Here is a 144,179-nt window from a genome sequence, read left to right on the forward strand (position 1 = left end):
TTGAAAACATCATTGTTTTTTTTAAAATAAATCTTACCCTCTCATTCCCCTCCTGTGGACTCGAGTCTGTTCTCTACATCTGCCTCTCCATCTCTTCCCAGCCACATTCACATATATACACCAAAACGTGTAAAATGGATAACTAGTGGGAAGCTGTTGTATAGCACAGGGAGCTCAACTCGGTGCTCTGTGACAAGCTAGAGGGTTGGGATGGGGTGGACAGGAGGCAGGCTCAAGAAGGAGGGGATATGTGCATATATGCAGCTGATGCACACAGCTGTACAGCAGAAACTGACCCAACATTGTAAAGCAATTATCCTCCAACTTAAAAAAGATAAAATACAGTTTGTAAAAATATTTTAAATAAATAAATAAATTCTGACTTGTAGGAGGACCGGGTATAAGTGAAGGCATTCTTGTTCCCTTGCCCTTCCTCTTATATCCATAAGATTATTGTTTAAAATACTTAAAAACAGCCCATGTGAGCAAAAGGGTTAAACACCTTCTGGATTCCAATATGAATCTCTACCATTCCCAGTATTTCTGGAAAAAGATAAGCAGACAGCACTGTTATAACAGCCAACATGAAATTCAGATGCAAACAAGGAAAAGACCTCCTTTCCAGAAGGCATGTTGCTGCCACAGGACTAGAAATTGGCCTTATAGGCTGTCAAAACAATGTTGCTGGGCTCTCTAGTGTTTTAATGGGAACGCTGGCACAAGATCTATGAGGAAGCAACTGGATTAATACACAGTCTAAGCATAGCATCATGTTCCAGTACCTGGTGCAAGAGTAGTCCACGAGAGTTACTGCCAAGTTCATATAAGATTAAAAATAGATCCCCATTAAGTGGAATACCCCAGCACAGGCTTGAGTTTAAATGGAGATGACAAAAATAGAAATGACTTTGGTTGCCACATTACTAAACTCCTCATACGGCTTCCTTCCAATTTCCTTAGTAATATTTCGCTTTCTGTCTCTTTTTATTTTGACCCAGTGGCATGTGGGATCTTAGTTTTCCCAACCAGGGACTGAACCTGTGCACTTTGCAATAGTCCTAACCACTGGACCACCACAGACGCCACTTAATAGCATCTCTTGACCAAATTAGCACCGGATGCCAAGTTATATTCCTTTCTGAAATATAAAGGCAATATAATCAATGACTTTGTTTCCCCAGTCAAGAGTAAACATCATTGTCTGTGTAGGTGCAGGTTTATTATAACATACGCAAAATACCAAATACCACCAAATCTGTTCCATCCCGGGCATTCTAGAACACAGAGCTCAGACAGCCATCTTTAATAACCTAAATTATATTAAGATAAAAGAAAAAATAACATAACTAAAAGAGTTTGGGAGTATGTGTGCATGCAGGTTCTGTAGTAAATTTAACATAAACAAGAGATTCTGAGCTAAATGCTAAGAGAAACTAGAGGATTCTGAGGTAAAACCTGATGGAAACTCGAGGGTTCTGAAGTGAATTCTGACAGAACAGAGGATGTTCTGAGGTTAAGTTCTGACAGAAACTCGAGGGTTCTGAGGTAAAATCTGACAGAAACTAGAGGGTTCTCAGGTTAAATCTGACAGAAACTAGAGGGTTCTCGGGTAAAATCTGACGGACAGAATCTTAGGACATTCTGAGGTCAAATCTGACAGAAACTAGGGGGTTCTGAGGTAAAATCTGACAGAAACCTGGGGGTTCTGAGGTCAAATCTGACAGAACCTGGGAATTCTAAGGTAAAATGTAACAAAATGGACAGGGTTTTGCAGCAAAATTTGACAGAAACTGCACGGTTTTTAGCTAAAAATCTGATAGAAACTTGGATGTTCTAAACATAGTGTAAGTGAAGGTAAAATCTCTCAGTCGTGTCCGACTCTTTTGTGACCCCATGGACTATGCAGTAGTCCATGGAATTCTCCAAGCCAGAATACTGGAGTGGATAGATAGCCTTTCCCTTCTTCAGAGGATCTTCCCAACCCAGGAATCCAACCTGGTCTACCCACATTGCAGGATTCCTTACCTGCGGAGCCACAAGGGAAACCCAAGAATACAGGACTGGGGAGCCTATCCCTTCTCCAGGGAATCTTCCTGACCCAGAAATTGAACCGGGGTCTCCATGCAGGCAGATTCTTGATCAAGTGACCTATCAGGGAAGCCCTAGAACTTAGTATGTTTTGTGGTAAATCTAACGGAAAGATGGAGGTCCTGAGGTGAAGTGGACTGAAAGTAATTTTTGTTGTGAATTTGGTGGGAAAGAAGGATCTTTTGTGGTGAAATTAGATCAAACAGAAAATAGAGCTTCTAGGTCTATTCTCACAGAAAGAAGCAATTTTCAAACAGGGAAACAGAGATTTCTGAGGGAAGCCTGTCTGGGAAAAAGTCTATTTCTGACTGAAAGACAGGGATTTCTGATAGAAGGAAATTTCCGAGGAATACCTGACAGAAAGAAGATTTTTCACAGAATAAAAGGTGATTTCTGAGGAAGTTCTTACAGTAAGAAGAAAATACATTACCCAAAAGGACATTTCTGAGGGATTTTTAATGAAAGTTGGAGATTTCTGACTGCAAGATTTCTGAGGGAAACCTTACAAAAAGACAGAGATTTCTGTCTGAAAGAAGGATATTTCTGAGCGTACTTTGACTAAAAGAAGAAAATTTCTGAGGAAATTTTAACAATACAGAAATTTTCTGAGGGAAAGAAGATTTCTGAAGGAAAAATGGAGATTTATGAGGAAAACAGGCAGATTCCTGAGGGAATTGTGAGGGAAAGAAGCAGATTTTTGAGGCAGAAAAAGAGATTGCTGAGAGAATTCTGAGGAAATGAGGAAATTTTGAGGAAATTCTGAGAGAAAGGAAATTTCTGAGGTAAATAATAAGATTTCTGAGGGAATTCTGATTGAAAGTAGATTTCTGAGAAAAAGTAAGAGATGTCTGAGGGAATTTTGAGTCAAGGAGAGTTCTGAGTCAATTTTGAGGGAAAGAATTGATTTCTGATGGAGAGGGAAATGGCAACCCACTCCAGTATTCTTGCCTGGAGACCCCATGGACAGAGGAGCCTGGTGGGCAACAGTCCACAGGATCGCAAAGAGTCGGGCATGACTGAGCGACTACACTTTATTGATTTCTGAAACAAAGAAAGACACTTATGATAGAATTCTGAGGGGAAGGATGGAAATTTCTGGGCAAAGGGAGATTCTGAAGGAATTCTGAGGGAAAGAAGGAGATTCGGAGGGAATTCTTTAGGGAAGAAGGGGATTTCTGAAGGAATTCTGAAGAAAAGGAGGTGAGTTTGAGGGTTACTCGAAGGTGAGAGGGATCTGAGTAAATGTGGGTGAGAGGAATTCTGCTTGAGGGAGTATGTGATGGAATTCTGAGGAAATGAGATTTACAGGGAATTCTGAGAGAAAGGTAATATTCCTTCTTTTATTTTTTATCTTAGTTATATATGCTTTATCTCTCTTTCTCTTTTTTTTTTTAGCATTCTAGCTGAGATTTTGGCAATTTTGTTGATATTTTATCTTGTTTCATTGATTATTGTTTTTCCATTCTCTATTTCATTTATATCTGCTCTAAATTATTTTCCTCCTTCTATGCAGTATTGGATATTTTGTATCTAATACAAAATGCTTTATAGAATTGAACTTTACTTCCACCACCAGACACATCTACAACTGGGTGTTGTTTTCCCATGGCTCAGCCTCTTCATTCCTTCTGGAGCTATTTCTCTACTCTTCTCCAGGAGCATATTGGGCACCTACCAACCTGGGGAGTTCATCTTTCAGTGTCATATCTTTTAGTCTTTTCACACTGTTAATGGGATTCTCAAGGCAAGAATGCTGAAGTGGTTTTCCATTCCCTTCTCCAGCGGACCATATCATACCCATTCATCTTAGTGGCCCCACATAGCATGGCTCATAGTTTCATTAAGTTAGACAAGGCTATGATCCATGTGATCTGTTTGGTTATTTTTCTGTGATTGTGATTTTCATTCTGTCTGACTTCTGATGGATAAAGATAAGAGGCTTGTAGAAGCTTCCTGATGCAAGGGACTAGCTGTGGGGAAAACTGCATCTTGTTCTGGAGGACATGCTCAGTAAATCTGGAATCCCATTTTCTGCTAATGAGTGTGGCTGTTTTCTCTCCCTGTAGTTTGGCCTGAAGCAACTTCCTTCAAAAGGACTTATGCCAGCATGCCCTGACTCCCAGGACTATTATACTCAGTGTCCCTGACTCCAGAGGATATCACTGTAAACCCAGACCTCCACCAGAGACTCCAGGACACTCACAGACAACTCTGGCTCAGTCTTTTGTGGGGTCATTGCTCATTTCTCCTGGGTCCTTGTGGGCATAAGATTTTGTGGTGCCCTCCAATAGTCTGTATCCCTAGTCCTGTGGAAGTTCTGTAATCAAACCCCACTGGCCTTCAAAGTCAATTCCCTGGAGGATCTCAGTCCCTTTTCTGGATCCCCAGGTTGGGAAAATGGTTGCGGGCCCTAGGAACTTTTGCAGCAGTGTGAGAACTTCTTGGGAAGTTCTCCAGTGTGTGGTTTATCTGACTGGTGGCTGTATGGTGGGGCTAATGACAACCTCCTCTACGAGGACTTATGCCACACACCAAGCCACCCAGTTCTGCTGCAGCCAAAGTCCCTGTCCCTGTGCTGACCCATGCCTCTGCAGGAGACACTCAAACACTCGAAGGCAGGTCTGGCTCAGTCTCTCGTAGAGGTCACTGTTCCTTTCCCTGGGTCCTGGTGTGCACAAGGTTTGCTTGCACCTTCAGAGAGTTTCTGGTGGGCGTGAGATTTGACTCTAAAAGTGATTGCACATCTCCTACAGTCTTGCTGGGGCTTCTCTTTTGCCCTTGGACATGGGGTATCTCTTTTTGGTGGGATCCAACATTCTCCTGCCCAAGGTCGTTCAGCAGCCAGTTGAGATTTTGGGGTTTTGCAGATCAGCACATGTCCTTCTACTTGCCAACATGGTAGACACATTTGTTTCCACAGCCACGTCAAAGCAGCCCCCTTAGCATAGCCTCACTGCTGCAGTCCTCTGCTTGTCCCAGGAATCTTTGCTGGAGCTTCTATTTCCAGGTCCCAACCTGCCCTGCAGGCCGAAGCTTGCTAGGCAGGGACTTGTGTGGGCTTCTCTCAGCATCCTGAGTTCACCGTCTGTGTCACAGGGCTTGTGTGTACATCTCTCAGCTCTCCAAGTCTGCTTTCTGCCCCCATGAGGCTTGTGCGCTCCTGTTTGTGGTCAACAAGAGATGGCAAGAGTGAACACTGACATTTTAGGAATCAGTGAACTAAAAAGGACTGGAATGGGATGAGTGAATTTAACTCAGATGACCATTATATCTACTACTGTGGGCAAGAATCCCTTAGAAGAAATGAAGTAGCCCTCATATTCAATGAAATAATCTGAAATGCAGTACTTGGGTGCAATCTTAAAAATGACAGAATGATCTTTGCTCATTTCCAAGGCAAACCATTGACTATCACAGTAATCCAAGTTGATGCCCCAATCACTAATGCCAAAGAAGCTAAAGTTCAACAGTTTTATGAAGACCTACAAGACCTTTTATAGAACTAACACACACAAAAAGATGTTGTTTTTACCATAGGGGACTGGAATGCAAAAGAAGTCAAGAGATACCTGAAGTAACCAGCAAGTTTGGCATTGGAGTACAAAATGAAGCAAGGCAAAGGCTAAAACGGTTTTTCTGAGAGAACGCACTTGTCATAAAAAGCACCCTCTTCCAACAACACAAGAGACGACTTTACACATGGACATCACTAGATGGTCAATACCAAAATCAGATTGATTATATTCTTTGCAGCCAAAGATGGAGAAGCCCTATACAGTCAGCAAAAACAAGACCAGGAGCTGACTGTGGCTCAGATCATGAACTCCTTATTGCAAAATTCAGGCTTAAATTGAAGTAGGGAAAACCACTAGGCCATTCAGGTATGACCTAAATCAAATCCCTTATGATTATACAGTGGAAGTGACAAATAGATTCAATGGATTAGATCTGAGAGACAGAGTGCCTGAAGAACTGTGGACAGAGGTTCATGACATTGTACAGGAAGTGGTGATCAAAACCATCACTAAGAAAAAGAAATGCAAAAAGGCAAAATGATTGTCTGAGGAGGCCTTGCAAATAGCTGAGAAAGAAGAAGTGAAAGGCAAAGGAGAAAAGGAAAGATATATCCATCTGACTGCAGAGTCCCAAAGAATAGCAAGGAGAGATAAAAAGCCTTCCTAAGTGAACAATGCAAAGAAATAGAGGAAAACAACAGAATGGGAAAGACTAGAAATCTCTTCAAGAAAATTAGAGGTACCAAGGGAACATTTCATGCAAAGATGGGCTCAATAAAGGACAGAAATGCTATGGACCTAACAGAAGCAGATGATATTAGGAAGAGGTACCAAGAATACACTGAAGAACTGTACAGAAGGTCTTCATGATCAGATAACCACAATGGTTTGATCACTCACCTAGAACCAGATATCCTGGAGTGTGAAGTCAAGTGGGCCTTGGGAGGCATTACTATGAACAAAGCTAGTGGAGGTGATAGAATTCCAGCTGAACTATTTCAGATCCTGAAAGATGATGCTGTTAAACTGCTACAGTCAATATGCCAGAAAATTTGGAAGACTCAGCAAATGGCCACAGGACTGGGAAAGATCAGTTTTCATTCCAATCTCAAAGAAAGGCAGTGCCAAAGAATGTTCTAACTACCGCACAATTACACTCATTTCACATACTATCAAGGTAAGGTTCAAAATTCTTCAAGCCAGGCTTCAGCAATACTTGTACATCTGGTGTACAGTGGATGTACAAACTGGATTTAGAAAAGGCAGAAGAACCAGAGATCAAATTGTCACCATGCACTGGATTATAGGAAAAGCAAGAGAATTCCAGAAAAACATCTTTACTTCTGCTTCATTGACTACATTAAAACCTTTGTGTGGATCACAACAAACTGGAAAATTCTTAAAGACGTGGGAATACCAGACCACCTTACCTTCCCCCTGAGAAACCTGTATGCAGGCCAAAAAGCAACATTTAGAACCAGAATGGAACAACAGACTGGTTCAATATTGGGAAAGGAGTACATCAAGGTTATATATTTTCACCCTGCTTGTTTAACTTATATGCAGAATACATCATGCAAAATACCAGGCTGGATGAAGCACAGGATGGAATCAAGATTGCTGGGAGAAATAACAATAACCTCAAATATGCAGGTGATACCATCTTAATGACTGAAATTGAAGAGGAGCCAAAGAGCCCCCTTGATGAAGGTGAAAGAGGAGAGTGAAAAAGCTGGCTTAAACTCAAAATTTTAAAAAGTAAAATCATGGCATCTGGTCCCATCACTTCATGGCAAACAGATGTGGAAACAATGGAAACAGTGGCAGATTTTATTTTCTTGGGCTCCAAAATCACTGTAGACTGTGACTGCAGCCATGAAATTAAAAGACCCTTGCTCCTTGGAAAGAAAGCTATGATAAACCAAGACAGTGTATTTAAAAAGCAGCAACATCACTTTGCTAGCAAAGGTCCATCTAGTCAAAGCTATGATTTTTCTAGTAGTCATATACAGATGTGAAATTTGGACCATAAGGAAGGTTGAGTGCTGAAGAATTGATACTTTAAAATTGTGGTGCTGGAGAAGACTCTTGAGAGTCCCTTGGACAGCAAGGAGATCAAACCAGTCAATCCTAAAGGAAATCAACCCTGAATATTCATTGGAAGGACTGATGCTGAAGTTCTAATAATTTGTCCTCCTGATGCTAAGAGCCAACACATGGGAAAAGACCCTAATGCTGGGAAAAATTGAAGACATGAGGAGAAGAGGGTGACAGAATGAGATGGTTGTATGGCATCACCGACTCAATGGACATGAGTTGGAGAAAACTTTGGGAGATGGTGAAGACTGGCATGCTGCAGTCCACAGAATCACAAAGAGTTGGAAACAACTTAGCGACTGAACAACAACGTGGAATATTCATGATCTATTGAATCTGGCTTCTCTGGCTTTCATATTAAACATGAAGAAAGTAGAGGCTCTTACAGTAAAGAGAAACTAGCAAGACAGTGAATGAGCTAGAATCAGACTCCACAGCCATTCAGAATTCATCCTGTTGGCAGGTGCTAAAGTATCTTAAATGTTTGATAGAATTCACCAGGGAACTCATCTGGCCTTGGTGATTTCTGTTCTGGGAGATTATGAATCATTGATTCAATTTTTTTAGTAGATATGGCTCTATTTACATCATCTGAATAAGGATACTCATTACTCTTTATAAGTTTAGAAATCAAAAATATTCTTTCATACTCTGACGGATTTTCAAATTTTCTTTATTTCATATTCTAATTTAAATTAAGCGTTTTTGGCTTTGCTTATATATTTTCTTAGAATTATATATATTTAATTTAGTTCTTACCTCCAAATACTAGTGAAAGGAAAGACAAAAAATGAGATCTATTTCATTTTATTATTTTTCAGATTTGACAGAACAGGACCCTACAGTATTGTATTACATCACAATCTAGTGTATACAGAATAATACCTTCCAATAGACCTTTTGCAAACATTAGCTTAAGGGTTTTTTTTTCAAATCTATAATTCTGTGAGGTGTTTTAGTTCTCAGTTACTTCTGATTCAGGCCTTCTTTATCCTCATAAGGTAATTGATGTTAAAAAAAAAAAAAAAGAGAGAGAGAGAGAGTTACATTTCCTGACATTTTTCTCAGGTTAATCTTCCCTCAATCTTCAAAGAAGGGTAATTAAAGCTCCTATTAATTGAACATCACTAGGAATTGAACATATGCTAGGAATCACGACAATTAATCTTTAAAAGACATATTGAGGTCAAAGATAGAACTCTACTATGCAAGCAAAGTTTTTTTAACAGCTTTATTGAGGTAAAATTGGCATACACAAAAATGCAGATATTAGAGGATGCAGTTTGGTAAGTTTAAGCACATGTATGTTCCCATTATACCATCTCTACAGTTAAGATAGTGAGGTTATCCATCAGCCCTAAGTTTCCTGTTGCTCCCTTGTCATCCACCCGTCTCAATCCTTCCCTGCCCCCGACTCCCATCCAGACAAGCATTGATCTGCTTTCTATCACTAGAGATGAATGTGCATTTTCTAGAGTTTCATATAAATGGAGTCATAAAATACGCACTCTTTCTATCTGGCTTCTTGCACTCAGCATACTTACTTTGAGAGATTTATACACGTCCATTGTCTGTATCTATGTGTGTGTGTGTGTGTGTGTGTGTGTGTGTATGCATGTGTGTGTTCATTCAGTCACTCAGTTGTGTCCAACTCTTTTGCAGCACCATGGACTATAGCCCACCAGGCTCGTCTGTCTGTTGGATTTTCCAGGCAAGAATACTGGAGCAGGTTGCCATTTCCTACTCCAGAGGATCTTCCTGACCCAGGGATCAAACCTGCCTTATGTCTCCTGCTTTTGTAGGTAGGTTCTTTACCACTAATGCCACCCTCCTTTCTTGTAATTTTATCTCACCATGACTAGAGACACGGATGTAGAGAACAAAAGCAAGCATACCAAGGGAGCAAAAGGGGGTGGGATGAATTGGGAGATTAGGACTGACATGAATATACACACTGCTATGCATAAAATCGGAGAAGGCGATGGCACCCCACTCCAGCACTCTTGCCTGGAAAATCCCATGGACAGAGGAGCTTGGTGGGCTGCAGTCCATGGGGTCGTGAAGAGTCAGACACGACTGAGCGACTTCACTTTCACTTTTCACTTTCATGCACTGGAGAAGGAAATAGCAACCCACTCCAGTGTTCTTGCCTGGAGAATCCCAGGGTCAGGGGAGCCTGGTGGGCTGCCATCTATGGGGTCACACAGAGTCAGACACGACTGAAGCAACTTAGCAGCAGCAGCAGCATATATAAAATGCATAACTAATGAGAACCTACTGTGTAGCACAGGGAACTATACTCAGTGCTGTGCACTGAGGGGATATATGTATGTGCATATATATACCTAATTCACTTTGCTGTATAGCAGAAACTAACACGACATTGTAAAGCAACTATACGCCAATAAAATTTTTTTTTTAATCATCAGGATAAGCATTTCATTGAAATATGTAGGAATACCAAAGTATTTACCTTCACTAGTGTCTCCTTTGCTTAAAGATAAAAATCCCAGTTTTCCCCTGAGTTGAAAAGAGTAAGTAAACATGTTTCCTAAACCCTCCATTTAAAAGCCGTGTGCTTAGAAGGCACTGAGCCTCAAACTAAGTGGTTATAAAAATTACCTGGAGAGCTAATATTAAATGCAGAATCCCAGGCTTCATCTCCAGAGATCTGGCTCAGTAGACCTGAGGTGGGGCCCAAGATAGTCAGTGTTTTATCATTTCCCCAAGTGTTCCTGATACAGATGATTCTAGACCACTGCATGAGAAACCCTACAGACTAATGGAAAAGCAGCTGTGCCCTGAGCACATTAAAACCTAACAGTTAGACTCTAATGTTCCTACAGGTAGTCCTTCTAGAGAAACTGGACAGAGCAGCTACATGGAAATTGTTAAATACTCTGTTCCAGGGAAATATGAATAATCCCACTTTTTTCTGCACTACAGAGAATTATCTTCTCAACATGCAACATGATTTCTTTTCTGAAAATAAAACTGTTGGCTTAAATAATCACACTGTATCATAATTCTATAACTAACGAAAATGACCTGAGAGCTTTAGGAAGCATGAGGGCAAATAAATAAATTATATCCATTTGATGCTTCCAACATTTTCTCGTTTCTATTTCCCATCCTGTCTTGGAGTTGAACTTTGGTAGCTAGGTCCCTTGAACTTCAAAGGAAATCCTAGTTAAAGGCTCAACGTTTTCAGTGTCATCACTAATGGTACTGTTATCATTGCTGACATGAACCTATGAACTACTAAACCAGGCTTGCCTTAATTCATATTAATCAAGATGTCAGATAGAGGCACTTACCCTATCTCCCATTTGACTTATAGGCCTCATATTTTCTATCCTTATAAAAGGTGCCATCCTATCAGTTGAAAATTGAACTGTGGCTTAAAGTCAAGTGGTTAAATCAATTAAAGCTATCCTTAGATGTTTAAGAACACAATGCTCAACTTATCACCTAGAAACTAGCATATCAGAAGAGAAAAACAAACACAGCCAGAAGAATTCATGAGGGACCATGTAACAGACAAACAGAAGGGGGCAGGAAAGAAGGTGAAAGATGTGGAGAAGGTAATTGAAGGTGGAAGAACGGGAAACTATCTTAGTGACATAGTGCCTGACAGAAGTCATTCAATATATTTTGTGGGATTCCATAGAATTTTCTTAAGACTATAATCAAGTTGCTTACTATATGGCCCTATTCCCACTGTAAGGTACTGATGGTTTTGCATAAGACTTATGATTGAAATAACCTAGAATGTATTATATCTACACATTTAACAGAGGCAACAAAGGAAATAGATGCTTCGTTCTTTCAACAGAATCTTTACCAGGAGGCAAACTGAGAGGGGAGCTGATGGTAGACCTATAGGAATTAAATGACTATCCCAAAAGAAAGTTAAGCCTTGTTACATTCTGTTTCCTTAATTCTACCTCAATGTCCAAAGAACCTAACAAATGTATAATCAATAGAAGCTGTCTTTCTCACGTTTATCATCTCATAAGATGGTGTGATGGAACGAAAAACCAGAAAGTGGTGGAATGGGAAAGCAGTGTGGAGAATTTTTGACAGAGCAAAAAATTTGATTGTCTTATTTCTGAATACACCTTTAAATACTGATGGAGCAAAAGCCAATTTATCTTAAACCCAAAACCTTAAGCTTCAGGGACACTTACGTGCCATTTTAGACAGGAATGACCAGGTTTGTAGGAAATGTATCCAAGAACTTCAGAGCATCTCTCAACTTTAACTGTATAATAATGATAATAATTAAAATAATGAATAACAACTACTGAGGAATTAGTGTGTGCCAAGCACTAAGCTAACCGCTTCACCTGCATAATCTCACCTAATCTAATCAAAAACACACTGGAACTTAAGGAGACAGATGTCACGACACTGTCAAAACTTAGTTATGATCTGGTTCTCCATCTATCACAGTTGTCAATCAGTCAATTTATAGATCACAAGCAACTTGAAGGCAGTATGGTATCTCATTCATCTTTGTCATTTCCATAGCACCTAAAATATTAAGCTGTTGGTAAACTAAATGGTTGAATTATTTTATGTAATTTTGCTGTCTATTCTCTGACAATACTGGTAGCTGTGGAATACAAAGGATTAGAAAATACTCCCTAATTGCAATGTGTGTTCAAAACGGGTAATTTAACAACTGGGAAAAAAAAATAACTGTAGGCAAGTAAAAAAACAGGGAGATACAAACCAAAAGGGCTTCCCTGGTGGCTTAGACAATAAAGAATCCACCTGCAATGCAGGAGACCCGGATCTGACCCACAGTTTGGGAAGATCCCCTGGAAAAGGGAATGGCAACCCACTGCAATATTCTTGCCCAGAGCATGAACATTCCATGAACAGAGGAGCCTGGTGGGCTAGAGTCCATGGGGTCACAAAGAGTTGGACAAGGTTGAGCACCTAACAGTTTCACTTCACTTTTCACAAACCTAAAACATTTCATCTTAATCTTATTTTATACAGGACATTTTGGCTAGAAGGAAAAAGGAACCTTAAGTCAATAATAATCTTTACTACCAGAAAAGGGCATACTCATTTTTAAAATCTGATCTCTGTCATGGGATGAGGTATCAGGGGCACAGAGCCACTCTAATCCATTGTTGAGATGGTTCTGGATTTAGTGGTAGCCTTAGATCCAGTTTACCACTGGTTTCATTTCTTCAGCAGGATCTGGTGTATGAGCACTAGGGAGATACTGAGAGTTCCCTGTGCTTTCCAGCTGGATCCCCAGCTTTCCAAACTGCATGACGTTCACCTCCGGTGCCAACCATTAGGGGTCTGCTGCTATGGACTCAGGGAAAGTCTGGTGCACCAGACGGGGACTGGATGGGATGCCCTTTCAACCCCAGGCCCTGTACCAGCCTTTGGCACTCGCTAAGAGCCCTGGTAGGAGGGGTGCTGATTCACTTTGTGACAAGGCTCCCTAGAGTTTTAATCCATCACAGCAGCCCACAGGTGGCTATCAAAAGCCCATTAAACATTGGACTGTTTTCTACTTACCCTAATCAGTGGTGTATTTGCTTCCAAAAATAACCATGGGGCTCTTCTTTCCTAGGAAGGGCTTGTGATTCCTCAGAATTCACTAAGTTTCAGTTTCTCTGCATCCTCAGCTCTCCGGTGAGTTTTGAAAAAATAGGTAAGCAAGGATTTTGTAGCTTATTTGGATTGTTCTTATTGTTGGTCAATGAATATTTATTAAGAGACTAGCATATGACATCTGAACTCTCTACCATGACCCGTCCATCTGGGGTGGCCCTGCATGGCATTGCTCACAACTTTATTGAGTTACACAAGGCGGTGATCCATGTGATCTTTTGGTTAGTTTTCTGTGACTGATCCTGGGAAAGATTGAGGGAAGGAGGAGAAGGGGATGACAGAAGGTGAGATGGTTGGATGGCATCACCGACTCAATGGACATGAGTTTGAGCAAACTTTGGGAAATGGTGAAGGACAGGGAAACCTGTCCATGTAATCACAAAAAGTCAGATACAGCTTAGCTACTGAATGACAAGAATATGACGTCTACTCACTTCTACAAACTTCTTTTTCACTATTCCCAACTCAGAATACACTCGCTTTTGTTACCCTGGTGGACTCTCCTGTCTTGAAATATGCCACGTGGCACCTCGTGGAAATGGCACCATCCTCCACCATCAGTTATACTTAAACCTAACCTGCCTAGTGAAGGGTTAGGGCACTTCCCCTACTTTCATGGTGTTGATCACCGGGAGAACGCTGCTGTGACAGCACAGGTATGTACATCTTCTCTTTCCAACAAAACGCATCCCTTTGAAGTCAAGGGCAATGTGGTCATCCTCACAACTTCTAGCAAAATGCTTTGAATAGAGTAGGGCTGATGGCGTCCTCGAAGAATCAAAGGACTCAAATATTTGTAGCAACCAACCAAATCCTAGGCTCCTGGTTCTTGGGTTTGTTTATGTCTTGGAAGATGGCATCCTTTTCACTGTGAATCAGGGTTTCTACTGCTGCTGGTCTTAGGGGAACATAGCAGAGCGATGATGTTCAGCAGATGGATGATGTTCAGCAGATCAGAACTGCCCTCTTGCTGGTGTGTTGCCTCAGCGCTCACACACTTTCTCTGGCTCCTTGATGGCTGTAGTCCAGCTGATGGACTCATATCAGGTAGAATACTGACTATAGTAATAAACTAATGCCTCATTTCCCTTAGGTATAATTTTTTTTAATTGAAGTATAGCTGATTTTTTATGACTTCCCAGGTGGTGAAGTGGTAGAGAATCCGCCTGCCAGTGCAGGAGTTGTGGGTTCAATCCCTGGGTCAGGAAGATCTTTTGGAGTAGGAAATCACAACCCACTCCAGTATTCTTCCCTGGAAAACTCCATGGACAGAGGATTCTGGTGGGAGGCAATCCATGGGGTCACAGAGCTGGACACGACTGACCGACTGAGCACACACAGTTGATTTATAATATGCTAGTTTCAGATTTAATTTGAAGGGGATAGAGATAGTCCTCCTAAAAATCAAGGTACGTGAGGCAGATGAATGCATAAAAACTTCAGACATCACCTTACAAGGAAAAATAGGAGGGGAAATAGAAGGCATCATCTTTCATGCATCCTTAGGAAAGGATTCAAAACATGTATTAAAAAATCATGCAATCTCTTAAAAATAAAATTTAAAATATACAGTTCCTACTTGAGGCTCAGATTTCTGAAAGAGCTGGGAAAGCAAGTGGCTTTCATTATTTCCTGAAGACTATGTGCCTTAGAATTAAAGAAATTAATTCTTATTTATTTAGGTGCTTCTACAAACAAATGGTAAATCATACTGCATATGATACTCAACTTTCTAACAGTTCACTTCATAGTGGGAACTTCTACACTGCCCCTAATAGATTTGTACCATTTTTCTCCTGGAAGAATTTTAGGCATGTTGAAGAATTCTTGCTATTTCACCAAAAAACCCAGCCACATGGTCATTAAAATTTTCTGTGGCATTTAAACTTAATATGACTAAGACGTGGTTATAAAATAAAATAACACTCCATATTGGGATACCTTTTAAAAAGCTGAATGAACCTTTTTATTCTACATACATCAGACTCTTAATGGCTTTTCAACAGTTTGGATCATTTTGTGCAATTGCCACAGCTGCTTTACATTAGTGGAGAGGTTTTGTTATAGAGGCTTCGAGTACAAGCTGCTAAGTCAAACTCCATAGCCCCAAAGTCGGTTTTGTTATTTATTCCTTGTGGGTCTTCTGGTTTGTTTTGTTTTCTACTTAATGAAGACTTTCCAGGAATTTTCTAAAATAAAAACAAAAAGAAATCGATATTATGGTCTCCCTGATGAAAACACGCAAACAATTCAAGTCAATTATTCATGGAGTGTCTAATCATACCTGGCAAGAGGCCTATTAAAATATCAAAATATATCCTCAGAACTTCTGAAATCCTTGCTTTGTCATTTCCCTGAAATGGCAGAAACAAAAACCTCCCAGTTTCAATACATTGTTTTGTCAAAGAGAACAATTCACATTGAATATAGCTTTTCTTTTCGATTGTAACCGCAGAATTAAAAAATATATCTTAACAAAACTAGTTTTATTACTGGGTACTCAGAATGTGGCTTTGAAGTGGGCACATCATAACTGTGAGTCTGATCACTTAACAAATAGGAAACACGAGGAAACCCTGGCTGCTTTTTTCCAAAGACCACATAACATTTACATTGAAGCCAAAGAAAACCTTTACAATGTCTATAAGTAGGCTTAATAAGATCCACAAGGTTCCATTTCCAGTGACTTTAGCTTACACAGAAAAGCTCCCTGTTTTCAGCATAGATGACTTTGATTTCAATTAAAATGATTTAATTCATCTGAAAAAATGATAAATATTTCTTAGTAACATTACTAAATCCTGACTGATCTGTCCTTCAATAATTAAATAAAACTATGGTTTTTAAATGTTCTTAAAGTAAAAGTCTGTTAATCCCAAACTCCTAATTTATCCCTCCCACTCCACTTTCTCCATTGGTAAAGTTTGTTTTCTGTGTCTATGAGTCTATTTCTGTTTTGTAAATAAATTCACTTGTACCATTTTTTAGATTCCATGTAGAAGTGATATCATGTGATACTTGCCTTTCTCTGTATGATTTAATTCATTAGTATGATAAGTAGGATTAATAGATACACACTACCATATATAAAAGGGCTTGCCTGGTAGCTCAGACGGTAAAGAATCTGCCTGAAATGCAGGAGACCTAGGTTTGATCCCTGGGTAGGGAAGATCTCCTCGAGAAGGAAATGGCAAGCCACTCCAGCATTCTTGCCTGGGAAATCCATGGACAGAACCTGGCAGGCTACAGTCAATGGGGTCACAAAGAAATGGATACAACTGAACTACTAACTCTAAATATAAAATAAATGGCAAGGACCTGCTTATAGCATAGTGGGTGCTATAATCAATATCTGTAATATATTTAATATTTTGTAATAACCTATAATAGAAAAGAACCTATATGTATTATATATATATATATATATATATATATATATATATATATATATATACATACACACATACACAAGTAAGCTTCTCAGGTAGCTCTAGTGGTAAAGAATCCGCCTGCCAATGCAGGAGACAGAAGAGATGTGAGTTCAGTCCCTGGGTCAGGAAGATGCCCTGGAGCAGGAAATGGTACCCCACTCCAGTATTCTTGCCTGGAAAAATTCTGCACCTGAGGAGCCTGGTGGGCTATAGTCCATGGGATCCCAAAGAGTCAGACATGACTGATCAACTGAGCACACACATATGAATGACTGAGTCACTTTGCTGTACATCTGAATCTAACACAACATTGTAAATCACCTATACTTAAAAAACTTTTTTAATTTAAAAAAGACTGAACAATTCCTGAGGAAGATAGAAATATGTGAAAATTCAAGTGCGTTCAGCTTGAGAGCAGTGTGAGAAAAGGCAACCTTGCGATTGTAAAGTAGCTGAAACAGACTCCTTTATTTTTATTTTCTCCTGAAGAATTTAGTTTCATGGCTTGCATTAATAACATTACCTAAACTTAACTATCTATCTCTTCTTAACTATGTATTTTCATTCTTAAAGTAAGACACTGGCCAGAATATTTTCGTAATTGGCAAAGGGCCAACTATTTGAGCTTGCATATTTTGCTTGCTCCTTGGAAGAAACACTGTGACAAAGCTAGACAGCATATTAAAAAGCAGAAACATTACTTTGCCAACAATAATCTGTATAGTCAAAGCTATGGTTTTTCCGGTACTCATGTGTGGATGTGAGAGGCGGACCTTAAAGAAGGCTGAGCACTGAAGAATTAATGCTTTTGAACTGTGGTGTTGGAGAAGACGATTGAGAGTCCCTTGAACAGCAAGGAGATCAAACCAGTCAATCTTAAAGGAAATCAACCCTAAATATTCATTGGAAGGACTGATGCTGAAACTGAAGTTTCAACACTTTGGTCACCTGATGAGCTGACTCATTAGAAAAGACTCTGATGCTGGGAAAGATTGATGGCAGGAGGAGAAGGGGATGCAGAGGATGAGATGGTTGGATGGCATCACTGACTCAATGGACATGAATGTGAGAAAACTTCGGGAGATGATGAAGTTTGGCATGCTGCAATCCATGGAGTCGCAAAGAGTTAGACATGACTGAGCAACTGAACAACAACAATTTCACACATAGATCTCAAAGACTGTGATAGTGTTAACTGATTTTTCTGATGATCAGTTGAATGAAAAAAATCTAGCTGGCAACCAAGAGGTCTTTTTCCATTTGATTCCTGTTTTACACATAGGAAAAGAATATTGTTTCTATCTATAAGCAAAATTAAGTTAAAAATAATTATTACGTGTTTGGGACTACCTAAACGTATGGATTAGATCTAGTACTTGACCAGATATATCAATAATTACAGAATGCAAACATGGTTGGGGCAGCAGGGATGGGGAAGAAAGAGGAAGGAAGAAAAAAGAAAAGCCTAAAAGAAGGGAGTGAAGGAGGAAGGGAGAGAGAGAAAAAAAGGAAATCCATTCTCAAATGATCATTTAACAGGTTACATGTGGACATTCCATCAAAAAGGCTAAAAATGCTTATAGTTCTCTGTATTTTTATCAGTTCAGTTCATTCAGTCATGTTTGACTCTGCGATCCCATGGACTGAAGCAAGCCAGGCTTCCCTGTCATTCACCAATACCCAGAGCTTGCTCAAACTCATGTCCATCAAGCCAGTGATGAAATCCAGCCCTTTCATCCTCTGTCATTCCCTTCTCTTCCTGCCTTCAATCTTTCCCAGCATCAGAATCTTTTTCAATGACTTGTTCTTTGCACCAGGTGGCCAAAGTATTGGAGCTTCAGCTTCAGCATCAGTCCTTCCAGTGAATATTCAAGACTGATTTTCTTCAGGATTGACTGGTTTGATCTCCTTAAAGTCCAAGGTACTCTCAAGAGTCTTCTGCAACACCACAGTTCAAAAGCATCAATTCTTCAGTACTCAGCTTTCTTTATAGTCCAACTCTCACATCCATACATGACTACTGGAAAAACCATAGCTTTGACTAGACGGACCTTTGTTGGCAAAGTAATGTCCCTGCTTTTTAACATGCTTTCTAGGTTGGTCACAGCTTTCCTTCCAACGAGCAAGCATCTTTTAATTTCATGGCTGAAGTCACCATCTGCAGTGATTTTGGAGCCCATGAAAATAAAGTTTGTCCCTGTTTCCACTGTTTGCCCATCTATTTGCTATGAAGTGATGGGACCAGATGCCATGGTCTTAGTTTTTTGAACTGAGCTTTAAGCCAGCTTTTCACTCTCCTCTTTCACTTTCATCAAAAGGCTCTTTAGTTCCTCATCACTTTTTGCCATAAGGATTGTGTCATCTGCATATCTGAGTTTATTGATATTTCTCCCAACTATCTTGATTTCAGCTTGTGCTTTATCCAGCCCAGCATTTCACATGCTGTACTCTGCATATAAGTTAAATAAGCAGGGTGACAAAATACAACCCTACATACTCCTTTCCCAATTTGAAACCAGTCCACTGTTCCACATCCAATTCTAACTGCTTCTTCTTGATCTACATACAGATTTCTCAGGAGGCAGGTCAGGTGTTCTGGTATTCCCATCTCTTTCAGAATTTTCCACGGTTTGCTGTGATCCACACAGTCAAAGGCGTAGTCAATGAAGCAGAAGTAGATCTTTTCTGGAATTCTCTTGCTTTTTCTATGATCCGACAGATGTTGGCAATTTGATCTCTGATTCCTCTGCCTTTTCTAAATCCAGCTTGAACATCTGGAAGTCCTTGGTTCACATATTGTTGAAGCCTAGCTTGGAGAATTTTGATCAGTACTTTGCTAGTGTGTGAAATGAGTGCAATTGAGTGGTAGTTGGAACATTATTTTGCATTGCCTTTCTTGGAATTGGACTGAAAACTGACCTTTTCCAGTCCTGTGACCACTGCTGAGTTTTCCCAATTTGCTGGCATGTTGAGTGCAGCATTTTCACAGCATCATCTTTTAGGATTTGAAATCGTTCAACTGGAATTCCATCACCTCCACTAGCTTTGTTCATGATGATGCTTCCTAAGACCCACTTGACTTTGCACTCCAAGATGTCAGGCTCTAGGTGAGTGATCACACCATTGTGATTATCTGGGTCATTAAGATCTTTTTTGTATAGCTCTGTGTATTCCTTCCACCTCTTCTTAATAACTTCTGCTCGTGGTAGGAGGTCCATACCATTTCTGTCCTTTGTTATGCCCATCTTTGCATCTGTATTTTTATGGGGTTACTTAAAATTCCACATATTTGACTATTTTTATTATATATTAAAGCACACTCTATATAGGCTATAATGACATCATTATATACGTACACACACACAAATTCAGCATCCTTTTCTCCTAAAATTTATATTGCTACATGTGTGCAAAGAAAAGGCAACATATATATGAAATCCAAAATTCCTTGAAGTGAAGCTTGAAAAGATTTTCATTTTGGATGACAGCTATTTAAAGCCATTTATTTATTGTTGTTTAGTTGCTAAGTTGTGTCCTATTCTTTGCAATCTCTACTACAATCCTATTCAAAAAAGAAGTTCCATAGCTCAATTCCATACAAATAATTTCAAGTTATTTGTTAATATCTGTGAAAAACCACATTGGTTTTTATAGGGATTACATTTAATCTTTAGATTGTTCTGAGAATATGGACATTTTAATATTAATTTTCCAAACCTTGAGCATGACATATCTTCCCATTTACTTGTGTTATCTTCAATTTTTCTATTAATGTCTTACAGATTTTAGAGGTCTTTCACTTCATTGGTTAAATTTATTCCTAGGTATTTTATTCTTTTTGATGCAATTATAAATAGGAATTTTTTCAATTTCTCAGTCCAATAGTTTGTTATTTGTGTATAGCAACATAATGAATTTCTTTATTTTAATAATTTTACTGAATTAATTTGTTAGTTTTAACAGTTTTTTGATGGAGTATTTAGGGTTTTTTATACATGGTGTCATGTCATCTGCCGGTAGTTATATCTTGACCCTTTTTCCCCCCTATTTGTATGCCTATTATATTTTTTCTTATCTGATTTCTATAGCTGGAACTTCCAACACTATATTAAATAACCAGGCAAGAGTGGGCACCGTTGTCTTATTCCTGATCTTCAAGGAAAAGACTTCAGCTTTTGCCTTTGAGTATTATGTTACCTGTGGGTTTGCCTATTGTCCTATATAGGTCTGCAATTCTTATTGTGTGACGCAGTATCTTGAAATCTAAGCAAAATAAGAAGCCCTATGAGCTAATGTAAATAAGGTATCTGGAAGACTTTACTTGAGCCTCCATTTTACCTACTAAATATTTTAGAGGCCTGATGCAATTAAGTTTGCATATGTGAAAATAATACATGGGCTTCCCTGATGGCTTAGTAGTAAAGAATCAGCCTGCAATGCAGGAGACCCAGGAGACACAGGTTTGGTCCCTGGGTGGGGAATATCTACCAGAGGAAATGGCAACCTCTCCAGTGTTCTTGTCTGGATAATCCCATGGACAGAGGAGCTTGGCAGGCTATAGCCCAAAGGTTCACAAAGAGTCGGACACGACTGAGTGACTGAGTACACACACATGTAATATATATGTAATTGATCTGCTGTAGGGAGAGTGTTTGAGACAGATGTTTACTTTGGAGTTTTCACTTGTTCATTGCTGTTCAGTCGCTTAGTTGTGTCAGACACAGCGACCCCATGGACTGCAGCATACCAGGCTTCCCTGGCTTTCACCGTCTCCCAGAGCTCACTCACACTAATGTCCTTTGAGTCGCTGATGCCATCCAACTACATAGTTCTCTGTTGTGCCCTTCTCCTCTCACCTTCAATCTTTCCCAGGATCAGGGTCTTTTCTAAGGAGTCGGCTCTTCGCATCAAGTGGCCAAAGTATTGCAGCTTCAGTTTCATCATCAGCCCTTCCAATGAATATTCAGGAATGGCAGAAAATTTAAATTTACATAAAGACACATCAGCAAGTGTAACTTTCCAAAACCATTTCTCACATTCCTGGCATAGAGTTTTTATGATCACATGATATGGAAAAGTGGTACACAATCAAGAAGTCTTAAGAATAATTCTGATCTCACCGCGGATAAATGTATGGACTCTGAGACACACACACAAATCATTTTTTGATTAATTGCTACTATACTGATAACACATTCTATTTAAAATTTTTTTCTTAAATCCAATAATGTTTCACCTAATCAGCTGTACTCTTGGGAATCCTTTGAACTTCAAGGAAATCAAACCAATCTTAATCTTAAAATCACACCAAACCAAATCCTAAAGGAAATCAACCCTGAATATCCATTGGAAGGACTGATGCTGAAGCTGAAGCTCCAATACTTTGGCCACCTGATGTGAAGAGCTGACTCATTGGAAAAGACCCTGATGCTGGGAAAGATTGAGGGGCAGGAGGAGAAGGGTATGACAGAGGATGATATGGTTGGATGGCATCACCAACTCAATGGACATGAGTTTGGGTAAACTCCGGGAGTTGGTGATGGACAGGGTGGCCTGGCATGCTGTAGTCCATGGGGGTGAAAAGAGTCGGACATGACTGAGAGACTGAACTGAACTGAGGATGTCAATATTTATGTCATCTGAAGCTGAAATCAACAGAGTTGACTTCATCCTGACCTTTCTAGAAATCCAACATTGTACTTATTTTAATAGAAGAAGTCTTGGTTTGAGCAATTTGTCACTTTCCAAATTTAGATTTTCCTCAACCGAAAGCTTTACTTTTGAAATATCCTAAATATTTGCTCACTATCATCACAAAGAAAAACAAAAAACGCATATCCAAGTAAGTAAGACTTTGTTGAAGCTATGTACTGTATTTTGAAAATGCCCAAGCCCAATTTGGCTTGGGGCAGAAGAAGTTTTCATGATAACTTTGTCAAATCATATCCAGGAAGTTTATTCTTATTATTGAGCACAATTATAATTTCTTTTGTTTCTAAACGCCTTGTTTCTAAGATGTTCATAAAAACTCATAGCTGAAGAAGACCAGAATGTTCACATGATTCAATTATCACTTGTTAAATAAGTAGTTATCCAATCTTATCTTTCACACCCCCAGTAATAGAGAACCCACTCTTTATTATTAGCTTCAACTTTTAGAAACTTCTTTCTTAAACTCATTTTTGTATTTTTTAAATATGAATTTATTTATTTTAATTGGAGGTTAATTACTTTACAATATTGTATTGGTTTTGCCATACATCAACATGTATCCGCCCCAGGTATACACATGTTCCCCATCCTGAACCCCCCTCCCTCCTCCCTCCCCATACCATCCCTCTGGGTCATCCCAGTGCACCAGCCCCAAGCATCCAATATCATGCATTGAACCTGGCCTGGCAACTCGTTTCATATATGATATTATACATGTTTCAATGCCATTCTCCCAAATCATCCCACCCTCTTCTTCTCCCACAGAGTCCAAAAGACTGTTCTATACAATGGCACCCCACTCCAGTACTCTTGCCTGGAAACTCCCATGGATGGAGGAGCCTGGTAGGCTGCAGTCCATGGGGTCACACAGAGTCGAATACGACTGAGCAACTTCACTTTCACTTTTCACTTTCATGCATTGGAGAAGGAAATGGCACCCCACTCCAATGTTCTTGCCTGGAGAATCCCAGGGACGGCGGAGCCTGGTGGGCTGCCATCTATGGGGTTGCACAGAGTCGGACACGACTGAAGCAACTGAGCAGCAGCAGTGTCTTTTGCTGTCTCACATACAGGGTTATCGTTACCATCTTTCTAAATTCTATATATATGCGTTAGTATACTGTATTGGTGTTTTTCTCTCTGGCTTACTTCACTCTGTATAATAGGTTCCAGTTTCATCCACCTCATTAGAACTGATTCAAATGTATTCTTTTTAATGGCTGAGTAATACTCCATTGTGTATATGTACCACAGCTTTCTTATCCATTCATGTGCTGATGGACATTTTCGTATTTTTAAACTTATTAAGGTCAGTCTCCTTTAGTTTCAGATCTTTTTATCACTGAAATTTTCACCCATTTCCCCAAGCCTGCATGGAAGTTGTAGCTGCATTCTGCCTTTGTCATGTCCAAATGTAACCTTTATGGGAGGTGATGCTACCCACGGGGCAGAACAGCAGCCAGAGGGAAGCTGCTGTGATTCCTTGAAATGGCATGAATGGCTCAAGGAAGAATCAGAGCAGAACCCTGAAAATAACCCTTAGATTGGGTCTTTGAAACATCCATACCCACTGGATTCCCCAAAACATTCACGATAAAAACGTGAGATAACATGGTGAAGGACCAACCACTTGTCATGAAATAAAGGTATAGCAAACTGTTGTAATTTGCACATAAAAGAGAAATATGGTCTCTATCTAGTGACTTCTAACTAGACTGGAATCCCACATCCTATGCTCTGTTTTCCAGTAGTTAATTATCACAACAGTCCTTTCAAGTAGATATGTAAATTTTGATTCATAGAAGAGAAACTCATGCTTGGGGACCTAAGTTTCTACCCCCAAACAATTTGGTATTGTTTAGTTGTTAAGTCATGCCCAACTCTTGCAACCCCATGGACTGCAGCCTACCAGGCTCCTCTGCCCATGGGATTTCCCAGGCAAGAATACTGGAATAGGTTGCCACTTCCTTCTCCAGGGGATCTTCCTGACCCAGGGATCCAACCTGCATCTCCTGCATTGGCAGATGAGTTCTTTACCACTGAGCCATGGCTCCTAAATACCAACTCTAACTTTTAGGTTGAGTTATACATCTCAGAAGATTCTGTTTGGTCTTTGAACCAAACTTCTTTCCCAAACTTGAAATTGACTATATGAAAAGCATTCAGGCAGACATTGAATGACAAGATGTCTATGGATATTATAAAGAAGATCAAGTGTACATGTGGGGGGTTGACCAAACAATTCAATATGCTTTTGGTTCTGTGTTAGTTACAAACCACAAATCTAATTTCTTCAGGTCCTTAACAAGGCAGAAGTCATAGTACATTAGCCTATGGCTTTTCTATTCCCAGATCAATTGGATCAACTGGAACTCGGATAATTCTTTCAAAACAGGAAGTGAGCATTGGGCCTTGGATAGTAATTTTTAAAGGAAAACAAATGACACCTAAATTAGGTGTCCTTGTTGCCAGGTCTGTTGCAACATCGGCCATTAGCAGCAGGGTGGAATGTGTGGTTCTAATGGCATGTGTGGCTTCAATGGAGTGCTGGCACAGAGACAAGTGTGGCCCCAGAGGTTAGCAGAGCACAGTGAGGAAAAGCACACGTTCTGCCAAGGTCATGACAATGCTGAAGGTCTGCCAGGGTTAATTAGTAACACAGTGAGGAGACCCTGCTCACTGATGGTCACTTGGAGGTGAACCAAGAACTGATTGAGCAGAACCGGGCTCTCTGCCACCCTGGTCATCTCATAAGCTGCAGTTACTGGGTGCAGACAGGCAACAAAAAGACCCTGTTCTGACCTTCTTGTACCAAAAGTCTCCCCTTTTTCTTTTAAATATATGACTCAACATAGAAAATAGAGTCCCCAAATAATCTACCTTTGGACATCAAATTGGCCTTTAGCTTCCTCTACATTCTTCCTGCTCTGTCTGGCTCTTAGATCTGGTACCCTGATGCCTCCAAAAGCTAATTACACTATTTTCATAAGAATTTTCTCTTCAAATCTAGAATTATAGGTAAATATTCACAATTTCTAGAGGACAGACTCAGTGGACTGCCTGCCCACCAAAGTATTCACAACTGCTCTTCTCTCTTGCCCCTCCTTGATGCTAAATATCTCAATATCTACAAACATCCAAAACTCTTCTCTAATAATCTCTCAAAAGCTATCCTTTGCACATTTACAAATTGGAGAGCATTCAGAAGGGTAATTTCTGAAAACCTAAGAATATCTACCCGTTTTGTTATTTGAGGATTTACCAATAGATTCTGTATCAACTTATCTGATTTTTTTTTCAGAGCAATGTGGTCTCGCAAATTCCAGAAACTTTTTCAAATATACTGCAACAAGCTTAAACCAGGAGCAGAAGTTTATCTTGTGGGTCAATGAGCATTGCTAGCATGCCTAACACGTGAGGATATAAATCAAGAAATGGACTGTATTCCAACTGTTATCTAAGATGACTTGAAAATGATCTGAAGATAATAAGAAAAAAAACTGGCAAGCTATTTGAGCTTTATGAGGGAAAATTAATTATATCTATCAAAGAGTTGCTAAATCCTGTACTATGATTTTACTTTCTCTTGGGATTTCCCAATAGCTAGTTCTGATAAATGGGCAGGGCCAGAACAAGGATTAAGTAAGTGAGGCACTTGCCTGGCTACAGAATTCAAGAGACTGCCAGAAAGACCTAATAAATAAGAGAGATAATATTTATAAGCAATATTTTCAGAATCAAAATCAGTGCAAAAGAATTTATGACAAACAAAATATCAAAATTTTAAACATGGACAAGATCAGCTAATGGATATTAGCTAAAAAGCAAAAGAGAATGAAATTATTTGACATAATTTAGAATGATCCATCAAAACTCAACCATGATTTTAAGTTTTTTCTTATAAAATTTAAAGTAGAACTATGTGCAATCCTGTCATTCCACTGCTGAGTATCTATTCAAAGTAAACTAAGTCAGTTTCTCAAAGATATATCAGCACTCTGATGTTCATTGCAGCATTATTGACAATAGCCAAGACTCAGAAACAACTTAAGTTGTTTGTCAAAGTGTCCTTTGACAGATGAATGGATAAAGAAAATGTGGGAGTTAGATGGATAAAGCTGATAAATACAGTGGAATATTACTCAGCCTTTTAAAAAGGGAAAATCCTGCCATTTGCAAAAACATGGATGAACCTGGAGGGCATTATGCTAAGTAAAATAGGCCAAAGAGAGAAAGATAAATACTATATGGTCTTACTTATATGTGGAATCTTTATTTTAAAAAAAAGTCAAACTCATAGAAACGAAGTAGAAAAGTGGTTGCCAGAGGCTGAGGAGATGGGTGAAATGGAGAGAGGTTGGCTAAAGAGTCAAGTATCCGCTATAAGATATACAGGTACCGAATATTAGTACATAGTATGATGACCACACTTAATAATTCTCTATTGGACACTAGAAATTTGCCAAAAGAGGACATCTGAAACATTCTCATCACATACAAAAAATGGCAACTATGTGAGGTGATGGATATATTACAAATAGCTAACTTGATTGTGGTGACTATTTCACTTTGTAAGCACAGAAGAAATCTTTACATTGGACACTTCGTGTGCTCAGTCACTCAGTCATGTCTGACTCTTTGCAGTCCCATGGACTGTAGCCCACAAGGCTCTGTCCATGGGATTCTCCAGGCAAGGATACTGGAATGGGTTGCCATTTCCTCCACCAGGGGATCTTCCTGATCCAGGGATGGAACTGTCTCCTGTGTCTCCTGCACTGGCAGGTGGATTCTTTACCATTGAGCCACCAGGGAAGCCCAAACTTGACACTTTAAATATACATAATTTTATTTATCAAATATACCTCAAGAAAGCTAAGGCGGGGCGGTGGGGTGGGGGGCGGTGGGGCGGGGGGGGGGGGGGGGGGGGGGGGGGGAATTCAACTATGCAACAAAAAAATGTGCAATGGGGAGAAGAAAGGGCAATTTAATAACTGATGTTAGAATCCATGCTAGGAAAGAAAATGCCCTCTATTGACCCAGCACCTCAATCAGCCTTTCTTGGTTGCAGGATGACCTTAGAGTGTGACCTTCCTTAGAGCATGACCATGATGCATTGGAAGTGAGAAAAGAGAACCATGTGCTTAGCCAAAACAGAAGGAAGACAAGGGAAGTCAAGGTCTCTGGCCAGCCTAAAAAACTATTTTGATACACTAAGGTATTCGGGAGCAACTTAGGAATTGTTGACCAATAAACCAATCCTCAACTTCCTGCTGGTTTCAGCTTATGAAAATATTTTGGATAAAAAATGTGAAATTAATTTGTATAAAAATACAAAACTTAATTTTTGTCTTTCTCATCTGTATAGAAGAACCACAATTTTTTCCAACTAATCTATTGTTGATGCAGAAAAGCTCACTCTGACCTGTGATTAGTCTATTGCTTAATGCAAACCTTTCACATCAAATAACTGTGGTTTTTAACTTTTTTTACTTTTAAAGGTACAAATCTGCTTAAATAACAATGTGATGAGTAATATATACTAATTGCAAAACATGTGGAAGAGTATGAAGAACAAAATCAATATCATTCATAATCCCACCTTCAGAGATAAGAAAGCTGATATAAATGTCTATCCATTTATCCACCCACTTTCTTATCTAAATACACTTAAGATGCCACTGTGTTTGTATGTCTTAATTATTTCTCCCAACATATCATGTGCATTTTCTCATATAAGTATATATTTTTAAAAACCATGAATTTTGCTGCTGTGACAATTTATCATAAAGACATAATTTTCAACCTACTATTAGTATGTAGGCGATTTTTAGCAATTAATTGTCTACATAACACCATGAAGAAAAAGCTGGATGTAAATCTTTGGGTGAGAATCATTTATTATTCCTTCCATGGGGAAAAACCTAAAAAGAGAGAAACTGTGAGCTTGAAGGATATGATCCTACAAGGTCATGGAATTTCTTTCCTTGTGTTCCATTTACATTAAAATGAAGAGCTCTGAGATCTCACCTCTATTAGTTTCTGCAAATTATGAAAACAGACAAACTCTGATTTTATTATCAAAAGTCACCAGAAAGAATTTCTGCCTCATCATGGCCCTGGAGACAAGCTAGCTTTGACCAATTTCATTTCTAAGAGTAGCACAGTCCAAACACTAATTAACACTGAAGAACCATGAGGAACACGATACAGAATCCTGCTATTGAAACAAATGGCAGGCTCGTTCGGAGAAAGAGATTGCTATGCAGTGAGAGTTGGTTCATATTGCCATTTGCTGGATGACACACTGCCTACCCTTTCCATCTTGCAATTCCTCTACCATTGGTCCCTTAAGAAATGATATAATGTCAGGGACACTGTGTGGAAATCAGAGGAGAAAGAGGTGTGGGCCTTGTCTTTCTTACTCAGAGAAAATTATCGGTGAGATGAGACAGACTCTGTTCCTGGGGAGTTTCCAAATTTACTGTTTACCAATGGATTCATCCTCTAAATTGAGCTGTTAAACATCAAGACAAAGGATGGGTCTTGCTTACTACCAACCCTGTTCCCCCACAGGGCAGGATGGTGCACTTCCAATACTTTACAGGCCTCCTCCAGATGACTCAAGGAATGGGAATTTCACCACCCCTCGTGGAAGATTTTTTTTATGGCCTCTTAAGTCTCACCCATTAGGAAAGTTTCCCCCAATGAAGCCATTTTTTCCCCCTTTTCTTCAGTTCATTCATTACCCTTCGATAATCCCCTAAAGACCACCTCCACAATCCCTCTCCTTCCTCAGGGCTTATACTTTCAATTATCTGCAAACAGCTATCAGGCCCTCACCCCACACACATGCGCATACTCCTTAGCTCTTCGGCCAACCTACACACATGTAATTCTTTTAATCTTTCCTCATACATCAAAACCTCCAGCTGCTTAATCATTTTAGCTCCTCTAATAAGCAGTGAATTTGAAGGGGGATTATGGTTTCCTTCTCAAGCTTGTCTCATGTCAGCTGTATCCCTTCTCCTCAACCACATGCCAGATTTCTGTATGCCAATAGCCATTCATCAGCGGAAATGAGGTTTTTCTGGAATGCTGTGTTCTATAGCACAAAAGAGGAGAAAGATCCCTCCTACCCATAACTCACTTCTAGGGTGAATCAATATTTATACAAACTAATAAGGAGGGAAGATCTAAGAGAAAAGTAGAACGACCCAGGTTTGCAAATCACTGAGAAACTTTTCAACTAGAAAAATTTTGGAAGTATTGTGCTTCATTTAAACGTGAATGGTGGAGTCGTAATGGCAATTAACTCACATTTAGCTAAAGAAAGTGTTGAAGTGTTAACTATTCACTTTCTTTTTTTTAAGATTTTTTTGATGTGGACCATTTTTAATGAGCATGTTACAACATTGCTTCTGTTTTATGCTTTGGGTTTTTTGCTGTGAGGCTACAAGAAATCTTAGCTCTCCAAGGGAGGATTGAACTCACACTGCCTGCGTTGGAAGTCAAAGTCTTAGTCCCTGGATTGCCAAGGAAGTCCCCGACTGTTCACTTTACTGATGAAAAATTAGCTTAAGTGAGCCCATGGGTGAAAAGAGACCATTCCCCTTGTTTTTTTAATCACCTTCTGAATCACTGGTGGTTTCCACGATCCCTCAAGGAATTCACACATAAATGCTGACCATAACAGGGTGCCTCACTCTTATACAATCTTAGACCCTCCAGTCTTCACTACTTTATTCCAACTGCACCAAGAGCTTCCCCAAAAATGCTGCATGCTCTTAGAGTCTCCAAGCCCTCATCTATAGCTCCTCTAGCTCCTCTACCCCAAAGGCCTCTCTTTGTCCAGCTTTTTTGCAACCCTCATCGTTCCATCAAGACTGACCTTCAGTCCCATTTCTTCCAGGGAAAGTGCCTTCTGCTCTAGCTTTCCTGGTATTTACTGTCTATGCCATTAAAATAAGCTATCTTGCATTTCTGCTTCCTCTATTTGCTTCACCTTTGAGAGTTTCCCCTCTCCACTGCCTTACAAGCCTGCTATGGCAGGGGTTGTTGTTGCTATTATTTAGTCACTCAGTCATGTGCGACCCCATGCACTGTAGCTCACCAGGCTCCTCTGTCCATGGGATTTCTCAGGCAAGAGTACTGGAGTGGGTTGCCATTTCCTTCTCCAAGGGATCTACTCAGCCCTGAGATCGAACCCATGTCTTCTGCATTGGCAGGCAGTTTCTTTACCACTGTGCCACCAGGGAAGACCCAGAGCAGCTGGTCATATTTTTTCACTAATCCCTCCAAAAAGCAAGACACTGTTCTCCACAAAGTTGGCAACACTTCAGAAATATTTCTTAATTCCATATAAGAAGTACCTTGCAAGACAGTTCCCAAGGATTGAGAGGGTTTTAAGGATTTGTAAAATAGAATATTTATTTTATGTTTAGAATAGCTATGTTCAAAAATGGCTGTCTTTTCCTGATCTCTATTACTGAGAAGTGAAAAAAAAAATAGCAAAGCCAAAAGATACGTATTCCATGTGGGATACCCAAAGTTTCTTTTTAATTTTTCTGGAATTAGGTCTATACCTCTATCCACTGTGAAGACTTGCCCCTTCTCTACACTACTGCTAGTCCCCACTTTTTTCTCTTCTCAGCAACTCCGCCTGAGTCCCTATTACACAACCTCCTTTGTTCTTTATCCTAAGAGTGAAGAATACGTGAACAGCTATCCAAATTGTTGTAAAACCTGCTTGTCAGAAATCAGCCACATCAACCACTGAATTTGTAAAATTACAAGCCTCTCTCACCCACAAAGTATGTGGTCATCATTGTATTGTAAAATCTGACGTGTCACTCTTCCGTTTTCAGTTTTAACTTATGAACAATTAGCCTGGAAGTTCAAATAGCCTTCCTTAAAATTTCCAGCAGATTGGAGAATTGTAGGTATCTATGGGGGCAGGTGGAATTCCAGTTGAGCTCCTTCATATCCTAAAAGATGATGCTGTGAAAGTGCTGTACTCAATATGCCAGCAAATTGGGAAAACTCAGCAGTGGCCACAGGACTGGAAAAGGTCAGTTTTCATTCCAATCCCAAAGAAAGGCAACGCCAAAGAATGCTCATCCTACCACACAATTGCACTCATCTCATAGGCTAGTAAAGTAATGCTCAAAATTCTCCAAGCCAGGCTTCAGCAATACGTGAACCGTGAACTCCCTGATGTTCAAGCTGATTTTAGAAAAGGCAGAGGAACCAGAGATTAAATTGCCAACATCTGCTGGATCATGGAAACAGCAAGAGAGTTCCAGAAAAACATCTATTTCTGCTTTATTGACTATGCCAAAGCCTTTGACTGTGTGGATCACAATAAACTGTGGAAAATTCTGAAAGAGATGGAAATACCAGAACACCTGACCTGCCTCTTGAGAAACCTATATGCAGGTCAGGAAGCAACAGTTAGAACTGGACATGGAACAACAGACTGGTTCCAAATAGGAAAAATAATACATCAAGGCTGTATATTGTCTCCCTGCTTATTTAACTTATATGCAGAATACATCATGAGAAACACTGGGCTGGAAGAAGCACAAGCTGGAATCAAGATTGCTGGGAGAAATATCAATAACCTCAGATATGCAGATGACACCACCCTTATGGCAGAAAGTGAAGAGGAACTAAAAAACCTCTTGATGAAAATGAAAGAGGAGAGTGCAAAAGTTGGCTTAAAGCTCAACATTCAGAAAATGAAGATCATGGCATCTGGTCCCATCACTTCATGGCAAATAGATGGGGAAACAGTGGAAACAGTGGCTGACTTTATTTTGGGGGGCTCCAAAATCACTGCAGATGGTGACTGCAGCCATGAAATTAAAAGACGCTTACTCCTTGGAAGGAGAGTTATGACCAACCTAGATAGCATATTCAAAAGCAGAGACATTACTTTGCCAACAAAGGTCCGTCTAGTCAAGGCTATGGTTTTTCCAGTAGTCGTGTATGGATGTGAGAGTTGGACTATAAAGAAAGCTGAGCGCTGAAGAGTTGATGCCTTTGAACTGTGGAGTTGGAGAAGACTCTTGAGAGTCCCTTGGACTGCAAGGAGATCCAACCAGTCCATTCTAAAGGAGATCAGTCCTGGGTGTTCATTGGAAGGACTGGTGTTGAAGCTGAAACTCCAATAGTTTGGCCACCTCATGCGAAGAGTTGACTCATTGGAAAAGAGTCTGATGCTAGGAGGGATTGGGGGCAGGAGGAAAAGGGGATGACAGAGGATGGGATGGCTGGATGGCATCACCGCTTCAATGGACATGAGTTTGGGTGAACTCCGGGAGTTGGTGATAGACAGGGAGGCCTGTTATGCTGTGATTCATGGAGTCGCAAAGAGTCAGACATGACTGAGCGACTGAACTGAACTGAACTGATTCTCCAATAAAAAGAAGTTTTCTTTTCAAATGTCACTTTTTGTCACATATTTTTCAGAAGCTTGTATTTCTTTCAACAGATTCAGCTTCCTGGTTGTGGAGGAGTTGGGGGGCTCTTGGTACCCTGAATGATAACTCAAACTCTCCAAGGATATAGCCAAGCCAAACCCGCCTCCAAAATGTCCCTCGTGTCAAATGGAATACAAGACCCCAGATTCACTCAAGCAAACATTGCAACAATAATGCATGCGTGTGTGCTAAGTTGCTTCAGCCGTGTCTGCCACTTTGCGACCCTATGGACTATAGCCCACCAGGCTCCTTTGTCCATGAGATTCTCCAGTTAAGAATACTAGAGTGGAGATCTTACCTGCGTCTCTAAACTCCGGCATTAGCACATGAGTTCCTCACCACTAGCTCCATCATAGCTCAAGTTCTCCAAGGACACAGTCAAGCCAAGCCCACCTCCAAAATTTCCCTCATGTCAAATAGAAAACGAGACGCCAGATTCACTCAAGCAAACATTGCAACAGTGATGATGGGCCCCAAACATTCTTCTGGACATCGCTGGTTTCCTGCTTAAATAAGAATAGAAGCCTGGGAGGAGCAGAAAGGATGCTTGCTTCTGGAATGTTCTCAGCATCACTATAAAGAAAGGCACCATAGACACCAACTGGTCTCTAATCCTGCTGGCCAACTTAGATGTACTCAGTGAAGTAAACATTGGTCCTCCAGGCAGCCTTTCCCTGCCTTGTTCCTGTCCTACTCACTTCTGATGGTCTAGAATCCTTTCTCAACTACATCTGGTTTGCTCATCCAGGTGTGAGACAGCAAAACGAGCTGGATTTGGAGTTAGACTGACTCAATCAGATAGATGAATCTTTCTTCCATCATGTACTCCGCTTTGGACTAGTTACTTAAATTTTCTAAGTCTCTTTTTCCCTTTTTGTCTAAGGAGGAAGCTCTGACCTCAATGATACGGTGGTTCAGACTAAGGGCTCTAAAATCTGACACTCTGACTTTGTCTCTCAACATTGGCACTTTTTAGCTGAGCCTTTTGGGCCAGATAATAACCTCTTTAAAATTCAATTTGTCTGTAAAATGGGTTAATAATAGCAATGTTCACATGAGAATTAAATGAGATGATAAGACTAAAATGTAACAGCACTTGATCATTTTTAGCATCTCAGATTGCCCTCCACCCAAAAAAAGACAAAAATAGAATCCATCTTTTAAGTATATTTTGATTATATTTTACCATAAAATAAAAACTACACATATTTAGTAGCAAATTATAAAAAGCAATTAAATAAATAAAAGCAAGTAAAAATAAATAAGCAAAAAAGCACATAAATAAAAATAAAATGATTTTGAAGGGCACCTAATATACAGAATATGTACTTTTTTCAGTAAATACACATTTCATTTTATTCTAAAGGGTCAGGTACAGGAGTAGAGATTAATAGATCCAAGAAATAAAAATAATATACCAATTTCTCAGGATCATTGCAGGTCCAAAGACAGTTTTTACCATTAAATCTTCCACAAATGCATTGGTTAAGGCATAGAGGTTTAAGCATTAGAACAAAATATATAAAAATATCATTTTAGGAAAAAGTTATTTAAGAAATATCTGTTTCTTAAGAATATGCATAATTTCTATGATTAAAATACTATTAAGAATTTCCAGGGATACCCTACATAGTAAAATATTAGTTCTTCTGATGAGGCCTTAACTTTATTCTAAACCTTTAGGAGTATTTTGGAGGAAATATAGCATAAGTAATCTCCTCATGCTGCTTTTGAATAATCAATCTACAAAATTTCATAAAAATCACTTTGAAGGTAGTGGTTGCATACTATAGCATCAATTGCTGCTGAAATATAAAGAGAACAGTTACTGAAGGTAAGAAAATAACTTCACTCACAAAATCAGGAAGCCAAAAACATAAATATAATGATCCTGCTTTTCTTTTCCTTCTATAAAACTCTAGGTTTGAGAGGAAAGTTGGATGTAGTTCACTTTTGTCAAATCCTCATTTTTATCCTCTTGGCCCTAGAAAGAGGAGAATAACAGACATTATTAGAAAAAGGTTTTAAGAATGGGTGCCATTGGAAAATATGGCTAGACTTCTTTGATCCATATGGAGAAGCTACTGAAACAATGACACCAATTTAAATGCTGCTTCCCGTATTTTGAATATATGTTTTAAAAATCCAAAGTGATGCCAGTTCTTTTAATCCAAGAAATGAAAACTTTATTCATCACTCACTCAGGGGAACAACAAAGCTGTCCCTTTAAAAAAAGATCTGACTTAGATACAGGTACGACACTTCACAAAATCTTCTTTATAAATAAAAATCTTCTACCTGCCTAAGTAGAAGGATAAACATTGGTATCCACTTCCATATGGATTTGGTGTCCACTTACATACGTATTCCTATGTCACTGAAAAAGTACATCTCATTTTTTTAACCACCTGTAAGAGTCACCTTCAATTTAAAAATATTTAGAGGGACTTTGCTGGAGGTCCAATGGTTAAGACTTGGCCTTCCAATGCAGAGGTTGTGAATTCAATCCCTAGTCGGGGAGCTAAGATCCCACATGCATTGAGGCCAAAACAACCAAAACATAAAACAGAACCAAAAGTATAGCAAATTCAATAAAGATTTAAAAAATCATCCACATTAAAAAAAAAAAAAAAAAAAAACCTTTAAAAAGAGGATTTGGGAGGGATTTCCAGAATCCATCCTGGTTTCCTCCAGAACAACCCTCTTAGTTTCTCTGCCTCACCACCTATTCCTACCACATAGAACCCTACTGGGCATTATTGTCCCCAGAATTTAATCCTCTTATTTCATGGTGACATTGACTCACTTCCTTAGTGTAAGTCATTATTCCATAACTTTCAGCAAAACTGGATTTCAAAACTAAACACAGGAAAAGGCTGAGATTAAGGACTTAAAGATTAGTCCATTTAAAAAAATGAACTGACTCCCTTGTCTAACTCATAGTGAAAACTCCATATTAATTTTGTCCTCAGCGTTTCTTCTATGAGTACATTAGGGCATTCAGGATTAATTCTAAAATGGATAAGACACACTTCAAATGCACCGAATACACATAAATATTTATGATGGTGTCTCCACAAATTATTTTTAAGCACAGAAGAAATAAATCCTAAGGCAAACAAACAGCAAATATTTTGATGCACAATTAACTGTGTTTTCTTCCTTAGAGATATGGTTCAGATCTGTAGGCTAAGATTGAGATAAGAATGATCATATCATTAGTATTTTAATTTTCATGTAAAGAACACTCATTAAACTCCAATCAGCTGAATAAACCACTATTTTATTTTCATTGTTCATCTCATGTTACATTAAAATCGGAAAAATTTATTCAGTTGGTTAGTCAGCCAGTCAGTGAGAAGTGGAATTAGTAATGTATTAGCCATGGTGTTACTATAAATATGCTCTTAACAGATGTTTTGTGTTTACACAGGAGATAAAGAATGAAACAGTGGCAGTAATATTTCAGGTTTTCTCCCCTCCAGCGCTGGCCAGTGGCACTTTCTGTGATAAAAGAAATATTCTATATCTGCATTATCCAAACATTAACCTCTGGCTAGACACGGCTTTTGAGCACTTGAAATGTGTCTAGTGCAGCTAAAGAATTAAATTTTTAATTTTATTTAAAGTCAATGCCTTGGGTGATCATAGAAGATAAAACCTATAATAAAAGCAAGAGGCCCTCCATTGTCAGTGATCCAATCCTTTTGAAAAATCTTAACATCCGTAAAATTATTATCATTATCAACTGTGAAATCTATTACAAATAATTTACCTGCCATATATTTGCAGAATTTCTTCAAAAGCAATATCTACACTGATAGAAGTACTATTTCTCCAAGAGAAAATGAATGAAAAACCCTTTAGCAATTTAACATCAACAACAAAGTTCTTCCAGGAAAAGACAAATCCTAGGCAACTGGGAGAAATGCTCACTGTGCTGGGATTCCAATTTGCTTGTGACTGTCTTTGGAACAAAAGCCCATGGTTTCTTTGACCTTAGCATAGCTTCTCAGTATCAGAAAACCCTGAATGGCCCCTTGCTGGATGAAAGTAACCTCAGCTTTCTCCTGAGATTTCTGTCACCTGACGCATCACTGGAATTGCTTGGGTCATGTCCAAACAAAAAGTACATCACTACCAGTCCAGGTTCTATAAAGACGTTTTCTCATGACCAAGGCCAGCTATGCTGGGCACACTCTATAGATTCCGTGCTGTTGATGTTCAGTCGCTCTGTCGTGTCCGACTCTTTGGGACCCCATGGACTGCAGCACGCCAGGCTTCCCTGTCCTTCACCATCTCCCAGAGCTTGCTCAAACTCATGTCCATCGAGTCAGTGATGCATCCAACCATCTCATCCTCTGTCGTCCCCTTCTCCTCCTGCCTTCAATCTTTCCCAGCATCAGGGTCTTTTCTAATGAGTCAGCTCTTTGCATCAGGCAGCCAAAGTATTGGAGCTTCAGCTTCATCGTTAGTCCTTCCAGTGAAGAGTCAGGGTTGATTTCCTTTAGGATTGACTGGTTTGATCTCCTTGCTGTCCAAGTTTGTGACAGTAGCATTTTCTTCTCTTCTATGTCTTCACCTCAAATGAGGATGCCTATTATCATCTAATGGCCTCTAAAAGGTTAAAAAAAATATTCAACTGTAGTGATCTGTAAGGGTCAGAAACAGTATTCACACGCCACTTGTCAGGGAAAGAAGAAAGAGCATTCACTCTGTGCTCATTCCAGTTTGCATTTCTAGATCTGTTCTTTTGGGGGTGGGGGGATGAGTGTTTTTTCTTTGTGTTGCTAATTTCGTAGTTATACAAACACTAATGGTGCATAGATGGTGTCTATGACAGGCTACAAATTGACAACTGACAAGCAGTAGAACATTCTGAAACTTTCCCATTCTGTAACTCAGCACCTCTTAGATTTTGTTTCTCCACTCTACCTGAGTGGCATTGTACATACTTTTATTGGATGATCGATACATGTTGTTGCCCAAAAAAAAGGAGTTTCAAAATCCAACATGAAATAGTGAATGGTTAATATTCTCATCAAAAAACTGAAATGATAAAGCCATCATGAGAAAAGAAATGGCAGCACTGTAATTATGCTTATAAATGCTGTCCACCCTCTGATAGCTAAACTAGAAAAAAAAATGGTTTTAAGGCAAAAAGTTAAGCTCTCCACTGTTGTTCTTCAATATGATTTTACTCAGTACTTTTGCTGGTCCATGTTTGCCCCTAAACATAACATTTATCATGTTCACGTTTAAGTCCCAGATTATTATCATAAACATAAGGCTGATAATTTTATGAGAACATGAGCTGGTACACATTGACATAAATGGGATATTTACATAACTATAGGATAATCTATTATTACTTCAAACATCAAAAGAATTATATTTTTAAACACATGTACAGAAACATTAGTGTTTCTTCTTATTTTTCTAACTAAGTAGGCCATCAAGACTATTTTTACACACATTTTACAGCAAAAATCTGACCCCAAACTATGCCATGATTCATCTAGCAACTCTTTTGTAGTTCATTCTTACACCATGAGAGATAAGAGGGCTAGACAGAGATAAAGTACATATAGAAACAAGAATTTATATTTATTACTTCTATTTCAGGAACATACCCGTGTTTCTAAACTATTTGTAGCAAACTGCTGACATTTCACTGCATGACAATTTAATTTTTATTTTGGCTTGGAGTCTTTCTTCAGCTGATCTTTGGGAAAATGCACATTGTGGTTTATTCACTTTGGAAATCATTCTGGAGTGAAGAGAGGCCTCCAAGATGAAGTTCACTCTAGCCACACATAATATTTTCCCCAGAAGTGCCTATAAAGTCAACTAAAATAAGAAAGTGCTCATTATTTTTGATAAACAGGAGAGACTGGAAATTCATATTTCATTTTAGTACCTGAGGTGTGGAGTTGAGATACAGTAGTGCTCTTTTTCTGTGCACTATAACGGCCTATTATTTTTTGAATTCCTATTTACTCTGTGTCTGTAGCTTACTCAGAGTAAATTCTACCTTTCTTCTCTTCCAAGCAAAGTGGGGGAAAGAAATTACCTCAAACCCTACCAACTGTCAAAGCTGCCTTAAAATATTGGTATTTAAAGGGGGTGTAATACCAATAAGTCTGGGGCGATTAAGAGTTCTGAGTGAGGAGATTCAAGGCTGTGTTATGTAGTTTGTGACAGAAATCTTAAATTAAAATTAGTGTGGCAACATGGTTAGCGTAACTTTCCTGCAGGTGAGAAAAAAAATGTTGTCAAACACTTAGTTTGTGGTGATGGCACTTAGTATTGCTCTAATAATGAAGCAAAGAATATGAGTCCCTCCAATTCTGATTATTTTTTGGTCAGAACTTTGAAGTTTTTAAAGCTCTGTTCTCTTCCTCTCTGCCAGGCCAATAAAAAGAATTATTATTACTACCACATTTGTGTCTCTTGGATTTTCTTTTTTGGCTAAAGCAAGCTCTTTTATAACATGATCTTGGTTGAAGGAGCAATTAGGATCAAGGAGCTTATTCAACAATCACAGTACTTACGGCAATTATAATAGTAACTGAGTACATTGACGACTTACTGAGTTACCCCAATGCCACATTTTTATTTTGCTTTTAAAGTGATCGAAAGCTGAGTGGGTGGAGGTTCGTAATGACTCGATGGTGGCCAGATTGGAAGTCTGAAGCCCTGTCTGCCACACTGGGAACCATCAAAGGAGGTCTGTCCCACCAAGCTCTCCGTTTTCACAACAGGATATCTGGTTTCTTTTATGAGGATACAGCTATGTTAATTTGGTTTAGTGGTTTGTTGGAGGTAAGCAAGCTCTTCACAGCACAAACACCAAAATCCCCTTAAAGCAGTTTCTTGTTAATAGCTGGGGTCTGATTGGCAGATTTGCATTGTAAAGTGTGATTCGGTTGGATAAATATGTTTAGTCTAGTAAGCACTTTAGTGATTGAGTGTCTGTTAATGGATAAAGGTGGATTATGGTGAAACCTCTACGGGCAGTCTTGGGCACTTAGCATCCTGAGACATGGAGGGGATGGAAAACAAGCTGGCACTACAGAACAGCTGAAGGGCTGTAAAAGTTCCCAGTATTTCGTGCTAATGTGGTTCTTTCAGGTTTCCAATATTAATTTCAACAGAGGAGAAAAAACAGCAAATTAGGTGTCAGGGCTTGGGTAACTTCCAGCAGTGACAAAACAAGGATGTCCCATATGCAGGTTTAAAAGCTGACAGCTTTCAGTGGATTTAAAATCAGAGAACGGACAGAGAGAAAGTTCGCGGTAGTTCGTCGGTACTTGAGAATGAATCCAAGTCCTGCTGAAATCTTTGCATTCTGATATTCCAGAGGCAGAATGAAAATCAAAAAAAAAATTTTTATGACTTTCAAGTTATTGTTAAAGAATGTTGCCATGCCTGTTCCCACCCACTTACGTGTATACCTAATGTTTCACACTTTTCCAAAAACAACAGATTTAAGAATTACAACAGTTACAAGAATTATAGATATTAATTTCCTCCCTCTCTCCCTCCCATCTCCAAGCATCTGGAAATGAAGACTTTTCCATTTCTTCCTTTTGAAAATGAGCACTGGTTCTTCACAAAAGTCACCAGAAAATGTCACTTTTTTTTCCCCCCTCAGGTGAACACACAGAGTTATTTTTATGAGGTGAAAATATCAGCTTACTTCAAGGATCTAAATGGTATTTTAACATCCCAGACTCTGGGACATGGATGTTGGAGTGAATGTCTGCTCCCAGCCAGTCATGAAATGCCTAAGACTTCAGGAACTAGTATATTTTTGCAGGTTGACTTTTCTACTAAAGTTAAACATGTTTAAACCATTTTTCTCCAAGACTCTCTGAACTCTGCCTGACGTTCATCAGTTTTTATAAGCATTGGGTCATGGGCATTTATATTCAGGACACCACATCTCAAAGCTTTGAGATTCCAACTGTTCATCCATCACCTTTCATCCACAGGTTTCCTAGAGTCAGTGCTATCAGAAGACAAATAAACTAGGAAGGACATTCAGCAAACCTGAGACAAAAGTAGGTCCGAGCCTTCAGTTTTCTGGATGTGAGAGGAAAGTATTATTTTAACACCAGGCCTAACAAACCCCAAATAAAAGCCTAGAACCTAGTGAGGTGCTGGCCACTAATTTTTTACATGTCCTTGGACAGCACACAGCCGTGGTGTGTTCCAGTTTTCAATATGCATGGTGTTGATGGCGATTAATATGACAGTCCTGGACCAATTCATTGTTATTAATGAAATTGTATAGTTACACATACAGAAGTCCCAAATCTAGGTTTTCAGGAAGTATAATATTCCTTAGTGTCATTACACAAGACATAATTTCTATTTGAAACTCCCATCCCATTGGATGGAGAAAATTATATTGTTACATATAACCCTAAAATATAGTTATTATAATAAAGATACATATTATATATCATATATAGTATTTTTATATATTGTAGCTTTATGTAGTATATATATAAAACACATATGATATTTATATACACTGTTATTTTAAGGTCTCTCCCTTTCACTCAATTCCTAGAATTGTGTCTAAGCACCAGGGGCCCCCACATGCCAGAGATGTGTCATTTGTAGGGGAGGGGTGAGGAGCATCTGTGCCTGTGTGTCATCTGCTTTCGCTGAGACTTGCTAAGGCACCTCACTGTCATCTGGTTTCCAGTTCCTGATTCACACAGACTACAGCCCAGTCTCCAAATAGCACCCAAGATCTGTCTCAGGGATGTCTGTATTTCTTTCAGAAACGTGAGAATCATAAGTTTTTCTCACATATCACTGGGGCATGTGGAAATCTGCATCTGATACCTCAGTCTAAACACCTTGATGCAGAAATGCCTGCTCTCCTAGCTTTCTGCCATATGATTCAGAGGACCTGTCTTTTATTCATTCATTTACTTTTATTTTTCACTTTTGGCTGCATCATCTTAGTTGCAGCCCTCGGGATCTTTGTTGTGGCCTCTCTCTAATTGTTGTGCAGGGGCTCAGTAACAGGTTTAGTTGCCCCACAGCACGTGGGATCTTAGTTCCCTAACCAGGGATCAGACTCGAGTCCCCTGGATTCTTAACCGTTACTGGACCACCAGGGATGTCCCCAGAGAATCTATCATGCTACTTCTGGCTAGGCAAAGCACACGTTCCTAGTGTTCTCAGAGCCCTGAAACCCACACTGAATTTTGTCTCATGACCCCACACACCTGAGTCCTGGTGGAGCATTTTCAGAACTTCAGCTATCTTTATTTCATCTCTTTCTCTCTTTTCTTTATTTGGTCTGCTAGGGATAAAATCAGGTCTGACTAATCCCATATTTTATAAAGAAACACAGGGTGACAAAGTTGAAAATATTGTTCATTGACAAGCCAAAGCTGATGATCACAATAGCCATGTTTGTGCATGACTCTACAAAGGCAGAAACTTTAGCATAAGGTGTTAAGACTGAGAGCATCATTCAGTTGACACCAGGGGTGGGAATACCCACAAATTCTTCAGTTCTGCTCTTCCCATCACATCAGCCTGGACCAGGAACTCAAAATCCAACAAATTGGATTTGCATGGTATTTTGCCTCCTCTTAATCTTGAACCCAGAGCCAAAGATGATTTAGCTCAGGGACTGTTCAGAGAATGAGTGTGTCAGGCAGTAAAATAGTATGTGTCCACTGAAGAAGTGCAGAGGTTCTGGTGTTGAACAGACTTAAGTCAGAATCTTGCCTTTGCAAGTTGATAGCTGTATTCATTTTCTCTCAAGCATAACAAATCACACAAAGTAGGCAGCCTAAAATAGTCCCCTTTTATCTCACCGTTCTGTAGGTCAGAAGTGTGGGACCCTGGCCCTTCTGCTTAGGGTCTCACAAGGTTGAAGTTAGAGTCTCAGCTGGTGCTGGGTTCTCAGCTGGAGGTGAGTCCTCTTTGAGTCAGTAGTCTGAGCATTACAGCTGTTGGACTGAGGCTTTGCTTGCTTGCTATCTCTTGACTAAGACTGGTCTCAGCATCTAGAGGCTCTATCAAGTCATTGCTATGTAGCAGCCTCCATGGGCCCTCTGTCCATTACTTCCCTTCAGGAGGGGTCCAATCCCTTCTGGGCTCATCTGAGGTCAGACCCAAACAAGAAAACTTCCTTTTTATTTACTTGCAATTAGCTGATCAGGGACCTCAGTACACTGGCAGAATCTCTTCTGCCACACTCCTCACTTTCATTTTGGAAGTGATAGCCTGGCACGGTCTTGCTCCCACTGAAGGGTAGGCACCTGCAGATTGTGTGTGTCAGGAGGGTAGAAACTCAAGGGCCATCATGGAATTTTCCTACCAGAAATTTTGTGAATGCAGGCAAGATTTTTAACCTCTATCTGCTGTTCCCTCATCTGTAAAATGAGAATAGTAATAGCACCCACATCAGAAGATTATTGGAAGTACTAATAATGCAGGAGATGCTGATTCGACCCCTGGGTCAGGAAGATCCCCTGGAGGAGAAAATGGCAACCCACTTCAGTATTCTTACCTGGGAAATACCACAAACAGAGGAGCCTGGAGGGCTACAGTCCACGGGGTCACAAAGAGTCAAACACACACACTCAAATATATTGCCAGTTCTGTGCCTTTGGATCAAATAAGCACAATAAACATTTTTTTCTACTACTACTGTTGTTTATTTGTGGTAAGTGTTAATTGAATCTGAAAAGAAAAAAAAAGTCACTCAGTTATGTCTGACTCTTTGTGACCCCATGGATAGGCCAGAATCCTGGAGTGGGTAGTCTTTCTCTTCCCCAGGGGATCTTTCCAAGCCAAGGATCAAACTCAGGTCTCCGGCATTGCAGGGGGACTCTTTACCAGCTGATTCACAAGGGAAGCCCACTTTCACTACTGTTATTAATTGGTGGTTAAGAGTTAACTGAATCTGAAAAGAAAAAAAATATCTTTTTTTTTCCTTTTTCTTTTTATTGGCCATACCGCATGGCATGTAGGATCTTAATTCCCTGATCAGGGATCAAACCAGCACTCCCATGCACTGGAAGGCAGAGTCTTAACCATTGGATCACCAGAGAAGTCCCCAAAATGTCTCAATAGCACAAATACTAAAGAACCGCAACTTAGGTTCCCCAGGATGATGATATGGACCAAGTGAAAACAATTCATTGTTTCTGTGACTTTTGTCGGGAGTGGAGGTGGAAGGCTGGTAAGTCTGATACTTTTTAGCATATGACCCTAAAAGTTCACATGCTCTACACCTGAGCTGACACCACTTTTCATCTGAGGTAGGATATCTGGGAACTCTCCTCTAAAGGGCTGCTTCCACTGTAATTCTCTGAATTTTATTAACATCAAGTTTAATAATTGTGATTTCTTCTTTCTCAAGAATTTCTCCAAGACTGCTCTGCAGCTTCAGTGGAACATAATGCAGGAAGCGTGTCATTTTCAGGGTGCACACCTCGATGGACATATGCACTGTTTGGACCCAAGTACAATGAGAAAAGCTGGTTTCAGAGAACAAATTATGTAGTCCAAGAACATCCACATACCCCTTGGATAACTGATCAGACAATGTGATTATGAAAATAACCTCCACACGTGCTCTAAGGAAAAGTACAGACTGTGTACGTGTGTCTCTACATCCATATCGGACTTTAGTGTCTGTGAGGGAAGAAAGAAAGCAACAGTCCTTGTATCTTTGAATTTCTACAATTGAGTCCTGCTGTAACAGAGTCCATTTGATTGGCCCTAGTAACTAACTAAGAGGACCAGGACCTGCTTTAAATCATAGAATGGTAAGATAAACGACAAGTGCAACATTAAAAAAGATATCCCTTAAAAACACATGAACTCAGAAAACTGAAAATATAACTGCAAAGCAAAACAATGTGTTTCATTCTTACATTCTCAAAAGGAAGAAAAGTAACTACTTTAACAGTATTTGCAAATAATAGACCATCATATTGGTTTTCAAATCAAAGGGACTATCACCTTAATTTATCTTAACCAGAAGAGTTTGACCATGAATACATTTGAAAGAAAGCTAATAAAGGACAATATCAGAAACAACCAAAGATATCTATTTGAAGTCATATTTTTAACTCTTATTTTTATAAGTTCTAATCACATGGAACATAAAACCAGATCTGAAAAATATTTTCATCCACTATTACTTGAAATGTGGAAGTTTTTAAAGTGAGTAGTCTTAACTTTTAACTTATAAAAATTTATATCAAAAAATAATTGGTACAAGATTACTCTTATCTGTGGCTGCGATATGATCTGGGTCAGCTTATATTGTCTTCAAATATCAATTTATAAAATGAGGACACAAAGAATTTTATAAGGCCAAATCATATGAGAATTTGTATTATGAGATTTTTGCATTTAAGATCAGTACCTACACAATTAAGCTTTTACTCAAACTACTATAAAACAAGTGCTTGTAGCAACTACCCTTTTTCTTCCTTTCAGTTTTATCAATATGTAATTGACATATAGCACTGTATAAGTTTGCATACAGCATCTATGCTATATTTTTTAACTAGCCCTTAATACAAATTAAAATGGCCTTGTCTTTCACCTACAGTTTAAGACAATACTTGGACTGCAAATCTAGCAAAAAGAAGCATAGTTTATCGTGGTTTTGAAAAAGAGAGAGTGCTTCAAGTTAGTATCAGCACTTATAGTTATTATATTAACAACATTTCATCCCACTCCAGTACTCTTGCCTGGAAACTCCCATGGACGGAGGAGCCTGGTAGGCTGCAGTCCATGGGGTCGCTAAGAGTCGGACTCGACTGAGCGACTTCACTTTCACTTTTCACTTTCATGCACTGGAGAAGGAAATGGCAACCCACTCCAGTGTTCCTGCCTGGAGAATCCCAGGGATGGCGGAGCCCAATGGGCTGCCATCTGTGGGGTCCCACAGAGTCGGACACAACTGAAGCGACTTAGCAGCAGCAGCATGCTTCCCAAAAGATATAAAAATAAGCAGTCCTATGACATAACAAAAATATACAGTGTTCATTGTTTAAAGTTAGAAAGTTATATGAAATTATATTATTACTTAGTTATATAAAATTAGTTCTATATCAACAATAGCCCCTAAAGTTACTACAACACTGTCATGCTTAAAAAATAAGTTAAAATGAGACTCATTTAGAAATACTTTTCACATGTACCTACTCATATGTCAATGAGGATGTGTGGGAATAAATTATCTTAAATTCATGATTAAACATAAGTTCCCCATCTTTCACTTAGTAAGCATCCAACTATCGTGATGCTTATAGTTGTAGGTTTTAAATTCAATCAGTATTTCTTCGTTAAAGAAATAAAAATTTCCAGAAATGTAAAAGAAATCTGCAGCTAATTATGCTTATTTCTCCATTTTTTCATTATATATTTGCCACTGAAGTATAAAAAGCACTGTCAACTTGAAAAACAGTGATTCATTACCATGTTATTAAATTTTGAGATATTATAGAACACTTCACAGGGCTTTCCAAGTGGCGCTAGTGGTAAAGAACTCACCTGCCAGTGCAGGAGACGTAAGAGATACAGGTTCAATCCCTAAGTCTCGAAGGTCCCCTGGAGGAGGGCATGGCAACCCACTCCAATATTCTTGTTTGGAGAATCCCATGGACAGTTGAGCTACAGTCCATGAGGTCGCAAAGAGCCAGACACAACTGAGCGACTCAGCATGCACACACAGAAGAGTTCATACATGATTTTTGTAGACTTCCATGACATAGTGGAACATATAGGCTCAAACTACTGCACAATTGCACTCATCTCACACACTAGTAAAGTAATTCTCAGAATTCTTCAAGCCAGACTTCAGCAGTACCTGAACGGTGAACTTCCAGATGTTCAAGCTAGTTTTAGAAAAGGCAGAGGAACCACAGATCAAATTGCCAACATCCGCTGGATAATCAAAAAGCAAGAGAGTTCCAGAAAAACATCTATTTCTGCTTTATTGACTCTGCCAAAGCCTTTGACTGTGGATCACAATAAACTGTGGAAAATTCTGAAAGAGATGGGAATTCCAGACCACCTAACTTGCCTCTTGAGAAACCTACATGCAGGTCAGGAAGCAACAGTTAGAATTGGACATGGAACAACAGACTGGTTCCAAATAGGAAAAGGAGTATGTCAAGGCTGTATATTGTCACCCTGCTATTTAACTTCTATGCAGAGTACATCATGAGAAACGCTGGACTGGAAGAAGCACAAACTGGAATCAAGATTTCTGGGAGAAATCTTAATAACCTCAGATATGCAGATGACACCACCCTTATGGCAGAAAGTGAAGAGGAACTGAAGAGCCTCTTGATGAAAGTGAAAGAAGAGAGTAAAAAAGTTGGCTTAAAACTCAACATTCAGAAAACTAAGATCATGGCATCTGGTCCCATCACTTCATGGCAAATAGATGGGGAAACAGTGGAAACAGTGGCTGACTTTATTTTTTTGGGCTCCAAAATCACTGCAGATGGTGACTGTAGCCATGAAATTTAATGACGCTTACTCCTTGGCAGGAAAGTTATGACCAAACTAGATAGCATATTCAAAAGCAGAGACATTACTTTGCCAACAAAGTCCATCTAGTCAAGGCTATGGTTTCTCCAGTGATCATGTATGGATGTGAGAGTTGAACTGTGAAGAAAGCTGAGTGCCAAAGAATTGATGCTTTTGAACTGTGGAGTTGGAGAAGACTCTTGAGAGTCCCTTGGACTGCAAGGAGATCCAACCAGTCCATTCTAAAGGAGATCAGTCCTGGGTGTTTATTGGAAGGACTGATGCTAAAGCTGAAACTCCAATACTTTGGCCACCTCATGGGAAGAGTTGACTCATTGGAAAAGACTCTGATGCTGGGAGGGATTGAGGGCAGGAGGAGAAGGGGACGACAGAGGATGAGATGGCTGGATGGCATCACCAACTCAATGGACATGAGTTTGGGTGAACTCCAGGAGTTGGTGATGGACAGGGGTCCTGGCGTGCTGTAATTCATGGGGTGGCAGAGTTAGACATGACTGAGCAACTGAACTGACTGACTGATATACAGTTTCATGAGTTTAATTCCTTAGACCTAGAGTGTTATACTTAAGAAATATTTTTCTGCCTATATTGTGTTTAGAAATCTTTCTCTCAATGATTCCTCAGAAAAAGAAAATGATGTTATTTTCCTGATGAAAATATTTTATGTAGAAAAGAGCTGGCCAAATGGAAAAAGAAATGGTTATAGTCACATCTGTAGGAAAAAATAAACCTGTGGAATTAGGTTTTTGTGAATGAAAAACAAAGAACAAAACAAAGCAAACTCAGAAAAATAGGTTGCTGTTAGATAGGTAGGGGCTTTGTTCCTTGCCCAAGTCCTGCCTGAGGGAACACGAAACACAAAAGCTGTCCACATATCTGGAGGAAGCAGCTGCGAGAGTGATATAGGACCTATTATAAAGCAAGGACACTAGCAAATCCCTTTGAGCATGAATATTAGATTTGCTGAGTTCTACTGACATCACCACTGGAGATAAACATATTAGGAAGACGTAGCTGGGTGGGGGGTGCCAGATGAGAGGGGCAATGCCATTCCGGACAATCTCATGTCCGGCTGGAGGCTGCAACCCCGCCAAGTGTCATCTTAAACATCACTAGTCCTGAACAAGTGGATCCAAGTGAACTCTGAACCTGTGTTTCCTTCCCTGAAGGACTAACAGCTGCCTGCATCTGGAAACTGTGTGAAAGTTCTTTACAGCTGTAACATAATAAACAAACTAAAAAAAAAAAAAAATCTGTGAGATCTACAATTCCATTCACATTCCTGCCCCTTCTCTGGCCTCATTAAATTGTAATCTCACATCTAATTACATTTTTATCAATTTATTATTTCTGCAACTCAAGAATTAAATTGAAAACATATTGTAACAAAAAAGGAAAGCTCTCACAGTTGTTCTTCTTTCTTGTTTTGTGTAAGTAAGGATGTGATGACCAGGACTTGGGTTGGATAAGGCAGTCATCATGGACGGTGTGCTTTTGGCAATAAATGAGGGGCGTGGGGGTGTGGGGGAACCAACACGTTCAAGCTGTAGAATATGATTTACCAGCTCTACAGCTCTGGGGTCTACATTTTCATAAATATAAGTGACAAATTATCAATAAATCACTCTTTGGTTCACCATAATGCATAATGTTTATTGAAACCCAGTTCCAATAAATATGACTCTCCCTTTTTAGCCAAAGCATAAGAAACAAAGATGACAGGAATTACAAACAGAAATGAAAAATGGGGAATAAGCGCCTGGCCAGCAAGGAACCTTCTTTCTTTCCAATCCAATCTTAGACCACCGGATTCTGAAAGACACTTTCCTATGTGTACACTTGTTTCCAAATGCCATTTAGTTTTCATTTTGACTCAAAGAATTTGCAGAATGAGGCAGTAAGAGTAATGTTTGATCACTGAACAGTTTACTGGGTTTTTTTCCTCATTCATATGCACAAGATTCAATGAGATTCCACTAAAATAAGAATAGCATGAATTAAACTGACGCAATATTCCTGGTTTGAAATACAACAATGTCCCCATTCTTTCTCCAAGAAAAATGACCTGTAGGAAAAAAAAAAGCAGTCAACACATACTAAATATATGCAAAATTATCTACTAAAAAAAATGGAAACGTGTAAGATAAAATTAGCATTGGAAGTAACTAATAATTTGCACCTAAAAGTTTACACACACATGTTAGCTTTTGTTCCATGCATATTCCTATAAGAAGAGGGGACAAGAGGAGACTAAAGACATTAATTATTGTTGTTATTCTTTATTTACCACATATTATGCTTGTGATACACTTTTATGCACTTTGTGATTTATCTTCTGCGTTTTAAGAGTGAAATTAAGACGTGTTGCAGACAGTGCTGTTGTAATGCCCTATAACTTTACAAACTCATTCGGCAGCTGGAAGCAATTGACATTGGGTAGCATTTGTCTTGAACAACACTTTAAAAAGTCAACTTGAATCTTAATTGAAATACCCTATATTTCACGTTGGAGATATGACCCAATTCGAGCCTTTTGTTTCCTTTTAGAAAGCAAGGCAGTGAAATCTTGTGCTGCTCGTGAGACTATTTATTATTATCAAATGGTGGTATTTACTCTAACAAAGACTTTTTTAAATTGACTCTCTGAAAAATCTTTGTTATGCATATTTATCTTTTCTGGAAAATAGAGATAATAAGTAAAATTTTTCAAGGACCAAAAATTTGCCATCACCAGGACATATAAAAATACTTTCTCTTTGCCTCCTGTAATTCCTTAGTCTTTCTCCTCTGCCTATTTATTACTTACATTACTGCTTCTAGCTTGCTTATGCTTAAGTGTTTTATATATTGGCTTACATATTTGTGATGCTGTGTGTTCTTATCCAAACCACATAAAAACTATTATATTAAATTAATTGTAAATGTGACAGAAAAAAAAGGAATGGATGAACAGTTATTTCTTATCAATGAGCCAACTCTCACTGAGATGCCAGACCACTGTTCTAGCTGCTTCATCACCCTACACACAATTGCTATAAGAGTTAGTTACCATTATTATCTACGTTTATCAGATGAGGCAAATGCCTCACAGAAAAGTTAAGTAACTCTCCAGGCACTATGCTAGTTAAGTAATAGCATCAGGATAAGAGAAAGCCATCTATCAAATTCCCTTCACCTTAAGCACCATGCATGTGTTGGAACACACATTTATACGCCCATGAAATATTTTTAAATTGAATTATACAATCAATTCCAGCTAAGTGTTTAATGAAGTGAATCATTTCATGGTGATAATGCCCCCAAATTTATCTGTTTATATTTTATTGTATCATGTTGAGTTATTTAGTATTCTCTAGGTACCTAGTGACGTGAAGATAACTCCAACCCTTTGGAGCAAACTTGAGAGCACTGTTACAATGGTAGCTACGAAGTCATTTCAGGCATGAGTAGATTCCAAGAAGATGAGAGGCCTGCCTGCAGTCCCTATCTTTGCACTGCAACTCTGCCTTCTTCATTGGTTTCATTCTCAAGTAAGATTTGTATCCACTGGCAAGTCTTCAGTTTAAGTGGTCCCTACAGTCAGATACTTTGCCTGCTAATGCAGGAGACTCAGGTTCAATCCCTGGGGCAGGAAGATCCCCTGGAGGAGGAAATGGCAACCCACTCCAGTATTCTTGCCCAGGAAATCTCATGGACAGAGGAGCCTGGTGGGCTACAGTCCAGGGGGTGGCAGAATTGCACACAACTTGGTGCCTAAACAACAAAGGTTGGATACAGAGCACAAACAAGCATCTTAGTGGCTCAAGCCAATTTTTAAGACTTAATCCTCATTAGCAGAGTTGGGTCACACACCAATCCCTGGATCATCACTGTGGCTGGAAAACCACAGTCCTCTCTCCCCAGCTCTACCCAGACAAAGAGCGGGGGAAGGGGTGATTCTCCAAAGGGGGTTTAGGATGTCTCTGCATAAAGAAGAGGGGAAATTGTGCCCCTACCCCCAAAATCCAGAAATCCCTCAGAGACAAGTTCTGTAAAAGTGATCCTTAGCTTGGGTAGAGTGATGTGTTTCTTCAGTGTAAACACACCATGTGGCACTGTCAGGGAGGATGCGGTTGTGATTATCAAATCTGCTCGAGCTGGTTTAAGCTGAGATGGATTTATTACAGGGTTTTAAGACACATATTTCTCAAGGCAAACAAAGAGACAGAGTTTCTTTGAAGGTCCTAGGAAATATGCTAAGAGAAGGTTAAGCTTTTTAGCGTAAAAGGGTTGGTTTTTATATAAATATTCCAGGCTGAGTTTGGAACACTGCATTTCCTCTTTGCCTGGCTCCTGGCTCCTAGCTCCTACAGTGACCAACTAGTTGAGGTTTGCCTTGAGCTTTCTTGGGTTTGAAACTGAAAATCAGGACTTCTCTCACTGTCCAGTGGTTAAAACTTCACCTTCCAATGCAAGAGGTGCAAGTTCAACCCCTGGTCAGGGAACTAAGACTCCCACAAGCCTTGAAGCCAAAACAAAGCAAAACAGAAATACTGCTGTAGCAAATTCAATAAAAATTTCTTAAATGGTCCATATCCAAAAAGAAAAAAATCTGAAAATCTCAGCTGCCAGGAGCCCATCAGAGTAGGGGCATCTGGGTCAGTTGGTCATCTGCCTCACACCTGTTCTCCCGGTAGTGATACCAAAAAAAGAAAAAGGAAAAATTGGCCAAAACCAAAATTTGAAGTCAGCCAAGAAAATACCATAGGATCCAGAAAGGACATGTGAAGGAACAAAAAGACTTAAAGAACCTACATCTCTGTAATGTAAAAAATGATGATGAGAGGGAGAGTCCAGAGTGAAGAGGTTTCCTGAGAGAGTACATGAGAGGTTACCACAAGGGTCTAGAGAGGCCTCAGGTGTGTTGGGAATCCAAATCCAAGAAAAGAGGAATGAATTCCCAAGGTCCATGACCCATCAAGTTGGTGGTGATTGAAAGACTTAGCCGAAACCTAAAAGTGTGCTTTGTTTTCCTGCTAGACTCTGAGTGTGTGCCTGCAGATGGACAGAAACACTCTCTGGCACCTGGCTTACCTGCCTGTTCCTTTCAGCTTTAAATGAGAAAGTGCTAAAGTTAGACAGAAAAAGACAAATATTATATCACTTATTTGTAGAACCTGGACAGTATATGGTGAGTACAGATGGCATCTGGGAGGAGCCACCCATGCCCGAGGCCAGGGCCTGAGGCCAGGAAGAGCATCCCAAGGAGTGGTGGCTGTGCAGCAGGAGGGCCTAGAGGAGCTATCCCATGGTGAAGGTCTGGAATGGCAGCAGTAAGGAGATACCCCTCATCCAAGGTAAGGAGCAGCAGCTGTGCCTTGCTGGAGCAGCCGTGAAGAGATACCCCATGCCCAAGGTAAGAGAAACCCAAGTAAGATAGTAGGTGTTGCAAGAGGGCATCAGAGGGCAGACACACTGAAACCATACTCACAGAAAACTAGTCAATCTAATCACACTAGGATCACAGCCTTGTCTAACTCAATGAAACTAAGCCACACCTACGGGGCAACCTAAGACGGGCGGGTCATGGTGGAGAGGTCTGACAGAATGTGGTCCACTGGAGAAGGGAATGGCAAGCCACTTCAGTATGCTTGCCTTGAGAACCCCATGAACAGTATGGAAAGGCAAAATGATAGGATACCAAAAGAGGAACTCCCCAGGTCATTAGGTGCCCAATATGCTACTAGAGATCAGTGGAGAAGTAACTCCAGAAAGAATGAAGGGATGGAGCCAAAGCAAAAGCAATACCCAGTTGTGGATGTGACTGGTGATAGAAGCAAGATCTGATGGTGTAAAGAGCAATGTTGCATAGGAACCTGGAATGTCAGGTCCATGAATCAAGGCAAATTGGAAGTGGTCAAACAAGTTTTGGCAAGGGTGAACATCGACATTCTAGGAATCAGCGAACAAAAAGGAATGGAATGGTGACTTTAACTCAGCTGACCATTATATATACTATTGCGGGCAGGAATCCCTCAGAAGAAATGGAGTAGCCATCATGCTCAACAAGAGTCTGAGATGCAGTACTTGGATGCAATCTCAAAAACAACAGAATGATCTCTGTTCATCTCCAAGGCAAACCATTCAATATCACTGTTATCCAAGTCTATGCCCCAACCAGTAACACTGAAGAAACTGAAGTTGAACGGTTCTATGAAGACCTACAAGACCTTTCAGGACTAACACCCAAAAAAGATGTCCTTTTCATTATAGGGGACTGGAATGCAAAAGTAGAAAGTCAAGAAACACCTGGAGTAACAGGCAAATTTGGCCTTGGAATGCGGAATGAAGTAGGGCAAAGACTAATAGAGTTTTGCCAAGAAAATGTACTGGTCATAGCAAACACCCTCTTCCAACAACACAAGAGAAGACTCTACACATGGACATCACCAGATGGTCAACATCAAAATCCGATTGATTATATTCTTTGCAGCCAAAGATGGAGAAGCTCTATACAGTCAACAAAAACAAGACCAGGAGCTGACTTGTGGCTCAGATCATGAACTCCTTATTACCAAATTCAGACTTAAATTGAAGAAAGCAGGGAAAACCACTAGACCATTTAGGTATGACCTAAATCAAACCCCTTATGATTATACAGTGGAAGTGAGAAATAGATTTAAGAGACTAGATGTGATAGATAGAGTGCCTGATGAACTATGGACTGAGGTTCATGACATTGTACAGGAGACAGGGATCAAGACCATCCCCATGGAAAAGAAATGGAAGAAAGCAAAATGGCTGTCTGGGGAGGCCTTACAAATAGCTGTGAAAAGAAGAGAGGTGAAAAGCAAAGGAGAAAAGGAAAGATATAAGCATCTGAATGAAGAGTTCTGAAGAATAGCAAGAAGAGATAAGAAAGCCTTCTTCAGTGATCAATGCAAAGAAATAGAGGAAAACAACAGAATGGGAAAGACTAGAGATCTCTTCAAGAAAATTAGAGATACCAAGGGAACATTTCATGCAAAGATGGGCTCGATAAAGGACAGAAATGGTATGGACCTAACAGAAGCAAAGATATTAAGAAGAGGTGGCAAGAATACACGGAAGAACTGTACAGAAAGGATCTTCACGACCGGGATAATCATGATGATGTGATCACTAATCTAGAGCCAGACATCTTGGAATGTGAAGTCAAGTGGGCCTTAGAAAGCATCACTATGAACAAAGCTAGTGGAGGTGATGGAATTCCAGTTGAGCTGTTTCAAATCCTGAAAGACGATGCTGTGAAAGTGCTGCACTCAATTAGCCAGCATTTTTGGAAAACTCAGCAGTGGCCACAGGACTGGAAAAGGTCAGTTTTCATTCCAATCCCAAAGAAAGGCAATGCCAAAGAATGCTCAAACTACTGTACAATTGCACTCATCTCACATGCTAGTAAAGTAATACTCAAAATTCTCCAAGCCAGGCTTCAGCAATGCGTGAACCGTGAACTTCCTGATGTTCAAGCTGGTTTTGGAAAAGGCAGAGGAACCAGAGATCAAATTGCCAACATCTGCTGGATCATCGAAAAAGCAAGAGAGTTCCAGAAAAACATCTATTTCTGCTTTATTGACTATGCCAAAGCCTTTGACTGTGTGGATCACAATAAAGTGTGGAAAATTCTGAAAGAGATGGGAATACCAGACCACCTGACCTGACTCTTGAGAAATCTGTATGCAGGTCAGGAAGCAACAGTTAGAACTGGACATTGAACAACAGACTGGTTCCAAATAGGAAAAGGAGTACGTCAAGGCTGTATATTGTCACCCTACTTATTTAACTTCTATGCAGAGCACATCATGAGAAACGCTGGACTGGAAGAAACACAAGCTGGAAATATCAATAACCTCAGATATGCAGATGACACCACCCTTAGGGCAGAAAGTGAAGAAGAATTAAAGAGTCTCTTGATGAAAGTGAAAGAAGAGAGTGGAAAAAGTTGGCTTAAAGCTCAACATTCAGAAAACTAAGATCATGGCATCCAGTCCCATCACTTCATGGAAAATAGATGGGGAAACAGTAGAAACCATGTCAGACTTTATTTTTTTGGGCTCCAAAATCACTGCAGATGGTGAGTGCAGCCATGAAATTAAAAGACGCTTACTCCTTGGAAGAAAAGTTATGACCAACCTAGATAGCATATTCAAAAGCAGAGACATTACTTTGCCGACTAAGGTCCGTCTAGTCAAGGCTATGGTTTTTCCTGTGGTCATGTATGGATGGGAGAGTTGGACTGTGAAGAAGGCTGAGCACCAAAGAATTGATGCTTTTGAACTGTGGTGTTGTAGAAAACTCTTGAGAGTCCCTTGGACTGCAAGGAGATCCAACCAGTCCATTCTGAAGAGATCAGCCCTGGGATTTCTTTGGAAGGAATGATGCTAAAGCTGAAACTCCAGTACTCTGGCCACCTCATGGGAAGAGTTGACTCATTGGAAAAGACTCTGATGCTGTGAGGGTTTGGGGTCAGGAGGAGAAGGGGACGACAGAGGCTGAGATGGCTGGATGGCATCACGGACTCGATGGACATGAGTCTGAGTGAACTTTGGGAGATGGTGATGGACAGGGAGGCCTGGTGTGTTGCGATTCATGGGGTCACAAAGAGTTGGACACGACTGAGTGACTAAACTGAACTGAACTGAAGAGATGGCAGAGTGGAAGGATGTGCGTTCATCTTCTCCTGTGAGAGCTCCAAAATTGAAAGTTGCTGCTGAACAATCATCAACAGCAGAATGTTGGATTGGAACGAAAAACATACCCCATGTCCAAGAGCAAAGGAGAAGCCACAACAAGGCTTTAGGAGGGGCAAATTAGCGTTTAGAATCAAATCCCTCACAGTAATCCAAGTCTATGCTCCAACCAGTAATGCCAAAGAAGCTGAAATTGAATGGTTTTATGATGACATGCAGGAGAAAGAAATGGAAATCCCACTCGAGTATTCTTGCCTAGAGAATCCTGCGGACAGAGGAGCCTGGTGGGCTGCTGTCCATAGGGTCACATAGAGTTGGACATGACTGAAGCGACTCAGCATGCATGCATGCATTGGAGAAGGAAATGGCAACCCACTCTAATATTCTTGCCTGGAAAATCCCAGGGACGGAGGAGCCTGGTGGGCTGCCATCTATGGGGAAGCACAGAGCCAGACACGACTGAAGCAACTTAGGAGCAGCAGCAGCATGATGACCTGCAAGACCTTCTAGAACTAACGCCAAAAAATGATGTCCTTTTCATTTTCAGTTCAGTTCAGTTCAGTCACTCAGTCGTGTCCGACTGTTTGTGACCCCAGGAATTGCAGCACGCCAGGCCTCCCTGTACATCACCAACTCCCGGAGTTCAGTCAAACTCATGACCATCGAGTCGACGATGCCATCCAGCCATCTCATCCTCTGTCGTCCCCTTCTCCTCCAGCCCCAGTCCTTCCCAGCATCAGAGTCTTTTCCAATGAGTCAACTCTTCGCATGAGGTAGCCAAAGTACTGGAGTTTCAGCCTCAGCATCAGTCCTTCCAATGAACACCCAGGACTGATCTCCCCCAGGATGGACTGGTTGGATCTCCTTGCAGTCCAAGAGACTCTCAAGAGTCTTCTACAACACAACAGTTCAAAAGCATCAATTCTTCAGCACTCAGCTTTCTTCACAGTATAATTCTCACATCCATACATGACCACTGGAAAAACCATAGCTTTGACTAAATGGACATTTGTTGGCAAAGTAATGTCTCTGCTTTTCAATATGCTATATAGGTTGGTCATAACTTGTCTTCCAAGGAGTAAGCATCTTTTAATTTCATGGCTGCAGTCACTATCTGCAGTGATTTTGGAGCCCAGAAAAATAAAGTTTGACACTGTTTCCACTGTTTCCCCATCTATTTCCCATGAAATGATGGGACCAGATGCCATGATCTTCGTTTTCTGAATGTTGAACTTTAAGCCAACTTTTTCACTCTCCACTTTCACTTGCATCAAGAGGCTTTTTAGTTCCTCTTCACTTTCTGCCATAAGGGGTGTCATCTGCATTTCTGAGGTTATTGATACTTCTCCTGGCAATCTTGATTCCACCTTATGCTTCCTCCAGCCCAGCGTTTTTCATGATGTGCTCTGCATAGAAGTTAAATAGCAGGGTGACAATATACAGCCTTGACGTACTACTTTTCCTATTTGAAACCAGTCTGTAGTTCCATGTCCAGTTCTAACTGTTGCTTCCTGACCTGCATACAGGTTTCTCAAGAGTCAGGTCAGGTGGTCTGGAATTCCCATCTCTTTCAGAATTTTCCACATTTTATTGTGATCCATACAGTCAAAGGCTTTGGCATAGTCAATAAAGCAGAGATAGATGTTTTTCTGGAACTCTTGCTTTTTTGATGATCAAACGGATATTGGCAATTTAATCTCTGGTTACTCTGCCTTTTCTAAAACTAGCTTGAACATCTGGAAGGGGACTGCAATGTAAAAGTAGGAAGTCAAGAGATACCTGGATAAACAAGAAAATTTGGCCTTGGAGTACAAAATGAAGTAGGGCAAAGGCTAACTGAGTTTTGCCAAAAGAACGCACTAGTCACAGAAAAAACACTCTCTTCCAACAACACAACAGAAGACTCTACAAATGGACATCACCAGATGGTGAATACTGAAATAAGACTGATTATTTTCTTTGCAGCCAAACATGGAGATGCTCTATACAGTCAGGAAAAACAAGACTGGGAGCGGACAGTGGCCCAGATTATGAACTCCTCATTGCAAAATTCAGACTTAAATTGAAGTAAGTAAGGGAAACAACTTGACCATTCAGGTATGACCTATATCAAATACTTTACAATTATACAGTGGAAGGGACAAATGGATTCAAGGGATTAGATCTGATAGACACAGTGTCTGAAAAAATATGGATAGAGGTTCATGAAATTGTACAGGAGGCACTGATCAAGACTATCCAAAAAGAAAGAAATATAAAAAGGCAAAATGGTTGTCAGAGGAGGCCTTACAAATAGCTGAGAAAAGAAGAGAAGTGAAAGGCAAAGGAGATAAGGAAAGCTATACCCATCTGACTGCAGAGTTCCAAAGAATAGCAAGGAGAGAAAAGAAGCTTTCCTCAGTGATAAATGCAAATAAAAACAGAAAAACAATAGAATGGGAAAGACTAGATATCTCTTCAAGAAAATTACAGATATCAAGGAAATATTTCTTGCAAAGATGGGTACAATAAAGAACAGAAATGGTATGGAACTAACAGAAGCACAAGATATTAAGAAGATGTGGCAAGAATACACAGAACTATACAAAAAAAGATCTTTATGACCCAGATAACCAAGATGGTGTGATTACTCACCTAGAGCCAGACATCCTGGAACGTGAAGTCAAGTGGGCCTTAGGAAGCATCACTACAAAGCTAGTGGAGGTGATGGAATTCCAGCAGAGCTATTTCAAATCCCAGAAGATGAGGCTGTGAAAGTGCTGCACTCAACATGCCAGCAAATTTGGAAAACTCAGCAGAGGCCACAGGATTGGAACAGGTCAGTTTTCAGTCCAATCCCGGAGAAAGGCAATGCCAAAGAATGTTCAAACTACCGCACAATTGTACTCATCTCACATGCTAGCCGGGAGAAATATCAATAGCCTCAAATATGTAGGTGATACACCACATCTATGGCAGAAAGTGAAGAGGAACTAAAAAGCCTCTTGATGAAAGTGAAAGAGGAGAGTGAAAAAGTTGGCTTAAAGCTCACATTCAGAAAACTAAGATCATGGCATCTGGTCCCATTACTGCATGACAAATAGATGGAGAAACAGTGGAAACAGTGTCAGACTTTATTCTGGGGGGCTCCAAAATCACTGCCGATAGTGACTGCAGCCATGAAATTAAAAGACGCTTACTCCTTGGAAGACAAGTTATGATCAACCTAGATAGCATATTCGAAAGCAGAGACATTACTTTGCCAACAAATGTCCATCTAGTCAAGGCTATGGTTTTTCCTGTGGTCATGTATGGATGTGAGAGTTGGACTGTGAAGAAGGCTGAGTTCCGAAGAATTGATGCTTTTGAGCTGTTGTGTTGGAGAAGACTCTTGAGAGTCTCTTGGTCTGCAAGGAGATCCAGCCAGTCCATCCTGGGGGAGATCAGTTCTGGGTGTTCATTGGAAGGACTGATGCTGAGGCTGAAACTCCAGTACTTTGGCCACCTCATGTGAAGAGTTGACTCACTGGAAAAGACTCTGATGCTGGGAGAGATTGGGGGCAGAAGGGGAAAACAGAGGATGAGATGGCTAGATGGCATCACCGACTCGATGCGCAAGAGTTTGGGTGAATTTGGAAAGTTCATGATGGACAGGGAGGCCCAGCGCACTGCGATTCATGGTGTCACCAAGAGTCAGACATGACTGAGCGACTGAACTGAACTGAACTGAATACGCTAGCAAAGTAATGCTCAAAATTCTCCAAGCCAGGCTTCAGGAGGACATGAATCATGAACTTCCAGATGTTCAAGCTGGATTTAGAGAAGTCTGAGGAGCCAGAGATCAAAGTGCCAATGCATCAGATCATCGTAAAAAGCAAGAGAGTTCCAGAAAAACATCTACTTCTTCTTCATTGACTACATTAAAGCCTTTAACTGTGTAGATCACAACAAACTGTGGAAAATTCTTCAAGAGATGGGAATACCAGAACACCTTACCTGCCTCCTAAGAAATCTGTATACAGGTCAAGAAGCAACAGTTAGAACAGGCCATGGAACAATGGACTGGTTCCAAATTGGGAAAGGAGTACGTCAAGGCTGTATATTGTTACCTTGCTTATTTAACTTCTATGCAGAGTATACTGCTGCTGCTGCATCGCTTCAGTCGTGTCCGACTCTGTGTGACCCCATAGACGGCAGCCCACCTGGCTCCCCCATCCCTGGGATTCTCCAGGCAAGAACACTGGAGTGGGTTGCCATTTCCTTCTCCAACTATGCAGAGTATATCATGTGAAATTCCAGGATGAAGTACAAGCTGGAATCAAGATTGCAGTGAGAGATATCAATAACCTCAGATATGCAGATGACACCACATTTACGGCAGAAAGTGAAAAGGAACTAAACAGCCTCTTGAAGGAAGTGAAAGAGGAGAGTGAAAAAGTTGACTTAAAACTCAACATTCAAAAAACAAAGACCATGGCATCTGGTCCCATCACTTTATGGCAAATAGAGGGGGAAACAATAGAAACAGTGACAGACTTTATTTTCTTGGGCTCCAAAATCACTGCAGATGGTGGCTGGAGGCATGACATTAAAAGACGCTTGCTCCTTGGAAGAAAAGCTATCACCATCCTAGACAGCATATTAAAAAACAGAGACATTACTTTGCCAAAAAAGGTCCATGTTGTCAAAGCTATGGTTTTTCCAGTAGTCATGTATGGATGTGAGAGTTGGACCATAAAGACAGCTGAGCACCGAAGAACTGATGCTTTTGAACTGTGGTGTTGAATGACTCTTGAGAGTCCCTTGAACTGCAAGGAGATCCAACTAGTCAATCCTAAAGGAAATCAGTCCTGAGTATTCACTGGAGGGAATGATGTCCGTATGAAGACATGACTCATTGGAAAAGACCCTGATGCTTGGCATGATTGAAGGCAGGAGGAGAAGGGGATGACAGAGCATGAGATGGTTGGATGGCATCACAGACTTGAAGGACATGAGTTTGAGAAAGTCCAGAAGTAGGTGATGGACAGGAAAGCTTGATGCGCTGCAGTCCATGGTGTCACAAAGAGTCAAACATGACTGAGCAACTGAACTGATACTGATGTAGAACCTGAAAGATAGTACAAATGAACTTATCTACAAAACAGAGACAGACACTCAGACATAGAAAATAATTTATAGTTACCAAGTGAGGGGGTGTGTGTATGTGAAAGTCTTTCAGTCGTGTCCAACTCTTTGCTACCCCATGAACAATAGCGTGCTGAGCTCCTCTGTCTATGAAATTCTCCAGGTAAGAATACTGAAGTGGGTAACCATTCCTTTCTCCAGGGGATCTTCCCAACCAAGAGATCAAACCTGGGTCTCCAGCATTGCAGGCAGATACTTTACCATCCAAGCCACCAGACAAGCCCCAAGGGAGCCAGGGGTTGGTTGGGGGTTCAGTTCAGTTCTGTCACTCAGTCATGTCCGACTCTTTGCCACCTCATGGACCGCAGTACACCAAGCCTCCCTGATCATCACCATCTCGTGGAGTTTATCCAAACTCATGTCCGTTGAGTCGGTGATGCCATCCAAACATCTCATCCTCTGTCATCGCCTTCTCCTCCTGCCTTCAATTTTCCCAGCATCAAGGTCTTTTCAAAAGAGTCAGCTCTTCACATCAGGTGGGGGAGGGGGGCTCAAGTACGAGTGTGAGATTGACAGGTACACATTATCATATGTAAAATGAGTAGACAACAAGGAGTTTCTGTATAGCACAGGAAACTGTGTTTGATATCTTTTTCTTAAGATTTTTTTTTGTGGACTTTTTTTTTTAAGTCTTTACTGAATTTGTTACAATATTGCTTATGTCTTACCTTTCGGTTTTCTGGCCACTAGGCATGTGGGATCATAGCTTCCTGACCAGGGATCAAACCTGCACCCTCTGCATTGGAAGCGTAGAGTCTTAACCACTGGGAAAGTCCCTGTTTGACATCTTGTAATAACCTATAATGGAAAAGATTCTGGGAAAAAAAAAATATATATATATAGTATGCTCAGTCACTCAGTCCTATCCAACTTTTTGTAATACAGGCAAGAATACTGGAGTTCGGTGCCATTCTCTTCTCCAGGAGATCTTCCTAACCCAGGGAACAAACCTGGACCTCCAGCATTACAGACAGATTCTTTACCATTTGAGCCAGCACAGAAGTCTATGTATGTATATATACATATACATATACACATATATATATACAACCAAATCACTTTGCGGTACACCTGAAATTTGCTGTAGATCAGCTATACTTAATAAATAGATAAATTTTAAAAATTAATGGAGGAAACATGTAAAATAAAGGGGGTATGATTATTGCACATTAGAATATTTTCTGATACTATCAAAGCCTTACATCTGTAGGATATAATTGAAATCTTTATTAAATCCCTTCTCCCTCAGCCTCTAGACCTATTCCACTGAGTATCCCAAAGAGAGGAATTCTGATTCCCTTTTTCCACTCTTGTGACTTGGGGGGTTTCTCTCACCGAAGGGCTCATTTGTTCTTGAACTGAAAGGCAAGACAGTGAGATTATTCCACTGGGGAAAGGGGCCAAAAAAAAAGGGTCCCTCTTAACTCTTCCATGCCTGCATCTAATTTTATTGAACTCCTAAACTACCTCCTCCCCAAGGAAAGAAGCTGATTTATTTCTTCAGAATAATTCAGCAAGAATTACTTTAATAATTCAGCAAGAAGTACTTTACTCTCTGTCTGTTGGAAACAGGAGATAAATATCAGTGTTCAAATTCCCCTACAGTCCTGCTCCTTGCCTTCCCCTCCCATCTCCAGCATGATTTACTCAACCTGTATGCTGGGCACCCCCCAAATCATCTCCCATCCACATGTCTCTGTTTTGGAATTGTCTGGAACTCCCAAGTTACCAAACCTCTGAACCTGGATGGATTCTAGCCCCATGCCTCCAAAAGCTATGTGTGGTTCTTACTTTCCTCAAATGCCCTTATATTCGACAGTGATAAGATGGGAAATATGGGTATTATTAAGTCTTTATTTTACCAAGAGTTTCACTGATGGCTCAGCAGTAAAAAATCTGCCTGCAATGGAGGAGACGCTGCTTTGATCCCTGGATGGTGAAGATCCCCTGGAGGAGGAAATGGCAACCCATTCCAGTATTCTTGCCTGAAAAGTCCCATGGATAGAGCAGCCTGGTGAGCTACAGTCCATGGGGTGGCAAAGAGTCAGACATGACTTAGGAACTAGAGAACAGTGTACAAAATGCCTTTATGTATCATCATTCATTTATTTGTTTCACCAGTGTGTGCCAGATCTTTTATTTGATTCTCAAAATTCAGGGTGTCAGGGCACAGTCATCGTCCCTGTCTCACATATAAGGAAGCTAAAGCTCAGGAAGGTGACTATTAACCCAAACTCACATGGTTACTGGCAGCTCTGGGACTTGAGTCAAGAGCTCCTGGCTCCCAGTACTAGGAATGCTGAGGTGTTTAGCATTCATTACCATGCTTTCCATGCCAGGAAAATTGTCCTGATTTGGTCAGTGACAAAGCTCAAGCAGCATTTTTGCTGGGTTATATGTTGTTAACTCAGAAGATTAAAAGGTACAGGTGCTAAGTTTTCTCCATCAGCGTCACTACACTTTTGCCCTTAAAGCTTTATTTCCTATTATGGAAAAGATTATCCTGAACTGTATTTTTTTCCCCTTGAGTGGAGCAAAACAACATTTTTTAATGCCTGCAACATTCACTTTTAGCTCTACACATTCTGTGCATTTCATAGGTTCATTTCAGAATAGCTTATGTTAACCTCTAGGTGACATATTTTTAAGTTACTTGCTATATTTTGTTTAACTTTCAACTCTAATTTTATCCTGAGTGTACACCGTTTAGATCAGAACATTTAAGTGTTTATATTAATAGTATGTCTTTATCTTGCTGACGTTGCCCTCAAATGATCTATGTGTTTTTATAGAAGACGTCTCATAAAAAATTTTCAGCTATTGTAATGTAAGTTCTCGCTCTTACTCAAAGTATGCTTTTGCTTAAATGTTTAGTGAGTTATGTTTTGACACTAAGTCTTTTTTAAGTGTAATCAAAGCAATCCAAAATTTACCAAAGTCCTGAAATGACATTACTAAATATTTCCATAAATAATCTTAAAGAGTTTTGACAAGGCATTTGAAAAAGTTTCCGACTTTAATATCTGATTGTTGATTTAGAATCCTTAAAAATACATGAAGTTATTTGGCCTGAAAAATTATACTAAACAAAATCAGAATCTAAATGGGATTTTAAGTCCAGCTCTTAATATCCTTATTTGATTAAAGTACTAACCTCATTCATAAATGTCAGCAAAAATCACTTGATGCTGGTTTATATAATATTCTCATGTTGAACACCACACTAAAACAATCCTTAAAATAATAATAAACACTGACTCAGCTAATGCTGGAATTTTAGACCTCATTTTAAGATCATAACTATAAGAGAAAAATAATAAGGCAACTGGAAGTGGACATAACTACTTACTAACCAGTCATACCACTAAATAATAGAGATGAAATTAATTTCACTCCTACATTATTTGTTATCCTTTGCATATCCCACAAGATGGCGAAGTAGATGGATGTGTGCTGATCTTCTCCTGGGAGAACTCCAAAATTATAACTCACTGCTGAACAACCATCTACAGGAGAATATTGAATCCCACCAAAAAAAGATAGCCCACGTCCAAGGGCAAAGGAGAAGTCCCAGCAAAAAGGGAGGAGGAGCAAAATCACATTTAGACTCAAACCTCCTACCTGCCGGAGATGCTCAGAGGGCTCAAACAAAACCTTATGCACACCAGGAGACTGGGCCAGACTTGCCTTTGAATGTTTGAGCATCACCTGTGGTGGAATGGGTCAGCAGTGGCCTACCACACGGGCAGGGGATCTGGGTGCAGCACACCTGGCTGTGGCATAAGCCCTCTTGGAAGAGGTCGCCATGAACCCCACCATAGAGCCACCAGAACTTACAAAGGACTGGGGAAACAGGCTCTTGGAGGGCACAATCAAAACCTGTGTGCACCAGGACCCAGGAGAAACGAGCAGTGAGCCCACAAGAGATTGATCCAGACTTTGCCTGTGAGTGTCCAGAAGTTTCCAGCAGAAGCAAGAGTCAGCGGTGGCCTGCTGCAGGGTCAGGGCACTGCTTATGGCAGTGCCTGTATGCGACCTTTTGAAGGAGGTCACCATTATCTTCATTACCTCCACCAATTTTGGTCTCAGGTCAAACAACAGGGAGGGAACACAACCCCTCCCATCAACAGAAAATTGGATTAAAGATTTACTGAGCATGGCCCCACCCATTAGACAAGACCCAGTTTCCCCAACAGTCAGTCTCTCCCATCCGGAAGCTTCCATAAACCTCTTATCATTATCCCTCAGAGTGCAGACAGAAAGAAAACCACAGTCACAGAAAACTAATCAAACTGATCACATGGACCACAGCCTTGTCTAACTCAATGAAACTATGAGCCACCATGTAGGGCCACCCAAGACAGACGGGTCATGGTGGAGAGTTCTGACAAAATGTGGTCCACTGGAGAAGGGAATGGCAAACCACTTCAGTATTCTTTCCTTAAGAACCCCATGAACAGTTTGGGAAAATAAAAAGATATGACACTGAAAGATGAACTCCCCAGGTCACTAGGTGCCTAATATGCTACTGGAGAAGAGTAGAGAAATAACTCTAGGAAGAATGAAGAGACAGAGCCAAAACAAAATCAACCCCCAGTTGTGGATGTGACTGGTGATAGAAATAAAAAGTCTGATACTGTAAAGAACAATACTGCATAGGAATCTGGAATGATAGATCCATGAATCAAGGCAAATTGGAAGTGGTCAAGCAGGAGACGGCAAGACTGAACATCACCATTTTAGGAATCAGTGAAGTAAAATGGACTGGAATGGGCAAATTTAGCTCAGATGACCATTATATCTCCTACTATGGGCAAGAATACACAGAAGAACTGTACAAAAAAGATCTTCACAACCCAGATAATCATGATGATGTGATCACTTATCTAGAGCCAGACATCTTGGAATGTGAAGTCAAGTGGGCCTTAGAAAGCATCACTACGAACAAAGCTGGTGGAGATGATGGAATTCCTAGTGAGCTATTTCAAATCCTGAAAGATGATGCTGTGAAAGTGCTGCACTCAATATGCCAGCAAATTGGGAAAACTCAGCAGTGGCCACAGGACTGGGAAAAGTCAGTCTTCATTCCAATCCCAAAGAAAGGCAATGCCAAAGAATGCTCAAACTACCGTATAATTGCACTCATCTCATGTGCTAGTAAAGTAATGCTCAAAATTCTCCAAGCCAGGCTTCAACAATACGTGAACTGTGAATTTCCTGATGTTCAAGCTGGTTTTGGAAAAGGCAGAGGAACCAGAGATCAAATGGCCAACATCCGCTGGATCATCGAAAAAGTAAGAGAGTTCCAGAAAAACGTCTATTTCTGCTTTATTGACTATAACAAAGCCTTTGACTGTGTGGATCACCACAAACTGGAAAATTCTGAAAGAGATGGGAATACCAGACCACCTGACCTGCCTCTTGAGAAACCTGTATGCAGGTCAGGAAGCAACAGTTAGAATGGGACATGGAACAACAGACTGGTTCCAAATAGGAAAAGGAGTATGTCAAGGCTGTATATTGTCACCCTGCTTATTTAACTTCTATGCAGAGTACATCATGAGAAACGCTGGACTGGAAGAAACACAAGCTTGATTCAAGATTGCCGGGAGAAATATCAATCACCTCAGATATGCAGATGACACCACCCTTATGGCAGAAAGTGAAGAGGAGCTAAAAAGCCTCTTGATGCAAGTGAAAGTGGAGAGTGAAAAAGCTGGCTTTAAGCTCAACATTCAGAAAACTAAGATCATGGCATCCAGTCCCATCACTTCATGGGAAATAGATGGGGAAACAGTGAAAACAGTGTCAGACTTTATTTTTGGGGGCTCCAAAATCACTGCAGATGGTGATTGCAGCCATGAAATTAAAAGACGCTTACTCCTTGGAAGAAAAGTTATGACCAACCTAGATAGCATATTTAAAAGCAGGGACATTACTTTGCCAACTAAGGTCTGTCTAGTCAAGGTTATGGTTTTTCCTGTGGTCATGTATGGATGTAAGAGTTGGACTGTGAAGAAGGCTGAGCTTCTTCTGAAGAAGAATTGATGCTTTTGAACTGTGGTGTTGGAGAAGACTCTTGAGAGTCCCCTGGACTGCAAGGAGATCCAACCAGTCCATTCTGAAGGAGATCAGCCCTGGGATTTCTTTGGAAGGAATGATGCGAAAGCTGAAGCTCCAGTACTTTGGCCACCTCATGTGAAGAGTTGACTCATTGGAAAAGACTTTGATGCTGGGAGGGATTGGGGGCAGGAGGAGAAGGAGACAACAGAGGATGAGATGGCTGGATGGCATCACTGACTTGATGGATGTGAGTCTGAGTGAACTCCGGGAGTTGGTGATGGACAGGGAGGCCTGGCTTGCTGCGATTCATGGGGTCACAAAGAGTCAGACATGACTGAGCAACTGAACTGAACTGAACTGATGGGCAAGAATACATTAGAAGAAATGGAGTAGTCCACATAGTCAACAAAAGAATCAGCAATGCAGTACTTGGATGCAATCTCAAAAACAATAGAATGATCTCTGTTCATTTCCAAGGCAAACCATTCAAGATCACAGCAATCCAAGTCTATGCCCCAAACAGTAATACTGAAGAGGTGAAGTTGAACAGTTCTTTGAAGGCCTACAAGACCTTCTAGAACTAACACCCAAAAAAGGTGTCCTTTTCATTTTAAGAGACTGGAATGCAAAAGTAGGAAGTCAAGAGATACCTGGATAAACAGGCAAATTTGACTTTGGAGTACAAAATGAAGCAGGGCAAAGGCTAACTGAGTTTTGCCAAGAGAATACACTGGTCATAGCAAACACCCTCTTCCAACAACACAACAGAAGACTCTACAGATGGACATCACCAGATGGTCATACCAAAAGCAGATTGATTATATTCTTTCCAGCCATAAATGGAGAAGCTCTATACAGTCAGCAAAAACAAGACTGGGAGCTGACTGTGGCCCAGATCATGAAATTCTCATTGCAAAAAGAAACAACTTGACCATTCAGGTATGACCTATATCAAATCCCTTACAATTATACAGTTGAAGGGACAAATAGATTCAAGGGATTAGTTCTGATAGACACAGTGTCTGTAAAAATATGGATGGAGGTTCATGACATTGTACAGAAGGCACTGATCAAGACCATCCAAAGAGAAAGAAATGTAAAAAGGCAAAATGGTTGTCAGATGAGGCCTTACAAATAGCTGAGAAAAGAAGAGAAGTGAAAGGCAAGGGAGAAAAGGAAAGATATACCCATCTGACTGCAGAGTTCCAAAGAATAGCAAAGAGAAATAAGAAAGCCTTCCTCAGTGATAAATGCAAATAAAAAGAGAAAAACAATAGAATGAGAAAGACTAGAAGTCTCTTCAAGAAAATTACAGATACCAGGGAATCATTTCATGAAAGATGGGCACAATAAAGGACAGAAATGGTATGGAACTAACAGAAGCACAAGATATTAAGAAGATGTGGCAAAAATACACAGAAGAGTGATTTTAAAAGATCTTCATGACCCAGATAACCAAGATGGTGTGATTACTCACCTATAGCCAAACTCCTGGAATGTGAAGTCAAGTGGGCCTTAGGAAGCATCACTACAAACAAAGCTAGTGGAAGTGATGGAATTTCAGCACAGCTATTTCAAATCCTAAAAGATGAGGCTGTTAAAGTGCTGCACTCAACATGCCAGCAAATTTGGAAAACTCAGCAGTGGCCACAGTTTTCAGTCCAATCCCAGAGAAAGGCAATGCCAAAGAATATTCAAACTACCGCACAATTGCATTCATCTCACATGCTAGCAAAGTAATGCTCAAAATCCTCCAAGCCAGGCTTCAAGAGTATATGTACCATGAACTTCCAGATGTTCAAGCTGGATTTAGAAAAGTCTGAGGAACCAGAGATCAAATTGCCAACATCCGTCGGATCATCATAAATGCAAGAGAGTTCCAGAAAAAAGTTTACTTCTTCATTGGCTACACTAAAGCCTTTTACTGTGTGGATCACAACAAACTGCAGAAAATTCTTAAAGAGATGGGAATACCAGAACACCTCACCTGCCTCCTGAGAAATCTGTATGTAGGTCAAAGAGCAACAGTTAGAACAGGCCATGGAACAATGGACTGGTTCCAAATTGAGAAAGGAGTACGTCAAGGCTGTATATTGTCACCCTGCTTGTTTAACTCCTATACAGAGTACATCATGCGAAATTCCAGGCTGGATGAAGCACAAGTTGGAATCAAAATTTCAAGGAGAAATATCAATAATCTCAGATATGCAGATGACACCACCCTTATGGCAGAAAGAGAAGAAGAATTAAAAAGCCTCTTGATGAAAGTGAAAGAGGAGAGTGAAAAAGATGACTTAAAACGCAACATTCAGAAAACTAAGATCACGGCATACAGTCACATAATTCATGGTAAATAGATGGGGAAACAATGGAAACAGTGACAGACTTTATTTCCTTGGGCTCCAAAATCACTGCAGATGGTGACTGCACCCACGAAATTAAATGACGCTTGCTCTTTGGAAGAAAATCTATCATCAACCTAGATAGCATATTAAAAAGCAGAGACATTAGTTTGCCAACAAAGGTCTGTGTAGTCAAAGCTATGGTTTTTCCAGTAGTCATGTATGGATGTGAGAGTAGGACCATAAAGAAAGCTGAGAGTCAAAAAATTGATGCTTTTGAACTGTGATGTTGGAAATGATTCTGGAGAGACCCTTAGACTGCAAGGAGATCCAACCAGTCAATCCTAAAGGAAATCAGTCCGAATATTCATTGGAAGGACTGATGCTGAAGGTGAAGCTCCTATACTTTGGCCACTTGATGCGAAGACCTGACTCATTGGAAAAGACCCTGATGCTGGGAAAGATTGAAGGTAGTAGGAGAAGGGGACAACAGAGGGTGAGATGGTTGGATGGCATCACCAGCTTGATGGACATGAGTCTGAGCAAGCTCTGGGAGTTGGTGATGGACAGGGAATTCTGGCGTGCTCTAGTCCATGGATTCGCAAAGAGTCAGACACAACTGAGAGACTGAACTGAACTGAACTTGGATAGCAAATCTGTAAGTATAACCACCACCGGGTCGCTCAGTCGTGTCTGACTCTGAGACCCCATGGACTGTAGCCTATCAGCTCCTCCGTCCATGGGATTTTTCAGACAAGAGTGCTGGAGTGGATTGCCATTTCCTTCTCCTGGGGAACTTCCCAACCCAGGAATCGAACCCGGGTCTCCCACATTACAGGCAGACGCTTTACCGTCTGAGCCACCAGGGAAGCCCCTTGTAAGTATAACAGCATAAGGATATTTGAAACCTTCACCATACATATGTTGAAGGGCATTTGGTGGGCGAAGGGTGAGGGGATTCAGGATAAAACCAATGAATAGTATAGGCATATCGCACTGCTATACTTCACTTGACAAAAAAGAAGTTCTTTAATTATAATGAATGTTGTAAAGCAACAGTCCCCAACTTTTTCTGTCACCAGGGATTGCTTTCATGGAAACACTTTTTCCATGGACTGGGGGTAGGGAGATGTTTTCCTGATGATTCAAGTGCATTACATTCAGGCGTTAATGCCAGCAATGGGAAGCAACTGTGAATACAGATGAAACTTCTTTCATTTGCCCACCACTCACCTCCTGCTGTGAAGCCTAGTTCCTAACAGGCACTGGACCAGTACTGGTCCATGGAAAGGCTATGGATGGTATGGTCTGCAGAAGAGAAGTAAGCCAAGTCCAAACACAGTATGAGTCAACTGAGGTGTTAATAAATTGCTGCTTCTTCACGAGGGAGGGATCCAAAGTTATCTACTGCCCTGGGGTAACTGGCTAGTCCCTCTGGGGAAAGGTATTTTGCTGAAGGCTCAGTGTACACCTGGCTATCTCCCGAGAATTCCATCAATCGCTGTCTCTCTTAGGATCTTCACACGATCTTAACAGTACAACCAGGTTGAACACGTAAATTGGACATTATCAGAGCAGCTTGGGTGAGGGGAAGCCCATGCTACTGAGATCATTTCATTGCTGCCACTTGGTTCATGAGACCAGGAAGCAGCTCCAAATTGGTGAGGAGAGGTTGGCTGAGAATGGGTGGTCCGATCTGCTGATTGCAGAGCCCACAGACACATCCTGTCTCTCATCTTCCTCCTGAACTTGCGGCCAAGCTGTTAGCCACAACTCACTAATTCCTCTAGATTTGTATCTCTGGCCCTTTCTCCTTCCAAACAAAGCAAGGAATCAGATGCTCTCTGATTTTTTCCTTTGGGTAAGATTTTCCTTCTCCGGGGTCCTGGGCCACCTCAGAGAAAGATTGCAAGGATGCACATGTCCAGTTTTAGCTAAAACCAGCATGTTGTACAAAACCATCTATGGTCTACCCCTGAATTTTTGTCTTTTCAGTCAGTTGATCAAAGCAAATTCCCCCAAGCAACAAGAGGGCTGGATTGAGGGTAAGGGATTAGAGCAGCAGAAATAGGTGCCAAGGTAATTCCAGGCACAATGTACGTACATGTGCCTTCAGTAACTTTCCGAATCCCACCTCGCAGGTACCTCTGTGGCTTGGTAGACTGCTTCTATGGAGACCCAACTTTACGGTGTTTGGGGTCAAAAAGACAGTTAAGGTTACATGTTTGCTTTGTGCATTTGAGCCAGGTTCCGTGTCTACCTGGAACTAGTAGTAAGTTGGGAGAAGAAGCTATTTCTCAAAGAGGGAATGGACTTTTTCCCCCAAAACCCTAAGAGTCTTCTCCTGGGGGCAGCAAGGGGTTGCATACAACATCTCTTTTTTTCCACGGACATTTGGGGAATCATTGGATCTTTTCAGTCATGAAGGCTGAGGAGCAGACTTTCTTCTGCTTCAGCTTGGACAATCTGCAGATTCTTTTCTTGCTCCGCTCAAGCCTCACAGCTTCATGATAAATAGGGCAACTTAGCAGATTCAGATGTAGTTTATGTGGCTACCAGATGCCCTTTTTTTCCACGAAAAATAAAAAATGGTGTCTCAGACTTGAGATAATCAATTTCATCAGCAAAACTGTGCATGTATACGTATATGTACGTAAATGATGTTTTTGAGTCTTTCAACTTCATATTCTTTGAAATATGAAGCAATTTATATATGGTATTTAAATAGTTTCTACTGAGGCAACGACAAGTCTAAAGGCAAATTCCCACAATATGCTAAGTTCTATTTTTAAATTATACTACATCAGCAACATGTTACTGAATACTTTGACTATTTTCATTTATCATTTCTCTTATTTTTATCATGAGGCATTATTTGAAGAATGTACCATTCCATGGAACTAGCAAATGATTAATAAGACTTCAATTTGGGGGAATTAAAGAAATTAGTCAGCATGCAAACTCTTGCTGCCTCATCTGGTCTCTATCATGCATGCTTAAATTATCTGTGCATCATTTTATCTGGATTTATATCCCTCGTTACTGAAAAAAATTAAAAGGTGAAAAAATAGAAAAACTAGTCAGAAAAAGATGTGTATGTTAACAAACATCCTGAAAAAGAATTCGCCACTGATTATTGATATCACAGATTGATGATGTGTCTTTTAGGGTTGAGGAATTTGTCTTCTGTTAATGGAAAGGAAATAGGTTAGCTAGTTTGTACTCAAACCCAGAAGGGCTGAAAATATACTGATTAAAGATGACTTTGAAAGAGGGAATGAAAGACCAGAATCCTGTGCAATGAATCATTTTACATACTGATCTCTTCCCACTGAATGCACATTTTCTGCATTATTTATTAATACAGTCAAAAAGCATTTTCTGAATCTCCTGTATGTTGGCATTGCTATAACCAAAGCACATGCACAATTTTGCATTTACTTTTCAAATGAATAAGATGATCATGTTTGTTATATTTCTAATGATTAATGTCAACTTTTTCAGCATCATTTTACTAAAACACAAATGTTATGGGAATGTAGGTCTTTCAAATTTTACCTTCACAGACAACTCTTCATTACAAGGCAGTACAACATAGTTCTGAAGCAACATGGTTCAGCTCAGTTCAGTCACTCAGTTGTGTCCGACTTTCTGCGACCCCATGGGCTTGAACACACCAGGCTCTCCTGTCCATCACCAGCCCCGGAGCTTGCTTAAACTCCTGTCCATCAAGTCGGTGATGCCATCCAACCATCTCATCCTCTGTCATCTCCTTCTCCTTCTGCCCTCAATCTATCCCAGGATCAGGGTCTTTTCTAATGAGTCAGATCTTCACATCAGGTGGCCAAAGCATAGGAGCTTCAGCTTCAGCATCAGTCCTTCCAGTGAATATTCAAGACTGATCTCCTTTAGAAAGGACTGGTTGGATCTCCTTGCAGTCCAAGAGACTCTCAAGCGTCTTCTCCAACACCACAGTTCAAAAGCATCAATTCTTTGACTCTCAGCTTTCTTTATGGTCAAACTCTCACATCCATACATGACTACTGGAAAAACCTAGCTTTGACTACATGGACCTTTGTTGGCAAAGTAATATCTCTGTTTTTTTAATATGCTGTCTAGGATGGTGATAGCTTTTCTTCCAAGGAGCAAGTGTCTTTTAATGTCATGGCTGCAGTCACCATCTGCAGCCCATGAAAATAAAGTCTGTCACTGTTTCCATTGTTTCCCCATCTATTTGCCATGAAGTGATGGGACTGGATGCAATGACCTTAGTTTTCTGAGTGTTGAGTTTACTTTTTTTAATATAAATTTATTTATTTTAATTGGAGGTTAATTGCTTTACAATATGGCAACCCACTCCAGTATTCTTGCCTGGAGAATCCCATGGATGGAGAATCCTGGTAGGCTACAGTCCCTGGGGTCGACTGAGCTACTTCACACACATTGGTTTTGCCGTACATCAATGTTGAGTTTTAAGCCAGCTTTTTCACTCTCCTCTTCCACTTTCATCAAGAGGTTCCTCTTCACTTTTTGCCATAAGGGTGCTATCATCTGCATATCTCAGGTTATTGAGATTTCTCCCAGTGATCTTGATCCCAGCTTGTGCTTCATCCAGTCCAGCATTTCACATGATGTGCATAGAAGTTAAATGAGCAGGATGACAATATACAGCCTTGACGTACTCCTTTCCCAATTTGGAACCAGTCTTTTGCTCCATGTCCGGTTCTAACTGTTGCTTCTTGACTGCATACAGACTTCTCAGGATGCAGGCAAGGTGTTCTGGTATTCCCATCTCTTGAAGAATTTTTCACAGTTGTTGTGAGCCACACAATGAAAGGCTTTAATAGTGTCAATGAAGCAGAAGCAGACTTTTTTCTGGAACTCTCTTGCTTTTTTGATGATCCAGCAGATGTTGGCAATTTGATCTCTGGTTCTCTGCCTTTTATAAATCCAGCTTGAACATCTGGAAGTTCACAGTTCACATACTGTTGAAGCCTGGCTTGGAGAATTTTGAGCATTTCTTTGCTAGCGTGTGAGATGAGTGCAATTGTGCAGTAGTTTAAACATTCTTTGGCATTGCCTTTCTTTGGGATTGGGCTGAAAACTGACCTGTTCCAGTCTGTGGCCTCTGCTGAGTTTTCCAAATTTATTGGCATATTTAGTGCAGCACTTCAACAGCATCATCTTTTAGGATTTGAGATAGCTCTGCTGGAATTCCATCACCTACAGCAGCTTTATTCGTAGTGATGCTTCCTAAGGCTATATGGATCCAAGTCCATGGAGCTACATGGATCCAAGACCAAATTCTGGATTCCCACATACTATGAGACCTGGGACCCACTAACCACTTCAGCTTCCTTTTCCTCATGGGTGGAATAGTAACAATAATAGAAGCACTATTCCCATGGTTGTTTTGAGGATTAAATGACATAATAACATATAAAATGTTTAAGACAGTGCCTAGAAAGTGAAAGAGAAGAGTGAAAAAGTTGGCTTAAGGCTCAACATTCGGAAAACTAAGATCATGGCATCTGGTCCCATCACTTCATGGGAAATAGATGGGGAAACAGTGGAAACAGTGTCAGACTTTATTTTGGGGGGCTCCAAAATCACTGCAGATAGTGATTACAGCCATGAAATTAAAAGACGCTTACTCCTTGGAAGGAAAGTTATGACCAACCTAGATAGCATATTCAAAAGCAGAGACATTACTTTGCCAACAAAGGTCCGTCTAGTCAAGGCTATGGTTTTTCCAGTGGTCATGTATGGATGTGAGAGTTGGACTGTGAAGAAGGCTGAGCACTGAAGAATTGATGCTTTTGAGCTGTGGTGTTGGAGAAGACTCTTGAGAGTCCCTTGGACTGCAAGGGGATCCAACCAGTCCATTCTGAAGGAGATCAGTCCTGGGTGTTTATTGGAAGGAACGATGCTAAAGCTGAAGATCCAGTATTTTGGCCACCTTATGGGAAGAGTTGGCTCATTGGAAAGGAGTCTGATGCTGTGAGGGATTGAGGGCAGGAGGAGAAGGGACAACAGAAGATGAGATGACTGGATGGCATCACCGACTCGATGGACGTCAGTTTGAGTGAACTCTGGGAGTTTGTGATGGACAGGGAGGCCTGGTGTGCTGCGATTCATGCGGTCGCAAACAGTTGGACACGACTGAGCGACTGAACTGAACTGAACTGAGCACAAAATCAACAGTGCTCGAGTTATTTTTATGTATCTCTAGTATCAGTCACTGGATGTTCTTTTTATTCTTCATGGTTCGTGTCACGTAGTCTCTCATACATTAAGCTTTTCCTCATCTTTCCCACTGAGGATGCTCCTTTCTTCCATCCACCTTCCACACTTTGTGTTTGTATTGTTCTCACAGCACTTGACACTTTATACCTTGCTCTCAAAATGTGTACACCCTTCTCTTACCCAAATTGCCAGATTACAAACTCCTCGACAGTCTTTTTGCCTTATGCCCCTACTGGGTGCCTAACAGTCTTGCACATTAAATAGAGGTTCAATAAGTATTAATAAAGTTAGAAAAACTGTGGATGTGATGACATTCTACAGGTAGGGATACAACGGTACAGACACATGTGTTTTCAATTAAAATTATTTAACTTTCTGATTAGTTTTTAGTTAATTTTAGTTTCTTACTGAAAATAATTCCACTCTTTTGCAAATCAGTAGCATCTGCATTGGAGAAGGAAATGGCAACCCACTCCAGTATTCTTGCCTGGAGAATCCCATGAACAGAGGAGCCTGACAGGCTGCAGTCCATGGGGTCACAGAGAGTCAGACACGACTGAAGTGACTTAGCAGCAGCAACAGCATCTGTATTAGAGACTTTTTGTCTATACCAAGCTTACCTTGTCTTTGGATGGTTTCTTTTTGTTTTTAATTCTTTTGACCACTTGCCACTTTTATTCAGGATAAGTTTATTTCTCTTAGAAACATAAGTATGTCATCTGGCACAGTTACAACTATTTTGGTTCTCCAAACAAATCAATGTTTTTCCAAATCTTTTCCTAATGTTCTGGCTTACCAATGATCCCTTACTTCTTTGCTATACTTAGTTATACTATTTTTTTTGCATAAAGCATCAGTATTATTTTCTTCTTTTTGCAGATTATTCCCCTCTGTTTACAAGTATTTGCAGTATCCATAATGGTGTTAATTAAACTCACAAAATAGTTTTAATGTAACTTTTCTGTATCTATATGAGAGAACTAAAATGAAAAATGACTTTCAACTTTTTAAGTGTAACACAAATCCCAAAACCTTTGCTTCAAATTAACATGTTACCATAAGTAACATCATCATAAAATAATTTAACAGCATAAAGCAATCTGATTGGCCTCTAGCCCATTAGCTTATAAACTTATCAAAATAATTTCATTCTTATCTCTTAATTGATGACCAGGAGTAATGAGTTTCAAATGAAGCTATAATTGCATTAGTCATGGTTATCCTTGATGAATGAATAAATGTAAAAACTATTGCACTACAGAGACACACATTAATATAAATCAGTTGTGTAATTATAGTACAGTAATTCAGTGCCCTTATGTAGTCAGTATATAACATATAGGCACATCACTGGAAAAAAATCTGATTCAGATTTTTGTAAGGATCCACAAAACTCTGTGTAAGTTATTACAGAAAAGTTAATTAAAATGGGTGCCCTTTCAAAAGCTTGCAACTCATCTAATTTCCAAAGTAAAATAAAATTAGCTCAATTAGAGAAAAGCAATAACAAATGATTATTTCAGTTTCTAAAACTGCTTGACATCTCTCACAATTTATCTTGTGATTATCTTAGAATTTATAAACTTTATTAAATACACCTATTACAGTTTAGAATGAAATTATTGCACCCACAATAAGACACTGATGTTTTTCCTCTTTTCAAAACTTTTTTATTTTATATTGGAGTTTAGACGATTAACAGCGTGGTAATAGTTTCAGGTGAACAGTGAAGGGATCAGCCATACGTATACATGTAGCCACTCTTCCCAAAGTCCCCTCCCATCCAGGCTGCCATATAACATTGAGCAGATTCGTTGAATAACACACTAATCTTATGCATCTACTGGGCACTTTACAATTCTCAGTTATAAATAAAAATAAATAAAATAAATTCTCAGTTAATTATAATTCTTTATAATTCACCTGCATTATCTTACTTGAAATCAGTTTTTGCCGAATGTGTCATCCCCTCATGGTATGCAAACAATCTTCTACTACAGGGTCATTGGGGCCCTTGTATATTGTCCCAGTGCCAAGGAAACTCTTGGTCCCAATTTTCCCAACAATGTCAATGACACGGTATTCTCCTCAGCCCCCAAACCTTCCTGTGCTTTGTAATGCTGATGCTGGGACCCTGCAGGCTTCTTAGGGAGAGAGAGGCGGACCAGAAGAGAGTTGCTTCTGTTTACACCGTGCATCCCCTCTGCATCCCCTCTGTTGCCCCAGGATGCCCTCCACCCTGGCACCTGGTTCCAGCCTCTCCCCAGCCCTCCCACAACTGGCCTTGTTGCACCCTCAGAGGTACAGCCCCTCCAGGAGTGCCTCCTCCTCAGAACAGGGTCCACTCTATAGCACTCTCTCTTCAAGACATCACGTTCAGGACTTCCCTGGTGTTCCACTGGCTAAGAATCCGCCTGCCAGTGCAGAGGACGTGGGTTTGATCCCTGGTCTGGGAAGATTCCACAGGCACAGCCTGTGAGCCACAACTGTTGAGCCTGTGCTCCGGAGTCCAGGAGCCACAACTGCTGAGGGCGCATGCCCAGCGACAGAAGCCCGCAGAACCTAGAGCCCACGCTCTGCAACAAGAGAAGCCATCTCCATGAGAAGCTCACACACTGCGGCTGGAGTAGCCCTCTCTCACCGCAACTAGAGAAAGCACAAACAGCAGTGAAGAGTCAGCACAGGCAAATAAATAGATACAATCAAAATAAAAACATATCAGGTTCTTTTTCCTTCATGATCTCATTTTGATTTATCAGGTGTGGAAAATATTTACCCAATGCCAGCATTGCCTTCACCCTATTCCCTTCCCTCACTCTATGGGCAACTACTTTCACTGGCTTTGAGCTTATTGTTTTATTACTTCTTTTTAAAATATAAGAAAATTGCATGAAGTATCGTGCTTTCTTAAACAAAGGATAGTCACTCTTCATGCTGTGCTGCACCTAATTTGTAGCCAAATCAGCAACAAACATAGCTTAACCTCTTTGCTTCCAATTCTTATGTCTCCAGTTTTTCGCATCTGATGACAATGGCTGAATCTCCCAAAGTTAAATAGTAGTAGAGATTGCAGCGTCTTTTTTGGTCTTGACTTGAGTAAGAATCCCTCCAATTATGCCCTTCTTTAGTTAAGATGAAGACTGTATTCATTATCATATTAGAATAGCTGTCAATTTCTAACTGGGCTTCCTCAGCAGTGAAGAATCCACCTACAATAGAGAAGATGCGGGAGATTCAGTTCGATCCCTGGGTCGGGAAGATCCCCTGGAGGAGTAAATGGCAACCCACTCCAGTACTCTTGCCTGGAAAATGCCATGGACTGAGAAACCTGGCAGGCTACAGTCCGTAGGGTCACAAAGAGTCGGACAAGACTGAAGCAACTGAGCATGCGTCTACACAATTTCTAATTACTTTTGGACCTGAATGAGCATTGAAGTTTTCAAATGTCATTTAAGGACCTCTGTAGATGGTTTTGATTCTCAGTTCTAACAATGTGGTGAATTCTGTCTATGGATTTGCAAATAGGGAGGCAATCAGTAGGGCTGTCCCAGTATGATCACTATTCATCTTGTGTGGTCTAAATATCTGATCAGGCAAGAGTAGGATAAAAAACTGGAAACTTAGTCATGGGTCTTATTTTTTTAATTGCACCATTTTTATTTGTGTAAAGAATTTGGTCTTGATTCTAAAAGCAATGAGATACCATTCATGAAGCTTTTTATTTATTGAGTCCCGAATTTTAGAACCATCTGTGAGCAGATAAAGCCCAGTTCTAAGCAACAGAATTATTGCAATGAACCAGGTAAGAAATGATTAGGCCTGAAATAAATATGGGAGAATTCAGAAATATTGAGGAAATATTGTCATGACTAATTGAGTGGAGAAGATCAACAGGAAAGAGGGGTCTAAGATAACTTCCAGGTTCTGGCACAAGTGTTAATTTCCAAATATAGACTTTTTTTTTCTAGAGGTTGGGAGAATTGTTAGGGACATAAATAAATACAAATTTTGAAATGATCAACATAGAGATGGTAATTGAATCTATAGAGCAGATGAAATTTCTAAGAGTGGACACAGGAAAAAAAAGAAGAAAGAAAGGGCTCAAGGCATCTTACTCACACCAGAGAGTTGTGGGGAAGATTAAATGATATGTTACCAAGTCCAAGCTCTCTCTGCTCGCTGCACAATATGCCAATAAATCTGAGAGATGAGGTGCTGAGGCAAAGAATACGACTTTATTCGGAAAGCTGAGAAGATGGGAGACTAGCCTCTCAAAATAACCATCTTCCTGGGGCATGGATGCCACACCCTTTTATGGCTCAGAGATGGGGGGAGGTGAGGAAAACAAAGTAAAAAGACCATTTAATTCTTGCAAATATCCCCCAGAATGGCAAGCCACTTCCTTACAGTCATTTCATTTCATGAAATGAAATATCTCCTGTTATATCAACAAACCAAGATATCACAGCTATCTGACTATGTATGCCTATAATAACAAGCCCATGGGGTTACATCAAGTCAGACACAACTGAGTGATTGAACAACAATAATAACAAAAGTGGCAAGGTGTGGGTTAAAGTCACAGAAGCAGATCCAGTATGAAGTCAAAATTAAACAATACAATGTGTATAAAAATATTCTCTGTGTTACTTATTGTTTCCTTCCTAACATGATTTACATGGGATTTTTTTCTTTAAATTTTTTTTAATGTGGACCATTTTTAAAGTCTTTATTGAAATTATTATAACATCTGTTACAATATTAAATTTTTACAATATTGGTTTTTTGATTACATGGCATGTGGGATCTTAGTTCCCCAACCAGGAATTGAACCTGGGTCCCCTGCATTGAGATTGTGGGGTACAACCACTGGGTTACCAGGGAAGTCCTGGTTTACATGGTTTAAATCAACATGACTTACAGAACACATAGTTTATGACTCACGTTCACAGTACATGTCAATATCAAATAAAGACTGTATAAAATTTCTGATCCTACCTCAGTCTCTTCTGGGAAAAATGCTGAAAAATTCTATAGCTGCCCATTTGATACTTCCTGAGTTTCTTTCTACCTGCAAATGAAAATATTTGTTTTTTTTTTTTTTTACAAGTGCTTTTAAACCACTTTTGGGAAAAAAAGTCACTTGCATTTGGTAAATAATGTGATAATTTTCAAGGCATACAGATACAACTTGGATTTTATTTACCAAATTTTATTCTACTATCCGTAACTATTTTAATAAGTATATAGCCTCTCCATTCAGTTTCTTTACCAAAGATGAAAATCTAAAATGCCTTTTATGTATAGAACCAATTTGTAACTTTAGAAACATCACCACAATCCTCATGTTCAACCGCTATAAACCTGAAAAATGTGTAGTATATTGGATCCCAAACAGAGCTGCTAGAGAAATAAACAAATCAGATGCTTGGAAAGTTTAATACAAGGGCTACAACATAACAATAGGTGGTGCTGCTGGATACTGGATGCTAAATGTGTACATTGGACTCAACACATGTCATGGAAATTCCTCCTGAACAAAATGACTATGTCTATTAAATTATAAGTTGGTTTGGAAACAGAATGAAAATCTGATCAGGAGAAGCATTTGAGAGAGACAAAAGCTCCTAGCAGCTTCATGTACTGAAGAGAAAGAGAATTCCACCAGTAGGAGCTAGTTTTTGTAGCAGATTTTCATTGAAAGTCATGGAATTCGAAGTTAATTTCACAAGTTCAGAGGCAGCCCAAGCCTTCTGTGCTTGTATCTGTCAAAATCAAGTTGTAATCACGAGGTTCTGAATTTAGATAGGTGAAAAAATACTCAAAAATGCTCTTTTTTATATTAATAAAATTAATTTTTTATTGAAGTATAGTTGATTAACAATGTTGTGTTAGTTTCAGGTGTGCAGCTCAGATCCTGTTCTCACAGAGATTATTACAAGATTTTGAGTAGAGTTCCCTGTGCTATAAAGTAGGTCCTGGTTGGTTACCTATTTTATATACAGTAGTGTGGATATGTTATCCCCAAATTCCTAATTTATCCCTTCCCCGTCATAAAAGTCATAAAAGCTCATTATGAGTTCGCTCTTTCTTATACTTATAATGTATACAGATTGTGTACGCATGCTCAAGAATTCAGTCGTGTCAGATTCTTTGCAACCCCATGGACGGTAGCCCTTCAGGCTCCTCTGTCCATGGAATTTTTCAGGAAAGAATATTGGAGCAGGCTGTCATGCCCTTCTGCAGGAGATCTCGATGCAGAGATCAAATCCATGTCTCCAGCATCTCCTGCATTGGCAGGTGGATTCTTTACTGCTGAGCCATCAGTTGCCTGTAAAGCAACTATACCCTGATAAATTAAAAAAAGAAAGAAAGGTCTACTGTAATAGTATTTAGGCAGCAGTATTTTTGATTTGGGCTTCCCATGTGGCTCAATGGTAGCGAATTTGCCTGCCAAGCAGGAGACATGGATTTGATCCCTGGGTCAGGGAAGATCCCCTGGACAGAGGATCCTGGCAGGCCACAGCCCATGGGGTTGCAAAGAGTCAGACATGACTTAGGGACTAAAACAACAGCAACGATTTTTGATTCAGTATACAGAAAGTCAATTCACTTCATTTATAGCAGAAACTAACACAACTTTGTAAAGCAATTATACTCCTAAAAATTAAAATGACAAAATAAAATAAAATGATTGTGGCAGGAATGTAACTTCCACCCCTTTCTTTGTGATGGAGTCCCAGTTGTGGGGTAGGGGTCCCACTACACAGTCCCTGACACACAGTCTGCTTCCTTTGCTCAGCAGTCCCTCTCCAGGATGACAGATGCAAATAATTGTTTAATTCTCTAGCTTCAGTCTGGTTCCCAGTCCTGATCATAGTGCCTACCACATAGCATGTACTCACTATTAACTGAGAGCATGAACCCCCAGTACTCATGTATGGCTATTCTCCAAAGAACCTACACATTAACTCCTGATTCCAACTACTCGTTGTTGTGTGTTGTTTTTTTTTTTTTCTTTGAGAGCTGGTTGGTTTAATATAAAAGCAATTCATATTCCTATGTTTTGTCCAAAATTGAATTAAATCTTCTCCTAGTGGATTGTTAGAGACAGCAAATTCTGAACCCATGATGGGTGTTTTTGTATGCTTCGTGGAAAAGAAAGAAACTGAAAAGAAGAAATCCAGAAACTGCCAGCTTTGGGAACTACACACGTAATGGGAATTATCTGTCTAGCTTATGATTTGATTATACCAATCTTGCTTATAGCCCAGAGGTACTCCCTCGTAGATTAATTACTTTAAGGTAGTACGTAGTTAACCAATAAATTCTATTCCATGTTTTGAAGGCTTACTTCAAATATTGTAGCACCTCGTGTTTGGAATCAGGTAAAGATACATTTGGTTTTCCCTATTCACCCAAAATATAATATTTGGACACTTTTCTCTGCATTTCATGAGACAGCATATGCGGCATAGATGTATTTTATGGCTTCGAGATAGGTTATGAAGTCCCTGGTGAAGGCAATCTCTCTCTCTATGGGTCTCTTTTTTAGCAAATCCGTTTATGTGAAATAATTGGGGTAGATTAGCCAAAAATGCTTTCATCTTTGTTTCTTGCCTACATGGCATTTTAAAATAATTAAACCCCAGATTGTTTCTGTTTTTCACCTAAGTTTACTGGCACCCAGCAAAGAAGCCTCCACTTTGATTTTAATCATGGCCAGACGATGGAAAGCCTCTGTCTCAGAAGCAGCGAGAGCAGCGAGTGGAAACCCTGCTGGGTAATTTCAAAGCAATGCACTTCCTGCTGGTAGCCCTACAGTATGATTCCTGTTCTGCCAGGGGCACCAATAGAAGGCAACTGCCAATTTGCACCTCACACATAAATTCACATTATGCCAATAGGCTTCGAAGAAAACCACAAGCTTCCCAGCTCAGCCGTCAGAGGTCTGTTAACAGACCTTTAACTATGATCTATTGTGCGGCAGGGCCTGAAAGACGCACACGGGGTCCGCTTTATAGAGACTGCACTTGCCCTACACCGTTTTTCTTGAGATAATTATAAGTGTTTATTTTGGCTTTTAACAACTTTAATCACATTATTTAGCATGTTGCTGTTTTGCCTTTAAGTTAAATAAATGCAGAGTTCTTCTGAGAATGCTCCACAAGTTCACAGGTAGGGTGCTTTCACCAAGGACAAAGTCAAGGTATGAGATGGTGGTTAATTTCGCCAAAGTTTCAGGTATTCAAGGAGGCTTCCCTCCACAAACATGTAGACAATTTATACCAAGAGACAGAGAATTGCTGAAAGAATAAGGTGTGATTGTTCTAATTAAAATAGCACAGCTCTCACTTTGCTTTGAGGTTCTGTTTTAAAAACTAAAATGGTTTTACAAGGAATCCTACAAAATGGTTTGCACCACCTTTGACAGCAAATTTTGCCACAATTACCATATGGAATATAATGGCACTTCTCTGAGTTATCTAGAACTCAGTTTAAAAATAACCTTAGCTGATCACAAAAGGTTCTGTAGTCACTGTTGAATCTGAGCAACTGTTGAAACAGCATATTGTGCCAAACTGCACTTGATCGCCTAGTAACAGCAGAACTATAATACACGTCAATGAATTCCGAAAATATCTTCCTCCAATGGAAACAGGTTTTAGCAGACCAAAAATGATGATTCACCTTATTCCTAAATCCCCTCATTCAGTGGACATGTGACTAAATTGGAGTATCGGTCTAGATTATTCAGTAAATATAAATTTAGTGCATAATAAAACTTATATGCCATTTTTCTGTCTTTACGTGATGCTGTGTGTGCATGCTTAGTCATTCAATTGTGTCTGACTCTTTGTGACCTGACGGACTGTAACCCAGCAGGTTCTTCTGTTCGTGGGATTTTTTTCCAGCCAAGAATACTGGAGTGGGTTGCCATTTCTTCTTCCAGGGGATCTTCCTGACACAGGGATCAAACCCGCATCTCCTGTGTCTCCTGCACTGCAGGAGGATTCTTCACTACTAAGCCATCAGGCTTCCTCTGATGCTGTACATCCCATTATTAATTACACTAAAGTTTCAGGGTCAGATCTTTTCTTCTATATTACATATTTCCAGCCTTTAAATTAGACACTTTAAAGTTTTTTTCTTAAAAAAAAACTAATGACAGGGACTTCCCCAGCAGTCTAGTGGTTAAGACTTCCCCTTCCAGTGCAGAAGAAAACTTCTCCTTCCTGCAGGTTTAATCCCTGGCTGGGGAGCTAAGTTCCCACTGCTTCATAGCCAAAAAACTAAAACATTAAAGAGGAAAAGAAAAAGGAAGCAATATTGTAACAAATTCAATAAAGACTTTAAAAAATTGTCCATATAAAAAAATCTTTGTAAAAAGTAAAACTAAAAATTAATGATGAACACTCTCTATTTTGCTTGGAATTGTTTTTTTCTTCCCAAAGCTCTCATACAGACATGCAAAATTGTTTAACATGCTAACAACTGAAATAGGGTGGCCAATGAAGGATATGGTTTCAAAATGATCAGTTTCATCAAACAGTCATTATTTCTTTAAATCCTCACGTTTCTTTCTCGTGAAAACCTGCAGGACAACTTGTGGTAAGACCATCAGATTCATGCTCTGTTTCACAAATCCAGGAGCAAATTATTCATAAATAAAAGTTCTCTGGGCATAATCTCTATCTCAAAGTTAGTAAATTCATGTCCAACAGATAATTCCCTGATTGATAAAATGAATATGGGAAACAAATATGGAAAAATTGAGTTTCTAGTGTAAATCAGTACTTTAAATGTCCTTAGGAACTAATAGAAATTCCAGAGTTTTATGTATACAAATACTGTTTAAACATACGTAGACAATGATTAAAAAGGGGGTTAATATTTTTAATGGTTGAAAGTTCCAAATCTAAACAAGCAATAGTCAGAACAAGCAAAAGTCAAAGTGCCTGTGTATTTCAGTTTGGCTTTGCCACTAGAGATTAGCTTTGACCAGGACCCCTTAATCATTTGAGTAAAAGTTCCAATTTTTCTTTGCTCCAGCAAACCCTCTCCTAACAGGCATCTCATACATCTCATAATTAAGAGACCTGGATTCTGGTCTTGCTTCTGCAATGACAAAGTGATAAAATCTTTAATCTGCTTTCGATTCAGTAGTAAGAATTTCTTATTTTTTCTGAGTTTATTGCTCTTTCAGTTTGATTATGCTAATTGAATTTTTTTTGATGAAACATTAATTTCCTCACTTCATCCTACCTGTGCTCAGTTGCTCAGTTTTGTTCAACTCTTTGCAACCCCCTGGACTGTAGCCTGCTGGCTCCTCTGTCCATGGGATTTCCCAGGCAAGAATACTGGAGTGGGTTGCCATTTCCTTCTCCAAGGGATCTTCCTGAACCAGGGATCTAACCCGAATCTCCTGCATTGGCAGGCAGATTCTTTATAACTGGTACCACCTAGGAAGCCAGATTTCATCCTGCCTAGCAAGGATGTATCACAGAGAAAACTATAGAGTGGAAAAACATAAAAGCAAGCGCAACAAAGTAGTTCATAGAAAACTGAAAAGCTTCCACACTAATTGGTTTTTGCTGTGATTCACATCAAATTGTGAGTTTTTTCTTAATAGTTCTGATCTGAGAGGATTAGACCAGCTTCTAATTCCTCTACAATGCTGGATACCAGAATATACTAGACCAACGTCTTCAAAGTTATTTTGAGCCTAGACTTCTATTTCAGACTTAATTATTATTCACATCTGTGGCAACTTTGAATTTTATATGGCAATAATTTTATAAACAACTCAGCCCATAATGATGACATTTCTTTCCCAAGATAATCTAAAATTTCAAAACAGTTATCATTAAAAACTCAAAACAGAATTCCCTGGTGGTCCAATAGTTAGAACCCCTCATTTTCACTGCTGAGGGTACAGGTTCAATCCCTGATTGAGGAACTAAGGTTGTGCAAGGTAGGCAATACAACCACATTGAAAATAAATAAGCCAATACCCAACAGAAGTTTTAGTGGGAGCTGGCAAAGGTTTTTTAATTATAAAATTTACCCATTAGAGTAAATGCACGAGACAACTATAAAATACAATTGAAGGACAACTTGCTATACCAACTGTCAACTCATTCTATTCCCACAGTGTTCACGGTATAGCGTTTACAACATTGGCCAAGGAGAGCAATACTTAGCTGTTTACTAGCTCAGTAACCTTGGACAAGTCATTAACCTCTTTGGATCTCAGTTTCCAAATATACAAAATGGTGATAATAGTGTTGATTATAGGGTTGTTGTGAAGATTAGAAGAATGGTGCCAGGCACTTAATAAGAATTCAATAAATATCAGAGGTTATTGTTATTAAGGACTGTCACTATGGAGTTAAAACAGTATGAAGAATACATTAAAAAGAAAAAAAAAACGCAATGGAACAAAAGAGAAACTCCTCAAAGAAAGGGATGATTCTATGGGGATTTAGTCAATGAAAATGTTGTCATTAAAATCTGTGCATAAAAGGTTCATTATTAAGCAAAGCGAAAAGATAGCAACTTTTGTAACAAAATATTTGCAACATATTTAGCAGAAACAGAACTAAATTTCATAATACATGAAAACTTCAAACTATCATAAGAAAATGGGCAAAAATTATAAACAGGAAAATACTAAACACTAGTAAACATGCATAATCATATTCATCATAATTAATAAAGGAAATGGAATTAAAATGTTAAGATATGCTTTACCCATATTATTGAAATCTCAACTTATTCAACCTTATTGAAAGATTTATAATAATGAGGGTTCATACGGTTTAGGAAATAAAAAATCAGTATGTTATTAGTAAAGCACACCATGGAAACAGCTACAGAAATTGTAACGCACGAGTTACGTGACTCAACAATTTTATTTATAGGAATCTCCCTTATAGAAATAGACAGATAGATGTACCAAATATTTATTCTTTGTAGTAGTATAAAAAAATAAAAACAACTTAAACATCCAGCAACAGGGAAATGCTGAAATAAATTATGAAATAGTCATTCAAGGAATGTTAAAAAGCATTACATAAACAAAATATGATATAAGAAAATGTCTGTCAGTTATTATCAAGTATTTGTAGATTTTTAAAAACTGCATTTCTAAGCATGTATCAATGCCTAGAAAAAAGTCTGGAGATACACACAGGAATAATAGTTATTTCCAGAGGGGGAAAGGGACTGGAATATTAGGACACTTTTAAGGAGGCCTATTTTTACTTATCTAAATCACTTGTAGTTTTCAAAGTAATCAGGCATTTCTCTTATATTTAAAAAATTAAAAGACAAGATACTAATAACTGGGGCTTCCCTGGTGACTCAGACAGTAAAGAATCCGCCTGCAATGCAGGAGACTTGGGTTCAATCCCTGAACTGGGGAGATCCCCTGTAGAAAGAAAGGGCAAACCACTTCAGCATTCTCGCCTGGGAAATCCCATGGACTCCAGTATTCTTGCCTGGGATCCCATGGCGGGCTACAGGACCTCAAAGAGTCAGACACGACTAAGTAATACTGAGCACACAGAATATAAGAGAAGCTTTACTTTCCCTTGATTTCATGTTCACATGTAGAAGGACATCCATTCAAGCAACACTTCTGGCCACACTACCATTACACTAATTATTTTCCAAGGGAGAAACAACAGATGAGTGTGGAACAAAAAGTAGGCAGGTATGGATCAGCTCTCCACCTCTTCCTCTTTGAGGTCTGACCATATGCTTTTGTTCTGGTTTACTGTTGGTCATGCCATCAATTTAGTGGTCAATAGGAAGGTGGTCAGTGGTTGTCCAGAACTCCCTTGATTGAAAAAGTATAGTGTCTAATGCTTAGGTTCTACTGGGAAAACCACCATTACCATATACCTAAGCCATGGAACCTAGGCTTTGTCAGCAACAAAAACATCACTTTGATCTTCACATGCTTGAATCTCAGCTCTGTCTTTCAGTTCATCTCTCAAATGGTTCCAACCCTTAGAAGATTTGAGTGGTTTCATTTATTATTAGTACCTAACTTCAGATGCTTCCAGAGTGACATTGCAAACTTTATACCAGGATTTCGTCCATTGATTTATCAGCAACACTAGGCTTCCCTGGTGGCTCAGTGGTAAAGAATCCGCTTGCTAACGCAGGAGACACAGGTTCCATCCCTGGTCCACAAAGATCCCACATGCCACAGGAAAACTAACCCCACACACCACAACTATTGACTCTGTGCTCTAGAACTGGGGAAGTGTAACTAATGAAGCCCATGAGCCACAACTACTGAAGCTCTTGTTCCCTAAGAGCCCACGCTCTGCAACAAGAGAGGCCACTACAATGAAAAGCCCCTGTACCGCAGCTAAAGAGTAGTTGCTGCTCACTGCAACTAGAGAAAAAGCCCGTGCAGCCACCAAGATCCAGCACACCCAAAAATAAGTAAATAAACTTTTTTTTAAAAATAGCAACACCGAGTGAGGCTCTAGAGATACAAATGGCTCTAAAATATGAAATCTATACATCAGGAGCCCATAGTGGTTTGTGGGAGACAGACATTAACAAATATAGATAGCTTTCTTTCAGGCAGTAGGCAAGTCAGGAATAGGTACATGGAGGACGTGACAAAAGGTCAGTTTTGAAAGATAAAAAGAAATTCATGGGGTTAGTGATGGGGGGAGGTGAGGATACGGCAGAGGGAACAACATAAGAAGGAGGAAAGTTTGGGAGAGCGTGGTGCATTCAGGGAACTCTATGAAGTTTGGAATAAGTGAAGTACAGGGTACAGAATGGAATGATGAGGACCAAAGCTGAAAAAAGATCATCAAAACTGCATCATGCAACACGACGTTTGTCTTGAATATGATGGTGAAATCTTTCAGGAATTTTTAACTCTGAAGTAAAAACGATAAACTTTGCATTTTAGATCACGCTGATGGCACGTAAAGGATGTTTCTTCATTCTTCTAGAGTTATTCTTATAACTCATTTCGATATAAATTCCTACCAAGATGTGAGAAGTCAGGGAATATTGAAAATTAGCTACTGCCTCCTGAAGAATCTGGGCTGCAACTAGGTACAAGATTGGTAACACACTGTTCTGCCAGCCTCTCAAAACTAATATTAACCAAGATTTATTTTTTTTCTACTTTTTATTCTGTTAATTTTTACAAGTGCCCCAAAAGACTGGGTGAAATTATTTCTTTTTCCATTTTATACAAGAAAATAGTCATAAAAGACTTAAAGAGTTTGAACCAAATACAAGTCAAGAACCAAGCCTAAGTTCGGAAAGCTCTTAAATTTGAATAAGATTATTATTGGGTTTGCCAAAGATGTTTGCTTCAGTTTTTTTGTACGATGGTATGGCAGAAATCAACACAACATTGCAAGGCAATTATCCTCAATTAAAAAATAAGTTTTAAAAAGACTGTACCACAAACCTCAAATGAACTTTTTGGCCAACCTAATACAATGACAGGTGATTTTTCTTCCATATCAGAAAATTTTCCCATTACAATACTTTTTCCTGTAGTCATATAATAAAGTGATTATGTTTTGAAATATAAAATCTAATGATGTTTTGAAATAGACATTCAGTCCCAAGTCTGAATTCAAAATCAGATGAAATTAGTGTAAAACAGATTTTTTCAGAGAAATGTAGTGCATATTTTAATTCCTTTCTAAAATCTCCATATGCTTCTCTCCTTGGATGTAAATAGTTCCTTTCGGAACTCTAAGGGATTCATACTGGCTTGTAAATGCCCTGAAAGACTGGATACCAGGCTAAATAAAACAGTACAAACGTTTTAGTAAACTTCCTGGGTCATGTCATGACTTCTACGTATTGAAAGAGGCGCACGGTGCCAAACTGTTTGAAAGTCTAGAGATTCATGGTGAACAGCTTTGAAAGAATGGTAGTCTCATTATGTAACCCTTGGCAACCTTTGAACCCTTGAGCATTAATCGTGTGCGTGTAAAGGCTTTGCGTGTGTGCTCAGTCATGTCAGACTCTTTGCGCCTCCATGGACTGTAGCCTGCCAGGCTCCTCTGTGCATGGGATTTCCCAGGCAAGAGTACTGGGGTGGGCTGCCATTTCCTTCTCCAGGGGATCTTTCCGACCCAGGGATCAAACCCATGTCTCTTGCGTCTCCTGCGTGGCAGGCAGATTCTTTACCACTAGCACCACCTAGGAAATGCTCTACCAAAAGGAAAAAATGCTGGAACTCATTTCTGATCTTTTCCCTCTGATCTTTCATTGGCACAACTTCACTGGTTGCAGTGGGCTGTCATGCTTCATACTTGGAACTCAGTGGTAGCATTATATATACATTTTAGTGATTAAAAAATATCATCTTCTAATTCCATTTTCCTATAGTGTAGGGGAGAGCAAGGATTCCTTTTCCTCTCTTGTAAAACTTACCAAGGATGTGTCCAAGTCTCCTTCCAGATGTCAGACCTGTTAGCGTGTTGTGATGGTTCTGCAACCATTATCATATCTATAATATCTTATTAATTTGAATTGTAGCATAATTTTGGGCTTCCCTGGTTGCTCAATGGTAAAGAATCCACCTGCTAATACAGGAGACGCAGGTTCTATCCCTGGGTCAGGAAGATTTCCTGAAGGAGGAAATGGCAACCCACCCCAGTTTCCTTGCCTGGGGAATCCCATGGACATAGGAGCCTGGCGGGCTCCAGTCCATGGGGTCTGTAGTCCAAAAGAGCTGGACACGACTTTGCGACTAAACAACAGCAATAATTTTGACTTCCGACCACAAGCTTCGGTTCAGAAGTTCAACCGATATTTTTATGATATATATAATAAATATCTAACTGTTTAAGTAGTAATCTTACCGAAAATAGCTGACAAAATGAAGTATAAACTGTTATGGATTTCTTCCGAGTAAATACGCCACATAGTATTCACGTCACTATACATGTGCACCTCTCATGTCTATGCATAACTGTGGAGTATTTAATTTCCCTAGACAGAGGTTAAGCAGTTACCTTTCAGTAAAATGTGAGCAAGATTTACACTGCACCCTGACAGTTTTTCTTTCCCTTTTATCCACTTCTGATGCCAAGGAACTATAAAGGGACATGGTCTTAACCATACACCATCTGTGCTCCCTGCGTGTGGGGAGTGATGACTGGATGGCAAAAGCTTTGATTCTACAAACATCAGAGTTGGAAGAAGCATCCAGGGAGGTGACAATCTGTGAGATAAAACGAAGAATGATATGAGCTGCTTCCCCCCTAAATTCCTAATAACCCTTTATGGGATTCTAATGTGTTCGGTTAACTTGAGTTTTCCTTTGTGTTGTATTTCCATCTTGAAGCCACTCCACACTTACTGAGTTTGGCTGGATCACCGGTCCTGAAATACCATCATAAAGTCAGTTGTGGAAGGCATGCCAGCTCAAAGTCTAGACCTAGAAGTTTCAGATAAGGGTAATACAAGCCCTCATTCAAACGTTTACAAGATTGTAAGTTGCTTGAAATTAACACCATATTTCTGCTATAAAATGATACATAAAAAGTGTTAAATACCTCCTACAAGTGCCTTGGACTTCACTTCAAAAAGATGGCAACTAATAATTTGAATATCATTAAATGACTAAAGGGAACATATCTTTTGATTAATGTTACTGTCATTTTCTTGGCAATCATCTTCTCAATTATCATCAAAGGACTACCTGGGATGGCAAATTCAAAACTCGTTACAAGCAGTTTTTTTGCTAAATTAATTGTTGAATTCATATAGGACCATATGGCCGCCAGCCATGTTCTATTGAAGTGGTTTGCCTGTAAAATGGAGAAAACATATTTCTATTCCCAGGAGGAAAAGGGGGGAAAAAAATAAACTCTAAGTCACAAAACAAAACAAAACTTTAAAAGCCTAGAGAAGTCTAGCTATCCTGGGCATGCGGGCTTGACCAACTTAGAAAAAGTATCCCAATATGAGTCCTCATCGGTTGGGAAACAGACTGAATCTTCAGTCCTGTTGTACGTTCCTTCCTCTCCTCACTTCTTGCAGATGGTAGCAATCATAATGATAGTATTTCTTGCCATTGCATAGCAACAAATGCAACGCATCAGTGAAGCTTCTTTCTAAAATAAGTAAAAGATCAATAGAAACCTAAGTGTAATTAGAATACTTATTTGAGGAAAAATGATAACCCAGAGCCAGACATGAAGTTCTCTGATATTTTAAAGGGAAAGCATTCAAAGCAGAGCAGCCAGAGTTGCCTCAGGCATTCTTCAACCATGTCCACAGGGCTCCGGAGAGAGACGCCAGGACAAGGTCCTCTTCTGATGGAGGCCAGGGAGTGTGACCATCTCAGAGAGAAGCAAGCACTACAGACACATGCAGATGCCAAGAACATCCACACGTCCACTTGTAACTTCACCTCTCAACTTCATTCACTGTGTGTTACTCATCTACGGGGTGTCAATTGCACTGTCTCCGATGTAAACTACATAAATAAAAGTTCAAGGACTAAATGAATGGGTGAATAAGACTTAGAAAATGAACTCATGGTTGCCAAGGGGAAGGAATAAATAGGGAGTTTGAAATCGACAGGTACACACTGCTCTATTACAACAGCCGAGACACAGAAGCAACCTCAATGCCCATGGACAGAGGAGTGGATAAAGCAGGTGCGGTACATATATACAATGGAATATAATTGGCCATTGAAAAGAATTAAATAAATGCCGTTTGCAGCAACATGTCATACTGAACGAAATCAGAGAAGGGGGAATATCAGATGACGTCCCTTGTATGTGGACCCTAAAAATAAATGATGCAAATTAACTTATTTATGACACAGAAACAGACTCACAGACTTAGAGAACGAACTTATGGTTGCTGGGGGAAAGGGATAGTTTGGGAGTTTGGGATGGACATGTACACACGGTTATATTTAAGATGGATAAACAACAAGGACCCTACTGTGTGGCATATGGAACTCTGCTCAGTGCAATGTGGCCGCCAGGACGGCAGTTTGGGAGAGAATGGATACAGGTATATGTATGGCTGAGTCCCTTTACTGTCCACCTGAAACTATCATAATCGTGTTAATTAGCTATACTCCAATATAAAATAAAAAGGTTTTTTAAAAAATTAATGAGTGAATAACATCAGTGACCTGATCATCGAGCAAAATGAGCGAAGAACTACCAAAAAAAAGAAAAAAAAAAGCCCACATTGGACTAAAATGCTCAATCTATTAAAAAATAAAACTTTTATCTGTTGGTAATAGTCTCTTACTAGAATACTACCATGTTTATGGGAAATTAAATACCTGTAAAACATCCCCATGCCTGGATCCAGCTCTCTTTTCCCCTATGGCTGATACCTCTTTTCCTCCTTAGATCTCCAGGGTTATGGAAGAACAGAGCACTTCTAAATGCGTTATATTTGTGGTTAGGGCTGGCACAATAATACAGCTCCACACTGATTTTACTGGTGATTTCCTTTCTATAGTATTATAAAGAAAACTAAAATTAGGAGCACATGACTATTGGTTATTTTAAATGACCCCAAATTTTTTTGCCACTTTAATAAGCATAACTTGGCAAACAAATCTAGCCAACCAAGACTAGTTAAATGAGCCAAGTGTTTATAACATGGTTTAATGACTAATTGTGCATAACTTTATTTTAATGATTTTGTTTTTCCACTGAGTACGGTGAACAAGAGCCATGCCAGAAGGGCACACTGACCCCTTCTAATCTCTAACAGATCTCTTATTAGCCTAATAAGGACCTGGCGCTGGACATTTGGTGATGTGTGGTATAATTTTAGTACTGACCATTTGAATGTTCATAACAAAGAGGATGGAGAGAGTGGGAAATTACAATTTAATAATACAAAAAAAATCAAAGGTGGGGAAAATGTCTACATAGTCAAAAGCCCACTAACTTCACATTTAGTTGGGATGCTGAAGTCTTTGCATCACTGACTCTTAAGCAAAGATGCATAACTCTATACTAAGAACTCCTCTCTGTGAAAGGAAAATATAATAAAATATACCAAAAATTGAGAGAAAACTCAACTCACATTTAATTTGTCTTCATAATCTACCTAACATAGCACCAACATTTATTAACAAAAATGTTGTATTTTTCTTGTTAATAAAATAGAGAAAAATCTGTAGGAGCAGAGGTATATGACAATAGGTGATCACAGATACAGGATATTAATTATACAAGTATTTATTCAATGTCTACCAGTCTCACTTTATATCACATTGTTTTTGTCATGTATTTTCCCAGATGATTACGAATTCCAGAATCCTTCTTGCTTGACCCTACATTGTCACAAAGAAAGCACCACAATGGAATCTACAAGGACAAACATATCACAGACTAGCAGGGAACACATACAAGTAAGAAACTGCAGTTCAGGTGATAAAATGGAATGAGATTATCAGCAGGGACATTGGTCCATTGAAGGTAAAGACAGGAAGACAGCAAAAGGAAGATCTGGGAAGTCCTGACAGAGAAATAACCCTGAGACTAGGTTTAAAGGATGAATAAGAACTATCTGAAAGGCTCTTTCAGGTATTCTCTTCATTTTCAAATATCTATTACAAGTCTTAGGGCTTCCCAGATAGCACTAGTGGTAAAAACAAACAAACACACAAACAAAACGCCTGCCAGTGGCGGAGACATAAGAAACAAGGGCTTGATCCCTGGCTTGGGAAGATCCCCTGGAGGAGGAAATGGCAACCCACTCCAGTATTCTTGCCTGGGAAATCCCATGACCGAGGATCCTGACAGGCTACAGTCCAGGGGGTCGCAAAAGACTGGGGCACGGCTGAGCACTCAGGCATGCACCAATTCCATGCATACTTTCTTTAAAAGCTAAATTATTATATAAAATTCATTCTTTAGTCTAGATAGCACTGTAATGTCAACAAGTGCAGTAACTACAGTTGAGAGGCCTCCATATCAGCTAGGATAGCCTTTGGGCTCCTCAGTTCAGTTCAGTCGCTCAGTCGTGTCTCAATCTTTGCAACTCCACAGACTGCAGCACACCAGGCTTCCCTGTCCATCACTAACTCCTACAGCTTAATCAAACTCATGTCCATCGAGTAGGTGATGCCATCCAACCATCTCATCCCCTGTCATCCTCTTCTCCTGCCGCCTTCAATCTTTCCCAGCATCAGGGTCTTCTCCAATAAGTCAGCTCTTCGCATCAGGTGGCCAAATTATTAGAGCTTCAGCTTCAGCATCAGTCCTTCCAATGAATATTCAGGACTGATTTCCTTTAGGATTAACTGACTGGATCTCCTTGCAGTCCAAGGAACTCTCAAGAGTCTTCTCCAACACCACAGTTCAAGAGCATCAAATCTTCGGTGATCAGCTTTCTTTATAGTCCAACTCTCATATCCATAACGGAGAAGGAAATGGCAACCCACTCCAGTGTTCTTGCCTGGAGAATCCCAGGAATGGGGGAGCCTGGTGGGCTGCCATCTATGGGGTCGCACATAGTTGGACATGACTGAAGTGACTTAGCAGCAGCAGCAGCCGCAGCATATCCATACATGACTACTGGAAAAACCATAGCTTTGATAAGACAGAACTTTGTTGGCAAAGAAATGTCTCTGCTTTTTCGTATGCTTAGGTTGGTGATAGCTTTTCTTCCAAAGAGCAAGCATCTTTTAATTTCATGGCTGTAGTCACCATCTGCAGTGATTTTGGAGTCCAAAAAATAAAATTTGTCCCTATTTCCATTGTTTGCTCATCTATTTGCTACGAAGTGATGGGACTGTATGCCATGATCTTAGTGTTCCCAATGTCGAGTTTTAACTCAACTTTTTCACTCTCCTCTTTTACTTTCATCAAGAGCTCTTTAGTTCCTCTTCACTTTCTGCCATAAGGGTGGTATCATCTGCATATCTGAGGTTAATGATATTTCTCCCTGCAATCTTGATTCCAGCTTGTGCTTCATTCAGCCCAGCATTTCGCATGATGTACTCTGCATATAAGTTAAATAAGCAGGGTGACAATACACAGCCTTGCCATACTCCTTTCCTGATTCGGAACCAATCTGTTGTTCCATGTCCAGTTCTGACTGTTGCTTCTTGACCTGCATGCAGATTTCTCAGGAGGCAGGACAGGTGACCAGATATTCCCATCTCTTTAAGAATTTTCCATAGTTTGTTGTGATCCACACAGTCAAAGGCTTTGACATAGTCAATAAAGCAGAAATAGATGTCTTTCTGGAACTCTCTTGCTTTTTTGATGATCAAACGGATGTTGGCAATTTCATCTCTGGTTCCTCTGCCTTTTATAAATCCAGCTTGAACATATGGAAATTCATGGTTCACGTACTATTGAAGCCTGATTTGGAAAATTTTGTGCATTAACTTTGCTAGCATGTGAGATGAGTGCAATTGTGCAGTAGTTTGAACATTCTTTGGCATTGCCTTTCTTTGGGATTGAAATGAAAACTGACCTTTTCCAGTCCTGTGGCCACTGTTGTGTTTTCCAAATTTGCTGGCATATTAAGTGCAGCACTTTCACAGCATCATCTTCTAGGATTTGAAATAGCTCAACTGAAATTCCATCACTTCCACTAGCTTTGGGCTCCTAACCTACTTTTGAAGGGAGATGTATGTGTCTTCAGTACAATTGGACGATGCTGCACCCTCAAGTGGAGATTGTTAACAATCAGAGGCCAGAGAGGTGTCATTCAAGTACTTCATTCTGAGGACAGCTCAGAAATGCCCTTGTGTGTCCAGGAGACCCAACATCAGTACTAGTCCTTGTTAGGTGCACACCACTGAGCCCACCTCCAAGAGTGGCGGCTGCAGGATACATGCTTGCTTTAAAGAGTTGATAACTTTTTCTCAGCCTCAGTCATTAAAGCAATCTGAAATCACACCAGTGGTGTGGTTCAAATTTTATTTTCCATTTGGGAAATAATTTCTGAGATATCAAAGTGACCTGGTAATGTAATTTCTAAAAACAGATTAAGTGTTAAAACTAATTTATTCTTGTAAATACATTTTGCTTGTTGTTTAACTAACAATAGGGAGAAGGTGATGGCACCCCGCTCCAGTACTCTTGCCTGGAAAAACTCATGGACAGAGGAGCCTGGTAGGCTGCAGTCCATGGGCTCGCGAAGAGTCGGACACGACTGAGCAACTTCACTTTCACTTTTCACTTTCATGCACTGGAGAAGAAAATGGCAACCCACTCCAGTGTTCTTGCCTGGAGAATCCCAGGGATGAGGGAGCCTGGTGGGCTGCCGTCTGTGGGGTCACACAGAGTCGGACACGACTGAAGTGACTTAGCTTAGCTTAAAATAGGAAAAGGTGTACGTCAAGGCTGTATATTGTCACCCTGCTTATTTAACTTATATGCAGAGTACATCATGAGAAATGCTGGACTGGAAGAAACACAAGCTGGAATCAAGATTGCCGGGAGAAATCTCAATAACCTCAGATATGCAGATGACACCACCCTTAGGGCAGAAAGTAAAGAGGAACTAAAAAGCCTCTTGATGAAAATGAAAGAGGAGAGCGAAAAAGTTGGCTTAAAGCTCAACATTCAGAAAATGAAGATCATGGCATCCGGTCCCATCACTTCATGGGAAATAGATGGGAAACAGTAGAAACAGTGTCAGACTTTATTTTGGGGGGCTCCAAAATCACTGCTGATGGTGACTGCAGCCATGAAATTAAAAGACGCTTACTCCTTGGAAGAAAAGTTACAACCAACCTAGATAGCATATTCAAAAGCAGAGACATTACTTTGCCGACTAAAGTCCGTCTAGTCAAGGCTATGGTTTTTCCTGTGGTCATGTATGGATGTGAGAGTTGGACTGTGAAGAAGGCTGAGTGCCAAAGAATTGATGCTTTTGAAGTGTGGTGTTGGAGGAGACTCTTGAGAGTCCCTTGGACTGCAAGGAGATCCAACCAGTCCATTCTGAAGGAGATTAACCCTGGGATTTCTTTGGAGGGAATGATGCTGAAGCTGAAACTCCAGTACTTTGGCCACCTCATGCGAAGAGTTGACTCATTGGAAAAGACTCTTATGCTGGGAGGGATTGAGGGCAGGAGGAGAAAGGGACGACCGAGGATGAGATGGCTGGATGGCATCACTGACTCGATGGACATGAGTCTGAGTGAACTCCGGGAGATGGTGATGAACAGGGAGGCCTGGCATGCTGTGATTCATGAGGTTGCAAAGAGTCGGACACAACTGAGCGACTGAACTGAACTGAACTGAACTAACAATAGGGGCTTCCCCGGTGGCTCAGACGGTGAAGAATCTGCCTACAGTGCAGGAGACCTGGGTTCGATGCTTGGGTGGAGAAGATCCCCTGGAGAAGAGGATGACTACTCACTCCAGTATTCTTGCCTGGAAAATTCCATAGATGGAGAAGCCTGGAGAGCTACAGTCCATGGGGTCGCAAAGAGTCAGACATGACTGAGCGACTAACACTTTCACTTTCATTTCACTAACAATAACGCTTTCATCAGCTGACTCTCACCAAACTGATGGAAATAGTGAGACAGTAAATACAGAAAAAGCAAAGTTCAGGTGAAGTTCAGGTCTTTGCTTTTCCCTACAACTTTTGGGTGAGTTACTCCTTTTTCAATTTCATTGGGAAATTTTGTAATGGAAGGTGCATTGCTTCTCACCACTCCCCACCCCTTATATAGAAAACAGAATGTAAAAATCAAATCTCCATAGTCCAAATGAAATACGATGGCAATTATCTGGGTCATTCAAGGGAAACCAGCGTGTTAGCGGTGATTTGGGAAAAGTTCTTTTTTTACTTGAATTACATATAGAGTTGCCTCAATTACTTTACCACTTTATTTTTTCTAAGTCACCGTACAGTTATTCTAAGGCCAGAAATATCCTGTTTTAAAGAGCATATTTGATGTCCTTTCATATATAAGCCATTGATAAACCTAAAAAATAACCTTAGCCAGTCAAATACTTTAAACCAAGACATATACACAGGTAAACATTTTTATCATAGGAGTTTGTGCTTCTCTATATAGATCATCACCCTCATCACTATCCATAAGGAATTTTACAGGGTTTTTCACATTACTTCCTTAAATAGTTGTGCTGTGCTGTGCTATGCTTAGTCTCTCAGATCCTCGGTCATATCCAACTCTTTGTCACTCCATAGACTAGAGCCTGGTGGGCTACAGAATCCATCCATGGCGATTCTCCAGGCAAGAATACTGGAATGGGTTGCCATGCCCTCCTCCAGAGGATCTTCCCAATCCAGGGTTCAAGCCCAGGTCTCCCACATTGCAGGTGGATTTTCTACCATCTCGGCCACCAGGGAAGCGCAAGAATACTGGAGTGGTTAGACGATCCCGTCTCTAGGGGATCTTCCTGACTCAGGAATCGATGCGGGGTCTCCTGCACTGCAGGCAGATTCTTTACCAGCTGGGCTACCAGGGAAGCCCCCTCAAATAGTTGCTATTCATTAATTCAAGGGAAAGACCTTTATTGCATCAAAATTCCTATCTAGCAATTGGGGTCCTTCGGAAATGGCAACTCACTCCAGTATTCTTGCCTGGAAGATCCCATGGACAGTCTGGCGGACTACAGGCCATGGGAACACAAAGAGTTGGAGAGGACTAAGCAACTGAGTACACACACACACCACACACACACACCACACACAGACACACACACACACACACACACACACTACCACAACAATTTCCAGATTAAACTTGAGTTTGCAAAATCGAACTTTCTGGCCTAAGAAATCCTCTGGCATTATAATGTGCTGTCTGATTAGAACCTACATATGAAAAATAACATAATCAATTCAAGGTAATTATTCAGTCCAAAGGGAGCCTGGTTAGAAGTAGGAAGTCAAGAGATACCTGAAGTAACAGGCAAATTTGGCCTTGGAGTACAACATGAAGCAGAGCAAAGGCTGACAGAGTTTTGCTAAGAGAATGCACTGGTCATACACCTTCTTCCAACAACACAAGAGAAGACTCTACACATGGACATCACCAGATGGTCAACACCGAAATCAGATTGATTATATTCTTTGAAGATGGAGAAGTTCTATACAGTCAGCAAAAACAAGACTGGGAGCTGACTGTGGCTCAGATCATGAACTCCTTATTGCAAAATTCAGACTTAAATTGAAGAGAGTAGGGGAAACAACTAAACCATTCAGGTATGACCTAAATCAAATTCCTTACAATTATACAGTAGAAGTGACAAATAGATTCAAGGGATCAGATCTGACAGACAGAGTATCTGAAGTACTATAGACAGAGGTTCATAGTATTGTACTGGAGGCAATGATCAAGACCAACCCTAAGAAAAAGAAATGCAAAAAGGCAAAAGAGTTGTCTGAGGAGGACTTACAAATAGCTGAGAAAAGAAGAGAAGTGAAAGGCAAAGGAGAAAAGGAAAGGTATATCCATGTGAATGCAAATTTCCAAAGAATAGCAAGGAGAGATAAGAAAGCCTTCCTCAGTGATTAAAACAAAGAAATAGAGGAAAATGGCATAATGGGAAAGAACTAGAGATGTCTTCAAGAAAATTAGAGATATGAAGGGAACATTTCATGCAAGGATGGGCATAATAAAAGACAGAATCAGTATGGACCTAACAGAAGCAAAAGATATTAAGAAGAGGTGGCAAGAATACACAGAAGAAATATACAAAAAAAGATCTTCATGACCCAGATAACCATGATGGTGTGATTACTCACCTAGAGCCAGACATCTTGGAGTGCAAAGTCAAGTGGGCCTTGGGAAGCGTCACTACAAACAAAGCTAGTGAAGGTAATGGAATTCAAGCTGAGCTGTTTCAAATCCTAAAAGATGATGCTTTGAAAGTGCTGCACTCAATTTGCCAGCAAATTTGGAAAACTCAACAGTGGTCACAGGACTAGAACAGGTCAGTTTTCAGTCCAATCCCAAAGAAAGGCAATGCCAAAGAATGCTCAAACTACCACACAATTGCACTCATCTCACACACTAGCAAAGTAATGCTCAAAATTCTCCAACTTGGCTTCAACAGAACATGAACTGAGAAATTCCAGATGTTCAAGCTGGATTTAGAAAAGGCAGAGGAAACAGATCAAATTGCGAACATCCCCTGGATCATAGAAAAAGCAAGGGAATTCCAGAAAAACATCTACTTCTGCTTCGTTAACTACACTAAAGCCTTTGACTATGTAGATCACAACAAACTGTGGAAAATTCTTAAAGAGATGGGAATATCAGATCACCTTGCCTGCATCCTGAGAAATCCGTATGCAGATCAAGAAGCAACAATTAGAACCAAACTTGGATCAATGGATTGGTTGCAAATTGGGAAAGAAGTACATCAAGACTGTATATTGTCAACTCATTTATTCAACTTCTGTGAAGAGTACATCATGCAAAATGCCAGGCTCGATGAGGCACAAGCCAGAATCAAGACTTCAGGGAGAAAAATGTCAATAACCTCAGATATGCAGATGACACCACCCTTATGGCAGAAAGTAAAGAGGAACTAAAAAGCCTCTTGATGAAAGTGAAAGAGGAGAGTGAAAAAGTTGGCTTAAAGCTCAAGCTTAAAAAAAACCAAGATCACGGCACATGGTCCCATCACTTCATGGCAAATAGATGGGGAAACAGTGGAAACAGTGTCAGACTTTATTTTTTTGGGGCTCCAAAATCACTGCAGATGGTGCCTGCGGCCATGAAATTAAAAGACGCTTACTCCTTGGAAGAAAAGTTATCAACAACCTAGATAGCATATTTAAAAACAGAGACATTACTTTGCTGACAAAGTAGTCATCAAAACTGAAGTTACTCCAGTAGTCATGTATGGATGTGAGAGGTGGACCATAAAGAAAGCTGAGCACTAAAGAACTGATGCTTTTGAACTGTGGTGTTGGAGAAGACTCTTGACAGTCCTTTGGACAGCAAGCAAATCAAACCAGTCATTCCTGAAGGAAATAAGTCCTGAATATTCTTTGGAAGGACTGATGCTGAAGCTGAAACTCTAATACTCTGGCCACCTGATACAAAGAGTTGACTTATTAGTAAAGACCCTGGGTGCTAGGAAAGATTGAAGGCAGGAAGAGAAGGGGATGACAGAAGATGAGATGGTTGGATGGTATCACCAACTCAATGGACATGAGTTTGAGCAAAATCCTGGAGTTAGTGATGGACAGGGAAGCCTAGCATGCTGCAGTCCATGGGGTCACAAAGAGTTGGACACGGCTGAGCATCTGAACTGGAGAGACCCTCCCAACACTGTGTCTGAAATACCACTCCTGTCATCACTCTGTATTTCTTTATTTCTATGTATTTATCTCTGGAGCTTTGTGTTGTGTGTGTGTGTGTGTGTCTGTATAGCTGATATAGACTCCATAAAGGCAGGGCTTCTTTGTTTCGCTCACTATACCTCCAGACCCTAAAACAACAGAACACACTCAATGAAAATATATTCTGGGCTTCCCTGGTGGCTCAGTGGTAAAGAATCCACCAGCCAATGCAGGACACAGGGTTTCCATCCATAATCTGGAAGATCCCACATGCTGCAGAGCAGCTAAGCCCATGCCCGACAACTACTGAGCCTGTGCCCTAGAGCCCAAGAGCCACAATGACTGAAGCTCACACGCCCTGGGGGCTGGGCTCTGCAACAAGAGAAGCCGTCACAGTGAGTACCCTGCAGACCACAACTAGAGAGCAGCCCTCGATCTCCGCAACTAAAGAAAAGCCTGTGACAGCAGCAAAGACCCACGGCGGCCATAAATACAGAATTTTTAAAAAGAGCTTATACCCTAAAAATATTAAAAATTAAAAAAATAAAAATCTATTCGCCCCTCCACCTTCCTGCAACCTACATGAGCTTCGTACTTAAGTGTCAAGAGCGATGTACTGCTTTCTACGACACTCCATGTTTGAGTTTCTTCCCAAAGATTTAATCACAGCATTTGAAAAAATAGATGCTGATTTAGTACAAAAAAGGGGTCATGGGTGAATGTACAGTTCGGTCGCCTGGCTTCAGTTAGATAATATGTTATTAAATCTGTTTTAGGAAATAATCGCTAGGATCCCCAAAGCTTGTGGCTCATGTTCAATTGGGGTTGAGCTCACAGGTTACAATCATTTCATGATTAAGAGAAAAGGTGGGAAAACCCATCTACTGTTGCCTTTAGCTAGTGTGTCGTATCACACTATTTCATGCAAAACAACTACATCACAATGAGGAAAGATGAAGGCAATCCCCAACTGCTGGGACAAAACACTGATTCACTTTCTCTCTTAGCTCTGGCTAATTTGACTCGTTGGAAAAGACCCTGATGCTGGGAAAGATTGAAGGCATAAAGAAAAGGGGGAAGTTGAGGATGAGATGGTTAGATAGCATTGCTGACCCAATGGAATGAACTTGAGCAAACTCTGGGAGATAGTGAAGGACAAGGAAGCCTGACATGCTTCAGTCCATGGGCTCACAAAGAGTCTCTGGTACAACTTAGCGACTGAAAAACAACACAGACAATGATATGTCTGCTCCTTAGAGCTGTTTTCTTTTTTCTTTTACTCTCCTCTTAACTCTTTCTCCAATTTAGGATTATTATCTACCCAGAACTCTTTATGGAGCTCTGAACTCAGAGTTTGAATTTGACACAGTTTTGTTTAGCCAAGATTTGACTGGTAAGGCAGCCCTGTGTTCCACACTCTGCAGAAGCATCTGCCAAAAGCACACTGTTGTTGAGTTAGGTAAGAGATGTAAACACAAGTCCATTGGCTGCTGGCAAACAAACAAACAAAAAGTCCCTCATCACTAGTATCACTGGAGCTGGTCCTTAACCAAAATACAGCTTAAGAAGCCATAAGGAGAATTGTGTGCTGGCTGTGACGTGAATGTCTGTTTCAACTCAGAGGAAAAAAAAAATCTTCAGCTTTTTGAAGACTCAACAGTTTATTTTGAAATAGAGAGGCTTATTGCTGTATTTGGAGAAGGCGATGGCACCCCACTCCCGTACTCTTGCCTGGAAAATCCCATGGACGGTAGAGCCTGGTAGGCTACAGTCCATGGGGTCACAAAGAGTCGGACACGACTGAGCGACCTCACTTTCACTTTTCACTTTCATGCATTGGAGAAGGAAATGGCAACCCACTCCAGTGTTCTTGCCTGGAGAATCCCAGGGATGGCGGAGCCTGGTGGGCTGCCATCTATGGGGTCGCACAGAGTCGGACACAACTGAAGCGACTTGGCAGTGGTGCCATATTTAAAAAAATAAACTTTTTATTTTATTTTCACTTTATTATTGGAATATAGTTATGTTAGTTTCTGCTGTACAGCAACCTGAATCAGCTATATGTATATACATATCCCCTCTCTCTTTAGCCTCCCTCTCACCCCAACCCCCATCCAACCCTTCTAGGTCATCACAGTCACTCTATACTTTGATTCTTTCATATTCTTCTTCTTCAAGAAAGTGTGGATGAGAAGGGTTTTGTCCCACCGAGCTGTCAGCAAACCTGGGTCTTCACCCATCACAACTTACCCCGTGCTTGACAGGCTCCAGCCCTCCAAGCTGTCAGGCTCCACTTTCACTCTGGAAGGACTTTCCCTGGGAAGGCATTTTTCTCTTCTATCTTCGCATAACAGTCTTATGAAATACACTTGGTTGTTTTTTGCAGAAAGCCATCTACTTGCTACAGAACGATGGGACACATAAGTAATCACTATTTCTGGGTAGTTCAGAGTCTTCTAAAGGCAATGGGTTTCCACTGTTTTTTTTTTTTTTTTCTGCACCTTGGGAACCAGAGAGTCTCCCCCAGGCTTCCTAATAAGCTGTTTCTCTCTCACATCCACACATAACTGCTGGCTGGTTTCTATTTATTCCATAAACCCTACTTTCTTTGGTTTACCTCTGTCCACAGGTCTCACAAGCCACAGAACTTCCTCACTGTCTTAGGCAAACTCTCTGGAATGTGGACTCTTCACATTATTTTTAGCAGCAAGTCTGATTACCCTTTGCTAGAAAATAACCTGGTTCTAAGAAGGCAGTCAAGCCAGAGTAAGCTCTTAATTATTTTTAAAGCTCACTTATATTTTCCTTCACTGCAATTTTCAAGGCAAATGAATGTTGACATCTGGGTGTTCTGATACTTTTAATTTTTTTCATTGATATTGTCTCATTTCAGTTCTTTTTTAGAAATTCTCTTAAGGCCTTGCTTTTTTATATTACTGCAACAGTAAATAAAGTAAGTTTCATTATCATAGAAGATTGGCTGACAGCTTGCAGCAAAGATGTTTCATGGGGAGGAGAGAGAATAAAAGGTTGCATGAAAAGAGTACCTCTCTTTTATCTTCAGAAGCTAAGAAAAATCCGGTTTTGATGTCATTCCTAAAATTAGACTCATGGTTTAGTAATTCTCTTCCTGACGAACGTGGTTTTTCATGTGTTTGGTATCATATTTCATTACTTTCCTCTCAACACTGTTGCCACATGTAACCTGGACTAGACTGGGGTTTTCTTGGGATTGCTCCCACATCTCTGTCTAAGACACGCTAGAGCACCAGGGATGAGTCATGCAACATATAAGCATCTTTCTAGATGCATCTGTGTTTACTGGAAGGTTGTAGACATGTTTACTTTTTTATTAAAAGTGTCTTGAAGCAGAGACAGAATGAATGCTTTATGAATATAGAATCCATTTGAATATTTAAGATAAAACCCTGGCCTCTACAGCTTCCCTGGTGGCTCTGCAGTTAAGAACCCACGTGCAGTGCAGGAGACATGGGTTCAGCCCCTGGGTTGGGAAGATCCCCTGGAGAAGGAAATGGCAACCCACTCCAGCATTCTTGCCTGGGAAATCAAATGGACTTGGTGGGCTACAGTCTATGCAGTTGCAAGAGTTGGACATGATTTAGTGACTAAACCACCACCCCCACCACCTGGCCTCTAAGGATGACACGATCCTTATAAACCATTTATCTCAAGAACTGCAGTCCAATTAGAACACATGGTAGAAAACCACATGGTAGAAAACCTTCAGTCCTGGTAGAAAACTTACAGCTTCCCAGAGAATAATGGGAAAATCACTGATTTTGCCATCTATCCCTTTCATTTCCTAGGTCCAGAGATGTGAGGTTATTTATCAAGGATGCCACTGGTTCCTCCACGTGCTAGTCCTTGCCTTACCTCTCACTGGTAGCCAATGTTTATCCTTCTTGCTTTTCCTGAAAAAAGATTGACATTTTCCCCTCTCAAGGCAAAGCACCAAAAATCTTGGGTGTTTTGGAAAGAGAAAAAACACAAAACCTAGTTAGCCTCAGCTCTTTCCATGAAAGCAGGACTGGCAGGAAGCTGTAGAAATGAAAAATGCCAAAACCCTAACTTCAAATTAAGGCTCCAATTCCAAGAGCCCCTCGACCTGCCTCTTAAAAGAACTGCTAGTAAAACCACATCCTACCATTCTGTCGGCCAGGCTTGCAATTGGAGGGGGCATGAGCAATAAAATAGTCAAAGGGTAAGCAAAGGAAAAGAGAATTCATATGAATGTCCAACAGCATGGTCCTAGATAATTGGGAGTGGACCATAAACACCTCAATTGTCATACAGTAACTCTGGCCTTTGGATAAAAACATCTTAATGGCAAATTGTTTCACTTTAGGGAAATTATATCTGTTTTCAACAGCTGGGGATTTGTTTCCCAAAATGATTTTCAAGCTAGTAAAAGAATGTGAATAATGATAAGGCACAGCATGGAGAATACCATCTCTGTTTGGCACTAGGCTATGTATTCATGGCATGGAATTCAGACTTTCTCAAGTTGGTTTGAGTTTTCCTCTGAGGAGTCTCCCACCCCAAGAATGAAAGTCCATAGTACATTTGTTTCCCTTCATTAAAATAAAACTGCTGAAAAGGGCAGGCGCACATGTAAACGAAACTCTTAAAATACTGAACTGTGAGCACTTGACATTCATAAAAGCTAGGTTTCTAAACTCTTTACTATTGCTCAAATAGCAGGGTATTTTTGGATGAGGAAAGTAAATTTAGAATCAGCTTACAAAGGTGTTTTGTTGTGACTTCAGGAGACTGACATTAAAAGCCGGGGAGAGATTTCACATAAAAAATCAGATTCAGAGCAGCCCCACCTTCCTACCTGGCATCAGTCAGCTGAAGCTCTGGGCGCCTCTGGCCTTGGATGGACATAAGTCCTTCAGGTCACCACATTCCCCATCTGGCTCTCTCCACTGATGTGCAGTTGATCCCCTGGATCCTTCAGGCATTTTAGTTTGTGATTCCCACATGATAATATATAATTATTTGATCAAATTACATGATAATATGTAATTATTTGATCAGCCTGTGGTGGTGCTGCTGGTTTAGTCATTAAGTCGTGTCCGACTCTTGTGACCCCATGGACTGTAAGCTGCCAGGCTCCTCTGCCCATGGAATTCTCCAGGCAAGAATACCAGAGTTGGTTGCCATTTCCTTCTCCAGGGGATCTTCCCAACCTAAGGAATGAACCCAAGTCTCCTGAGTCTCCTGCACTTGCAGGCAGATTCTTTACCACTGAGCCACCAGGGAAGCCCACCGCAGCCTGAGTAGCACACAAAGATGGTCTGACCCTAGCCTCTGAGTACATTGTCACTCAGCAGCTCCGAACTGTCAGCTCGTACACACAGAGGCCATTGAATATGAAACTGAATTTCATGTTTTGGCAAAAATAAGAATTATTCTATTTGGGCTGCCCTCATATTTTCAACACTGCACATCTGAAATCTGTGAGTGGCAAGGAGCCTGTTTTGCACCCTATTCCTAAAGGGATATACATTTGAAAAGATGGATTCTAGAAATTTATTTAAAGAAAATGGGAATATTTATTTATAAATATATTTTATTTAGTCAAATCCTGTTAGAAAACTCATGTTCTATAATAATAGTACTCCAAACATGGTTCCCCACCAGCAATGTCGGCATCCCCTGGGCGTATCTGAGAAAGGCGGACTCTCAGGAATGCCTTGGCAGTCCAATGGTTAAGACTCTAACTACCAAGGGCACAGTTTTGGTCCCTGGTCAGGGAACTACGTTCCTGCAAACCGCATGGCAAAGCCAAAGAAAAGAGAAGAAAGAAATGTAGATTCTTGAGATATACCCCAAACCTACTGGATCAGACACTGGGATGGAACCCAGAAGTTGTGTTCCAACAAGACTTTCAGGTGACTCTGATGCACACTAAGGACTGGAAAACCCCAGTCCAGAGCTTTTCTGTTAGCAGGCCCTGGATAGAAGCACTAACCTCACCAGCCCTCAAGGGCAGAACCCCCAGGAGTCTGCAAAGCCCCCAAACCACAGTCTCCACATCAAAGGCCTCAGCCAGGTTTGGCACCTTACAAGGTCCCAACTTGTCCCCAGAGGCGAACAAAGAATGATCATCATCTCTGCTCTTCTTGTCCCTCCCCAGATGTTTAGCCATCTGCGTGTCCACTTCAGCCATCTGAACAAGGGCCACACAGCATGTGTTTAAATAGTTAACTTTTCTTGAAATAGCCAGTCAACATTCTAAAAAATAAATCATTTAGAATAAAAGAACCCATCCACTAAAGCTCATCTGCATTACTGATCACAATTCTATAAGAAATGCATCATGAGGCAACTATATATAAATTCAAGAACTTGTAATTTTTCACTGACAGCCTCTCAGGGAAACCACTTTCTGTATTCTCTTCTGTTTCCTGGTCTCCTGAACCTTCCCTACTCTGCAAAGAATTTCAGGATAGAGGTATTTGCCATCCCTTCAGGGGATTTAAGTGTATCTTTCAAACGGGACCTGCACACTTTAGGAGTGTGCAACTCTTTGCGACCCCATGGACTGTAGCCCCCAAAGCTCCTCTGTCCCTGGGGATTCACCAGGCAAGAATACTGGAGTGGGTTGCCATGCTCTCCTCCAGGGGATCTTCCCAACCCAAGGATTGAATCCAGGTCTCCTGCACTGTAGGCAGATTCTTTACTATCTGAGCCACCAGGGAAGAGCATCCTGCAAAATAGGGCTTCCCTGATAGCTCGGTGGTAAAGAATCCGCTGGCAACACAGGAAACTCAGGTTCGGTGCCTGGAGAAGGGCATGGCAACCCACTCCAGTATCCTTGCCTGGAAAATTCCACAGACAGAGGAGTCTGGCAGGCTACACAGTTCATTGTGTTGCAAAGAGTCAGACACGACTGAGCACACATGCCTTCTGCCTATACAAAATTAAAAGTCCTCAACATGCAAAAGAAAGAGTATCTAATATTGGCATTTTGGGCACTGTCAGGTAGTGGTAGAAACCTTTGGGAGCAAGAAGACCATCAAATCAGACCTTGCACATAAATCCCATTGGCAAAGTCAACCTTAAATCCAAAACTACTTGGAATGCATTCTGAGATAAAAGGAGAAGCATAGGCTTTTACAAAGGAAGCTCCTTCCCCATTCTCTTTCTTGAAACAATAAAATTCTTAACTTTATACCATAAATGTATGCTCAATGACCAGACATAATAGTCCAATCTAAATGTGATCTTGGGTCATTTTTCTTACCCTCATCCCTTTAACCAACGATACAAAGGATGCTATTCCCAAAGTGACTTTTTCTTTAAAGACACTGGGTGCTTAGGTGTTCGAATCCCAGCTCTGCCGTCTATTCACTTTGCAACTTTGAATGAGTTACTTACATCTTTCTGCCTTGGTTTCCACTATTGGGGATTTGATGATAATGTTTAGTTGCTAAGTCATGTCCTACTCTTTTACAGTCCCGAGGACTGTAGCACACCAGGCTTCTCTGTCCATGGGATTTCCAAGACAATACTGGAATGGGTTGCCATTTCCTCCTCCAGGGGATCTTCTTGATCCAGGGATCGAATCAGTGTCTCCTACATTGTAATGGAAACAGTGACAGACTTTATTTTCTTTGGCTCCAAAATCACGGCAGATGGTGACTGCAGCCTTGAAATTAAAAGACGCTTATTCCTTGGAAGGAAAGCTATGACAAACCTAGACAGCATATTAGAAAGCAGAGACATCACTTTGCCGACAAAGGTCCATATAGTCAAAGCTATGGTTATGCCAGTAGTCATGTATGGATGTGAGAGGCAGAATATAAAGAAAATTGAACACCAAAGAATTGATGCTTTTGAACTGTGGTGTTGGAGAAGACTCTTTCGAGTCCCTTGGACAGCAAGGAGATCAAACCAGTTAATCCTAAAGGAAATAAGTCCTGAATATTCATTGGAAGGACTGATGCTGAAGCTGAAGCTCCAATACTTTGGCCACCTGATGCGAATGACTAACTCCTTGGAGAAGTTCCTGATGTTGGGAAAGATTGAGGGCAGAAGGAGAAGGGGATGACAGAGGATAAGATGGTTGATGGCATCACCGACTCAATGCACATGAGTTTGAGCAAACTCCAGGAGGTGGTGATGGACAGGGAAGCCTTGGGTGCTGCAGTCCATGGGGTTGCAAAGAGTTGGACATGACTGAGCGACTGAACTGGACTGAACTGAACATTGCAGGCAGATGGATTATTTACCACTGAGCCACTTGAGAAACCCTGGGTGATAATAACAGTATTATTATTCCAAGACTTGGTGCAAGGAGTGAGTGTTAATGCCTGTTGAAGTATGGCTTGTGAAAACCCTCCACAGACATTGTCTGTTTGCTGTTGTTATCAGTTCTGTCCTGTAGCAGAAGCTCCTGGCAAGCTCCCTGAGAAGCAGGCATGGAGGTCACCATGGGCGAGATCACAGGGCCTCTCCTTGCTGGGCCAGGAGCTGCAGCCACCTCCTTCAACCCTTACCAGCCTCTTCTGTCACACCATCTCCAGTGTCACTGCCCGAAATTACTCCTCTGCTGTGGACACCACAGCACTGCCATCGAAGCTGCCACCTGTGAGACCAATCTGATCTGTCTTTGTTTTATATAAAGTTTTGCTGTGCTACCTCCATGCTTCTATTTTTATGTGTATTGTTTATGGCTCTTTTCATGCTACATCAGATTTGAGTAATTTGCTAAAGATACTGTGTAACCACAAAGCCAAAAAGAATTACTATCCGGCCTCTTAAAGCATGTTGACGCTTACTTTAGATCTCTAAGACTGTGTACAATTTGAATCATGATAAACATATAAAATACAGGGGCTTCCTGGGTGGCTCAGTAGAAAATAATCTGCTTGCCAATGCAGGAGACACCAATTCGATCCCAGGTCCAGGAAGATTCCACATGACTCTGAGCGACTAAGTCTGTGCACCGCAACCACGGAGCCCACTTGGTGCAATGACTGAAGCCCGTTCAACTAGACTCTGCTCCACAACAGGAGAAGCCACTGCAATGAGAAGCATGCACACCACAGCTAGAGAGTAGCCCGCACTGCAGCAAAGACCAAGCACGGCCAAAAATAAACAAATAAATAAAAAATTAAAGAAAAATTATATAATACAAAGGTAGATCTTAAAATAGGATAAAAGCTAAAAAGCAATAACAGAGAAAATTTTCAAATTAGTGTTTCAAATTTAAATAACTGGAAGGCAGGAAAGTGAGCAGACTTATGTACAGTATGGCCCACATAAAATCTGCAAGCAGGAAATTCTTGATTTAAATAGGATGTAATGACAATACACAAGGAAATTTTTCTCATCAAGTCCACAACTGGAATTGGTCAACTACAATGGCTGCTGTGTCAGATTCTCAACAAACAAAACTGTAACCACTGATCCAAACAATGAAAATGAAAGAGAAAATTATTCCTATCAAATTCATGATTCAGAAGCAGCAAATCTAACTCTGGCATGCTTGTTAGAGGTTGAAGAAAACTACATTCATAAAATCTACATATTGGGTAAGAAAAGTCAAAACCTTTGGAACTCAACTCTGTTTATTGGATGATGATTCTGGAAAATGACTGTCATAGCCCGACACAAATGAGAACATTTCTAGCAAAGCACAATCTGATTCAAATCAGTGATTACAGTTTTCCATTGGATAAATGTGGAAGAAAATTTATACTTCATTTTTTTATAGGCTGTTTTTTTTTATTTTAAGAGCAGTTCTAGGTTCACAGCAGAATAGAAGTACAGAGATTTTCTATTGTGAACATACACAGCCTCCCCCACCATCAATGCCCCCATCTAAGTGCTATGCTTGTTGTAATGGATAAACCTACACTGACACATCATTATGGCTACAAGTCCAGAGCTGATGTCAGGGTTCGTGCTTGGTATTATACATTCTGTAGGTTTGGACGAATATGTAATGACACGTATCATCATTACTGTATCATACAGAGTAGCTTCACTGCTCCATAAATCCTCTGTGCTCCATACATTTCACTCTGAACCCAAATTCTTTCACACTGGGAAAAAAAGCTGTGATATTCTAAATTCTAAGTATCAAGCTTTTGAACTGTGGTGTTGGAGAAGACTCTTGAGGGTCCCATGGACTGCAAGGAGATCCAACCAGTCCATTCTGAAGGAGATCAGCCCTGGGATTTCTTTGGAAGGAATGATGCTAAAGCTGAAGCTCCAGTACTTTGGCCACCTCATGGGAAGAGTTGACTCATTGGAAAAGACTTTGATGCTGGGAGGGATTGGGGGCAGGAGGAGAAGGGGACAACCGAGGATGAGATGGCTGGATGGTATCATGGACTCGATGGACATGAGTCTGAGTGAACTCCAGGAGTTGGTGATGGACAGAGAGGCCTGGCATGCTGCGATTCATGGGGTCACAAAGAGTCGGACATGACTGAGCGACTGAACTGAACTGAACTGAGTTACTACTGTTCTGTTTCTTAACCAATGTTTGTAATTGGTTTGGGCCAGTGAAGATACCCGTGACTGGACATATATTCTTGATTAAAAGAACACGAATGTCAGGACTTCCCTGGTGGTCCAGTGGTAAAAAATCCACCTATCAAGCAGAAGACACAGGTTCGATCCCTGGTCCGGGAAGATCCCACACGCCATGGAGCAACTAAGCCTGTGAACCACAACTACGGAGCCTGTGCTCCAGAGCCTGGGAGCCGCAGCTACTGGAGCGTGTGTAGAGCCTGTGCTCCACAACAAGAGCAGCAACTGCATTGAGAAGGCTGCACACCACAACTGGAGAGTAGCCCCCACTCTCTGCAACTAGAGACAAGACTGTGCAACAGTGAAGACCTAGTGCAGTCAAAAATAGACACATAAAACTATTTCCAAAAAGAACACGAAATGTTAAATGCACATAAACTTAGCAAATACTAAACTGAAAAACAAGAATAAATGATAAACAGCTGATATTTTTCAACAAATAAGTAAATACAGAATGGAATACACAGCATTGTTATAATATTCTTAAAAGAATATTAAAAGATGCTATCATGGGTCTAATATAAGCACAGTGATGCTTACTGCAACTCTTCTTTCAGCTTTATGGAGGTGCAGTTAACAAAATTGTGAGATATTTAAAGTCTCAGTTCAGTTCAGTTCAGTTCAGTCGCTCAGTCGTGTCCAACTCTTTTCGACCCCATGAATTGCAGCACACCAGGCCTCCCTGTCTGTCACCGACTCCCAGAGTTTACCCAAACTCATGTGCATTGAGTCGGTGATGCCATCCAGCCATCTCATCCTCTGTTGTCCCCTTCTCCTCCTGCCCCCAATCCTTCCCAACATCAGAGTCTTTTCCAGTGAGTCAACTCTTCACATGAGGTGGCCAAAGTATTGGAGTTTCAGCTTCAACATCAGTCCTTCCAATGAACACCCAGGACTGATCTTCTTTAGGATGGACTGGCTGGATCTCCTTGCAGTCCAAGGGACTCTCAAGAGTCTTCTCCAACACCACAGTTCAAAAGCATCAATTCTTTGGTGCTCAGCTTTCTTCACAGTCCAACTCTCATATCCATACATGATCACTGGAAAAACTATAACCTTGACTAGACAGACCTTTGTTGGCAAAGTAATGTCTCTGCTTTTGAATATGCTATCTAAGTTGGTCATAACTTTCCTTCCAAGGAGTAAGCGTCTTTTAATTTCATGGCTGCAGTCACCATCTGCAGTGATTTTGGAGCCCAAAAAAATAAAGTGTGACAGTTTCCACTGTTTCCCCATCTGTTTCCCATGAAGTGATGGGACCAGATGCCATGATCTTCGTTTTCTGAATGTTGAGCTTTAAGCCAACTTTTTCACTCTCCTCTTTCACTTTCATCAAGAGGCTTTTGAGTTCCTCTTCACTTTCTGCCATAAGGGTGGTGTCATATTTAAAATCTACCTCATGATAATTTGATATATGTATATATTGTGAAGGAATTCCTCCCATCTAGTTAATTAACACATCCGTCAACTCACATATTTGCACATATACATATTTTAAAACATCTAAATTCTCTTCTGTTAACAAATTTCAGCTATGCAATATAGTGTTATTAACTCTAGTCCCATGTTATACTTTGGATCCTCAGACTTTATTTATTTTATAGCTAAGAGTTTGTACCCTTTGTATCACTGCTCCCTAACATTTCTACAAACCATGAAAACATGGAAAATTTTTGAATTTAGCAGAAATGATTTCCAAATTTGTTAACAGAATGGCTAAGCCTGTCATATGAATAAAAAATAAAAAATATGATTTCTCTTTTGGATGGAGGATTCAAATCAGATCATTGCACAAGAAAGTCAGAGAAGAATACCCATAAAAAAAGCAAATGTTACTCAGTTTAACTGGATTTCAAAAAATTATGTTGAAAAACTCCTCAAATAAAAATCAAATTGGGAGTCTCAGTGGAAAATGTATTACAAATTTTATTTTGTGTGTTAATAATGTTAGCAAAATATAATGACCAACAATGCAAATAAGATGTTTGCTACATCACTTTTAAAAGAACTTTGAAACTTTTTTAAAAATTGGAGAAAATGATTTTTCCAATTGTAAGCAAATGATGTTAAGTGTGCAACAAATGTGATATTTCATTAAAAGAGAAGGAAATTCTAATAAGAGATTAAAATATTTCCTGACGATGAAGAAAAAGATGCATACCCAAATGCTTCCAAAACAACTTTTTATAAACATTATTTTCTAGCCATGAGAAAGCAAGTTATGATCTCAGTTGAACAGAGACTGGAACAAATTGAGTCACACGCTGCCATTTTCACTTTTTTTGGATAATATCCCAGCCTTGAAGATTCTAAAGAGAACAGTCTAAGAGATACCCTATGACTCTTGATATTGGTTTAAGACACTTTGAAAATCCACAGGAGGGATGGACATTTATAACTACACTACTTTGACATGCTTTTGTGATAATAATTATTATCAATATCCTTATTATAATGTTTAAACATGATTTATTAATTTCATAGTCACTTCTGAATCTAAGTATTGCATTACATTTTGATGAAAAATTCTAGTTGCGACTGTCACAGGACAAATATTAATGAATAAGAAACTATTTAAGAACCACAAGGACTCAAGAAACATCAGCTGATTTGGCTGCCAACAGATGCCATCCACATGGAAACAATGACCATAACAATATGACAAGAGAATTTGCAGAAATTTTATGAGATAAATGTGTAATTTAAAAAATAAATGATGATATACTGGTGCTTTATTACTCACCTAAAAAGTGCTGGCTCACCAACCGAACACCCAGATCTGGACAGTAAAAGTTAAATTCAGTTTTTTTTTGACATTTACCCACTTTCAGTCTTATTACAAACCACGGTTTCACATGTATTTTTCGTTTTTATTATGAAGAAGAAATATTGGTTTTCTACACCTGTGACTCTGTTTCTGTGTTGCAAATATGTTCATTTGTGCCATGTTTTTAGATTTCACGTATACTGTACACTTGAAATTAACACAACATTGTAAATCAGTTATATGTCAACTACAAATTGGCACTTGCCATGGGTACTTGCCATCTGCCTCTACAAGGATTAAACAATGTGCTCTTGCAACTGCTGAACTTCAACACCCCCTGAAAGGAGTTCAGGGTGGAGAGCAGAAATGAAGCACCTTGTGCTCAGGGAAAAATTGGCAGGACAGGTATTCAGATGGATATTTCCAGAAGCCAATTTTATGAGCCCAATTCTTGTAACTCCCCATATCGAGAAAAGCACTAAAATCCTTCATGGTGATGACTATTTCTTGTGATTAGCAAAAGCTTCATGAAACTAGTAGAAACCTTCTAGAAAAATATGTGCTTGATTGCATGTATTCCCCCTTCACCAAAATCATATATATACTGACCTCTCCCCTACCTCTTTGGAACAGTTTCTCAGAGCTATCTGAGGTGCTGTCTCCTAGGCTGAAGTCCTCATTTGCCCCAAATAAAACTTAACTCAAAATTCCCATGTTGTGCATTTTTTTAAAGTCAACGAATAACCCATTAATTTTTTTAAAAAAATACTTATTTAAGTAGGAGAATAGAACAGATTACATATTTTATGTAACAACTTGTTTGCTTGCTCTCAAGCTTAAATATGTGTTGGCCTCCAACAGTCCCTTCAGCTCTCAGGCTTGGGGTGGCCCCACCGGCCTCATCTTCATGGCTTATTATAAGGAACTTGGACGAGATGCAAGGCAGAAGTGTGTTGATGACAGGGGAAGTGACATGCCTTCTCCAGCTGTTCCTAGAGCATAGAGTGACTTCTCCACCCTCAAAGATCTCACTATTTCCTTTCCATTTTGTCACCTTCGGGGCTTTCCCCAATGGCGCAGTGGTGAAGAATCAGCCTGCAATGCAGGAGACACAGCAGATGTAGCTTTGATCTCTGGGTCAGGAAGATCCATGGCAGGAGGAAATGGCAACCCACTCCATTATGCTTGCCTGGAAAATCCCATGGACAGAGGAGCCTGGCAGACTATAGTCCATAGGGTCACAAAGAGCTGGACACGACTGATCAAGCATGCCTTCTTGCCTTCTTGCCTTCTTGCCTTCTTGACTGAAAAAGATGCTTTGGTTTTGAAAGAACCCACCTCGGTAGAAAATCCAAAGAACTTTGCTTGTGGATTTTTCCTCCATGCTTCCAGGGAGATTAAACGTCTGACCATCTAAGAGAATCAGCCCTCTGTCACCATCCAGACCTATTAAATTTAACGATTTATTGTAACGAAGGCTATGCTGTTATACTTGAGCAGTTATTCCATATCTTATACGCCAGAGTTGTTAAAAATAACAAAGGACTATTATCTTGAATGTGGGAAGCCAAATCATTTTTTAAAATGTGATTAATTCCATGAGCTTGGACCTTTTAAGTACATGTGGTAAGCGGAATTCCATGGGAACTTTCTCAGCATGTGTCCACCGATGTAAACAAAAAGTTAAAATACAGCTTACACTTTCCCTGGCATTCATTAGCATAGCAAAGGAAGCAGAAACTAACCGCATCTTACATAAAAAGACTTCAGCAATCTGTGTCGGCTTGCCTTAGCATTATTCAATCTCTGGGTGCCAACTACAGAAACAATTTATTTATAGGCCTATCAACAAAATGTGTTCTTCATTAATTCATATTTTTCTCAGCCTCACATTACTTCTTGAACCCATCCAGGTGGTTTTTAAATGCTGAGGTAATTTAAAACGGAGCAAAGTCACACACACCCTGTTTTTCAGGGCTTAAGAATAATTGAATGGAAATGTCCTTACCACTCATTTGATACAGTGTTTTGTCAACTTGTTTCCCTTTCATTAACCTGAATACTATCACAAATGCAAGTTTGGCTGGACCTTGGGAGTTAAAATCCACACTGGGAAGGGAATAAACTTTGAAGGCCTGGCTAGAGATGTTTAGAAATGTATTTCTCACAAGATTAAAGCTGAAAATGCAGAGTAACTGCAGTTTATTCCAAAAATACAGTTCAGTGAAACTCTGTTATATTGAACATTTCCTTCTATGTGGCATTCATTAAAATAGAAAAGGCTTCATCTAAAACCTCATAAAGTGACGTTTCCTTCGTATAATACTTTCCTGAATGTAATGTTCAAAAGGGGCCGTGCCCTGGAAAACATTACAAAGGGCTTTCCTTGTAGAGTCTGCGCTTCTTATTAAATTTATTTTGGGTTGTCCTTTTGGTTAGGATTTCATAGCTCTTCACAGATTCAGTCAATATATAACAGAGGGGAAATGCCCTAAAGTGTGCCTTTTAATTCTATTAATAGGAAGCAGCAGGAGAAAGTTGACATTTCTGGACTGAAAGTCCTTGAGCACATTCTTTCGTTCTGATAAAGCTTGTCACCTCTTCCATTTTTTTCCAAGGAAATGTGTCACCTATGTTGTTTTCTGCAACTCACAGAATGTTAGTAAATGATCTGAAAGCCAGAAAATCTCACTTGTGAAAAAAAAAAAAAAATGACCCCGTCTCCTTTCTGGAGAGTAACTGTATCCCTACATTGTATTTCCATATTGCATCATACAGGCAGAACCTCAATTAATAAAATGATAACTGATTTGGATTGCTATAATATGATTTATCAATATGTTAATTTCAGTCTAGCAAATGAGTCCATTAGGTGATGAAAACATTTTTCTGCATCACCAGAGGCCTTTGAAGTTTCTAGCAACAGACTCCAAATATATGGTATGTGTGCGTAGGACAAAGACATTTCTGCAGAGACAACCTATTCTCTATTGTTGTATCATCTTACTGTTTGTTTTAAGCGGATGTTAACCCAAAAGTATTTATTTGAAAACATGGTTTGAGCACCTACGCTCTGCTATGAGAACGTGAAGAGAGTGGGCGTCAGGGGAGGGACAGGATGCTATGGGGACAGACACCAGGGTGATCTAACCTACTTTATAGGGGGTGGGTGTGGTGAGTGGCCTTGAACCTGACACCTGAAGGATGGTGAGGACAAACTCAGGGGGGGGGGATGGGTTAATGATTGGGAAGATGCTCAGACAGAGGAAACAGCACTTGCAAAGGCTCAGAGGCCAGGGGTTCCCTGGTTGCCCAGAGAGTAAGGAATTGCCTACAACGTAGGAGGAGACTGGGTTCGATCTTTGGTTGGGAAGATCCCCTGGGGAAGGAAATGGCAGCCCACTCCAGTATTCTTGCCTGGAGAATTCCATGGACAGAGGAGCAAGGTGGGCTACAATCCATGGGGTTGCAAAGAGTCAGACACAACTGAATGACTAACACTTTCACTTTCTTTCATATGTATCAAATCATAATGTTGTATGCTTTTCAAAAATCACATTATACAGCTTAAATATGTACAATTTTTATTTATCAGTCATACCTCAATAAAGCTAGGGAAAGAAAGGGGGGAAAAAATTAAGAAGGCATTTATCCACAGCTGGGAAAACTCCTCTCCAGAAACCAAACCTGCTGGATGTTGATCTGGAACTTCTAGCCTCCAGAACTATAAGAAGTAGATTTCTACAGTTTAAGACCCCCAGACTGTGTTTTGTTATGGCAGGCTGAGCTGGTTAATATGTGCGTGTTCTAACTCCTGGATCTGGAGATGGTCATAGATTAGTGGAGTGTACACAACAATTGTACACCATGTACTCAGACACAACATGGTGTCTGAGTATCATTGTGCAATGTTAATTAACTTCTGCTGCTTGAAAAATATGTACATATATGTAAGCCTAGATGAAACATGAAGCATGACACTGATTCTTTTTCCGCCTAGTTTTATTGGGTTGTAATAGATAAATAAAATTGTATATGTTAAAGGGTACAGTGAGGCAAATTGATATATGTTTAATTGTGAAATGATTACCACACCCAAGGTAATTAACATAGCCATCACCTTACATAGTCTCCTTATTTATTTACTTATTTGATGAGCATGCTTGACATGTAGTATCTTAGCAAATTTCAAAAAAAATATATGGTATTACTCATTATAATCACCAGGCTGTACATCAGCTCCTCAGAAGTTATAACTAAAAATTTGTTCCCTTGGACCAATATCTTGCTGTTTTTCTCACCCCGCCAACCCCCAGCCCCTGGCAACTCATGCGGTTCTATGCGGTGGCTTAGTCATTAAGTCATTCCGACTTTTGCAATCTCATAGAATGTAGCCCGCCAGGCTCTTTTGTCCATAGGATTTCCCAGAAAGAATACTGGACTGGATTGCCATTTTCTTCTCCAGAGGATCTTCCTGACCTAGGTATTAACCCAGGTCTCCTGCATTGCAGGCAGTTTCTTTACTGACTAAACCATGAGGGAACCCCATCTGGTTCTATGAGTTTGACATTTTAGACTCCAGTATGCGTGAGATCATAGAATGCTTGTCTTCTTGCCGCAGTCCTCACGTGGTCTTTACCCTGAGCCCATGCAACTGGCGGTTGGGGACAGCTAGAGAGAGAACACTGGGTATCCCTTCTTACAAAGACACTAGTCCTGTTGGACCATGGCTCGCCCATATGACCTTATTTAACCTTGGTTTCCTCCTTAAAGGCCCCATCTCCAAATACTGTCATGTTGGAGAGTCGGGCTTCAACATATGAATCTGGAAGAACACAGTTCAATCCTTAGCAACAAGGAAAGAAACATAGACACTCAGCACTCCTGGGAAACAAATACTTTATGACTCAAGACAATGTTGTATTCATGTTATCTGATAGAAAGGATTTGCACATTCATTTCTTTTGCTCCACCTCAGTATTTTTTCCCACACTTCCAAAGCAGTGTCTGTCTCTGACATTGGCAGTGACAAAATCCATAAGCCTTCATGGCATTGGGACACTGGAGGCTTTTGTTTTGTGGATACAGGGCAAGAAAAGTGGGAAAGCATTTCCTTGGAACTGAGTGGTGTTTACAATGTACGGGATCCTTTAAAGGGTGAACCCAGGTCAAGAGTTCCTCTGGCCTTGTCTAAGGCAACCTTTTCTACAGCACTTCCAAAATACAGGGGGAATGATCAAGCAGCTTGCCTAACCTTGAAAAATATCTCAGTCAGGACTAGGGCTTGGTGGCATTTTTAAAACTATATTTACCATTCATGGCAAGAGACCAATTCTTTATATAGATCAATATTAAATACATTTGGGCAAGGATAGAGGTTTGAATCTCACTGAGTAATAGTACCTAGCACAGATTAAGGATCAGTGAATGTATGTTGAAAAAATGGTTGAATGAATGCTTACATAACCTTACAACTTGCAAATATGAAAACACGACAGAGTGAAAGCCAATTTTTAGTCAAATCAACAAAGAACAGAAAGGTCAATGGAATTGACCCAATAGGAATTCATAGTTATTGATTCAATATAAATGTCACATAACCCCCTGTTTTAATATAGTGGTCGTTGGTTATTTTGTCATCGATATTAAAGTTTCTAAAAAGTATTCATTTATTTGGCTGCTTCAGGTCTTAGTGGTGGCATGTGAGATGCAAGATGAGTCATGTGGGACCTTTCATTGTGGCTCATGGGCATAGTTGACCCTCAGCATGTGGGATCTTAAATCCCAGACCAGAGATCAAACCCATGTCCCCTACATTGGAAGATGAACTCTTAACCACTGGACCACCAGGGAAGTCCTTGGGTCAAAATTATTAACCCAAGAAATAGTCTTCTCTTTCACATGAGGGACTGAGAAGCCTCCTGAGAAATATTTCGTCTTCTCAGTTATTTCCTAACTAATTTACTAAAAAAAACCCTGGTTTTCAGAGGAAACGAAGCATTCTGAACAGAGTGTGAGAGCTGGAACACAACAAAGCTTTGGGGATTGGGAGTTCCACACATCCAGTACTACCACCATCCTGGGGCTCAACTGTGGTAGCCATAGGGCCTTTGGGAGGAACAGATGTGGATAGCAGCGGTGCCGTGGGAGGTATCCTGACCCAGGAACACCAGGAGCAGTTTTGTATGCCATATGTTGAGCCTGTTTTGTCACTTACCTGATTTCCCACCATGAACAAGAAAGTTGCTGATGCACTGGTGATGAAATTGTTCTAAATCCCTGATGAGCTCCTCAATTTTGGGGGAACTAAATGAAATAAAAATTCACTCGCAGATAACTTTTTCTATTCACTTACCAAGAACCACTAAAACTTTTAAAGTAAGGACTCTCAAGTAAGATCCAGCTTTAACAAAATTTTCATGGTTATAAAGGGAGGAGTTGCTTTGTGGTCCAAGTGTGGACAGCAATTTTATGGGAAATTATAGCCCTTCAGAGACTGAGTCATAAAAAACAGCCTTCCAAATCACTAAGCACTAATCATCATCATCATTTGCAAAGGGGAAATAAAAGAGAGAATCAAAGATGTTGGCAATAATGCATTGTTGTGAATTTTGGTTCCTCCATAAGAGCTCAGACTGAGACAGGTAACCACAGCAAATAAAATTAGAAATGGCTGGAACCATGGCTGCAAGAGCTAGGGACTTAATGATATTTTCTATATACTGGTTTGCTGTTTCAGGTTCCAAAAATTTAGGTCAAACTCAAATGGGTCCTCTACATAATATCAGTCTAATTGAATTTGCTTTATAAATTAAGGAACTCATTTCACTAATTGAAAGAGTTTGTTTAGCTACATCTGCACAGCCAGAAAAAACATACATGTACGTACTCAGACCAAATAGGAAAACATGTCTGTTTTACTGATTTGATCTTATTAGACTTTTAAAAGGATAAATATATCTAGACAGACTTAACATTTGTGTTAATATTATTTGACTTGTTCCTTCAAAGTATTGGGTTGGTCAAAACTTTCATTTGGGCTTTTCCATAAGATGTTAAGAAAAACCCAAACAAATTTTTTGGCCAACCTAATATTTGAATTTTAAGTGTATAATGTATGGCATTTAGGAAACGATATCCTGCCAAGAAATCTTGAAACAGAGTTTTATCTTAAGTAAAAGTTTTATTAGATGACGTCCCTCTTAGAGGACTTCCCAGGTGGCTCAGTGGTAAAGAATCCAACTACAAATGCAGGCGACACAGGAGACGTGAGTTCAGTCCCTGGGTTGGGAAGATATCCTGGAGAAGGAAATGGCAACCCACTCCAGTATTCTTGCCTGGGAAATCTCATGGATAGAGGAGCCTGGTGGGATACAGTCCATGGGGGTCATAGAAGAATCAAACACAACTGAGCAGGCATGAGCTCTTTAAATTAAAAACTGCACAAAATGTTAATTTTTAAAGTATTCTCAAATTCACTATTGGAAATAAGTTTTGAAATGAATTTGTTAAAATTTTCCAATTGTAGAACCAAAATGTAATTATTGCTTTTGCTAATCAAACTATGCCCAGAAAAACACTTTTAAAGAAGATGATGACTTTTATTTTGAGGTTGCAGTGTAATGTAGGGCAAAAACTCTAGTCTGGTACAGAAATACCCAGGTTCTCACTCTAGGTATGCTTTTTACACTTAGCACGTACCCATTTCCTCTTCTAGAAAATTAGGTAAACTGTCAGTGAATTCCTGGGGTGGGGAAGACCCCCTGAAGAAGGAGATGGCAACCTACTCCAGTATTCTTGTCTGAGAAATCCCATAGACAGAGGAGCCTGGCAGAATACAGTCCATGGGGTGATAAGAGTTGGTCACAGCTTAGCGAGTAAACCACCATGAACAGTCAAGCCTAATCCGTGAGGCCAAATAGTAGGATAGTATGATTAGCCCAACTTGACTCTTCTTCCACCCTAAACCAATCAATGGTCACATTTATAAACATGGTGGCACCCATAGCAACCGCTTTAGTAGGGGGGCAGTTCTTGGAAAAGAGATGCTGGAAAGACAATAACCTGTTTTTTTCTCTCGCTGTTAGAGCTTCAGTGATCGATCAAAAAAGTGACACATTTCATTCATAAATCCAGTCAGATCTACAAACTGCTCTGTAAATGCTATAAATCCATGTGATCATTCCATGTGACGGGAAAGTATATGTCAGGCTGACCTTCTAGATATTAAAACACTTCTAAATAACAAGACACTTTTCGGTAGCTAAAATATCTTATATTAAAATTGAGACCTTATAAATAGTAACCTGGTCCCATCACTTCATGGCAAATAGAAGAGAGAAAAGTGGAAATAGTTACAGATTTATTTTCTTGGGCTCCAAAATCACTGCAGACAGTGCCTGTGGCCACGTAATAAAACGAAGCTTGCTCCTTGGAAGGAAAGTTATGACAAGCCTAGACAGTGTATTAAAAAGCAGAGACGTCACTTTGCCGACAAAGGTCCAGATAGTCAAAGCTATGGTTTTTCCAGTAGTCATGTACAGATGTGAGAGTTGGACTATAAAAAAGGTTGAGTGCCAAAGAATTGATGCTTTCAGACTGTGGTGTTGGAGAAGACTCTTTAGAGTCCCTTGGACTACAAGGAGATTAAACCAGTCAATCCTAAAGGAAATCAACCCTGAATCTTCATTGAAAGGATTGATGCTGAAGCTGAAGCTCCAATACTTTGACCATCTGATGTCAAGAGAACAGACATGTTGGAAAAGACCCTGATGCTGGGAAAGATTGAAGGCAAAAGGGGAACAGGGCAGCAGAGGATGAATTGGTTTCATGGCATCACTGATTCAATGCACAGAATTTGAGCAAACTCTGGGAGATAGCAGAGGATAGGAGAGCCTGGCATAGTGCAATCCATGGGATCACAGAGTCAGACATGACTTAGCAACTGAGCAACAACAACTTGATCTTATAAACAACTGGCTTCAGATTCCACGGATCTATCAAACTATTTGGTGTTTTTCTCAAGTATATATTTTCTTTGGCACAATAGATAAGTACCCTTCTAAACACAGCCCTGAAAGTAAATGTAAGGTGGGAGCTGGCGATACATTTGCAGAGAGAGGAGTTTCCCAGGTTATATCGTGGTCAGCTCTAATACAGTTGCATAGAACTAAAGACTCACAGAGCCGGAAGACTAAGATGAACACAATATATTTTTACAAGCAAGGTACTCAAGAAAGAGGAGTTCTTACAGCAAGAGTACTGGAGTGGTTTGCCATTCCCTTCTCCAGTGAAAAAGATCCTGATGCTGGGAAAGATTGAAGGCAAAAGGAGAAGAGGGTGGCAAATGACGAGGTGGCTGGATAGCATCACTGATTCAATGGACATGAACTTGGGCAAACTCCAGGAGATAGTGAGGGACAGGGAGGCCTGGCATCCTGCAGTCCATGGGGTCACAAAGAGTTGGACATGACGACTCAGAAACCTAACAACAACTATAACACAAGAAAGAGCACCTTGTTCTGTTACTTTCTGCCTGCAGAAGTCTCCCCCGGCCCCCTGGGAATGTATTCTGTATCTCATGGCACCTCAATGCAACACTTCTTGTATTCACGCTTAGCTCTGTACACCGTTGTTGCCTAAGAATTCTTCTGTTTCCCCCAGGAGACTATACAGGATTGAGAACACAGGCTGCCTTTTGTTCCATTTTGTCCTCGAGACCAGCAACAGTGCCTAGAACATAGCAGGAGCACAATAAATATCAGTGATATTTGCCTTGTTTCATGGTCTTTGGCAAGTGGCCTAAACTCTCTGAGTGTTGGTTTGCTTGTGGGTAAAATGAAGGTAATTATAATCCTTACTTCACTGGCTTGTTATGAGGATTCAAGTCCCATAAATGCTACTGTTGTTGCTGTTGATAACCAAGGCCCAGTCGGCAATCATTATTCACTGATTAGAAGCCATCAGACCCAAAGCGAGCTATTTATAGGTGGAGGAATCACAAGAGAATATTTCACAACAGCTCCAAGTCTGTTCTCAAAATAAGCCACAGAGGAGACCTAACTATTCAGACAGCCCTCCTCCTCTCCTGGCATCTCTGACCCACTACACCCTGGACATTATTAGAATTTTTTGAATGCATGTCAACTTATTTATACATTTGTATCTAGTCCTTACTATTCATTTTTGTAACAAGCCATCAGCCAAATTTATTGGGAATCAAATAATGTAGTTTTAGTTTATGCTATGAGTTGAGATACTTTATCACACTTTGTAATATACAATGAAGATAAAAGACTCTGGTCCCTTTTCTACTTATTTGAATAAACCTCTCTGCTCCAGAGTATCGGCATTGGTCATTTCTCTTTTTAATATGCCAAGTCTGCTCCTGACTAAATCATGTCCTCTATCCTGAGATGTTAGTCAATAAAGTAAGCATATTCTTAGAAGCAATTTATAGTGTATATATAGATTAAACTGTATCATTAAAAAGTCATTCTTGTGCCTAGGCTACTTATGGAAATCAAGAATCGTAATGCCCTTTCATGTCATAATTTTAAAGACATAATTTCAAAACACACACACAGATGGGAAAGAACAAGTATACATGAACTTCCAGTGGGCAAATCAAACCTCTTGTTAACCAAAAAGAAAAAAAGAAATCTTTGGAAGGTACTTCTGAGGTGCCAGAAGGATTCTGGAAGATAATACTCTTAAGACGATAGTAGAGATAAACAGAGAATTAAAACTGTAGCTATACATGTAATACCAAAGCAACCCCTGAAGAAAAGAAATGCTTCTTTTAAAGTCACACTCTTCAAAGATACATTATTTAAGTAGCAAAGGCAATGCTATTCTTCTGATTAGTTTTTGTTTTTTGCTTTGTTTTTTTTTTTTTTTTTTGGTGGAGAAAAAAGCTCATCAGCTAGAATTTAAATGTATTGCATTGAATAAAGGTATTTGACATTTTCCAACTACCAAATTAACTTGACATAAAAATTGAAGTTATTTGAACCATTAACTGGAGAAGGCAATGGCACCCCACTCCAGTGCTCTTGCCTGGAAAATCCCATGGACAGAAGAGCCTGGTAGGCTGCAGTCCATGGGGTCGCTAAGAGTCAGACATGACTGAGTGACTTCATTTTGACTTTTCACTTTCATGCATTGGAGAAGGAAATGGCAACTCACTCCAGTATTCTTGCCTAGAGAATCCCAGGGACAGGGGAGCCTGGTGGGCTGCCGTCTATGGGGTTGCACAGAGTCAGACACGACTGAGGCAACTTAGCAGCAGCAGCAGCAGCAGCAGAACCATTAACTGGGCTTCCCAAGTGACACAGAGGTAAAGCATGTGCCTGTAATGCAGGAGACCAGGGCTTAATCCCTGGGTGGGAAAGATCCCCTGGAGGAGAGCATGGCAACCCACTCCAGTATTCTTGCCTGGGAAATCCCATGAACAGAGGTGCTTGGTGGGCTACAGTCCATGGGGTCTCAAGAGCTGTACATGACTGAGCACACACACACAAAACAATTAACTGTGTAATTAGATCTTATATTGGTTTAAAGCTGTTTTTAGAAACATTAATTTGAGGGCTTTCTAAAATTTTCAATAAAAAATATTATTTCAAAATGCCCAGAATGTATTTAAACGTGGAGTAAGACGTTACTTTGCCAACAAAGGTCTGTCTGGTCAAGGCTATGGTTTTTCCAGTGGTCATGTATGGATGTGAGAGTTGGACTACAAAGAAAGCTGAGTGCCGAAGTTTGAACTGTGGTGTTAGAGAAGACTCTTGAGAGTCCTTTGGACTGCAAGGACATCCAACCAGTCCATCCTAAAGGAGATCAGTCCTGGGTGTTCATTTGGAGGAATGATGTTGAAGCTGAAACTCCAATACATTGGCCACCTGAAGCAAAGAACTGACTCATTTGAAAAGATCATGATGCTGTGAAAGATCGAAGGCAGGAGGAAAAGGGAACGACAGAGGATGAGATGGCTGGATGGCATCACTGACTTGATGGACATGAGTTTGAGTAAACTCTGGGAGTTGGGAGAGGCAATGGACAGAGTTGGACATGACTGAGTGACTGAACTGAACTGAAATTCTCTGCTTCCAGAAAGACTAAAAAAAAAAAGAAAACTGAAGCCATTTTGTTGGAAATATGTTGATAACGTCAAATACATAAAGGTGAGCTTGTTACTTAAATCACACATTCCATTCTTAGCAGAGATTATAATCCTAAATCTTTCCTCTCAACAAGTTCTTAGGAAATTATAAACAAGGATCTAGTAAATTTGACACAGAGTAAAATGTCACAATTTATTGTCAGTGATCACAACCTGGGAATCTCAACAGTGACATGTTAAATGCATCGCTTCTTGAATTATTGCCAGTTAACATTCATTTTGTGACATATGAATATCACCATGGAAACTCAGAATCTTTCAGCCATTTATGTCTCATGTTAATACTCCCAAGTTTTATTACAGGCATCAGCATTGCTCCCCATTAGGGGTTGTCACGCGATGTTTTATTTTGATATTTTACTTCACTGATTTTCATCACAGTTTCCTATCTTGGATCCAGACCCTATGACTGCATTCATAAACTTGCATATAATATGCATGTGAAGTCATGTTTCCTACTTGGACACGTTAGCAAAATTCCATCTGTCTGCTCCTTTTTAAACTGTTAAGTTTTCCAAACTGAAAAGAGAATTGGGTTACAATTACCTACTGCAACTTTTCATCAGAATAACATTTTAAGTTGTGTATAATATTGTTCCATATCCTCCCTTGCCTGAGGAGTTTAAAACAGGTCACACACCCAGATATTTTTACAATAAACCCAACATATGAAAGCATTTTAAAGTTGAAAGGAATTTTTAGAGATGTTTCTAGCCTAATCCCGCCATTTTTCAGATAAGAAAGCTCAGCTAAAAATAATGATTGGAGAAGCAAGATGGGTGAGAACTCCAGGACCAAACTCCCTGAGTTCAAGACTGCTTCACCCAGTGCTGGGTGCGGGATATTTGGTGACTGACTTTACCTCTCTGTGCCTTTGTTTCTATGTCATAAAATTTCTGTGAGAATTGAACTAATACATTCATTACCATGAAGAACAACAGTTCTTGTCCATTTTTATAAGTTTTTAAGCTTTTTTTTTTTTAACGTGGATCACATTTCAAGTCTTTACTGAATTTATTACAATGCTGCTCCTGTTTTACATATTGGTTTTCTGGCCTCCAGACATATGGGATTTTAGCTCCCCAACCAGGGATCAAACCCACACCCCCTGCACTGGAAGTCTTAACCACTGGACCACCAGGGAGGTCCCTCCATAATCTAAATGAAGAGATGGTTTAGTTTCTGAGTCGTATCTGACTCTTGTGACCCCAGGGACTATAGTCCGCCAGGCTTCTCTGTCCACGGAATTTCCCAGGCAAGAATACTGGAGTGGGTTGCCATTTCCTACTCCAGGGGATCTTCCTGATCCAGGGATAGAACCTGGATTTTCTGCATTGCAGGCAGTATCCTTACTGACCAAGCCACCAGGGAAGCCTCTAAAGGGGATTTTCTCAAATACCTTCAACTATGACCTAAGAAGATGAGGTAGAGCAGTGAAGCCCAGATCCTCTATCTGCTTTTTTCATCCTGGGATCAGCTGCCCACTGAACGCTCCATTTCTACTCTGTTCTATTCATCTTAGGTTGCCATTTAGTGGCAAATCTGGATGCTGATGTTCACGGAAATCCAGACTTTGGTGTTTGAAGCCTGTTGTTGCCACCTTGTCTGGTGATAGCTTCATTAGCGGTAAAGGGGCTTCTCCTTGTGACCAGTTTTGTTTTCTTGCTCATCTAGTTCAGAACTCTGGCAAGAAAACCCACACACAAAACACGTAACTCAGAGTTTCCAGAAAAGACATTCAATAAACATTGGCTGTTTCTACCATTATTTGTCTTGCTCCAAGTTGTCTATCACATCAGTTCAGTTCAGTTCAGTTCAGTCCCTCAGTCCTGTCTGACTCTGCGACCCCATGAATCGCAGCACGCCAGGCCTCCCTGTCCATCACCAACTCCCAGAGTCTACCCAACCCATGTCCAGTGAATCAGGGATGCCATCCAGCCATCTCATCCTCTGTTGTTCCCTTCTCCTCCTGCCCTCAATCTTTCCCAGCATCAGGGTCTTTTCAAATGAGTCAGTTCTTTGCATCAGGTGGCCAAAGTACTGGAGTTTCAGCTTCAACATCAGTCCTTCCAATGAACACCCAGGACTGATTTCCTTTAGAATGGACTGATTGGATCTTCTTGCAGTCCAAGGGACTCACAAGAGTCTTGTCCAACACCACAGCTCAAAAGCATCAATTCTTTGGCACTCAGCTTTCTTTGTAGTCCAACTCTCACATCCATACATGACTACTGGAAAAACCATAGCCTTGACTAGATGGACCATTGTTGACAAAGTAATGTGTCTGCTTTTTAATGTGTCTGCTGTCTAGGTTGGTCATAACTTTTCTTCCAAGGAGGAAGCATCTTTTAATTTCATGGCTGCAATCACCATCTACAGTGATTTTGGAGCCACAAAAAATAAAGTCAGCCACTGTTTCCCCATCTATTTGCCATGAAGTGATAGGACCAGATGCCATGATCTTCGTTTTCTGAATGTTGAACTTTAAGCCAACTTTTTCACTCTCCTCTTTCACTCTCATCAAGAGGCTCTTTAGTTCTTCACTTTCTGCCATAAAGGTGGTGTCATCTGCGTATCTGACATTATTGATATTTCTCCCAGCAATCTTGATTCCAGCTTGTGCTTCTTCCAACCCAGCATTGCTCATGATGTGCTCTGCATATAAGTTAAATAAGCAGGGTGACAACATACTTCTTTCCCAATTTGGAACCAGTCTGTTGTTCCATGTCCAGTTCTAACTGTTGCTTCCTGACCTGCATACAGATTTCTCAAGAGGCAGGTCAGGTGGTCTGGTATTCCTATCTCTTTCAGAATTTCCACAGTTTATTGTGAACCACACAGTCTATCGCATCAGTGTCAAAATTAATATCACAACCCAGAGCCCTTGCACTAAGATTTCATCTGTGGACAAAAAAAAGCTTTGATTATTTAATACCCTGAACGTGTTAGTTGCTCAGTCCTGTCTGACTCTGCCACCACATGGACTGTAGCCCACCAGGCTTCTCTGTCCATGGGATTCTCCAGGCAAGAATACTGGAGTGAGTAGTCATTCTCTTCTCCACGGGATTGAACAAGGATTGAACCCAGGTCTCCTGCATTGCAGGTAGATTCTTTATGGTCTGCTGCTGCTGCTAAGTCACTTCAGTCGTGTCCGACACTGTGCGACCCCATAGCCGGCAGCCCACCAGGCTCCCCCATCCCTGGGATTCTCCAGGCAAGAATACTGGAGTGGGTTGCCATTTCCTTCTCCAATGCAGGAAAGTGAAAAGTGAAAATGAAGTCACCCAGTCGTGTCTGACTCTTCACTACCCCATGGACTGCAGCCTACCAGGCTCCTCCATCCATGGGATTTTCCAGGCAAGAGTACTGGAGTGGGGTGCCATTGCCTTCTCCAAGCCACCATTTAATACAAGAGCATATAATTATTTCTGTTCCACAGCTCTTCAGATCCAATTAACAACTATGCCCTTCTCTGAGGCAAACATGGGCCGTAATTATTTATTAACATTCCTTTAGTCCTGTGATTCAAATAATAGAAATGTATATTCTTACATAAAATATTTAAATCATACTTTGATATTTTGACACTCAAAAATATGGAAGTAAATAAAATAGCCACACATTTCATTTCTCAGATGAAAATACTGCATTTCTTAGACTTAAGTTTTCAGTTTGTAAAGTCTACATTGCTTGTCTTTATAACTTTTGAGGCTATAATTTTCTACTTAAGTTTACTATGTGCCAGTTTACACAATTACCCACTTATATGTGCACCCTACTTAATACCATACACATAGCTGGAATTTTTTAATTTTTAGGAACTTTCCTTTTCTGATTTCATAGTTTAATAAAAATGACTATGAACGTTTGTGCAGCAGAACTCTGAATAACAGATTTTCAGTTTCTTTAGAACAATTCTGGGATCTTTCTCATTCATCTCAGCATAAATCAGACCATGTCAGTAACCTACTTAAAACCTCAATGTCTTCCTCTCGTGTGTGGAATTAAATCCTTTAAAAACCACCATGAGCTGGCAGTGCCTCCTTCCTGACCTCACCTCACAGGAGCCCCCTCTCCCATCACTCAGGGTGTCCAGCCACAGTGACCTTCTCATTGTGCCAGGACATGTCATGGGCACCCCCATCTCCAGCACTTGAACGTGCCCTTCTTTTCCTCAGGCAGGAACTCTCTCCTGGCAAATGCTTGCTTGGTTCTGTCCCTCACTTCACTCAGTTCTCTGCTCAAATGCCATGTCCTGAGAGAGACCCTTCCTCAACATCTTCTCTCAGATACCCCCAAGCTCATGCTCCATCTCCTTACTATTTCATTTTCTTCATAGCCCTTATCACTACTTAAAAATATGTACCTATTGGCTATTTACATTGTTATGATCTGCCCCCCATTCTAGGAGGTAAGATCTACAAAACTAGGAATATAATCTACTTTATTCCTGTATCTCAGGCACCTGACAGATGTCAGACACTCAAAAATGCATTGAATTAATAAATAACAAATAAAGCTTGGTGTGCCAATACTCAGCACCACCCTTGGTTTATAGTGAGCTGAATAAATGATAGTTGAATGAATAAAATATTTCATTCAACAAGAAATACATGGCACCCAGATCAAAAGGCATGACATAGCTGTCTTCAGACACCTTAGAAACTTACTGCAGAGAGAATAATTACATGCACAGAAAACTTTTAAATGCTACGTAACGCGGTGTGAAGCTGCATGGAATCAGTTCCACAATAACTGTGTCTGTATCACCGATGCAGCTAATAAGTGCCTGGCTGGCCAGGAGGTAGAGTCTGATGAAGGCAGACGTTCTCAGCAGGTTTTGCTGTATAGCAATTTGAGGTAGATCTTGAAAGACTTGTGGGTCAGTCCTCTCTGATGACCTAGAGGAGTAGGATCGGGGAGGGGGAAGAAGGAACAAGGGCAGGGGGATATATGGATCATCGAGCTGATTCACTTTGTTGTCTAGCAGAAACTAACACAACATTGTAAGGCAACTATATTCCAATTAAAAAAATAAACAAGAGTTGTGAATTTCACGTCAGGACATTAGGGAAGAGATCATCAAAAATAGGAAGAAAAAAGTCAGTCCATAATGGGGTTGTATTTTTTCCTTTCTTCTTTTTTTATTGAAGTACAGTTACTGTAGAATATTATGGAAATTAAAGGTGTACAATATAATTCACAATTTTTTTGTTACACTCCATTTATCAGTCAGTTCAGTCACTCAGTCATGTCCAGCTCTTTGTGACCCCATGGACCACAGCACGACAGGCCTCCCTGTCCATCACCAACTCCCAGAGTTTACCCAAACTCATGTCCATCGAGTTGGTGGTGCCATCCAACCATCTCATCCTCTGTCATCCCCTTCTCCTCCGGCCCTCAATCTTCCCCAGCATCCGGGTCTTTTCCAATCAGTCAGCTCTTTCCATCAGGTGAAGTTTCAGCTTCAACGTCAGGCCTTTCAATGAACACTCAGGGCTGATCTGATGGATTGGTTGGATCTCCTTGCAGTCCAAGGGACTCACAAGAGTCTTCTCCAACACCACAGTTCAAAAGCATCAATTCTTCGGTGCTCAGCTTTCTTCACAGTCCAACTCTCACATTCATACATGACTACTGGAAAAACCATAGCCTTGACCAGATGAACCTTTGTTGGCAAAGTAATGTTTCTGCTTTTTAATATGCTGTCTAGGTTGGTCATAACTTTCCTTCCAAGGAGTAAGCGTATTTTAATTTCATGGCTGCAGTCACCATCTGCAGTGATTTTGGAACCCAAAAAAATAAAGTCAGCCACTGTTTCCCACTCTTTCCCCATCTATTTCCCATGAAGTGATGGGACCGGATGCCATGATCTTCGTTTTCTGAATGTTGAGCTTTAAGCCAACTTTCTCACTCTCCTCTTTTACTTTCATCAAGAGGCTCTTTAGTTTTTCTTCACTTTCTGCCATAATGGTGATGTCATCGGCATATCTGAGATTATTATTTCTCCTGGAAATCTTGACTCCAGCTTGTGCTTCATCCAGCCCGGAGTTGCTCATGATGTACCCTACATGTACTCTATAATTTTGAGCATTACTTTACCAGCGTGTGAGATGAGTGCAATTGTACGGTAATTTAAACATTCTTTGGCATTGCCTCTCTTTGGGATTGGAATGAAAACTGACCTTTTCCAGTCCTGTGGCCACTGCTGAGTTTTCCCAGCTTGCTGGTATATTGAGTGCAGCACTTTCACAGCATCATCTTTCAGGATTTGAAAGAGCTCAACTGAAATTCCATCACCTCCACTAGCTTTGTTTGTAGTGATGCTTCCTAAGGCCCACTTGACTTCACATTCCAGGATGTCTGGCTCTAGGTGAGTGATCACACCATCATGATTATCTGGGTTGTGAAGCTCTTTTTTGTACAGTTCTGTGTATTCTTGCCACCTCTTCTTAATATCTTCTGCTTCTGTAAGGTCCATACCATTTCTCTCCTTTATTGAGCCCATCTTTGCATGAAATGTTCCCTTGGTATCTCTAATTTTCTTGAAGAGATCTCTAGTCTTTCCCATTCTATTATTTTCCTCTGTTTCTTTGCACTGATGACTGAGGAAGGCTTTCTTATCTCTCCTTCCTATTCTTTGGAATTCTGCATTCAAATGGGTATATCTTTCCTTCTCTCTTTTGCTTTTCACTTCTCTTCTTTTCATAGCTATTTGTAAGGCCTCCTCAGACAGTCATTTTGCTTTTATAGCCATTTTGCTGTTATACTCCATTTATAGTTATTATTAAATATTGGGTATATTCTCCATGTTGCATAGTGTAGCCTTATTGCTTATTTTATACATGGTAGTTTGTACTTGTTAACCCCCTTCCCCTGTGTTGCCCCTCTCCTCCCCACTGCTAACTACCAGATTGTTCTCTATCTCTGTGATCCTGCTTCTTTTCTGTTACATTTCCTAGTTTGTTGGAGTTGTACTTTCTTAATACCTTTTTTCTAGTGGAAATTTTCCAATTTAAGCACATAGTGAAAATTAAATTGCATATCCCTGGCAATGTTGAGATTCTCATGATTTGAAGTTTAAAAGTATGAAATAAATACTGGTCATCTCAATTCATGTGCTAAGATGCAATTATTTTTACTTCAAGTAATTTAATCAAAAGTTAGCATGAGTGCTACTGAATTATACCTGTTTAAAAAATTAAAATGCTTTTTGAAGAAAGGGTTTTAATATATTAAAAATAAAAGAAAGTCCTGGAGTGTCTTAACATGGCCATATCCATAAAACATGCTTTTTATGATTACAAGTTACTGAAGATATTTTCAGAAATATTCAATCTCAGACACACTCATTGTCTTATCCTGTACTTGAATATTAAGTGGCTTAAATAGATCCATGCTTGCTTGTAATTCAATGCAATAAAGTTGCTTATCAAAGAACAATACCCTAACGACATGAAAGAATTAGTGTAGAGCCCTAAGTTTCAAAAGGCCTATACTTCAGTGAAAGGGTCAGGACAGTGTATAATGTTAAGAATTCATATTTCATATGCTCTATCCTCATAATGAACTTTTGAAGATGTTTGACATTCTTTACCAAGTTGGAATTGACATAGAATCAGCAGCACACACCACTGCCTTCCAAAAGGAGTGGATCAAACCCTGAGCAGAGATGCTGTTGCAGTGAAGGGACACCACTCTCCCTCCACCAGCTCCAATAGAACCAGTCAAGGAACATAGCCCAGAGGTGCACAATATCTCTTGTAAAACTGAAAAAAACAAAATCAATTGAAAAATGAATCTCTTATTTAACTGCAAGAATACATTAGTAAAATAATGTCACCACTCAAAAACTAGAGTATTTGTTTCTAATTTCTTTTTTCCTCCTCTTGCAGGTGAATATTTTGAAGTTAGAAAAGTGAAATAAGCTGTATTAAATAGAAATCCGGTATGTCTGCCTTAATTTGATGTTACGAAAGGTCAAGTGGAGAAAAAGAAGGAAAGAAAAAGAAAGGAAGGGAGGGAAAGAGGGAGGGAGGAAGGAAGAGAGAAAGGAAGGAGAGAGGAAAGAAAGAAAGAATGAAAAAAAGAAAATCAAATATGCACCAGGTGCCTTGAGCTCCACATTTCCAGAACTGGCCTCTTGATCTTCCATCCACATTGGCTTCTTCTCCCATCTCTTCATCCTCTCTGGGGCCCCCTCCTTCCCTCTAGTCTTCAGGCCAAAACACTTGTCTTGACCTCAATTCCCACAACCCACATCTAACCTGTCAGAGTCCAGGTGGCTCTGCTTTCAAAATCCAAAAGTGAAAGTGTTAGTCGCTCAGTCATGTCAGACTCTTTGTGACTCCATGGACTATAGCCCACCTTGCTCCTCTGTCCATGGAATTCTCCAGGCACGAATACCGAAGTGGGTAGTCTCATTCCCTTCTCCAGGGGCTCTTCCCAACCAAGGGACTGAACCTGGGTCTCCTGCATTGCAGGTAGATTCATTACTGTCTGAGCCACCAGGTAAGTCTCAAAATATAAAAGTATATCCAATACACCCAGTACTTCTTACCAACACTATCATCCTCTCTCTCACTCAGACCAGGGCAGCAGCCTTCCAGGTGTTCCCTCCTGCCTCCACCTCATTCTGTGTCTCTTCTCTACATAGCAACTGAAGCAGCCTTCTTATAACTGTTCAAAAAACCACTGTACTGAGAGTAAGCAGTTGTGACAGCAAAGAGAGAAACTGACCCAAGACTGTCCTCAAAGAGCTTCCAGGCCAGCTGCTGGTGTTCTCAAGAAGGAAACAACCAGAAAGGAGGTATTTGAACAGTCCTTCAGATAAAGTGGAATTTTCCTTCCAACCACAGTTCTTTCTTCACTGGACACATTTATAAACAAAAGCTCTGATTATCCCAACATTTTCGAATTTTCTGAGAACAGTGAGAGTTCTAAATGCTCTCTGCTTTGAAACTTTCCCTTGGAAATGGCTGTGATTTTTTTTTTTTAATTGGAGTTAGTTTCAGCACCTCCTCCACTTCTCAACTGCAGGACGCCAGCAGGGCAGCCAGCCTCTGAGATTCAATTTTTCAAACAAGATGGGACTTGGCAGGGCCTGCCCTATCTGACCCACAGGACCACTGCAAGAGTTAACTGAGATTCCAGTTGTCATGTACAGATGTGACCGCTGAACCATAAAGAAAGATGAGCACCAATGAATCGATGCTTTTGAACTGTGGTGTTGGAGAAGACTCTTGAGAGTCCCTTGGACTGCAAGGAGATCCAACCAGTCCATTCTGAAGAAGATCAACCCTGGGATTTCTTTGGAAGGAATGATGCTAAAGCTGAAACTCCAGTACTTTGGCCATCTGTTGCAAAGAGCCAACTTACTGGAAAAGACCCTGATGCTGGGAAAGATTGAGGACAGGAGGAGAAGTGAGCCAAAGAGGATGAGATGGTTCGATGGCATCACTGATTCAATGGACATGAGTTTGGGCAAATTCTGGGAGATAGTCTCTGCCTGCTGAACTCTGGACCCTAAACTTCCTGGAGGAGGAACCAATTCCTACCATCTTCAATGCTACATTCCTCAAGGCACCCAGCCCACTGTCCACACCCAACATACTTGTTTTGAATGAGCAACTGAATTAAACGGAGAAGAGGAAGAAGGCTTTCCAGTGCCTTGTGCCAGACACGTCTCAACTTCAACACCTAGTCAGCTTGCCCCATCCCTCAGGTTAGTCCCGGATTATCACCCTCCATGTTCATCGCCATCCAAGTTCATCACTCCATAGCACCTCAAGCCCTCACTGTCTTCTCCCTCTCTCTATTCTCACCAGTGAATGCTGCTTTCCCAAAATAGCCTGTAAGTTTCCAGAATATAGTCTATAATTTTGATTTCTTTAGTATCCCTCATAATGCACTTTTTTTTTTTTTTTTTTGGCCTTGCCACAAGGCATATGGGATCTTAGTTCCCCAACCAGGGATCCAGCCTGTGCCATCTGCCTTGTTAAAGACACAGTCTTAACCACTGCACAGCCAGGGAAGTCCCTTTCATAAGGCCTTTTAAATAGGAAAACCTAACACTGAGACTGCCCTTGGCCAAGGGTTCTCTAAAATGGCATGAGAGCTACAGGGGCTGACAAAAGGGTTCAAAATAACTTATCAGAAATAATTCACATAACTGTTGAATACATAATGTCTGTGACTCATACCTCGTTTCAATTATGAGCCTTCAACAGCACATAAACAAATATCTCTCAGGTCCTGAATCACACTCCTGATAATTCAGCCACATAATTCTTTGCTGAAACAGAAATGCCCCTCATCCAAAAAGTATCTGACACAGCAAAAATAAAGTGCTTTAGAAAACATTCTAAATCGACTTCAGCACTCTAGAATGTTTGCTGTAGATGCAACTGCCTCTTGGGACTTCTGCCATTGGGACCATTTCTCCATCTTTAATTCAGGTTTGATATTCTCCTCTGTGTCCTCCAGTTATGAAATTATAGATGTGGTTTTCTGAAAAACCCAGTTTTCAGAAAATTAGGGACAAAAACCAGCACAAAATTCTGATAACAATGTATTCCTAGCAAAAACTTTGGTTTCAGCATAATTTGTGTATTTAATTATCTAATTACTTCAATGCAGCTATATCTCGGGGCCTCCCAGTTGGCTCACTGGTAGAGAATCCACCTGCCAATGCAGGAAGATGCAGGAGATGCGGGTTCAATCCCGGGGTCAGGAAGATCCCCTGGAGAAGGAAATGGCAACCCACTCCAGTATTCTTACCTGGAAAATTCCATGGACAGAGGAGCCTGGCTAGCTGCAGTCCAAGGGTCACAGAAAGTCTGACAAAACTAAGCAACTGAGCACATACGCACCTATATTTTGTGTTGACTTTTTGAAAATCCTTCGTTATTTGCATATCTTCCAACCCCCACTGAAAGAAATACAATGATTAATATTTTACTAGTCAAGCTAACTTTGGAATTGACGGCAACGCACGAACTAAAATCCTACCTAAATGTGAAGAAACTCTTCTAAAACTGCAATTTGGAACTTTGAACATTTATTGAGAACTTTATGACATTCCTGGGTGGTTTGTCTCCTTTCAGTTTCCCGCAAACATACACCTTTGAAATAGAAGATGATTCTGCTTGATCTGCCCTGGCTGATCTGGCTTCCTAAGAAAGCTTTTAGAAAAGAATGAAGAGGCTTAAGCACACTTTGGGTTCATCTGGCCTGATCTACAACATTTAAAAGAGCATTTAATTTCTTGCATCCTTGTCTAAGTTAGATGCTCCGGAAATACTCAAAGATCAAAAAGTAAAACTGCTCAACGTAAGAAGTAATAAGTTCTAAGAGTCTTTTTGTTTTCCGTAAAGGTCAACATCTCAAGTTCAACACATGATCCTCTATGCAAGAAAGGAATACAAATGTGCATAAACACGGTGACAAAGAATCCCAAGGCTGTTCCATCGTGAGACTGATTAGAATGTGACATGTTTGAACTCCACACACTTGCTGAACTTCCGGACAGCTCTACCAGTCATAATTAACCACTAACGAAATTTTACTAGGAAAAAAATTACAAGCTAGAGTTGGAATCTCTTTAAGTCTGAGGGAGCAAGTGCCATGGGAATGATTGCCGTCCTATAGGAGAGACTACCGCAGAAAGGCTCCAAAACGAATCTGTCCCCAACAGCTAATAATTCACCTATTATCAAACCCTCTAGAATCATAATGCCTCAGTCTCCACTGTGAGCCTGCGAAACAACTGATGAATTGCAGCGACCGGCCGAATGGGTGAGGTGCCTTGGGATTTGGGAATTCCACCCACCCTACGTGTGAGAAGAATTTATGAAGATAACATGACATGCTAATATATTTTTACAGCTTAAACAAGATACTCCGTGCCATTTTTGAGCACCACACATAGTTTATCAATATAACTCCTAAGACCTTTATCCTCTTTTGTTTCTTTGCTGCCGTGCATAATGTCATTATCAAAAACGTTAAGATTGACTAAAGTGCAAGCATTTCAATCCTGGACAGAAGCTCTTCAAAAAAAAAAAAAAAAAAACACCAACTTTTTTTATTGTGGTATAGCCGATTAACAAACAATGTTGTGATAGTTTGGGTGAACAATCCAAGGGACTCAGTCATACATATACATGTATCCATTCTCCCCCAAATTCCCCTGCCTCCTTTTTTTCCCTTTCTTTCTCTATTTTCGTCCTGTTTGTTAGTTCATTTTGATTTTTGTTGTGTTTGTTACAATTGTCTTAAACACAATCTTCAGCCATAGCAAAAACATGTAAAACACTTTGCATGGTTTCAAAGTGACCTTTGGAAAACCTTATTCTTCTATCTGCTTTTAGATGGGTCAGGTGGTGTGTCAGATCCTAATACAGCATTGGCTGGCATTCAGGCATCTTTCAGAGAGAAATCACGGTCACCACCTCTGTCGGATAAAACTCTTAGTTCATAGGTAGAAAGACATCAGCACTGTCTGCTGCCCCAGCTGTCGCAGAATGTCAGCGCTGCATCTCAGGGTTATTCTCATTCTCTAAGATGGTTTGAGCAATTTACAATGGAAAAGTACTTCAGGCATTCTCTGATTAATCACATTTTGTGTATAAATATATAAGATATATGTAGTCTAGAAATGAAAACTGTAAATTCAATGAATAAATATGTATCAGACCTGTTACTGTCTATAATTAAAAAAAATTTAAAAGGAACTTGCAGCTAATGTTTGGTGAGTCAGTAGCCCCTGCCTGGCACTGTGTGCTTTTCTTATATCAGCTCATTCAGCTCTAACACAACTCCACGAGACAGGAACTATTATGATCCCTGTTTTCTAAATGAGGAAACAGGCTTCTGGGGTTTACAAAAGGTTTAAAAAATAAAAAACTTCTACACGGAAAAGCAGAAACTGGAACTTGGGTCCAGTCTACTAAAAAATCCATGCTCTTGAGAGTTAGGCTTACTGGTTTCTGCAAAATTCATACATATACCACTTCATGTTGCTTTGAAATTTGTCAAATATCCAATTTGCACTGCAATAAGATTTAACCATCTCACAAATCTTTTCAAATCATATATGGATGAGTGACATCACCGGTTGTGAACAGAGTGATCTTGGAAAATTAACTTAAAATCTCAAAGCTTCAGTTGACTCATTCGTATAAAGCTCCCAAGATTACTAAGGGATAAATGAGACTGCATATGAGAGAACATAGTAAGACACCACAAATAAAAGCATTTTTTTAATCCATTTACAGAGCTTCAATATTTAAGATAATTCTATTTGAAAATTAGTGGATTTTCTCTTTTACACACATATTATCCCTATTAACCTTGAATGTAGCACATAATTTCATGAATATCTATTGAAGAAAATGGAACATTTCCAATAACTACTCCTAGGAAATTGTTGCTTGATTGAGATTTTGGTGAAGACTTCCTCTTATTGCATTGTGTCAGCAGGAATCTGTTCACTGAACTCCAAGTGTATGCTCTCAGGTAAGAGAACATCCCATTCTGAAACTGAAACTTCCAAAAAAATCAATGTACATAGGTGACCTCAGTCACCTGTAGAAGCACCATCGTAAAAAGATGTGCAGGACTTCCCTGATGGTCCATTGCCTAAGACTTTGCTCTCCCAGTGCAGGGAACCTGGGTTCAATCCCTGGTCAGGGAACTAGATCCCACATGTCAAAAGTAAAGATCCAGTATGCTGTAACTAAGACCCAGCCCAGCAAAAATAAACAATAATGAAAGTGAAAGTCGCTCAGTCATGTCCAACTCTTTCTGACCCCATGGACTATAGTCCATGGAATTCTCCAGGCCAGAATACTGGAGTGGGCAGCCATTCCCTTCTCCAGGGGATCTTCCCAACCTAGGGATCAAACCCAGGTTTCCCACACTGCAGGCAGATTCTTTACCAGCTGAGCCACCAGGGAAGCCCAAATAACAACAGCAACAAACAAATAAAATGTGATGTTTTAAAAAAGATGTGCAAATGCATTACTTTTGGAACATGCGTGCACGCTCAATCACGTCCAGCTCTATGCAACCTCCATGGACTGTAGTCCACCAGGTTCCTCATCCCAAGCGGCCAAAGAAATAATTTTTTTAAAAAATAGGTGTCTTGGGTGTAAGAAAAAAAGGAAGAGTTGAAGAGGTGGTTTATTAGAAATTTTCAGTCAGCAACATCAAAAGTGAATTCAAAGCTTGGTTTTGATTCAAATAAATCCAGGTACAGAAATGGGGGAAATTGATACTAAAATAATTTGCCTAGAGGTGAAGCTAGAGCCATGAGGTGAGTCCAGCCCACCTGACACACTAGGAAAATGTATATGAATTAAGTCTGAAAAAGCAAAAGCAAATAATCTAGCCTAATGGCAGGAAGTAACAGATTTCATGCACCCTTCCATCCCTTTTTTGTTTCTTAGGATCCAAGATGAATTTGGAAAAATCTTGTCAACCAGACAAGCAATCAGGAAGGAAAAGAATTGTTACTGACTAGTCTTTCAGAGAGATTAAGTAACATCTGGTTGGGGTTGCATACTTATTCAACTCTTTCTTGAAAAGTCTTTAACTTGGAAAAAGGAAGCATTCAGTTATTTCAGAAATTGAGACTACTGACACATAATTATTTCACTTTGTGACATTTCCTGAAAAATATATCTCACTATGTAAATGTTGATTCTTAAGTCAGTTGTGAAAACAGCTAATTAAAGTGCTCCAGGCTTATATTTCTCTTCCATGGGACTATTCCTTCTGAGTACTATTTGTAAGTTTCAGTTCAGTTCAGTTCAGTCGCTCAGTCGCTCAGTCGTGTCCGACTCTTTGCGACCCCATGAATCGCAGCACGCCAGGCCTCCCTGTCCATCACCATCTCCCGGAGTTCACTCAGACTCATGTCCATCAAGTCTGTGATGCCATCCAGCCGTCTTATCCTCGGTCGTCCCCTTCTCCTCCTGCCCCCAGTCCCTCCCAAAGTCTTTTCCAATGAGTCAACTCTTCGCATGTAGTAACCTAAATTGCATTTGATGAATTTTCAAAAAATCAACACTGATGTTTTAACTCAGATTTCAAAGAAGCAGTTTGCCTTGGTTTGTCACACAGGATATCATTTCATCATTAAGCCAATGCAAAAATCTTGAAATTGTTATAGAACAGTAATATATAACCCCTCTGACCTTACTAAGGTTTTTCATATCTGTGGTCAAAATAAAGATTAAAGATGCTACTGTTAGGTCGTGGCTATTTGTGATGGCCACTGAATATAGAAATACTTTCAATCGGGTTCCCAATTA

This window comes from Ovis aries, chromosome 2 (genome assembly GCF_016772045.2).
Source record: "Ovis aries strain OAR_USU_Benz2616 breed Rambouillet chromosome 2, ARS-UI_Ramb_v3.0, whole genome shotgun sequence".
Classification (NCBI taxonomy): domain Eukaryota; kingdom Metazoa; phylum Chordata; class Mammalia; order Artiodactyla; family Bovidae; genus Ovis; species Ovis aries.